Consider the following 144179-nt stretch of genomic DNA (forward strand, 5'->3'; position numbering starts at 1 on the left):
TAGAAATGAGCCAAACAATCAAGTTCAAATCCTGATAAATGCACTTGGTGTAGACTCTCGATGAGAGTGTCCTGAGATGCATCCTAGGAGGCGAGTTGGCTGAACGTCATCGGGGGATCCGAAGGGCTCGTCGGTGGCAGGAGTCCCCCCGTTTATATATATATATATGGACTCCTTGATAAAATACCTTTCCTTTCCTAATATTTTTTCGAGTTCCAAACTGGGCCTTAAGGTCTGTTTGGATTAAGGATTTTACGTAGAAAAAAATGAAATGAAAGTAAAATAAGAAGGAAACTTATTTTCTCTTATATTTTTCTTCTTTGTTAAATACTATAAAAAATGAAAGTTTGTTTTAATAAGATTAAAAATTAGAAAAAACTAAATATTAATAGTGTTTAAAATAAAAAATTTGTATATAAATTTGGTATATTTTTTATTTTCTATCTAATTTTTCTTGATAACAAAACATGAAAGTTGAGATTCTATTATATTTTCATTTCCTTTCTTTAATATTTTATGAGTTCCAAATGGGGCCTTATGATTCCGGTTTGTTCGGAATTAGGAAAATTTTGAGAAAAATAAAAGAAAATAAAAAAGATTCCTCTTTCTCATGTTTGGTTATCAAGGAAAGTGAGAGAGAAAATATATATATATATATATATATATATATATGTGTGTGTGTGTGTGTGTGTGTATACCAAATTAATAAAAAAAAATTTATTTTTACATATCCTTAATATTTAATTTTTGTTAATTTTTAACCATATTGAGACAATTTTTCATTTTTAGTATTATTTGATATTGATAAAAAAAAATATAATGAAAAACAAATTTCCTTCTTATTTTCCTTTCCTTTTTTTTTTTTTCCAAATAAAATCCTTAATCCAAACTAGCCTTAAGACACCATTTGAAATTCATAAAATATTAGGGAAAGGAAAGAAAAATATAAAGGAATTTTTTTTTTTTTTTCATATTTGGTTCTCAAGAAAAAAGAGAAAGAAAATAAAAAATATTTATCAAATCAAAATAAGCAAAAATTAAATTTTACACATCATTAATATTTTATTTTATTTATTTATAGTCAATTAAAACAAACTTTTATTTTTTATAATATTTAAAAGAGAAGGAAAATATAAGAGAAAATGAGTTTCCTCCTTATTTTCCTTTTATTTTCTTTTTTCAAGTAAAATTCTTGATCCAGACGAACCCTGAATAAATGAGGAAAAATTATGGGAACTTATAACTTTTACAAATTAAAGGCCCTAGGCATTGAATATCATATGTCTTGCCTATAAATGAGATTTTTAGGAAAATTAAAGGAGAAAACATCTTTTATATTTTTTTTTTGGGTACATCCCGGGTGTCCACTACCGTCAACGACGTCCCTTTTACGGTCCGTCGCACCGGCCTGTGACTAATCCCACGCCCTGTAATATGGCCCCACACACCACAGAAGGGTAAATTCAGGCGCCCAGCCGCAGGAATCGAACCCGGGGTGGGAAGATCCCTGACCTCGTGAAAGGCAACCCCTGGAGTCCGCCCTGCCGACTGAGCTCAGCCCTGGGGGCAAAACATCTTTTATATTGTTGTTATTAGTGGTGGGTAAGGAAAATCAAAAAAGCAAACCAAATCGTAGAATCAAAACAAATTAAATAAAAAATCAGTTAACCATTTTCTTGATTCGATTTTGGTTTTAAAATTAGATTCTTTTCAATTCATAAATTGGTTTCAATTTTGACAGTTTCATTAGTTGCAGTTAATTGAACTGAACTGATAATATATAAATATATTATATTTAGTATAGATTATTTAATTATTTAATAGTTTAACACATGGGAGGGAATGGAAAATGGACTATAGTTGCCCTAAGTCTGCCGAGCACTTCCACTTTCCTAAAGCCCAATATGAACCCTAGCCTCAACAAAAGAAGTTACATTGTCGCTTGTAGTTCACCTAGTGTCACCATCACTAATCGTCCACCTAGTGTCGCGGTTGCCAATCGTTCGCCCAACATCGTTGTCGCCAATTGTTTTACTAGCTTTGTTGTCGCTTATTGTTGCTAGTCTCTCTTTATCTCTTTGACACAAATTTGTTGTTCAAAAATATGAGGATACGACCTCTCTCTCTCTCTCCCCTATTTGTAGTTTGTTGTTTTATTTTCATCTACCTTTTGATTAGGGTTCATAATCTCCTTCAAAGAGAGCTTTAGCATAAACACACCTTGAACGTAGGAAGTTGTAATCATATCATCACCCCTCTCTCTCTCTCTTAATCTTTTTGTTTAGATTTATTTTTTGATTTTGTCTCTAATTTTATAGAAACAAAAGGAGGGTTGGTTGCAAAATCGTAGGAGGGGTTCTTAATTCTCAACTTTGAAAATTTCAATTTACATAAATCAAAATAAAAGAAACATATAAATTTAGGTGAGTTCAAAATTTCAATTTGGTATAATGGTTTGGTTTGGTTAATCGTTGGTGTTGTAATATGTGGCTCCTATGTTGAGTGGATTGCATATACAAAGAGAAAACATGGTAGAAAACAGTGAAATTGACATGTAGGAGGAAACGGCCAACAGTTTCCATAAAACTGTCGATGGTTTTGCTAGGTACAGAAGAAACAACCTACTGTTTTTGTCCTGGTACATCAACTGTTTGGTCTCAACTTTAAGCCGTCAACGGCATGACTGAAACCGTCGATGATTTTGCTCGGTTACTCAGCGTTGATTTTCAAACTTTGAATTGAAAAGTTGTATATGTTGGTTTCAGGGGGAAAACCTCCGGAAGGGTTATATATATATATGTTGTATGATGTAACTCAATGTTTTTGTACACAAAATAGTAAAAATTCATTGTTATTTGCTTCCATGGATGTAGGCATTGCCGAACCATATAATTATTCGTGTCATTGTTTTATTGCTTTCTTTATAATCTGCGTGATTCTATTTTCTGTATATTTTACTATTAAGTGTTGTATTGTGAGATTGTTTGTTTCCATTGCGCATTGATTTGCACAACAAATTGGTATCAGAGCTATAACGCCCCAGAAAATGATATGCTTGGGAGTGTAAAAAAAAATTAATTAGTTTATTAAATTATTATTATTATTAATTAATTTTAATTTTAATTTTCTTTTTACACTCCCAAGCATATCATTTTCTGGGGCATTACAAGAGCATTATGTTATAGTGGCTTCTGAAATTTCTTTTGCAAAGTTCGATGTTGTTAAGTTTGATGGAACGGGAAACATAGGACTATGGCAAAGGAGAGTTGAAGATCTATTAGTGTAGCAAGGTATGGTGAATGCATTATACAGAGGTCAATTGGAAGGCATAAATAAAACAAGTTGGAAGGAATTGGAAGTGAAGGTTGTGTCGTCTATCAGACTTTGTTTGACAGATGACGTGTTGTATCACATCATGGATGAGGAATCTCTGACGGCAGTTTGTTAGAAACTGGAAAGCCGGTATATGTCAAAGTCTTTATTGAACAAGATATTTCTTAAGCAAAGATTGTATTGGCTTAAGATTGTGGAGGGTTTGGATTTGAACCAACACATCAATGTATTCAATCATATTATAAGTGATATGATGCGGGTTGATGTGAAATTCGAGGACGAAGACAAGGCGTTGATGTAACATCCTCAAATTCTATCCATTTTTTTATATTTTATTCATGTGTATATATCCATACCTAAGCAACGGGAACATAAATCATACAACCATTCACATATATATACTAAACAATACCAAAATCCAATGTATATTCACCATAGCCATACAAGACTAACCCCTCCAGCATCATCTACCCAAAAATATACACAAATCTGTCAAAAACTTACCCTATAACCAGGGTAATCGACACTCTCTCTATCCGCGAGCCTGATCTACTCGTCTAACTGGCTCACCTGAAAAATGTTAAATTAATGGGGTGAGTCGATGCTCAGTAAGTGGAAATATGCTATTACTAGTGTGTGGCAACTAAGTTAAGAGTACTTTTAAATAGTAACTGAACTGTAATGAAATAAATAATCTGTAAAGCATATCTTTCTTTCACAATTTAAAATATACTGTATTGTCTGTATTTTCTACTTTTCATACTAATAATACCATACTATACTTATCATATACTGTAAAACTGTATACATATACATAACTGTGCTTTATCCCTGAGACTTTGTACGTCATGATTTGACCCCTCATGACAGGGTTGTGCGGCCCATAGGCGGGGCTTAACTTGGTCGACCCTCCAGGTAAGTCATCATACTCTACACTACCTCAGCCCAGCCAAACTGCATCCACTCCTAAGCGCGGGACTGGCTGTTACCTCGTCTAACCGGCCCCCTCAACCCAGCGTACTGGGGAGCTGCATCCACTCCGAACACGGTTAGACAGTACCCACACATTATCTGAAATATGTGGTTGCACTCTATCTGTATATAGCATCGGTACCGTGCTCTGTAACTGTATTTGTCTGTAATCTTTCCATAGGGATCTGATACTATATATATATATATATACGTATATACTCTTTTACTGTTTTCATTATGTTCCCCAAAATTACCCTAACGTTATCTTTATGTACTGTAAATACTATAATCTCTGTATACTATATCTATAGCATCTTGATGCTACCTCTATATATCTATTTGTATATTTTGTCTATATACTCTGTATGTTATGGTAATAGGAAAAACATGGCATGCTATAACGTTGTACATACTGTTCTGTATAAACTGTAATATATATACTGATCTCAGTAAAATTGTATAAATGTATATGTATATATATATATCTGCATCATGAAACTATTCGTATAAAAGCTATATATGCATGTAAATTTCTCTGTATAATCTCTGTGCATTCAGTATAGTATGATACATTATAAAAGCTGTATAAATTCTTCATCATGTGAAAATCTACTCAAGCCACACAAGCACTTAAATTCATATTTTGTAAATACTATATAATAAACTGGTATAAATATGTGCTTATGAAATCTCTAATAGCATTATGGAAACTCCTAGAATAGCATATTTCCCTTACCTTAACTTTGAAAAGCCCCTATAAAATTCTAGCTCTATACCCGCAAGGTTCCTAACTCAACATCCTGAAAATACAATCCCCCAGAACAAAATATCAGTATTTTCTTACCTACAACATTTCTCATAACTGAGGGAAAGACAAATACTGAATAAAATGTCTTCCCCTGAGATTGGGACGAAATCGAAACCAACTTTTCCAACGATCAGTTCCGATAGACTTGCAGAGAACTTCACCAAGAGCGTCATGGTAGCCTCAGTTCTTCGATCCGGCAAGAAACGGGCCCGAAAACGAAGAGAGAAGTGAGAGAGAGACGTAAAGAAAGAGAGGAGAGAGAGAGAGGCGCTGAAAATGGATAAAAATCCGGTTTTTAGCTATTTATAGGGCCAGATTCGTTGACGAGACACGTCACCTTGTCGACGAGTCCTTCATTAAATTCGTTAACGAAACCCTGTATTCGTCAACAAAATTCAGAGCAGCCCATTCTTCATTCGGTAGTTTCTCGTCGACGAAACCTTGTATTCGCCGACGAATTTCCTAGGAATTCCTTGAAATTATTATTATTATTATTATCTCCAAAATGCGATGTCATCGATGAACGCTCCGCATTTGTCGACGAAGTCTACTGCCTCCTTCTGTTCCTGTTTCCATTTTCCTCTCTCTTTAATATTTAAATATCAGTATTTTCCAGGTCGTTACAGTTGATGCTATTGAATTCCTTACCTGCGTTTCATACGTATGAAAATTTGGTTACTACTCTAACATGGAGAAAAGAAATCCTGAATTTGGAAGAGGTAACAAGCGCTCTGTTGGGTTTTCATCAAAGGAAGAAGGCCAACGACGAGATTTCATAAGGTGAAGGGCTCGTGGTGAAGGGTAACCAAGAACATGGGAGAAACAAGTTTTGGAGCAGATCGAGTAATTATAAATATCGATCGCAGTCTGGGATGAAGAATGACATACGGTGTTTTAAGTGCGGGAAAATTGGGCACATAAAACCAAAGTGTCGGGAGTGGAAGAAGGGAATGTAGAAAATCAAGGGGGTTTGTTAAAATCTACGAATGTGGTGGAAAAAGGAGACTTAGGGGGTAGTGATGGTGATATGCTTTCTATTTCATCGGGTTCAGAACGCCTTACAGAGTCTTGGATCCTAGATTTGGGATGTTCTTGTTGGCCTAGATAGGCTTACAACTCTTGATTTTGATGATAACAAAGTAAGGTATCTAATTTGTTTCCAAGTGATATTATTTCAGGCAAAGATGATTTCAGTGATAAAAAGGAAAATTCCGAAAGCTCAAACTTCACATGCCATATCTTGAAAGCTCACAAGGATCAAGGAACATGGAAAGCCTTACATAAATGCAAGTGATCCATAATGAAAGCTCAAGGAAGTTTGAAAGATCAAAGATTAGTGACAAAAACAACTCAAAGCAAAGAAGTGTCAAATTTGTTTTTTAGAACAAGTTTTGTAAGTACTTCAAGTTGATTCAAGTATGAATTTTCATTTTAAAGCTCATTAGGCAAAGACATACTTAGAGACCTTAAGTTTTAAAGTCTTAGAACATATTTTTCAAAGAAAAACAAATTGAAATTCTAAGTCTAAATTAACAAAGAAGAGAGAAATAAAAAATATCTTGAAATAAGGAACAACTGGTTGACAGCCGACTGACATATTAAAGGATCTTAATCAAGTAAACAGAAGCATGACAGACGACTGGCAATGCAAAATAAGATGACTGTGTAGGTTTTGTCAGACAACTGCCACCCTCCTGGTTTGTTTTTAAAAAACTTGGTTGTTTAGTGACAGACGACTACCACCTAATGACAGGCGACTGCAACCTTACTGTTTGTGAAATATATACTTGAAATGCATGGACAGACAACTGCCAAAGACCACACAGTTGTCTAGCTCGCAACAGATTTTAAAATACTCGACGGATATATTTTTGAAATTTCGATTACTTGAAGCCCAAAGTAATATAAAACTTGGACCCTACTCCAAGTAAACTTGGGGAACAAGTTAGAAACTTTTCTACATCTATAAATACCCTCAAGTTACATTGATTTGAACACCAAGAAATCAATTCAACAATCAAACTCTCTCTCAAGCATTCTGAATTTCTAAAAGCTCTTTGTTGCTCACAACTTCCACGAAATTACTAAAGTCTTGTTGATTTTCTCCTTGAGATTGTGCTTCAAATACTAAATTCTTTCATCTATTGAAAGAATCCCATGGTGAAAAATCTCTAGAGCTTCGATCTGAATTTCGTATTGTGAATTTTATTGAAGTACATAGTTTTTTATCTGTACTAATCAGCTCTTTGAGGAGCAATTTCTTGTACGTCTTATTTCAAATCTTTGGTATTGATCAGCATTGATTGCGGAAATCGAAAGGGATTACGTTGGTTGATCATTCTTAACTTATTAAATTGAAAGTTTATTTAAAAGCTGAACATTGGGAAGAAATGTGTTTGTGAATTTTGACATAGGGCTTATACACGTTTAGCAAGTTTTACACATTGATACAGGGCCATTGTTACAAGAATTAAGTGGTTGATTATTTTGTTTTGGTTGTAACTACTCTGAATCAATTTTGTGATTGTGTTTGAGCATTGACTATTGTTATAACACAAAAGTATTAAAAAAAAGGGGAATAAAATTTTTAAATCCCAATTCACCCCTCTCTTGGGAAAGCTATTTCAATTTCAGTTCTCATCTCATGACACCAAATAGAAATTTGTTTAGCACCTACAGGTTAGTAAATTTTGGTTATGCTCTAATGGGAAATGATGTTACATGCAAAATTGTTGGAATATGAAATATCAGAATTAAAATATATGATGGTGCTGTGAGAACATTATGTGATGTAAGGAATGTATCGGATTTATGGAAGAATGTGATTTCACTGGCCACTTTAGATTATAACGAGTATAGTTACAAGTCTGAAAGTAGGATAATGAAGGTGTGTAAATGCATCTTGACGGTGATGAAAGGACATAAGTTAGTGGGAAATATCTATGCACTGCTGGGTACCACAATTATAAGTGGAGCTGCAACTGCAGATTCAAAATCAGATAATACTGTTTTTTGTAAAACAACAACACACAAGACAAAGAGTATTTTTAACTACATTTATTCAGATGTTTGGGGACTGATTAGCATCACGAGTGATAGGAATGGCGTATTCCCAAAAGGGGGTGAATTGGGTATTAAAAAAAAATTTCTTAGGTTCAATTTAAATTACAATCAATATTTCGCAATCTACAGTCTTTCTAAGCAGTTACCAATTCCACATATAAAAATGTAAGCAAATATTTAAAACAAATAAAACATTCACAACAATTTAAACATGAGCATACAAGTGTGGAAAGTAAAAAACGTAGGGAAGAGAAAGCTTAGACACAAAATTTGTTATAGAAATTTGGCCAAACCAGCCTACGTCCCCGCCTTAAGCCAATAGCTCAAGGATTCACTAAATGCTTACAACTCTCCTTATGGGGTAGAGACTCTCCAGCTTATTTTCGGGGCTGAGCCAAAACAAATTCTCCTTACGGGGCGGAGTCTCCCCAGCTCAATTACAGGGTTGAGCCACAACCAGTTCTCCTTACAAGGCAGAGACACCTTGATTCACTTTCAGGGCGGAACCAAGCCGTACACACTTTACAGGATGGTGCACCTCCTAGTTCACCTAACCGGGTTCGAACCAAACTAGGACTCCTTACGTGGTGAGTCTCCCTCTTCAGGCCACACCTGGAATACATAGATAATATTTTTGTATAAATAAATTGCTTCTAAAATAAGTAGAGATGTACAATATGAAGCTCAGTAGCGTTTGAGTATTTTTCTCAAAATAAATATTCCAATATTTGAATAAAGATATATATTGTTAGACCAAATAGTTAAAGGTCTTTGATTCCTACTATGTTTTGATGTTATCAGCCCATTAGCTGCTCTCAAGGTCACTACCGTTTCTCTAAGATATGTTTCAGGTATACAAAATGGCATCTGAACCAACAAACAGTCAAAACAACTCATGTCATGACCAGAAGCATAAGTCTCTCAAAGCATTCATGAACAATACAACAAATGTATAAAAGTCATCTGAAAAATGAGTGTGTAAAATAAGAGAGATATCATCTTATAAATATCTTGTACATAAAGTGAAACTCAATACTAAGAGCAGGAAAGGGGCGTATCACACACACACAACAAAATACTAGTAAAGTCATTTTTAAGTATATAAAGAAACCCCCAAACGAACAAGAACCTTCTTAGAAACTTAAAAGGACAAAAATTTAAGAAGGAGGATCTCGTCGACCAACACAGGGCTTCGTTGAAGAGTTTAGTACAAACTTCATCGACGAACACAGGGTTCTCATCGACGAAAAGATACCGATGGGCATCTGAATTCAGAACCACAACTCGTCGACGAACACAGGGCGTCGTCGACGAATTATATAAAGGACTCGTCGACAAACACAGGGTCTCGTCAACGAAAATATACCGAGAGGTACCTGAATTCAGAACCAGCAACTCATCGACGAACATAGTGCTTCGTCGACGAAATTGCTGAAGAGCTCGTCGACGAACACAGGGCTTCGTCGACGAATGTTGGGCAGCAGCGAACATTAAATGTTGCGAACAACTATTTTTGAATCTTGTCTTACATTCATAAATGCCCAACGGCTCTCCAGTGTTTCTCTCACCCATTTAATGTATAAATAGGAGTAAATGGATTTTTACTCAACACCTAGAGAAAACATATTGAAAGAAGAACATTCATTGGTGTTGTCATCTCTAGGGTTTACTCACAAACTCACTTGCCCTCTTCTTGCTACTCGTAGTCTTGCATTCACTCTATTGACAGAGGATTTTGAGTAAGGATTTTTATTGGTTTAACTACCTCAAGGGAGTATTCAAGCTTACATTTAGTTTTCATCTACTTTTTTTGTAAACAAAGGCTCTTTGTGAGCTATTTTTGGGTGTCTCTAAGTGAGCACCTTGTTGAAGCTCTTTGTGAGTTGGTGTGTATTGGCTTCTCCGCCCAAAGGAGGATTTTAGTAGATTTTGGGAATCTTTGAGTTGGTCTCACGTAGGCGGGGTGCCGAACCACGTAAATATCAATGTGTTAAGCTTTTCTTCTCTCTTATCTCATTTATATTGTTATTGTGATTTTCTATATTTCCTTTTACACGACAATTTTATGCACTTGCTCTTGGTAAGATTTCTGTGTTTTTAGAAAGTAAGCACATCACTGAAAAAAGTCTATTCACCCCCCCTTTAGACATACTACCAGACCAACAAGTGGTATCAGAGCGCCAGTTGCTGAAATTCAAAGTAACATCCGGGCGAAAAGATCAACATGGCAGATATGTTTGCCCAAGGTTAGTCCGTGGACCGCCCTCCCAAGTTTTGTGGGATTAACTACCCAGCATGGAAGGATTGAATGTCCATCTTCATCCAGGCCTATGACTACCGTATGTGGAATGTCATCACTGAAGGAGACTACACCTTCAAAAACGAAGACGGCGATGACATACCCATTGGGAAACTTCCTGAGGCAGGTGCAAGGCTGGCACATCTCAAATTTAAAACCAAGAATTTCCTATACTGCGCTGTAAGTGATGAAGAATACAATCGGATATGTGGTTGCAACACGGCCAAGGAAAAGTGGGAAAAACTTCAGGTAACATATGAGGGAACTACTTAGGTAAAGAGATCTAAAATTTATATGCTTGTAAAAGAATATGAAATGTTCAAAATGGAAGAAAGTGAAACAATCACTGCTATGTTCACACGATTCACACACATCGCTAGTGGACTAAAAGCTCTCGGTAGAGAGTACTCTATGGAAGATAATGTGTAGAAGGTTCTTCGTTCTCTACTGACATCTTGGCAAGCAAAGTCCACAACAATTGAAGAAGCCAAGGACCTCTCAAAGGTCACACTTGACGAACTAATTGGATCTCTCATGACCTACGAAATCAAGAAGAAAAATGCTGCTACTGAAGCTGAAGCACCCAAGAAAGCTACCGGAACTGCTCTAAAAGCTGGAAAGCAAAAAAAGATCCTAGAAGAAGAGGAGAATAATGATGATGACGAAGTTGCCTTACTGACTAGAAGATTCATAAACTTTCTAATGAACAAACGAAATGGCAAACCAAAGGAGAAAGGAGAATCGAGCATCAGATGCTACAATTGCAAAAAGATCGGGCACAGCATGGCCGATTGCCCTCTCTTCAAAAACAAAAACAACAATCAACAAGGAGACAAGAAGAGATTCAAAGCAATGAACGCAACTGAATGGGATGAACTAGATGGAACCTCAACCGACGAAGAAGTCAAAGAAGAAATCGCTCATTTCTGCCTCATGGCAGATGAACTAAGTGAGGTAAGTTCCGATGACGAATATCTCCCTTCATATGAGGAATTAGAAGAAAACTGTAGAAAACTCTATGTTGAACTAAGAGCATCTAAAAGGAAAATCAAAATTTTAGAAGAAAATTATTCAAAATGCAAACAAAAATAGATTTGCTTGTGTGATACCTTGAAAGCTGAAAAATGCATCTTCTAATCTTGAAAAAGAAAAGCTTTCTAAAGAATACTCAAAATACAAAGAGTCCTCTCAAAGAGAAATTGAAAGCTTGAAAAGTCAAGTAATTGAATTTGTTCAAGAAAACTCTTCATTGAAAAAGAAAGTGGAGGATCAAAGTAATACCATATATAAATTTACAAATGGAAAGGAAAATTTCGATAGATTACTTGGAGCCCAAAGATTTGGAATTTTCAAAGAAGGTTTAGGATACGGCCTATCATCTTCCGAGTCAATAGGATTTGCAAACCTCTATGCTAAAAGGAGCTCTGTATCAAAGAAAGGTTTTGCACCTAAACTAAATCCCTCACACACAAATAAAGTCTGTTTATATTGTGAGAAAAAGGGACACGTACAATTTATTTGCCCCTTCAGGGGAAATAGAGGAAAAAATATGAACTACAAATGGGTGATTAAAAACACTAACCCAATAGGACCCAAGAAAATATGGGTACTAAAACAAGTTACTTGATGTTATATGCAGGTGTGCTTAAAGAGCAACTCCGTAAAGAACAAATGGTTTCTAGACAGTGGATGCTCAAGACACATGACGGGAGACACAAGCAAATCTTTCTCCCTCCCATGCAAAAAGGAAGGGCTAGTCACGTTTGGAGATAACGCCAAAGGAAGAATCATCGGTAAAGGTAAAATAGGTAATTCTTCCCTAGCTATTGAAAATGTTGCTCTAGTTGACACTCTCAAACATAATTTGCTAAGTGTTAGTCAACTTTGTGATAAAGGGTTGAATATCATTTTCCAATCCACAAAGTGCTTAATAAATGATTTAAATGGAAATACAATTCTCATAGGAAAATGTGAGTCCAACATATATACAATTGAATTTGAAGAAATCACAAGTTGTAACATTAAATGCTTAGTTGTCACAAATGAAAATTATTGGCTATGGCATAGGAGACTAGGTCATGCAAGCATGGATCTTCTTCATAATCTTTCATCCAAGGATCTAGTAAACGGTTTACTAAAAGACAACTATGTGAAAGAAAAAATATGTGATGCATGTCAATATGAAAAACAAGTTAAGTCCTCCTTCAAAACTAAGAAAGTAATCTCTACATCAAGACCCCTAGAGTTAATCCATCTTGATCTATTTGGACCTAATGACATTGCTAGCATTAGTGGAAAACTGTATGCATTTGTTATTGTTGATGACTTTTCTAGATTTGCATGGGTAATTTTTCTTGCCAATAAAAGTGATACATGTAATGCATTTATTCATTTTTGTGGAAAAATCCAAAATGAGAAGGGGATGTCAATTGTACATATTAGAAGCGATAGAGGAAGAGAGTTTAGAAATAAAGAACTTGAGGACTTTTGCAACGAAAATGGATATTCACATAACTTCTTTGCACCAAAAACCCCACAACAAAACGCAGTAGTTGAAAGAAAAAATCAAACACTCCAAGAAATGGCTAGAACAATGCTCAACGAACATAATTTTCCAAAATACTTCTGGGCGGAAGCCGTTAGCACAGCATGCTAAGTTAGTAACCGAGTCACTATTAGATCCAAAATAGGAAAAACCCCATATGAAATATGGAAGGGTAGAAAACCTAACATATCACATTTTAAGGTTTTTGGATGCAAGTGCTTCATATTAAACGATAGAGATCATTTAGCTAAATTTGATTCAAAGTTTGATGAAGGGATCTTCATAGGATACGCAATGAACAGTAAAGCATACAGGGTATTCAACAAGAGGATTCAAACCATTCAAGAGTCAACCCATGTCGTTTTTGATGAAACAAATCCTTACACATCCAAAACCCCTGTTGAGATAAATGAAGAAAACCAAGTCACTACATTTAGAATTGAAAGAGAATTAGAACAACTCAAGATAAATAATGATCAAGACACAAATTATCAAGATACAAATGTAGAACATCTAGGATCTTCTCCTCAAGAACCTAACCAACCAGAAAAGAAAGGAGATCATGAATTACCCAAAGCATGGAAGTTTGTAAAAAATCATCCAACTGATCTTATCATAGGAAGCCCCTCTCAAGGAGTCAGCACCCGATCTCACCTTAGAAGTGGATGTAATCATATTGCCTTTATATCTCACCTAGAACCTAAAAACTTTGAAGAAGCTAAAAATGATGCAGATTGGATAAATGTCATGCAAGAAGAATTAGATCAATTCGAAAGAAACAAAGTATGACACTTAGTTCCTAAACCCAAAAATACCACAATAATTGGCACTAAATGGGTATTTAGGAATAAGAAAGATGAAGATGGAAACATTGTCAGAAATAAAGCTAGACTTGTAGCCCAAGGATACAACCAACAAGAGGGTATTGACTACGATGAAACTTATGCTCTTGTAGCTAGACTAGAGGCTATCAGAATGCTCCTTGCCTTTGCTTGTTACAAAAACTTCAAATTGTTTCAAATGGATGTTAAAAGCGCATTTTTAAATGGATACATAAATGAAGAAGTTTTTGTCAAACAACCTCCTGGCTTTGAGAGCCACTCTCATCCCGATCACGTAAATAAACTCTCAAAAGCTCTTTACGGACTTAAGCAAGCACTAAGAGCTTGGTATGAACGCTTAAGCAAATTTCTTCTTGAAAATGGGTTCACAAGAGGAAAATTCGATACCGCTCTTTTCTTAAAACATAAAAAGAATGATATGCTAGTTATACAAATCTATGTAGATGATATTATTTTCGAGGCCACAAATGAAACCTTATGTCAAGACTTTGCTCAAACTATGCACGACACATTTGAGATGAGCATGATAGGTGAGCTAACCTTTTTCCTGGGATTACAAATCAAGCAAATGAAGCACGAAATCTTCATAAATCAGGCCAAATACGTTAGAGACATGTTGAAGAAATTTAACCTTGAAATGGGAAAATCTAAGGCAACTCCTATAGTATCACAACTAAGCTTGATGTTGATGAAAAAGGGAAAAACATTGACCAAAAACTCTACTGTGGCATGATAGGTAGCTTATTATATCTCACCTCTAGTAGGCCTCACATAATGTTCAGCGTTTGTCTTTGTGCTAGATTTCAATCTTGTCCTAAAGAATCTCATCTTCTTGCGGTTAAACGAATCTTCAAATACTTAGCAGGCACTCCTGACTTAGGACTCTTCTTTCCTAAAAATGCTCCCTTCAACCTCACATGCTACTCTGATGCTGACTACTGTGGTTGTAAAACCGATAGAAAAAGCACTAGTGGAACATGTCACTTCCTTGGACACTCCCTTGTGTCTTGGTTTTGCAAGAAACAAACCTCCATAGCTCTTTCCACCACCTAGGATGAGTACATAGCAGATGGCAGCTGCTGTGCTCAAGCATTATACATGAAACAACAACTTGAGGATTTTCGAATCTTAGTTAAAAGTACTCAAATTCATTGTGACAATACTAGTACCATCAACATTTCAAAAAATCTGTGTCTCCACTCTAGAACCAAGCACATTGAAATTAGGCATCACTTCATTTGAGACGATGTCCAAAAAGGAGATGTCGAGTTGGTTTATGTTCCCACCGAAAACCAACTTGCCGACATTCTCACTAAGCCTCTCAATGAAGAAAGATTTCACAAAATTCGGCACGCCCTAGGCATGTGCACTCCTTCGGATATACTATAGAGCGTATGTCTTTTCCACTCTTCCTTTCCCTACTCTTCCACTTTAATGTTTATTTCTTTTCTCCAGGTTCTCATCGACGAACACAGGGTCTTCGTCACCAAGAAACCCTCATACTTCATTGACAAATACAGGGGGTTCGTCGCAAAAAAAAAAAAAAAATCGATTTTTCGTCTACGAACTCAGGGTTCTCGTCGATGAAATTTGTCAAGGTACTTATCTCTTCAAGTTAAAACAACAGAAACCCTAGCCCTCTTTCGCACCTCTCCCTCTCTCGACTCTGTGCTGTTACTTCGCCCACCTTGCGCCGTCGCCTCCCACCACCACCCACCACCTCCCTCCCCCATCTTCTTTGTCAGATCTTCCCTCCCCCACGCCACCAGTTGCTCCTCCCTCAACTGTCTCCTCCCTCAAGCCCCCAGATCTTCCCTCTTGGCTGTGCATTTCTTCCTATCCCTCCATGGCTCCTCGCCCCAAACGCAAGCACCTTCAAACTGAAGCCGACGAGGGATCCTCTCGCCCTGCCTCTAGTCCCCCTACCCCTGCCTCCAGTCCCCCTACCCCTGCTCCGACTAACTCCGACCCCCGCTTCGTCTCCTCTGAAGCCGCCCACCGCTACCAAACTGACATTGTCAAGCGACATGTTGTATATGGCAAAATAGTACCCTCTGAGTTTTTACAACTTCATTTCCCTGCTCTTCTCACCAAGATTCAAGCTCTTGGATGGGATGCTCTCTTCAATCTTAATGACCTAGTTTATGAAGATCTTGTTCGCGAATTCTACGCAAATTTTGTCCCTTCTTATCGTGGCATTGGTTTATGAAGATCTTGTTCGCGAATTCTACGCGAATTTTGTCCCTTCTTTTCGTTTCATTGCCGCTTACTCTACCGTTCGAGGCACCGTCATTCAACTGTCTGACGCTACATTCTCCGCGGTATTGGGTTGCAATTCTTATCCTCTTCGTGGCATCCCCAAGTCCTCCTAGCTGACCCGCTTCGACTGGTTAGACTCCCACACAGCACTCAAGCTCATTACCGATAACCCTCGTATCTCCGCACTCACTCGCCCAAAATCCAAGGACCTCACAATGGAATTTCGGGTCCTCCATCACATCATCACATATAACCTATGTCCTCGAACTGGTGGCCGAGATTGGGTTACCCTCGACGACATTTTTTGCATGTATTGTCTATGGGTTGGCCGGGGTATATATCTCCCCTCCATCATCGTTCAAAACATGGAAGAAGACCTCAAGCGGCAACGTGGCTATCTCCCATACGATCGTCTCCTCACAACCTTCTTCGATCACTTCGACCTCATTCGTGCCGCCCTTCCTTGTATTCGTCCTACGCTCGAAAATATTTACACTGAGGCGACTCTTCGTCGCATGCACTTCGAGAAGGACGAAGCCACTAACACATGGGTCAAAACCCACGAGCAGGGCCCTATTCCTGTCGATGAGGTTAAGGCTACCCTAGAAGTCGAAGCCGAAGTCGGAGAAGGCGAGCATGAGGACCCCGTCTATGGTCACATACTGACACGCCTAGATGAGCTTCAGCATACTATGACTCAATCCGAGCGTCAACACCACCATAGGTTTGACTCTATTCATGCATCTCTTGCTCGGCTCGAAAGCGCTAACCGCACTCGTTTCGACACTCTCGACGCATCTTTTGCTGCCCTGTTTGATCGACTGGGTCGCCCTCCCGAGTAGCTTGCTATCTTGCTAACCCCCCAATTTTGATTATGGCAAAGGGGGAGAAGTAGTTTTAGATTCAGTTTTCAGATGTATGTGGATGAAATTAGAAAACAATTCTAGTTGATGCTATTAAATTTAATCACTCGTTGTAAGCACGACATATAATTAGTAATGGAACAATCATTGCATCCTTTTGAGTGTAAATGCTCTATCTGCGTATTTGATTGATTAATATACTAAACTGTCATGGTTTATGCAGGATTAAATGGAAACTATCGCATTTATAAAAGACATGCTGCCAAAATTTAAATAAAATACTCTTTCATAAAATGCAAACATTAAGGGGGAGAATTTTATTTAAACTCTAAACCATTCTATTTAGTAAGGGGGAGCATTTATGTTTTTAAGAGACACTAATGGATTGCCATCATCAAAAAGGGGGAGAATGTTAGACCAAATAGTTAAAGGTCTTTCATTCCTACAATGTTTTGATGTTATCAACCCATTAGCTGCTCTCAAGGTCACTAACGTTTCTCTAAGATATGTTTCAGGTATACAGAATGGCATGTGAACCAACAAACAGTCAAAACAACTCATGTCATGACCAGAAGCACAAGTCTCTCAAAACATTCATGAATAATACAACAAATGTACAAAAGTCATCTGAAAAATGAGTGTGTAAAATAAGAGAGATATCATCTTGTAAATATCTTGTACATAAAGTGAAACTCAATACTAAGAGCAAGAAAGGGGCGTATCACACACACACAACAAAATACTTGTAAAGTCATTTTTAAGTATATAAAGAAACCCCCAAACGAACAAGAACCTTCTTAGAAACTTAAAAGGACAAAAATTTAAGAAGGAGGATCTCGTCGACGAACACAGGGTTCTCGTCTATGAAAAGATACCGAGGGGCATTTGAATTCAGAACCACAACTCGTCGACGAACACATGGCGTCGTCGATGAATTACATAAAGGACTCGTCGATGAACACAGGGTCTCGTCGACGAAAATATACCAAGAGGTACCTGAATTCAGAACCAGCAACTCATCGACGAACATAAGGCTTCGTCGACAAAATTGCTGAAGAGCTCGTCGATGAACACAAGGCTTCGTCGACGAACGTCGGGCAGCAGCGAACATTAAATGCTACGAATGGCTATTTTTGAATCTTGTCTTACATTCATAAAATGCCCAACGGCTCTCCAGTGTTGCTCTCGCCCTCAACACCTAGAGAAATCATATTGAAAGAAGAACATTCATTGGTGTTGTCATCTCTAGGGTTTACTCACAAACTCACTTGCCCTCTTCTTGCTACTCTTAGTCTTGCATTCACTCTATTGACAGAGGATTTTGAGTAAGGATTTTTATTGGTTTAACTACCTCAAGGGAGTATTCAAGCTTACATTTAGTCTTCATCTACCTTTTTGTAAACAAAGTCTCTTTGTGAGCTATTTTTGGGTGTCTCTAAGTGAGCACCTTGTTGAAACTCTTTGTGAGCTGGTGTGTATTGGCTTCTCTACCTGAAGGAGGATTTTAGTGGATTTTGGGAATCCTTGAGTTGGTCTCAAGGCGTGGACGTAGGCGGGGTGCCGAACCACGTAAATATCAATGTGTTAAGCTTTTCTTCTCTCTTATCTCATTTATATTGTTATTGTGATTTTCTATATTTCCTTTTACACGACAATTTTATGCACTTACTCTTGGTAAGATTTTTGTGTTTGTAGAAAGTAAGCACATCACTGAAGAAAGTATATTCACCCCCCCTCTAGACATACTACCAGGCCAACATATATATATATATATATGATGAAAACTCAAAGATTTAAACCGTGATAAAGCTTTCTCCAAAAACATTCTTCAATAAAAATGTAGGAGAACTTAGAGTTTTGTTTTCAAGTGATTTTTGCAAAATAAGATATGTCTAAGAAAGCACAAATGCAAATAGGCATTTCAAGCACACCGTATATGAATATAAATATGTGTTCAAGCCCTTTTGAATAACTCACAAAATTTCTCCACTAATGATTTTTGAAATGAAAGATGGAGAGGAGAAATTTAATATGTAATACAAAATCTTTCAAGCAATGTACATGAGTTTATATATGCTCAAGATTTTGTAAAAGCAAATAACCCAGAATGATTTTCTCCTAAGAAGAGTTTTCAAATAAACAAGTAGGAGAAAAAGATGATATTTGATAAAAATTTATGCTCAAATAAAAACTTTGAATGATGATCAAAGGTCTCTTTCAAAAGTTTTTTAAAAAAAAAATAAAAGAGAGAGAGTGAATGCTTGCAAGAATAAAATAATAAAGCACAAATTCTTTTTGGGAGGATTTTTAATATAAGCATTAATTCAAAAATGAGTTATGAAGGGGTATTTATAGTTTTGCTAAATATATAACCGTTTGGGAACACGAAGGGTATTCTTAAATTTGTTTAATTAAAAATTAAACATGTTTTTGCGCTGAAAATTTGTCAAGCCTGAGAGGTTCTGTTAATCATGGGCAATGCCGGTCGACTGACCTCAGTCGATTCTGCGGGGCTTCGTGAGTTCGGTCGACTAGGCTTAATAGCTGGTCTACCGGACCAGGAATGCTGCTCGGCTAAGCATTTTTAATACCAAATAGGTTGGTCGGCCAACCTTTGAAGCTTTGATTAAGGCCGGTCGGTTGGGCCTGTATTGAACTGCTCAAAAGCAAGGGTTAGTCAATCGAGCTATTAAGGCTTTGAAAGGGTCGGTCAACTAGGCTATGGTGAAATAACATTTTCGCCCTTTTTTGTTTTTCAAAAATCATATAAACCTTTTTGTATGATTTTAGTTTTTATGAAAAATGTTTTCTGTGAAAATTTTTGGCCACCTATTGTAGAGACCCGAAGAATTATAGTATTAAAATAATAAAAGAGGGAGAAAATGAAATTTTAAAGGGGGTCACAGTAGGATCTCGTCGACGAACGCAAAGTGTTCATCGATGAACTCTCTATTTGGCCTCGTCGACGAAGATAGGTGTATAAATAGCTCTAACTTGGATTTTCAGCGAGAAAATAGCATGCAAATCTCTCTTTTCTCTCTCACTTCGGTCTCCCCACTTTCACTCTAGGATTTTGGGCTGGTTCTTCGTCAGTTCGACGATTCAAAGCTACCATGTCACCCCTGAGAAGATTCTCTTCTGCTGGAGTGATTTGTAGGTCAGGCCAACTTGGGATGTAATACCCCAACCCCGAGGGGCCTGGAATATTATCTTTTTACTATTAATTTACAGCGGAAGCAAATAAACTCAATTTTTATTAAACTAGAGCACTAATTATCCATATTACAATCATTTATTTCAAAAAAAGAAAAATTACACAAGCATAAATATCTGACATCATACTAATATTTTTAAGCAAATCTTTATTTTTCTATCCCCACCTGCATGCTTGCTAAGCCTGATTTCCAACATGCTCTTCAGAGTTATCTGAAATAAAAATATGATTGGAGTGAGACGACGCTCAGTAAGTAAATAAGATTATTATTAGTGTGTGGCCAAAATGAGTTTTTTTTTTTTCAAATTTTTGTAAAACAATATTTAATACTATAACTTCAAAATTTCTTTTAGAATAAATATAAATTTAAAATTTTCTGCATAAAACTTTTGTCATCAATTACAACAATAAAATTTCATAATTATATACTATAACTATTAAATTAAACTTTTAATTTTAAAACTGTATAAACATTTAATGATAAATGTACATATACTTTTCCTTATACATTTTCCTTAGATTGTCATTTAAGCACCAAAATGATCCTTTTCACGTAAACTTACACTTTTCCTTCAAATCATCAGTAACTTTGTACACGTAATTAAATATGTATAAATATATATTATAAAAAAACCACCCTTAGGCCTGTTTGCCGTAAGTCATGTTTACCTCCATGACTGGGTTGTACGGTCCGAAGACTGGACTTAGCTGGCTGGCCAACCAAACTAAATCAACGTACGTAAACTTTAAGTGAGATTTTCCTTATTAAGTCCTGGTCCGAAACCAGGTGTGCACTCAGGAGAAATCCACTAACATAAATAATCACTCTGTAAACAGTGTGGGTGCACTCTGATCCGTATAAACTTTAAGCTGCGGTACCGAGCATCTGTAACTTTGAACTTTCGTTGCCATAAGGGGTTTTAAAATCATCTTATTATAATTTATGCAATTTAAAATAATATCGTGAAAATCTCATCTTTACTCATATTTTCATAAAAAATGTAACGTAGAAATAAACTCATGCCACACAATTTTTGTGTTAAAAATATATATAATTTTATTTTTGAATAGAAATAAATGCTGAAAATTTACCCGAGGGGATTAGAACATTTCTTAACCCAAAAATAGATGCAAGTATATTAAAGATAGAACTGGTATAATTAAATACGCGTAAAAATAAACGCATGAAAATTTTGTGGAACTAATTAACATAATTGAAATTTACTTATAAAATAAACTCGGCTATGAATTTTAAATAAATTAAAAAAACTAACATAATCAAAATTTACTTACCTTCTTCTTTTACCGCGTGCTACGAACACAATAACTATCTTTAAGAAATGAGATCGGAAAAAGTGGGTGAGTGAGAACTTACTCAAAATTCTCTCTCCACCACATATTCTTTCACTCACTAATCATTCTCTTTCTTGGAAAAATTGTTGTGAAAAATGAAAGTTGAGAGCTTCCTATTTATAGGAAAATTTTGGGGAAGAAATGGAATTTATAAAAGTGTGGGGAGATGGGTGAAATTATAATTTTTTTAAAAATTAAAGAATGGGCAAGGTATGGGTTGAGTATGGGATGGGGATGGAGGCCATGTGGGAGTACTTGCCACCATTCCCATTAAATAAATTTTTAATTAACTACTTACCTAATTAATTAATCAATTAGTTAATTAATTATTTTATTATTTTATTATTTTTCTTAATGATTATTATCATTGTTATTACTTTTAAATTATTTTTAGTATTTATTTATTTTATTATTTATTTTTGAATTAGAATTAAATTTAAATTTTGAAAACTCATGTAGGCCCCACACAACTTCGAGACCCGAATGGATCCTACATAACTCAAATAACTCTTATACAATTTTATGCATCCTACATAACTTTGAGACTCGTGTAAACCTCCATACGGTTTCGGGACTCATGTGGGCCCCACACAGTCTTGTGGGCCCTGCATAGGATACCTATATTATTATTATTTTATCATATATTTCTACAAATTATATCAGTCAAAATATTATTTTATGTACTTATTTACGTATATAAACAGTGTCTTGTGGCTCCGGGACTCATGTGGACCCCACATAGTCTTGTAGGGCTCACATATGATACTTATATTATTATCATCTTATTATGTATTTTTACAAATTATGTCTGTCAAAACACTATTTTATGTATATATACTTATTTACGTGTACAAACAGTGTCTATCCTGTTTATCCTATGAAATTCCATTTTGACCAGGCCGACCTCCAGGGAGCGACTGAGCCACAATGGTCTCTGAGCACTCACTTAGACAAGGTATTTCTTAGGCATCAAACATAAGGATCCTACAGAAAAACACTTCTGTATTGATATTAACTTAATGACTATTTTTATTATTTTATTATTATTGTAGTTTAATTATATATATTTTTGGGTCATCACATGGGAACCATTCCAAAATTTGGGTAAGTTAGTTAATTTCAGTTTTATTAGGTTTTTGGTGTTTCTGGAATGAGGAGAATATGTTAGAAAAGATAATAATGAAGTTTTGTTGGAAAAATATCAATTTTAGGGTGTTGAACTGGGGAACACACGGGTGTAAGTTGGGTGTTTTGTGGGCTTTCCCGTAAGCCAGGTAAGGGGATAAATTAAGTTAGTATTTCCATGAAATTATTTATTAATATTCAACTTTTATTTTCTAGGAAATTATGTATGTTATAGAACTGAGTTTGGAAATACTGTTGTTAACAGAAAAACAATTTTAATACACTTCAGCAGGGATTATGATTTTGTGTAAATTTTATGAATGGAATAATATTTACTTTTGTGTGGCATGAGTATGAAATTCTATGATTTCATGTAATATTAAAATAATATGTTTTCAAAATAAGCATGTTATTCCTGTTTTTCAGGAAGATATAAAAAATGGTACAAGGATTTCAGACTATGAATTTTATATGATATGCCGGCGTAAGGGTCGTGATTTTATAGGCGTAAGGGCCGTGAGTTTTATATGACATGTTATGCCGGCGTAAGGGCCATAATTTACAAGATACAAAATGTCGGCGTAAGGACTGTGAATTTTATATGATATGTTATGCAAAATTTTATGAAAATATTATCATGACAGATATTATTATGAAATAGTCATGTATCATTATTTGGAAATATATTATATGTTATCAGAAGCTGGATGACTTGATTTAGGCTTTCACGAAGCACGGTACCGTAACTATATGATCACGATCATGTATATGTTAGTGCTACCACATGTCGTAAGGGACTGTGAGAGATCGGCAGTCGATGTGGTTTTATGGTAGTGCAGGCGTCCCTTTGGTATCCGGACCAGGAGAGGCAGACCCATCATACTTACATACTTATGTTGATCTAGCATGGTCGGCCAGCCATTGCAAGGTCCTGCCTTCGGGCCGCACAACCTAATCATATGGGGGTAAGACATAACACCAGCCAGCTATCCATCTAGGGTGTTATTTCATGTACAATTATATATGATGATTTCATGTATAGAAACTCCATATGTTATTCCATGTTAATATAAATTATGTTTTATCCAGATATGATACAGACAGTTATGCTAGATATGATTTGTGTATTGTTATATGTATAACACGAAAATACTCATGTTGTTACACGCTGATGTTGGTTTATTTCCTTTACTGAGAGGTGACTCACCCCAACTATATAAACATTTCAGGAAATCCAGGTAGAGGAGCAGATAGAGCTTCGCGACAATAGAGTCCGACTAAGTTACCCTATCAGAAGGGTGAGTTGATGAGCTAGAATTATATTTATTTTTGGGAAGTGACCCTAGGCTACTTTTGGTCTTTTTTGTGGATGATTCTATATATATAATAGTTTTAGTAGGACTTTGGTATTGTGGTTGGTTATATGGTATGTTGTAATTTACGTTTCCTGCTGCTTAGGGATCTGAGTGGTATTTTGGGTATATCCCTGATACCCATGAGTCCAGGTTGATTATGTTATTCAGTTGTACATGGTTATTATATTGAATGTTATTATGAAAAAAATAAATAAATTGGTAAATTAGGCAGGTCGTTACACCTATGGTCTATCTATGGTCATCACTGAGTTTAGCATCATATCATGCATGATATGCACTATTATAGACCAATACCTAAATGCATTACAAATTAAATAATAAATGTCTTATTTCTTTGCTCTTCGATCTTCTATGGAATACGCCAATGAATGTATATGCTTTGCGTTCTTTATGGCTTCCATTTTTCCTTTTCTTTTATCTGTGATCTAAACTATAAACTTGTTCACATGCTAAACACACACATAATAAACTAGTGCTTTGTCAACATCAACACAAGGATCAGACTCAATTGTAGGTGGAGCTGCAGCTACAAATTCATAGTCAGATAATACTGTTTTGTGTAAAAAAGCCACACACAAGATATAGGGTATTCTTAACTACATTTATTCAGATGTTTGGGGACCGGCGATGATAACATTACGAGTTGGACATATGTACTTCATGAGTTTATCACGAAAGGTCTTGGTATAACTCATGCGGTACAAGTCAGAGATGTTTGTCAAGTTTATCTTGTGGTTGAGGTGGAAAACCAAATCCGGAGAAAGATCACCAGGTCAAAAAATGGAACTAAGTACGTTGGTTTAGTGCAAGGAGTTTTGTGAGTAACATGGTAGGTTATATGTAGGGTTTGCAAGGAACTTCTTGGTAAAGTCAGTGAGTATAACGTGTTTCTCTATTAACTGATCGCCAAGGGTATAACTAGATGGAAAAGTTGCAGGGGAGGTTTGGACGGGTAATGCAGTAGACTACTCCAGTTTGAGAGTGTTTGAATGTCCAAATGTGCACGTTTATGCTAGGGTGAGATCTAAACTTGATGCAAAGTCTAGATGGTACATCTTTATGGAGTATCCGAAAGGTGGGTTTAAGCTGTGGGATCCAATGGCAAACAAGGTGGTGATAAGTGGAGACATGGTTTTTGATGAAAAATTCATGGTGCAGTGTACTTAGGTAGATGAAGAGAAACAAATACTAGAAAATTGCAATAGCAATAAGCATGTGATGCAGGTCGAGTTGGAAACTCATAGTAGAGAGGACATTGTTCATAATGTAAGAAGTTCTAACTCGGGAGACCAGTAGTATCACAGTATAAACTGCAACAAAAATGAGATTGTGATGCAAGTGGAGTTATAGACTCAGGGCAGAGATGACATTGCTCATAATGTAGGGAGTTATAGCTCGGGAGATCAACAGGATCACAATGGGCTCAAATGCACTATCAGGTTACCACCCAGGTATGAATTTGATGATCTGATGTCTTATGTATTCATTACTATCAGTAAGGTTCCTATTATTTTTCAACATGCTGTGCACAACAAAGGGAAAAATAGATGGATGAGTGCTATGGTGGAGGAGATGAAGTTACTGCATAAGAATTAGCTGTGGGAGTTGGTGGAGCTTCTAGAAGGGAAGATGGCGATCGAATGCAAGTGGGTGATTTTTCTGTTGTTTTATGTTGATGACATGTTAATTGCTAAGAATACTTTGACTGAGGTTAATCAGTTGGAAATTCTATTGAGAAAATAATTTGACATGAAGGTTTTGGGTGCGGCCAAGAAGATTCTTGGGTTGGAGATTCGCAGGGACAGAGCTGCAGGAAGATTGTGGTTATCTCAGGACTTTGTGGACAAAACTGCAGGGAAATTGTAGTTATCTTAGGGTGGTTTTTTGGAGAAGGTGTTGGAGAGGTTTAACATGATTATTGCAAAACCAGTCACTAGTACGTCGTTGGCGAATTATTTTAAATTGTCTATCGCTTAGTGCCCAAGGACGGATGATGAGGTTCGTGACATGTCAAAGGTCCCCTATACCAGTGCAGTGGGGTGTTTGATGTATGCTATGGTTAGTACAAAACCAGATCTGACACAACCTATCAATGTGGGTATGTAATGTAATGTTTGGTTTATATAACAAAATGGAGAAGAAATGAAATGAAATAAATTTTTTTATAAAGAATATTAAAAATTAAATAATAATTTTGATCCATTTCGCCAATTCCATTTCAATTTTATGTACCAAACACGTGATAATTGTCTTACTTGTGTAAAGGTTATTATATAGGGAAAAACTTTTCCCTAAATTCGAGGAGCTTTAGGATCCGTTTGAATTAAAGATTTTACTTAGGAAAAGAAAAGAAAAATAAGGAGTAAACTCATTTTTTGTTATATTTTCCTTCTACTTTAAATTTCTTAAAAATGAAAGTTTGTTTTCATATGATTAAATATTAAGAAAAATTAAATATTAGTAATGTGCAAAATCAAAATTTTGTTTATAAACTTATTTTTTATTTATCTTCCTTTATTATTTTGCTCGATAACTAAATATAAAAATGTGAATTTCTTAATATTTTCTTTTTCTTATCTTAATATTTTTCAAGTTTGAAATGGAGTTTAAGAGTCTGTTTGAGTAGAATTTTGTTTGGGAAAAGAAAAGTAAAAGAAAATAAGAAAGAATATCATTTTCCCTTATATTTTCCTTATCTATTAAATTCTATACAAAATAAAAATTTATTTTAACATAACTGAAAATTAAAAAAAATTAAATATTAGTAGTGTGTAAAATCAAAATTTTATTTACAAATTTAATATATATTTTATTTTTTTACTTTTCTTAATAAATTTTTTTCCATATTTTTCTTTCGATTCCCTAATATTTTAGGCTAACTAAAAAAAAAAATCAACTGCCAATTTTGTGCCTTAACACGCCGAATATGAAGAGATCTCTCCTCAGGGGCACATTCGTCTTTTCAGGACGAAGCGCAATTCATTCTCTGAAACCCTCGGTCCCTCGCTGTGTCGCGCAAACACGAGGCTTCTTCACCGCACAGAGAGAGGGAGGGAGGGGGAGGGTGAGGGTAATTTCTTTCAGAACTCTCTTCAAAGGGAAGCTCAGAAGCTATAATGGCGAAGCGCGAGCTCTCCAGCACTTTGAAGAACTTGAAGGTAAAGAAAACAACTTCCATTCCTCTATAATTGCCTGTTCTGGGCATTTTGCTTACTTTCCGAGATTTGAAGTTTCCTCAGTTTTAGCTTGAAATTCTTCTGGTCATTATTCTTTTTTATTTGATAGTTTTCTTACAATTTTTTCGTACTTCTTGAACTTTTATTGGGTATTCTTTTGTCTATTGCTGAAGTTTATGCAAAGGGCTGCTCAGAGGGAGGAGAAAACTAAGAAGGAAGAGGAGGTTAAACCAGATGGAAACTTCTTTTCCACTGGTACCCTACATAGAAAATGGTTTATTCTCCTTTTTTCTTGTTAATTTTATCGTTTTAATTTATCCAAGGATTTTCGGTATTATTTATTTATTAAATTTCTCTTTGTTTTGCAGTTTGTGAACCAATATGAGTGTTACTATATTTTTTTGAACATATTCGTTTATATATATATATTTGAACTTCTAGAATTGATGACGGACGAACTTTGTGCACTGTCTCACGGCCATGTTCATTGTCTGAGTTCCAATGTGATTTCAAGACAGCTATTATGTTATTTCAAGATGGTTGTTGGTGGTCTTATTAGAATGGAAAATGAAGGGGAACAAAGTTGAAAACACTGGTGATTCTGATATATAGGTTAAACAACCATCTATTAAGTTACATTGGTCATAGGTGCACGCTCATTTTTTATTCTTAATATTTTCTCCCATTCTAATAACCTGGTTAATGCTTTAATCAACTCTTTGATCTTGTAGGGTTCTAAGATTTTTGTTTTGTATTCATAATACACTTATAAATTGGAAACAAAAGGAGGGGGGGGGGGGGTTAGGGTGGGGGTGATATTGTGATTGTTTAAATACTGATGATACTTGGAATATGGGCTTTGCAAAAGTTTAAGTTAATGGTGAGAAGATTGACGGGGAAGCTTTTTGACATAGACAAATGATGGCAAAGGCTTAGGGAGGAGGAAAAAATCCTGGTGGTATTATTTACTTAAAAATTCGTCTTAATGGGGTCCATTGACTATTGAGTGATAACATAATGATTTTTTAAAATGGTTATCTGGTTGACATATCGAAGTAGTGAACATTCAGTGAGTGGCATCTAGCTTGCAAATATTTGGAGAGAAGTGAATTTTAAACTACAATAAACTTAAGAGTTGGCTTCTATCATTGACTCTTATATTTTTCTACTGTTTATGGATGAAGTTATTGGCCATAGTTTGGATGAGGTTGATGTGGAATGGGAAGCGGGTATTTGGATGGTTCATTTTGACCTAAATTTGAAGACCAATTTCAAGGAATAGTGTCAAAGGATTGTAGAATCCTAAACCCAAATGTGTCTAGTCTAATTGTAGTAGGTTTGTTTGTATTTGGTGGTTTGTCTGTAATATTGTGTTTTAGAGGTTTATTTGTAATTTTATGTATTTTAGAGGTTTTGTGTACCACAAGTCACCAATAGAACACTTTCATTGTCATTCAAGCAAATATAAGCGGAAGCAATAAATAACTTGTGAAAGCAATGACACTTAAACAGTAAACATTGAAGTAACATAATTCATTATCAACACCTCCGTTAACAATGTGTGTCTAACGAGCGAGGCAAGTAGGCTAAATGTGTTTACAATAGCTAGTGAGTTTTACAAGTTGATGAACACTCACCCTCCCCTAAAGAGATTTCTATGCTATTTTTCACTCTGACACTAGGAAACATCAAGATGATCGAGGAGTCATACTCCCTTTCTTAGCCTAGGGAAAAACTATCTTTGAAAAATAACCCTACACTAGTATTTACATGATGAAAACCCATCCCAAACGTATGAGATAAGCGGTCACAGGCAAACATAATGCTTTGAACAAGCTCGGCTTGTGGTGCCGCCCCACTTATGGGGTCGGCATCCTCGTAGACTTGGATGCTAGGTACACTTCAACTTAGTCCATGAACGGTTGCGTATCTTTCGCAGAAACCCAGCTGATTTCTTCATCGTCAAGGCTTTTCCACTTTACTAAGAACTCCTGCCGCTTCTCCCTTGAGGATGTGAACTCTTTGTCTGCAAGGATGTTTTCAACTTCTTGTCTATCGGGTTGCACTGTCTTCAATTCTACTCTGGTTGACTGAGTTTTTCTTGGATCTTTGGTGTCGGCGTTAAACAACTTGAGGCAGCTGGCATGAAACGTAGGATGCACTTTCATCCAAGCTGGATGGTCAATTCTGTAAGAGGCCTTTCGAACTTTAGCCAAGATGGGGATTGGTCCTTCATATTTACGAAGTTGTCTCCTATCTCATCCCCGCAGTGACTTGATCTGTTCAGGATTGAGCTTAACAAGCACCAAGTCGCCTACTTTAAAGTGTTGCAGTCTTCTCCCCTGATTTGTCTACTTCTTCATTCGCTTAGAAGCTTTCTCTAGGTAGGCTCGGGTAATCTCTGCATTCTGTCTCCATTCTTTGGTGAAGATGTATGCTCTGGGACTCTTGTCCACCGTCTGAGGTAACAACGGGTGCTGGCTTGTAATAAGCTCAAAAGGTCTCTTTTGGTTGTTGAGCTCTTTTGGGCATTGAAACAGAACTGAACCACATCAAGTAGTTGCACCCAATTCTTTTGTTTGACGTTGAAGAAATAGCGCAAGTACTCTTCTAGTAGCTTGTTGAATCTCTCCATCTGTTTGTATGGCTGTGGATGATAACTCGAAGAGATGTCAAGCTGTGAATCGAGGATTTTGAAAAGTTCTATCCAAAAGTTGCTGAAAAATCTTCAGTCTCGATCACTGAAAATATTGGGAAACAAACCAATACTTCATAATATTTTTGAAGAATAATTGTCTCATCTCCATTGTCGAACAATGCTTTGGTGCAGGAAAGGTACTGTACTTTGAAAACCTGCCTATAACCACAATTATAGACCTTGCATCTCCCATTATAGGCAGGTTGGTGATGGTACTGGTAGGGGCTCCAGTAGCCCTGCAATCTTCTTCTGCTCTGCCTTGTCTTGTTGGTAGGTGAAACAAGTTCGGGTATAATAAACCACATCATCACGCACATGCGGCTAATAATAATTTTGCTTCAGTATTGCCAAAGTGTGCTGCCCTCCTGGATGTCCAATCCATATGGTATCATGATTCATGACATTCTCTCAGCAGTGTCTTGCTCAGATCTCCAACTCATGGCACTAGCCGACTACCATGGGTCATCAGCAATCCTTCTTCCACCTAGAACCGACGTGCTTTCCCCTCTTCTGTCAGCTTCATAAGGTTCTGTGCAATTGGATCTTTGGCTAAATTCTCTTTGATGTGTTCCTGCATCGTCGTGGTAATGATACTCAGTGTCAAGTGTGTTACCATCTGTAAGGCCGCTAGCTCGGCCTTCCTGCTCAGTGCATCAACAACTTGGTTCATCCGTCTCCCCTTTTGCTCAAATGAGAAATCAAATTCTGCCAAGAATGCTTGCCACTGGCCTTGCTTGGGTGTCAACTTTGGTTGTATGAAGAAATGACTAACACTCGAGCTATCCGTTTTCACCACAAACCTTGACCCAAGTAAGTAATGTCACCATACGCGTAGTTAATGTATCACAATTAGCATCTCCTTCTCCTAAGCCGTGTACTTCCGTTCTGCTTCACTAAGCTTATGGCTCTCGTACACAATAGGATGTCCCTCTCGTAACAAGACTCCTCCAAGGGCGTAGCTCAATGAACCTGTTTGCTCCTCAAAGGGTTTCACGATGTTCGGAAGAGCAAGTGCCGGATATCTCATCATGACATCCTTCAAGTCATCGAAGACTCCTTGACACTTCTCTATCCAGTTTCACTCCTAATTCTTTTTCAGTAGTTTTGTCAAAGGAGTAGTTCTCCTCGAGTACTCTACGAACTTCCTATAATATTTGGCAAGACCAAGAAAGGAACGCATCTCCTTCACTGTCGTTGGGGTCTTCAATTCTTGAATACTTCTCACCTTCGCCATATCCGTCATGATATGACCTTGTTCAATCACATGACGAAAGAATTTGATGCTCCACTGACCGAAAGAGCACGTCTCTTTCTACCCATCCAACACGACTTGGATGGTCGTAGGCACTAGCTCTTGGCCTACTTCTTCCTCTACCACCACCGTGGTAAGATACGTTTGTTCACCCCTTCGTAATCCCTTGTTGAGTTGCCATGGCTGAGATGAGCTTCTCATCGTCTCCTTTCCTTGCAATGACTTGCACCATGCGAGGGTGATCTCCCATTAGACACAAGGAACCAGCAAAAGGCATCGACATTGCTGTAGTCTCCCTCAGAAATTCCATTCTCTTTTCCTACATGGTTAACCTACCAGAGCGTGCATCGTTCACCCTGCTTACCCTTTGGCGCTTGGCGTAAACCATTACCCTTTCTCTTCAAGATTAACTTACTAGAGCGTGTAGCGTTCACCCTGCCTACCTTTTGGTGCTTGGCGTGACACTTTGCCTACCCCTCGTGGGTGCTTAGCGTGACACCCTGCATACTCTCCTGGGCGCTTGGTGTAAACCATTACACTTTCTCTGTAGTGTGGTAGAAGTCCTTCGACAACTCCACCATCGAACTTTGTTGATATCTTTAGGATCCCTCCAATAAATCAACACGTTCCCTTAGTTGGGCCCTTACTTCGGCCACTTTGTTGGCTAACGACTCAGCCTGTGCACCCAACACATTAATTTTCTGGGCATTGGTCAGCATGGTCACTTACTAGAGCTTTACTAATCCCACAATGAAGGCAAATGAATTCATGTAGCAACAAACTGAGCTCTGATACCAGGTGTCATGGGTCGAATATTTCACACCTTTGTGAAAGGACCGTGCGGTGCTAGCTAAAGCCCTCTTGTTCAACTAGCTAGCGTAGCGTTTACCCCAATTCACCAATAGAACACTTTCATTGCCATTCAAGCAAATATAAACGGAAGCAATACACAACTTATGAAAGTAATGACACTTAAGCAGTAAACATTGAAGCAACATAATTCATTATCAACACCTCTGTTAACAATGTGTGTCTAGTGAGGGAGGCAAGTAGGCTAACACGTTTACAATAGCTAGTGAGTTTTACAAGTTGATGAACACTCACTCTCATCTAAAGAGCTTTCTATGCTATTCTCACTTTGGCACTAGGAAACATCAATATGACCAAGTAGTCATACTCCCTTTTTTAGCCTAGGGAAAAACTATATTTGAAAAATAGTGCTGCACTATTATTTACATGATGGAAACCCATTTCAAACGCACGATACAAGTGGCCACAGGCAACATAATGCCTTGAACAAGCTCGGCTTGTGATGAAAGGCATGTAAGAGTTAGTTATTGTTGAAGTTCAAATTGAAGTGAACTTGTGTGAGTTTTTCCCCCTCCCTGTTTCTTTGTCTTTTTCCTCTTCTCTTCCTCCTTCCCCCTTCCTATCCCTATTCTTCCCTTGGGCAGATCCTTTACTGTTGTTCTGTTATAGAACTGCCGTTCATTGCCCTTCTCTCCTATTTCTCTCCCACATTCTATGTTGGCTGTGATGCCTTGATGCTGCTCTGCATCATTTGGTATTAAACCAAATTTGGCTTAATCTATTGTCTTTGGTTATCCCCTGGAACTGATACACCAACAAAGATCTATGTTCTGACTTCTACCACAATTTGCATCAAAGAAACAAATTTGGGTTAATCTATTGTCTTTGGTTATCCCCTGGAACTGATACACCAACAAAGATCTATGTTCTGACTTCTACCACAATTTGCATCAAAGAATGACCCAAAATTTCAAACCACAACCACCAAACAACTGCAATTCACTTCCTTAGGCTTCAGTTGTTGCAAGAACAAAGTTCTCACAGAATTTGTAGAAGCAAATTCAAACGCTAGTACTGCAGAAATTTCCAGAAATTACAGTCGTGCCTTTAGTTTCTGAACAACGCTTTTCTGGAATATTTTCACCACACCACCCACACCATTGAAAACAGAAACCACTGAAAGGCCTACTTGTAAAGTTTCATTTGACAGCTGGTGAACCCCCATTCTCAGGCCAAACATTTGCAGACCCCCCCTTTAAAAATCTTAAATTTTCTAATATTTTCTTGACATGTCGCCACCATCACTGCGATCACCACCCCTTGATCTACTTCCATCTGGAAGTCCATTCCTGGCGGAGCCTTGCTGGCACCTCATGCACCCCATGCGCTGGGGCCACATATGTGAGGCAGAACCAGAGCCTTCTGCAATTTTCAGACTTGCAATAAATTGGTTCCAACCAATTGAGTTTTTTTCTTTGAGATTTTGATATGCATAATGACATTTTGATTTCAGACATGGTATTTTGCAAGTAAGCATGATATTTTGGCATGAAAAGCTAGAAATTGGAGTGCCAGTGTGCCATCAGTATTTTAGAGCATCAATCTGCCACTACCAGCAATAAGAATCAGACTCCGTTGCTGCATTTTATGAGTTTTCTATGTGAATTTGTTTACTTTCTGCATGGTACTCACAATTACAGGGAAATCGAAGATAGTTTGTGAGAAATTGGGAGCAAATTTGTGGTTTTGCATGAATAGATAGAGAATTGTCAGCAAATTGTGTTAAAGACTTTTGGTGATATATATATATATATTATATTATTTTCAAAGGTGGTGGTATTGTGTGGTGGTGGGGGTGGGGTAAAAGCATGGTCTTAAATTTCCACGAAATTGTTGAAATTTTCGTCGAAATTTTCAATTTCCATCACCCTCGAAATCGAAATGGCAGTCAATTTCCGTCTTGCATAATTTCCGTCGAAATCTCAACGAATCATCTAAAATTTATCAAATTCTCAAAATTTTAGCGAAACTTGTCGAAAATTTAACTATATGATGAAATTTTGTTAGAATTCAAATGAGAAATTTAGGAGTGAAGTGAAATTTCTATCTTAATTTATTTTATCGAAAGAAAAGATTATTACAAGTGCTTATATGAAAAAAATAAACTTATAGTAACATTTTATTTAACCATTCATGTCTAAATTATCATTATTTGTATAATAAATAATATTTAAATAATTTATGAATTTCATTTGTATTAACTAAATATGTTTAATGTACACTATCTTACAAATAAGTTTGATACACATACTATTTTACAACTTTTCCACCTCATACAAAACATAGATGTATTTAATTTGCAATATATTAGTCCTAAAACTTATATTAATATGTTTGTTAACCATTTCTAAAGTTTCACAAAGAATTCCATGCTTTACTACTAATTTCTGTTATTTTTTCAAATTGAAATTGAAATTGACATCGAAATCGAAATTTTCGTACTTTTGGAGCTTCGAAATTTGAGTTTAAATCGAAATTTAAGACCTTGGGTAAAGACATGGAGAATGCTTTGTATATTATTACTAATGCTTTGATTGGCCAAACAACTGAAGTTGCGTCCCTGGGTAAACCTATTTTTCCAATTTTTGAGTTGCTCCTCATACTTTTTGAGTTGTTTGAAGTTTGAAATGATCATTTCAACAAAGGAAGTAAACAATAAGTTTTAGATTTTGATGGTGATGGTTCTTTGGAGTACTATTTTTGATGTTATGACATGAATAAGGCTCAAAAGTTTTATTTGGCTGAATCAAAATCGAAGGGAACTACTTGAATTTAGTGGATTGAACAATAGGAGATCTTTGGAAGGAGGAGGTTTGGTGAGATTACAATGTGGGATGAGATGAAGCGAGATGTAGGAACAATTTGTATCTTCCAATTAGCAACATGCTTATTTGCAATGCTGAGATTTGAAACAAGAAGAAAAGGCAATGCCAAAGTATATTAGTAGGTTACTAGGTTTTATCATTTGGCTACTAATGTTGACATAGAATGGAAAGAGGATGCAATTATAGCTATGAAGTATTGCCTTCAAGCTTGTTGCATGTTGACTCATTAGAGTTGGGGATGCATAATAGGTTGCCATTCATATTGTGGATATGAGCGTAGTCCTCCTAGAGCTATGCAGACCTTCTGTTTGAGAAGAGTGTTAGTGGAGTTGTGCAGCTAAGCAATTGAGTAAAGGAGTTTAAACTATCCCTTGGAAGACTTTTGAGCATTTCAGAAACAACTTCCGAGGTCCAACCATAAATCAACTACTTCAAATGTTAGAGTTTTGGGTATTATGTTGTACAATGTCCTATCCAAACTCATGGATATTGTAGAAAATTGAAGTTGAAGATGAGTAACTCAAGAAATTGAAGCTGAAAGCCTTAATGGATGTCCCAAGTGATTTAGATGATGATGGCAACGTGACAATTGTATAATACTTCAACTTATACTCTTCCCACAAGGTTGAAGAAAGAGAAGATTGGAGATGAACTAGCATATTACAGATTCAAGTAATTTGTCATAAGAAGCTTTGTACTTTTGGTTAATGATCCTGGTAGTTGTACAAATGTAGTTTTTGAAGAAGTTGTGAGGAAGTTTGGAAGTTGAGCCTCATCCTGTTCTATACAAAACTGTTTGGGGTGAATATACCAACTTGAAGGTCCATCATCATTGCTGGCTGACATTAAAGATTGGATCGATTGTGGAGACAATGTAGTGTGATATCCTTCCTGGATCATTAGCCGATCTGGTACATTAACACATGTTCCTATGCTTATTCCAATCATGTCCAACTTTGCTAACATCTCCTCCTTGAGCCATATCTTGTTCGTTCCGGAAACACATCTTCCTAGTCCATCTTTTCTCGAATCTCCTTTAACGGATGAAATAGAAGCTTAAGAAGGAATACCAAAACCTAGTACACTCACTAAGCCTCTTTGCATCCATGGCTAAATGGTTAAAGCACCCAACCTATACCAACCTAATAAAGGGGCAAATTTGTAGGTTCGATACCTGTTAGATGCACTTGGAATGTTCAGTTTTTAGGCTGTCCATGGTTATTTGATAGGAGGGTTAAACATGATGCTTACAGAAATTCTTATTCCCTCTCCATTGACAAGAAGAATAAGTTGATGCCTTCTTGAGTTCTCCTCATCAAAATAAAGCATACCTTCGGTTCATTTCTTATGAAGTGAGATGATTATTCATGGTGATGGATTCCTTGGTGCTTTCTCCTACTTGACAAGTTGAATTTTTTTTCTCGAAAGGAGAGGATTGATGTGGGATGGGAAGCGGGTATTGGATGGATCATTTTGACCCAATTTGGATACCAAATTTCAAGGAATAGGGTCAAAGGATTGCTGGGTCCTAAACCCAAATATGTCTAGTTTAGTTGTAGTTGGTTTGTGTGCATTTGGGTTTTTGTTTGTAACATATGTGTGTTTTGTGGGTTTATTTGTAATTTTATGTATGTTTAATTCTTGTAATTTAGATTTTCTTTTAATTAGGGTGTCAAAGCCATTTAGGAGTTGTTCTTGTTGAAATTGGAATTGAAGTGACCGTGTCTTGAGCTCTCCCCCCTCCACCCCCACACTTTTTTCTTCTTCTTCCTCTTCTCTTCCTTCGTCTCTTCTTTTGCTCTCCTCTCCTTATTCTCCCTTTGGACAGAACCTTTACAACTCTTTTGCAATTGTAATAGAACTGCTGTTCATTACCCTTCTCGCCTCTTTCTCTCCTACATTCTCTATTGGCTGTAATGCGTTGATGCTGTTCTACATCAAGTGACATATGATATGGTTTTCATTATGATTTAAACTGCTTGATTGTTTGAACCAATTAGGAATATTGCTGAAAGATGAGAGCATAATGGTGAGGGATTGAGGTTATGCCAAACTTTCTATTTTATGCTACTATGATATTTTAGCTTGATAATTGAAAGAGATTGACAATTTTCTAGTGTTGAGTTTTGAAGATTTATTTATCAATGCTGCACATATATTCTATAAACTATATTTTCTTCTAATGACGTTGATTTTTGTTTGGCGAGAATAGAATGGAGGAGTTGGATAGTGATAAAGCAGAGTCACTATATGTTTTTGGGGAAGGGAGAAAATGAAGAAAACCTTAATGGTCTACGGAACAGGAGGCGGGTTTGGGAGCCTGGCTATGTGTAATGAAGGCATTAGACACCTTAGGACATTTGTTCTACGAACAATTGCGGTCATTTGATTGAATGTTTGTCCCAAAATAAAATCGGAAGGAAATCGATGGGAAAGGAAGGAAAGGATGTTCGCGTTGCACCCAAACTAAATACCAATAATGGTGTAGTTTTGGGTTGGAAGGGTTGGCCCACGAGGCCTTCCATGGATTTTGAACGGAAAGAATTTGAAAAGGGTGGAAAGAGGGAAAATTTCCCTTGTGTGCTTGAACTAAACACCAATAATGGTGTGGTTTTGAGACTTGTGAAGCTAAAGGATTTTTGATATGGAAAGAGTTTGAAAAAGGAGAAGAAGTGGCCTCAGAATCCTTAGCTTCAACGTTTGAAATGGACGGGGAAAGAATTTGAATTTTAAAGTCAAGATTGTTTTAAAAAGAAGTCTTTGAAAACTTGATTTAAGCAAAGATATGGTACCCTAACTTCAAAATTTGAAATGAGGAGGGAATAATTTGAATTTATAGCCAAGACCTTAAAAAGGAAATTTTTGGAAACTTGATTTGAGCAAAGGTATGATTTTTGAATATATGATTGAATTTTTGAAAATTGAATCTATGGGTTTCATCACCGGATGATCAAAAAATGAAGAACCAAAGAAAGATGAGTTCCAAACTTTAAAGAAGGTCCCTAAGAACTTTCCTTTTTGGTTTTCATCATGTTTAGTTTTTTTTGGATCTTCTATATATATATATATATTTGCATTTTTTTCTGTATTTTCTGAGATTCTTGGGGATTTATTTGAAAATTTTTAAGGTTTTTTCTACCAAAATAAAGTAAATACGTAAAATGAAATATAAAGGAAATGTCTAAAATATTAACAAATAAAAAGATAAATAATAATGATGATAATAATAAGGGCAAAAGACACTCACCTCCCCTGAGGTTTGTCGAAAAGACAAGGACCTCCCTTGATGTTTGAAAAATGTCTCAAACCTCCCATCACATTTGGATCCTTGGACACTCACAACCCCTTTCAAAGAGATGCTTAGCACCGTTTTAAAAAAGAATTAGTAGCACAAATTTGCCCTTTGAGAATCGGCGGCTGCTTGTTCAAGATCTTTCTCTCAATTTTCCCCTCCTATTGATCATCCCCTTGTTCAACATCTCTCTCTGAATTCTCCCCTCCTGTTGATCATCCCCTCGAACCTCCCTTCTCCCAACTGCCACTCGTACGCCGCTGCCCCCACCCACCCAAGCTCTCCAACACCAAGCTTAATTCAAGGGATAAAGCTGAAGCACATGCAAACTTTCTATAGAATAACCAATCCAGACGACATCATGTTCAACTTCATGATAGAACAAATGGAGAACTGCACACACTCCTTTGCCATCATCATTAGAACCTTCGACAACTTCGAGTTCGAAGTCCTGCGTGTGCTCGCTGCCAAGTTCCCCTGCATTACACCACCAGACTCCTCAATCTCATCGCTCGGAAATGGCCCGAAACCCACCAGTCCTCCCTCGAGTCTAGCCTCTAGAAAGAGAACACTGAGTGCATAGACTGGCTCGACCGCTAGGAACTCGAGTTGTGGTGTACGAAAACTTCGGGAGCATCGCAGTGATGTTAGCAGAGCATGTGAGGGAGTTTGCATGGGGGCTGGCGAACTGCAGCCAACCGTTTTTGTGGATCCTGCGGCCGGATGTAGTGATGGGCGAGATGATGACACTGTCGGAGAACTTTGCAGAGGAGGTGAAGGAGAAGGGGCTGATGGCAAAGTTGTGTCCGTAGGAGAATGTCGTTTTGCACCTGGAGGTGGGGGCGTTCTTGACACATACGGGGTGGAACTCGGTGTTGGAGAGCTTGGGGACGGGGGTGCCGTTGCTATTATGGCTGGTGCATGACAAGCAGTGGATGAACAAGTAAGAGACGTTTGCCAAGTTTAAATTGTGGAAAGTTGAGGTGGAAAATCTGATTGGGAGAAAGATTAAGTTCCTCTAGACAGACAATGGAACAGAGTATACAAACTCAAGTTTTAGAAAGTTCTGCGAGCATCATGGCATAAGGAGGCATTTTACAATAAACTGGTCATCACAACAAAATTGTGTGGTAGAAAGGATGAACCGAACCCTTGCTGAAATGGCTCGGTGTCTCAGGTTGAATGCTGGGCTTGCTATGAATTTTTAGGCCGGGGTGGTTAGTATGACTTGTTTCTTGGTAAACAATCACCAAAGGTATCACAAGATGGGAAAGTTGCCGAGGAGGTGTGGACAGGTAACAAGGTGTCTACTCCGTATTGAGAGTATATGGGTGTCTAGCCTATGTGCACATTCTTGGTGAGGAGAGATCAAAGCTTGAGGCAAAGTCTAGATGGTGCATCTTTTTGGGATTTAAAAAAGGCGTGAAAGACTTTAAGCCGTGGGATCCAATGATAAACAAAGTGGTGATTAGTAGAGACGTGATTTTCGATGAGAAAGCCATGTTGCGGCGTACTCAGGAGCAAATAGAGAAACATGTGCCAAAAAATCGCAGTAGCAACAAGCATGCGATTCAAGTGGAGTTGGAGACTCAGGGCAGAAATGTAGGGAATTTTAGCTCGAGAGATTAGCCAACGGTGCAGTTGGAGTCAGAAACTTAGGGTGGAGATGACGATGTTCAGAACACAGATTCTAGCTCGAATGGCCAGCAGTTGTGTCGTAGTATAGCCGTAGATAGACCCAAACGCATCGTCAGGCCACCCCTTAGGTACGGTTTTGACGATCTGGTGTCTTGTGCGCTTATTACTAGCAACGGGGATCCTACTACCTTTCAAGAGGTCGTGCACAGCCAAGAGAAAGGTAGTTGGATGAGCACTATGGTGGAGGAGTTGGAATTGTTGTTTAAGAACTAGACGTGGGACTTAGTGGAGCTTCCAGCTAGAAAGCGGGCGATTGGATGCAAGTGGGTATATAGGAAGAAAGAAGCAGTTTCAGAAAGGGAAAGAGAGAAGTACAAGGCTCATTTGGTAGCAAAGGGATACTCGTAGAGGAAGGGAGTTGATTATGATGAAATCTTCTCCATTGTGGTCAGACACACTTTTATCAGGGTAGTATTGGGATTGGTGGCGCAATATGACAGGCATCTGGAGCAGATGGACGTAAAGACAACATTCCTCCTGGTGATCTGGAGGAGCTGATTTACATGACACAGCTAGAAGGGTTTGGCTAACCTGGACAGGAGTACTTAGTTTGTAAACTGAAGAAGTCATTTTACGAGCTAAAGTAGTTTTCGAGGTAGTGCTACAAAAGGTTTGACGCCTATATGATCCGTATTGGCTACAGGAGGTGTGAGTACAATTGCTGCGTCTATGTGAGGAGTCTTGAGGACGGTTCTCTCATATTTCTGTTGCTTTATGTTGACAACATGCTGATTGTTGCTAAAGACATGACCGAGGTAAATCAGTTGAAGACTCTATTGGGAAAAGAGTTCGACATGAAAGACTTGGGTGCAGCCAAGAGGATTCTTGGCATGGAGATTCGCAGGAACAGAGTTGTAGGAAGACTATGGTTATCTTAGGGCGACTATGTGGAGAAGGTGCTGGAGAGGTTTAGCATGACTAATGCTAAACCAGTGAGCACACCGTTGGTGAGTCATTTCAGGTTGTCTACCGCCCAATGACCAAAGACGGATGATGAGGTTTGTGACATGTCGAAAGTCCTGTTTGTTAGTGCAGTGGGGTGTCTGATGTATGCCATGGTATGTACGACGTCAGACTTGTCATAGGTTGTCAGCGTGGTGAGCAAGTTCTTCTTGAATCCGAGACGACATCATTGTGATGCGGTCAAGTGGATTCTTAGGTACTTTAGGGGTACAACCGGATATGGCATCATGTTCAATAGGCAACAGAGTGATCCATCAGTGGTAGGGTACGTGGATGCAGACTACGTAGGAGACTTGGATGACAGGAGGTCTACCACAGGGTACGTATTTACCCTTGTGGGAGGACCTATGTTTTGGAAGCTTATGGTGCAGTCGCTTGTTGCCTTATCTACTATTGAGTCGGAGTACATGGCAGTGGCTAAGGTTGCCAAGGAAGCGTTGTGTCTTATGGGATTGGTCAAGGAGCTAGGTGACCAATTAGGTGGAGTTCGGTTGCAATGTGATAGTCAGAGTGCCATCTACTTGGCGAAGAATTAGGTGTACCATGCGAGGACAAAGCACATTAATGTGTGATTTCATAGGATCAGGAAATTGATTGCTTCAGGTGAACTTCTACTTGAGAAGGTTCACACGTCTGACAATGCAGCTGATATGTTGATGAAGCTGCTCACAACGGACAAGTTCAAGCATTGCTTGGATTTGATCAACATCTCCAGGTGCTAGACGAGAGACGGTCCCAATCTACTGTCCTGAGTGGAGCAGCGATTATGCTTTTAGATTTCTTCTAAGTGGTGAATATTCGCGAAGGTGGAGATTGTTGGGGATGTGACTCATATTTGAGTGGAACATATGCATCGAGAAAGCATCGTGAAGCGAAGAACAAGAGAGAAGGTTGCAGTAACCATCGACGGTTTCCCATAGCCGTCGACGGTTTCAGTTTAGTCTGCAGGGAATTGCTTTCAGCTTCAAACCGTCGACAGTTTGGCTGAAATCGTTAATGGTTTTGTTCGGCGCAGGTTACGGGATTTCAATCGAGAGATAAGTAGATTGGGGGGTTTCGAAGGATTTTCCTCTAGGATTGCTACAGGGATGATTTAGATAGGTTTTAAGGTTCTTCTACGCTTAGGGTTTGTATTTAATCAATATTTGTAACCCTAGTTGTAAGCTTGACATTGGTGATAGTGAAAATTTAGTTGTTGCTCCCGTGGACGTAGGCAAATTGTCGAACCACGTAAATCTTGTATCTTTGATTATTGCTTTTGTTTATTCTTATTGTTGAGTGATTGCTTGTTCCGTATATTCATCATTGAGTGCGTGCATTGCTTGTTTTCGTGATTGATTTGAGTTTGTGTGAGGTTTTTGCTGCGCATTCGCGTCAACAGATAATAATATCCATATATCTATATAAAAGTTAATAATAATATAATAGTAGTAATAATAATACGAATAACTAAGCACCTAGAAATAATAATTTTTTAAAAAAGTTAGTTTTATTAATAATATTTTTTATTTTTTTAATGAAATTTTTATGATTTTTTTTGGATTTTATATTGTTTTTAAAATCATTTAAGTGAAAACCAATGAAAAAAAGGAAAAAAGAGAAGTAAAAGAATAGACCAGCTTGGTCTAGATGAACCAACGATTGGTTCAAGGTAAAAGACACATGTCACCACCCCCTCTCTACATTGTCGTCCCCAAACTTATGAGCAGCTAGGGTTACAGAAACCCGAGGTGCAGACTGCAGTCTGCACCCTATCTTCATTGCAGGTGGCCTCCTCTGTCTGGTGACCTTGTTGCCCCTATTTTCGCTGTTCGAGGACATTGTCGGTGGCTTGCAATTGTTGGAAAACACCAACTTCCCATCTTCTTCTTACTGTTTTGCTACACAAGCTGCATGCAGCCATGGTCATGTAGGTTGACGCTGACCTCGCTAGTCACTCGCTGGCTGCCAAAATTCCTGGGAGCTCCAACCAACCTATTCCCAGTAGGGTTCTCTCTCTCTCTCTCTCTCTCGCTTGCTTGCTCGCTCACACTCTCTTTTTCAGTTGATTGCTCTGCCCTTAGTATAGGATTTCTGCCATATAGCTGGTTTGCAATGACATCAATTTGGATTTTCTTCCGGAGCAAAAAATTTGCAAAAGCCAATGTCTCCTTCTCTCTCTTTTAAGTTTTTTCCTTCTTCCCAATTTGAACGTAGCTTTTCCCCTCTCTCTTCTTGTCCCTCTTAACTCACTAACTCTCTTAAGGATGTCCACTCACCTTCCCCCTTCACCCCCCTCGTTGTTTTTTAAACCCCTTGTCTTAGCCTCTTATTTATGAAAAGAAGGGCTAGTGTTTGCTAAAGCCCCCTCTTTCCTAGAGTGCTCCCTATAGACAAGAAAATGGTTCCTTGCCCTAGAGGGCGGTTGGAACCCAACACAATCCTATTCTAAGTATATGCTAAGGATAACTAATTAAACACTCAAAATTTGTCTTTAATTCCTTAAATCATGGAATTGAGGCAAAAATTGACACAAGAGACCTCCGGTTATCTCACAAGCACAAGAGCATGGGTTATTCTAAATTTATGAGAAGAAGACCGAACTAAAAGAACACTTGATCAAAAAATATGTGGAACGTCCAAAAGATAACCAGCTGGTGATGCCCATTTTGACTGGGTTTTTGGTTTTATATATTTATTTTTGAAATTTAGAATAACCCATGCTCTTGTGTTTGTGAGACAACCTGGGGTCTCTTTTGTGTCAAATTTGTCTTTAATTCCAAATTTTCATGTTTAATTAGTTATCCTTATTCTAAGCATGGAGGATTATGTTGGGTTCCAAACACCCTCTAAGATGAGGAAGCAATTTCTCGTCTCTAGGGGTATTCTTGCAAAGAGGGGCCTCTAGCAAACCATAGCCCTTATTTTTGATAATAACATAGCCATAGCCCTTCTATTTGATAATAACATAGGCTAAGGGGAGGGGTTTAGAAAACAGCAAGTGGGGAGAAGGGAGAAGGTCAAACTTGGAGGAAGTAAAAACCCTAGAAGAAAGGGAAGAAGGAGGTATTGGGTTTCGCAAGTTTCTTGCTCTTGAAGAAAATCCAGATTTTGCTACCAAGCCATACAGCAGAAATCTTGTATCGGGGAGGGAGGATTCAATCAATAGTGAGAGAGAGAGAGAGAGAGAGAGAACCCCATTGGAAATAGGTTGGCTGGAGCTCTTGGAGCTTTGGCAAGGACTTTTGCAGCTGGCAAGGTCAGTGGCGGCCTGCATGACCATGGTTGCATGCAGCCTGCGTAGAAAAATGGTAAGGAGGTGGGAAGTAGTTTGTTTTCTAGTAGCCACAGGCCATAGTTGATGTCCTCAAGTGGCAGAACTAGGGGCAGTAGGGTTGATGGACGAAGTAGGTCATTGATGGAGGGTTGCAGGCTGCAACTAGGGTTTCTGTAACCCTAGCTGCTTGTGATTTTGGGGACGATGATGCAGAGAGGGGGTGGCAGGTGTGTCTTTTATCTTGAGCAGACTGCTTGTTCATCTGGACTGCTCTGTTATATTCTTTTACTTTTTTTTTTTTTCCCATTTTTTTTGCTTAAATGGTTTTAAAAGCGAAATAAAATCCAGAAAATCATAAAAAATTCTTAAATAACATTAAAAAAATTGTTATTTTTTGGAGTTTAGTTATTATTATTATTATTATTATTATTATTATTATTATTATTGCTGTTATTGTAATTTTTACTATTATTATTATTATTATTAATTGTTATATATATACTATTATTGTTATTAGCTGTTATATATATATATATATATATACTATAACGGTCACTATTATTGTTGTTGTTATCATTATTATTTATATTTCTTTTTGTTAAAATTTAGACCTTTCCTTTATATTTCATTTTATGTATTTATTCTTATTTTTGTCAGGAAAACCCTAAAAAATTTCAATTAAATCCCCAAGAATTACATAAAAATACAGAAAAAATGCATAAAAATAAAAAAAATCCAAAAAAAAGTGAAAATGATGAAAAAAAAATAGAAAACTGCTTAGGGACCTTCTCTAGGGTTTGGAACTTGTGTGCAAACTAGGTCTTTTCTTTATTTCTTTCTTTGGTTTTTCTTCTTATTTTTGATTGGCCGGTGATGAAATCCATAAATTCACTTTTCAAAAATTCAATAATGTTTTCAAAAATAATCTCTTTGCTCAAATAAAGTTTTCAGAATCTTTCTTTTTAAGGTCTTCACATTAAAATTCAAATTCTTTCCTTCTTCATTTCAAAATTTGATGTTAGGATATCATATAAAACCACGTTTTCAAAACTTCATTTTTTAAAATCTTGGCTTTAAAATTCAAATCCTTGCCCTTTCCATTTCAAATTTTGAAGTAAGATTCTGAGGCCCCTTCTCCTTTTTCAAACTCTTTCCATCTTAAAAACTGTTTGGCTTGACAATAAAGGCCTGTGGGCCATACCTTCCCATCCCAAAACCACCCTATTATTGGTGTTTGGTTAGGATGCATAAGGGAAATATTCCCCCTTTCCACCTTTTTTTTACATTCTTTCCATTCAGAGCTTAGAAGCCATGTAAGGCCTTGCAAGCTAGCTTTTCCATCCTGAAACTAGACCATTATTGGTGTTTGGTTTGGGTGCACAAGGAAAGCATCATTTCTTTCCTTTCCCATAATTTTCCTTTCTATTTTCTTTTAGAACAAACATTCATTCAAATGATAGCAACCAATTGTAGAATGGATCCCGTAAGGTGCCAAATACCTTCTTTACACGTAACTAGAATCCCGAACCCCTCTTTTGTTCTGTAGACCGTTAGGGTTTTCATCGTTTTTTTCTTTTCCCAAAAATGAAGTGGAGACTCCACTTTATCAGTATCTAATTCCTCCATTCTATGATTGCCACATTGCATTTGGACAGCAACCAGTCTCGACATCCTCTTTTTCCTTTTTCTTTTTCTTATATTCTGGCCTTTCATTTTCCCCCCTCAGGGGATGAACTCACTTGTCAAAGTATTAACAGCTTCTTTTATTTCAAAGGTTTTGTGAGTTTGCTATAAACATCCAGAGAAATTAAAAACATGATCAATGTGATTCAAAATCCCTAGTAAATGATTGCTATCTCAATTATTATTGCATAACTGTGTTGCATAGATATGGGTATAGATGTCAGATTTAAGAGTCAACATGATATGGATTTGCTGGCATCTCAAATTACTAAAAACCCAAAACTTGGACTGAACAAAACTTATAGAAACCTGCTCTTCTTTTTATGGAGCATGCCTTATTCTGTTCTTATTTTTCTTTTCTTCAACTACATTTGATTCTTCTTGTATGAAATATATATATGTACATATATTTATATACCAGCAGAGACCCCGTGCATGATTTAATAAATAAAATTTAAATTAAATTAGTAAACATTAGGATAACTTTTTCTAAGGAGAAAAAATACAAAATTCCAACTCCATGTTATTTAAATCATAAATTTAAGCTATTGAAATTTTGGCAACATTTACACTGTAATTTGGACATTCCATATATTTTTTGGCCTGTAAAAAAAAAAATATAATTCAAAAACAACCACCGCAACCACAATGCTCAATTCAATTTCTCATACACTGTCAAACAATTTAATTTCTATGTTTTTACAATTAAGAAAATGCAAACTTAAAATATTTCCAATTTTGCTTTTACTTTGACATAAAAATCCCAATGTATAACTCTTATTTTATCCATCCTCACATAAGCTTTGTCATTTTATAAAATAATTTATTACTTTTCAAGCATGTGCTTATGTAATTATCCTCGAGAACATTAGGTTAGCATACAAGTTTATGCGGGAAAAAATTGAAAATATTGCAATGGTAAGTGGCTGGGGTATCCCATTACAGAACTAAAAATGAACACAGAAAGCAATAAACTGCAGTAATCCAACATTATAGAATCTTTAAGAAACTTTAGCAGAAATTTCAGCTGATTTTTTGTCATTCTTGCCCCAAATTGTAGTTTAAACGTATAAATGCTGATGATGCTGCCTATATTATTTGCTGGTGATTATGTAATGATAATGGTGGGCTGCCTTTTTTTTGGGTTGGAGAGCAAGTAAAATGCAATGACAATTGAGTACACCTAGTTTATAGAATGTTTTATAGCATAAGATATTGAAATAAAAAAGGTCAAAGAGACGTGCATAACATTTTTAGCAAATATGCGGTTTAACTGAATTGTTTTCTAGTAACCACAAGGCACACACATAGCATGAAAAATATTCATGTCAGCTCCTTCCAAGAGTACGCAAGGTTAACAATAATTCAACAGGATTGAGAGCTAACAAAATTTTATTGGTGAGATGAAATCCAAGATATTTGATTTTGGTACGGCTGGAATTTTCTAGAAGCATGAACATGAAGCAAACCCAGGTTGGGTTGTTGGAACATTGTAAGTTAACTGCCTTCCAAAGCTATTCCACTGCACATTCTTGAATAGAATACATCTTCCAGAAAAAGAACATACAAAATAATAAATTAAATATAGACCAATATCTTAACTCTTCTATCAATAATTTAATAATCATCTAATTCTTCATAAAATCAAAGGACTTAGCTTTCTGTTAACACAAATTTCTACCTCCTGTCCCAGATTGTTATCCTACTTACCCCATCTATGTGAAAAAAGAGTAAACTCATGAAAAATCAATCACTTATTTTTTAGATGTTTGAACATGCTGCCTGTATCTAACATCTTTGAACCATTTCATTGCACATTTTACTCTTTAACTGTTAAAATGGTGTACGTTATACAAATATATGTGCATTTATATTTATACATTTACACATTTTAGATGTTTGAACATGCTGCCTATATCTAACATCTATGAACCATTTCATTGCACATTTTACTCTTTAACTGTTAAAATGGTGTATGTTATACAAATATATGTGCATTTATATTTATACATTTTCACATTTGACATTATCCAAGGCAGCAGTAGTCCATATACGACAATTTTTTAATTAAGTTTCAGCAAAATGTGTAGCAGCTTTTTTTAAAAAAATGACACTGCAGAAAGAGAAAATAATTGCAGAAGAAAAAAGAAAAAGTATTAAGCATAAAATAGGAAAGTAATAGTAAAAGGAGAGAGAGACCATGAGGTTAGGATGGTTACAGGCATAGTTAGTAAAATTTGATACATGGAAAACAGTTCAAGAAAATCTATTGAAGATAAGGAAAAATATTAAAATTTTTTAAATATATTTTTATCATAATTATAATTTAACGATCATGATTTATGTCTAATTTAAGGGGTGGTTCACTAAATAAGTGAACCAGTCAGTTGTCAAACTGTTTGATGGCTGCTCTAAATTCTTTTAAAATTCATCTGACTGAATTAGACACAGAACCATGTCTGATTTGGTCATTTAGCATTATTAGCATGTGCTAGAGTTATGTTAGTAAGTGTTGAGTAAGATATTATGGTCATTGGTATGTGTCATTCGACATATATTATAAATTGAGGGAGAGGACTATCATTGATGTTAGGTCTTCCATTTTACTCCATTATTCAACAGTTAAAATTGAAATATAATTTTTTTGTCTAACAATAAATTATATTATTTTTATTATAATTATGTTAAATTATTGATTTATGTTAAATTAAAATTTTGATTTATATAATCACCTGTTAATTTTATCAAATATTTATGCTCTTGAGAGTTATAAGGACAAAATTGTAAAACACATATTCAGCCAAACAGTTAAAATAATTCAGTATTTAAATTTGGTGACCGGTTCAAGTTCAATTAGGAAGTAGTTCAATGAATCAGATTTGTATTCAGTGTTCAGAATTTAACACTTAATTTCACTAAATTAAGCTATCGATATATCCTTGGTTCTATTTCTTAAAATGTCCAGAGTTTTAAATACCTTGCCTATAAACTCTGACAATTTTATTTTTACAAATTTTATCTTATGTCCAAGATGGAAGAGAAGTTTTCACTACTTGCCAAATATGTATTTTTCTGAGTTCTAAAATTAAAAAGAAAATGGTTGCATTTGGAGTGTGACAGCTCTTGCATATTGGGTGTTTACAGGTTAGTAGCATACAACTTGCAACAATCTTGTGGTAATTCTCTTATTAATGGACATTATATTATATTATTGGAAGTGCATGCCAGTGATGGTTATTCATGTGTCTCAATTGTTAAGACTTGGTGGAGAGAAGGTCAGGTGGATAGGCCTTAAATCTATGAAAAAATTGAAGTTTGTGAAAATAATTTGAAATTGTGGAATAAAGGAGTTTTGGACAGCATAAAAGAGTGAAAAAATGACATTCTCCAAGTTTGAAGGCCCATTGGAGTGGGCTGTTGGGTGAGGAGGATAGGGTAGAAGGGTTGATCTTACTAATGATTTGGAGGTGCTTCTTTTGAGAGAGGATATTATTTGGTGATGGAAGTCAAGGATAAAATGAATGGAGGAGGATTATAACTCTAGATTGTTTCGTAATGCGAGGTGGACAAAAGTCTTATTAAGGAGTTGGATCTAAACTTGGGTCGTTTTGTAATTGATCACAAGCAAATCTGCGAGGTGATTATGAGTTTTTATTGGAACTTGTACATTGAGTAAAGGAGATTGATGATAAAGAGAGGGACTAGGTTGGAGTCCTATAGGGGGTTGTGGCTTTTGTGAGATGGGGATAAAGCTCTTCAATTATAGAAACCTTTGGGACCTGATGGTTTTACAATTTCCTTTTATTGGGATTAGGAGGATATTATTAGGTTTTTGAATGAGTTTCATTTGTAATGGGGTTGTTGGGAATAATGTGAATTCTATGTTTATAGCTCTCATTACTAAGGAGTAAAGTTAGGAGTGGTTTAAGGGTTCTCAGGGGTTGAGGTAAGGGAAACCCCCATCTCGGTTCCTGTTTAACTTGGTGGTTGATGTGTTAAGTAGATTGATTACTCATGCTTAGGATTGCAGACAATTAGAGGTTTAATGACAGGTAAGGAGGAGGTTGAAGTGTCTCTCCTTCAATTTGCACATATTATATCGTATTTTTTTTTTTCTCGAGGATGGTGTTAAGAAATTCTGAAAGACTTAGAAAGATTTCAGGATTGAAGATCAATGTCTATATGAGAGGGGTGATATAACGTGGAACATGGTGATTTAGAGAGGTTCATAGCTTTAGTTGGTTGTGTTGCTTTGACTTGGCCTTCGTCTTATTTGGGTCTTCATTTAGGGGGTTAATCTTGGAACTCTGTTTTCAGATTTCTCTGTTTTTCTTTCCTATTACATCGTTCAGAACCTATAATTGCCAATTGGTTCCTGCCAAGTGAATTTGGAACCAAAAGGGTACTTACAGCCTTGCAGGAGGATCTGCGAAACCTTCAAGAGGATCACAACCACTAGAGTGTGAATTGGGCTGTGAAGTGAGCAGGAGGAAGTTCTCAACAGGGGAAATTGTAAGTCAGTGGATCCAGACTTCCCCAATCCATGAACCCGACTGGAGTTGGCCTAGCTTTTACCTTTTAGTAGTAGTGCTATTGCAATGGGAACTGGGGTCATTGTATGGGTTTGTGACAGTTTTTATTTTGGTTTGACACAAGATGGAGGTTGTTGATGCAGCGAAGGGGATACTTCATACCAAGAACATCATGTAAGCACTTCTCAAAAGCTTGAATGACAAAAAGTAATCCAGAATATGTAGGTCTAACCCTCCAATCTACTTCCATAAGCATTTGGTTTATGGATTTCAGAATTAGTCACTCTTTTAGGAGGATTTATCTCTGAACTCAAGCCTGATAGTGGAGCCATACTACTAGCTTGTGGTTCATGTGGATGGAGAGGAAGATTCATGAAGTTGTGCGTTGAACTGTGATTCCTACTATCAAATCCTTTGGCACGTCTTTGATTTGAATGCATTGTAATCAAGTCATGGTTGAATTTGAATCCATTCACTGAACTAGAAAATTATCCAGCAAGGCTATCCATAAACATCTATTGGTAAAATCAACCAAAGTTTGGCACCAGTTTATTCACAGTTCCCAATAGTACCACAAATCCTAACAGACTCAAACAGATGCAAATGTACGTGCAATACAAGAAAAGAAAACAATAAAGATTTTTCTAAAACCAATTGAATGTATAAACATGAAACTGCAAAATTAGTAGCCTGCTTTTTTTTTTTTTTTAAGACAGGGAAATTTATGCAACAAACCTAAGCAGATGCAATCATACATGAAATACAAGATGAAATAAAAAAATACTATAAAGATTTCCCGAATGTTTAGTATAGGAGGCTTTGGGAGGTTTGCAAGATGTAATGACTTTGGGTTGCTTTCATTGAAAAAGGGCAGATTTTAAATGCAGTGTTTGTTGCTAATGAGGTGTTTGAGGATGTTAAAAGGGGGTCTAGTTGGGGTGTCATTGTCAAATTGAATTTTAAAAAAACTATGATGTGGTTAGCTGGGATTTTTTGTGTAAGATAATGGTTAAGAAGGGATCTTTCACTTTCTCCATTCTTTTTTTTTTTTGGATTTCGCACTGGGTTTCCACGTGTCCGTTTTATGGTCCACGTGACTAATCCTGCGCCCCTTGAAGCCGACCCCACAACTCTAAAGGGAGGTAAATTTCAGGAATCCAGAGGCGGAAACGAACCCGGGAGGGTTTGAACACCTGATCTCGTGAGAGGCACTCCCGCAGCCCGCACTATCACCTGAACCACACCCTAGGGGTTCACTTTCTCCATTCTTGTTAATATTGATGGTTGTTGTGTTAAATAGATTGATTACTCATGCTTAGGGATTAAGGGTCATTAGAGGTTTAATCATAGGTAGGGAGGTGGTTGGTGCATCTCTTTTTCTGTTTGCACATATGATACCATTTTTTTTTTTTTTCGTGAGGATAGTGAGAAATTTTGAAAGGTTCTTACTTTGCTAAGAACATGTCTGAGTGAGGTGGTTGGTATCAATAACGTGGAAAATTGATTTAGAGGGGTTTCAAAGCTTTAGTTGGTTGTATTGCTTTGGCTTGGCCTTTCTCTTACATGGATCTTACTTTGACAAAAGGGGGGTGGGTAATCCTATCCCATTGCTTTATGAGTCCAATGGTTGAGAGGGTGCGTAGAAGGTTGGAGGGGTCGAAGAGGACGTACTTGTCCTTATGAGGATCAAATTACTCTTATTAGTTCGTCCCTTTCTAATATTTCTGTAATACCATTTTTTTTAAAATTTCTTTTGAGAGTTTGTGTAGCAAGGACTTTGGAGAGGCTTATGAGATGTTTCTTGTGCTCTGGTACAAGGGTAATAGGAGGAATCATTTTGTTACTTAAGATGTGATTAGGAGATCTAATTCAGACGGGGGTTTGGGACTTGGTACTCTTTAGTTGGAAAATTGTTAACGAGGTGCCCCTTCGAGGTTAATTCCCAAGCCCTTGCAAGTTTGCTCCTAGGTTTCTCTATTGTTCCTTTACTCTTACTTGGTTTAAATTAGGTAATGGTGATAAAATTTGGTTTTTGGAGGATCTTTGGGTGGAAGGGATCTCATTTGGCAGTTTTCGTTCCTTGCCCTTTCAGATTATCGCCTATTTATAATGCTCGAATCACATCCTTTTCTTGGAGAGTTCTCTTTCTTGTGATTTTATTTCTTTAGGAGTCAAAGAAAGAGAGTTTTATGAGTGTATTACTTTGCTATGAGTTTTGGATACTTTTGTTCCCCAAACATGGTGAGTTTCAACGATTTGGCTAGGGAATTCATTGTGTTCTTTTTCTGCAAAGCCATTCTTCATTTATTCAAAACCTTTTTCTTTGAATAATGTCATTTGAAAGGCCAAGGTTCCTTTTAGGATTAGAGCTTTCATTTGGACTTTTGACTCTTAACCTGATTACTACAATGTCTCCTTACGGGTAAGGAGACCCTAAAAGGCCATTGGCCCAGATGTTCGGATGATGCGCCTAGCATCTGTGAGATTAATACCTACTTTTTTGGCTATGAGACAACTTTGGAGTACCATTGGCTCAATTATTGGTGAAGCTTGGGTAATTTTGATGACTTCATGATGGTGTGTTTTGAGGTTTTGGGAAAAGTATGAAAGGGATGGCTTTATGGACTTGTGCGGCACATGGTATTCTTTTGACCTTTTGGCTTAAGAGAAGTGCGAGGACTTCCAATGCCAAAAACATCATCTTTCAACTTGTTTTTGGATAGGGTTGTTCTCACTTCTTATTGGCACATTTTTTTGGGTATTTTGAGGGGGGTGGGGATTTTATTTTCTTGGGTATTTTGAGGGGGATTTTACTGTCTGATCTCCAAAGGAATTGGAAAACTGCACTTTTGTAATTGCTTTTAGTTGATTGCTGGAGGACGTCTTGTTCTCAGTTTGTAATTCTGCCCTGTTTTCTTTAATGAAGTTTTTTTTCTGTAAAAAATATTGTTTTTTAGTCTTTCGAAAGAGAGTGTCTTTCTGGATTTTTGTCTTTGGGCTTGGTTGTAGTCCTTTTTTGTCTCCCATGGCAGTGCAAAGATGAGTTTAAGAATGTGATCACTTCGGGTGTTACACTGATTTATTGGTATTTGGAATCTTTTTGTAAAATTGGATACAATTTTGTTTGTTCTGTAATCTTGAAGGTTTTGGACATCAATCCAAATAGTATCAATGACAATGCTGGCTATTTGTCTGGATAAGGGCATTTAATTAGCTTTTAGAAATACAAGATATTGGTAACTAACTTTTAGTTTTATTTCTCTTGTTCTTGGTAATTTCTGTAATTTATCAAAGCAAGGAAAAAAAAATGAATTGACTAACCACATTTAACTGTTGTGCAGTAGTTTCCTGTAATACAGGAGTATGTTAGCTTGTGCAGTTTAAGCAATTTTGTTTCTGGATCAGTCTTTTTTTGATGCCTTAGAGTTGGCAAAAGTTAGTTATGGATGAAGGTACCTTACATTTGGATGATACACAAATTTTATTTTAATGAAATATGACTTTTCCATATGGCATTCAGATTGTGTGTATGATTAATTTCTATAATCTATTTGAGCTGCTCATATGAATTAATTTGCCCCATGCCTCTGTTCAAAATTTTCACTTGTCGTTTACATCTGGACATGTACTTTCACATGCAGTGTGGTCATAATAGAAGGGGATCCCCATCCAGGGGCTGTTAGAGGCAGAATGTCATTTCAGAGTTTCAATCCTTCTATTGATGTGAGTATAAGGGTCGAGTGACTTTAAAACTTTTGCAAAGACTATTCACTCCTGTGCTTCTCTCTTGTGGCTTTTGCTGTCCTCATGTCAAAGCCTTGTCTTGGTAGAAAATGAATGAAGAAGCAGCAAACCTTCGTCAACCAGAAACCTCTGCCACATGTAGCAATCAAAATGAAAAAACTTCTGATAGGTGCGTAGTTTGACCCTCCAAATCAGCATACTGCTTTGATCTATTTATAGTTGCTTGCAGTTGTATTGGGAAATTGTTTGGACAACCCACTCATTCTTATAACTTACATGACTTTTTAATGTTTTAGTCATTTTGAGAAATGTTCATTTAAGTACTTCCAACTGAATGAACATTTGTATGAATCTCTGCATTTGTAGCTTCCATAGAATTGTTTTTCAGGATCATGGGAATGCATTTTAGTGACGATGCTTATTTCTTGGCTCTACAATTTATAAGAGATTTGGGTAGGGTTATTCAGTGGACCATTTGATGTGGCCAGAGTTTCTAAGATTGTTCACAATTGGTGCCTATTTAAGGGGAAAAAAATGTTTTGTCACTCATCTGGTGATTTACATGGCCATGGAATTTTTATCTGTGCTTTGAGAGTTTAGAGTTGGAACCTTGAATTTGAACTTACGTAAATTTGGACAAAATGCCGTTCAAAACAATTGAATTTTTTTCCTAATCTATACTATCCAAATCCAAGGCTTGAAATATGCGCTTGCAAACTTAAATCTCAACAATTTATTCGAAGTCTAATAGAAATCAGCTGAAGGTTGAATTTGAAGGTGTGAAGGATTTGTCGTGGATATGGATGTCAGTTGTGGGCTTTAACTGGATGAATTTATAGGCAGACAATTTATTTATAAAAAAAAAGGCACGAACATTTGTGAAGCATAAGCATCTGATTATTTTCTGTTTATATTGTTGCAGAGAAAATGGATACTCGGGGGATGGAGGAGGGAGCCTGAATGTTGATAGCACAAACAATGGCGATGGTGACCTTAAAAGAAAACAGTCTGAAGTAGTCTCCCAAACACCATACCCAAATAAATCACACAAAAATGTTCAAGGCAATCAACAGCCATCGCCAAATAGCAGCGGAGGCACTCACAAGCAGTCGAAGCGCGAAAAGCTGGATTGGAGTGTTCTACGACCGCCCAAGTGTCAAAGCAAGAGAGGGTGAGTATGAATAATTACTTCAGCCACATGCTGAGGTTGTGTTGTATGACTTCAGGACCTGTGTAGGCCTCAAATCTGTAGCCTTTTCATGTCAACCGCCCATTCAAACTGGACGGGCAAAGTGTTCTCTATTCTTGTATATTACCCCCTTATTAATTTCCTGAATCTTTGATTTAACTTTTACTTTGAATGTTAGATTTTGCGACGATATATTGCGCGAGCAAGATTAGTGGAAATTTGGTCCCATTGGTGCTATAATATTCATTAATATTTTTCAGTCATTGATTAGAATTGAGAATTATGTTATGAGTGGATTGGACCGATTCCATTTGTGTATTTGTTTAAACGTTTAGTGGGAAGCTGCGACAGCAACGAGAATGTTAATTCAGCTGGTGCTAGAAGAGTTGGTGTCCATCGATCGTTACATATATTTTTTTATTCGGTAGTGGGTGGCTACTTTTGAGCCTGCCTTTGTAGCACGCTCTGCTTTCGGATTTAAGACCAACAGAGAAATGAGTGTTGAGTGTTCGGGTGGGTTGTGGGGGAGCACTCCCTATGAGTGGCACTGTTTGCTCACTCTCTTAAAAAGGAATTTTGAAAAGAAAATATCTATGTAAAAGGTGCCTAGCTTGAATTTTAAAACATAAATGAGACATACGAATAGACTTGCCTGATTGTATAAGATGAATACATAAAATTATATTAAAATAAAAACTAAATTAAAATTTGTCCAAATTAATCTGAATTCAAATTTAAAATTTATATTCTCAAAGCACTATCTCAGACATTTAGGTAAATATGTTAAAAAGGTTTTGACATTTCAAGAAAATAAAAATATATATGAAAAAAATTGTCTACTTTGTTATGTACTTTAAATTTTCAATTGGAAAATAAATCATCCATGGACGCCCCAAAAATGTCTCAAGTCACTGATACATGCCTGCCCATCAGGAGGGCTAAATATTTTTACACAGGGTAGGCCGGAACATGGATGCTCAAGGTGACATGCAAATGGGGTTAACTATTAAAAAGAAAGAGTCCAAACAAGATTTAAAACCTAGATTATTTTCTGAGCCCTAGCGCCTTTTTGGCTGACGCATACTCGGCAAGGATGCTTTTGACAAATTCAAGGAGTCATACATCAGCCAATAAAATTAAACTAATAAACCGCCAGCCACACTTCTTGTCTCTTTCCGATCGCATGTAAAATGAATATAGCCATTGTTGATGAATTCAAAGGAGAAAATAATTGAGTCCAAGAAGACTAGTTCTATACTAACAAAAACAATAGTAAAATGGTAGCACAGCATCCTCCAACCCAACCTAATATCAGCTGGCTTGGGCTGAAAATTTACAAAGGTAGGTTTGAATGGACTTCCACCACGCTTTTAACAAAAAGAAGAATGAAGATAACCCAGATTGCGTCCAGCTTCAACCATACATAGGCTAAACCAGTATAGTTCCATTCATCAATTACCAATTTGACCTGGGGTTTTAATTAAAGAATTTCCTCACCCACTCAAGTCTTCATCTAAACACACAAGGCAAAGTTTTAAAATAAAAAATTAATAAAAGAAAAAAACAGAATTACAACAGAAACAAGTTGGACGGTAAAAGCTGCATCTGCTGTCCTCAATTTATCTTCTGCAGGTGCCACTAAGCTTGGTTCACAAAATAAAATGGAGAGAAAAATAAAATAGAATCAGTACTACTGAAGGCAAAGTTGATACCATTCCAACCAAACTAAGAACAGCTATTTTTAAATTCCATCCCAGAACTGTAACAGATACCATCCCATGTTGGTTCGATTAAAACCAACTTTTAGATGGTCATATGGCTTGCAGTAATACCGTCTTTTCAGTTACGTTGTGAACCAAATGTAACACTAGACACCAATCTTCATAGGGAGCTCCATACCAAATGCTCGAGAGACGTGATGACAGGTCCTTCTGGACAAGGATAGAACCACCAAAATGGTCTTCGGTTTAAGCGGTTCTGTTGGTCAAGCAAGTTAAAGATTATCACAATATATACATTTGCATGAGAGATGGAAAGGAGAGATGGAAAGGGAAACCAAAAAGTAAAGCAATACCTGTTTTCCTTCTTTGGCTCTTGGGAAATATCAACTCCTAGTCATCATGTTATATATCACTGCAAGAAAAGATGAAAATGAGACTTTGATAGAACGAATGATCGCATTTTTTCCCCCCAAATGCCACCTAGGCAGTTCTCCAACAGGAGAGAGCAAATATGATTCTGCCCTTCCATCCCTGCAACATCCACTGGCTGTCCTCGTCCACCACAAAATCCCTGTGGTAACCTGAAATTACCTTACTCTTCACTCTCCTCAAAATGTCCCGGTTTAGTGGGAGCTGCCTAAACCCAGCCCTAAGATTTCGGACAAGCCACTGCTTGTATGATTCCGGCCTTTCAACCCTCTCCGAACCCTCGCATGCTATCACATTCATCGCATCTCTCCCGTATATCTCGGTCTCATACATCATCCTTGCTTCATCTTCACGGGGTACACATGCCTCAAACATATCAAACAATGCAGAGAAGTGGAAGAGTGCCTCCCGGAACCTTGTGGTGAAGAAAGGGGCATTGTAGGTCCCATTAACCACCCCGTGGATGAAAAGATCTGGATTTATCCTCCTGATCATGCTCAGCACAGCATCCCTTGGGTTGTTGTTTGCCACCACGGTCTCATCAAGTAGGTTCCTGAACCGGTACAAACAATTCACAACAAGCAGCTCATCTTTGTCAATCTTGAATTCCTCCAATTCTATAGTTTCCCATTTCTTTGCAATAGCATTATACTCAAATGGAACATGAAATCTAGCACAATAATCTGCTAAGCGACGTCCTGTCTCTTCAACCCTTTCTGCAGGGCGAAAGCCTGGTTGGGGAAGCTCTATTCCAGTAATGCGAAGCTTTGGAGGGCCGCCAGGTCTTGCAGAAAGGCGCTGGATAAGGCAAGGCCACTGGAAACCATAGAGGATACCAAAATCAATAATGTGGAGCCTCGTGGCCTTCTCGGCTAGATTTACTATTGTTTGATTGGCAAACATATTCGACATCTTCTTGAAAGGGCATGCTGATATAAATACATGATAAGCTTTTAAGATATCCGAAGCTGAAGTCCTATTAAGGGCTGCAAATGCTGTATGTAATTGCCCCACATGACCAGCCAAGCGTGCCTCAAGGCCATTAGCAAAGCAATGTGCCAATCTCTGTGACCCATCACCGAAAGGAGAAGAGTGCTGCCTAATCTGCTTCAGCAGTTCCCTTGCAGTCCTGAGGTCATTGCTTGCCACAGCTTGTGCACAATGCACCAGAACGGTCGTTAAATCCACCAATTCCCCCTTATTACCCTGTCCCTTACCTCGCTTTGTTCTTCCATTTGATCCATTCAATTGTTCACTCTGCTGAAACTTTCTGCTTGCACCATGTCCTGATGCTCCATTGGAAACACACAATGCAGGTTCATCGCTTGCATCCCTACACAGCAACACTTCATCAAACAACTCTGACTGCTCCGTCTCCTCAGCATAAATTGCTGAATGCTTGTTACTCCTTCCTTCTTCCAAATCATCACTATCCTCGCGGAAATGATTTTTCCTCCCTCTAGACCCATTCAATAAGTAGTGATTCCCCTCCTCCTCTGCAACAGTTACTGTCTTTAAAGTGCTTTTGTTTGGTTCCAGAAGGATTGATCTTTTGTTTTCCAAATTAAAACTCAGATCATCATCACTCATAAGGAACTTATGGGCTTCTTCAATATCTCTGAACTGCCCAACAGATTGATTCCTGCCAAGTGAATTTGGAACCATAAGGGTACTTACAGGAGAATCTGCTAACCCGTCAAGAGAATCACCACCACTGCTTGAGTGAGAATCAGGCTGTGCAGTGGACAGGAAGAAATTTCTAACAAGTGAAATTTGTAATTCAGAGGATCCAGACTCCCCCAGTCCATGAACCCAGCTAGAGATAGCCAAGTTTTTAGTAGTGGTACTACTGCAATGGGAGGAGGGATCATCGTCTGGGCTTTTGACATTCCGATTGACACAAGATGGAGGTTGATGGAGTGAAGGGGGATACTTCTCACCAAGGGCATCATAGAAGGATTTCTCAAAAGCTTGAAGGGCAAAGCAATCCTGGAACATGCAGGTCTTACCCTCCAAATCCTCTTCCATAAGTATCTGGTTTATGTACTTCAGAACAGCATCAGAGTAGTCGCTCTCTTCAGGAGAATCTCTCTCCAAACTCGATCCCAACAGTGGACCTAAGCTGCTGCTAACTTGTGGATCATGCGGATGGTAAGGAAGATTCATGAAGTTGTTGTGTGTTGAACGGTGATTCCTATTATCAAATCCTTTGACAAGTCTTTGATTTGAATGCATTCTAACTAAGTCGTGGTTGGATTTGAATCCGTCCATTGAACCAGAAAATTCTCCAACAAGGGTATCCATAAACACCTGTCGGCAAAAAGCTCAACCGAGGTTCAATCTCAGTTCATTCACCCGAATCAAACAAATCCCAATAACAACACAAATCCTACGCCCCAAAAAAAAAAAAAAAAAAAAAAAAAAAAGCAAAAAATCACGAATAAACACAAACATGAAATCGAAAAGTGTTAAACAATAGACCCCCCCCCCCTCTTCTTTTTGGAGAAAAGAATAATTTAATAAAAAAAAAACTCAAACAGATACAATCATATATGTAATACACGATAAAAGAAACACAACAACCAAGATTACAAACTCATGAAAGAGCTAAAACACCATCATTCTCATATACAAACAAAAACATCCACTACTGAACTATACAATACAACTCACCGCACACAAACCCACTTCTGATAGATTTTGACATTGAAGAACATTACTACAAACCAGATGACAGCATTTCTTGGCCCTAAAAACCATTAGAATGCAGAAAAATGTTCATACAACGATCAAACAAATGGGAAATCTACAGAAATAGAAAAGAAGATCAGATGCAAGCATTCCAAGTCGATAACAAATACAAAAGCAATCAATTTTTTTTTTTTTTAATTTTTAAAAAACACGAAAACTGAAGAACCCAAGATACCGACAGCCGCACAACGTTGTTTTCTTTCGAATTTAAACCGATAAAAAAATTTAAAAGAAGAACATGCGAATCGATAAAAAAAAGGTTTTGAAGATGAAACATTCAACAGGGTAGAGAAATTCAGAGTACCTGAGACCCAAAGCAGATGAAGCAGTGACAGCCGAGCAGCAGTTAAAGCCCCGAGTGAGATTAGGACCGTGAGGCGTGAACGATCAATATAAAGAAAAAAATTTTAAATAAAATTAAATGAAAAATAAAAAAAAATCCCTTCATTAATGATGAGCCTTCTGGGAAAGGCTCTGGGTGGGGCAACCAGCCAGGTCAGCTCTCCCCAGAAAACAGGCTGCTTTCAAGACTACCTGAGGGTCTCGTACGGACACGTGGCAGATAAGATAAAAACATGAGAGGTAATATACTGAATTACACGAGGCTTGGGTCCCATTGAGACTGGCGGTTGACCGGGAGCCGCAGTAGCCGGTTTACCTAAGAAGCCGCCGCTCGCGTACGACAAATTACCGATTGGCGTACTGCCCAAGTTTTCTATATATGCCACACATATATATATATATAAAATATGTAGTGTAATGCTATGCGGACCGTGGTTGGATATTCGTGTCTATGTCATTCGGTTCGGTTCTATCTTCCGGATTTAGTTTTACTCAAGGTTTTGTAGCGGGTCGAGTTTGAGTTTAATAATTATGAAATCGATCGAATTGGAGTTGACCTTTCGGGTTTAATTTTTTCAAGTTAAATTAAGTTTGAGTATTTTGTTGTGTTGACTCGACTTAATTCGAATGTCTACACTTTGTCAAGTCTTATTTATTGATGATTATTATTTCCCATATGTAAAATGACTATTTTAATACACTGCTTAGACAAAATACCCATGCTGTTTTTTATGAATCATTCTATTGGGGCGAAGATTAAAATTTTTACCCTATATTTATGGAAGGTATTAAATTTGAATTTATATGAATTTAAATCATATGCAGTATAAAATTCACACAACTTCAAATTCAAGATTAGAAATCCATGCTTCCAAACACAACGTTGTGTTATGCTTGAGGTATCGAATTTGATTTTAATAATATGAGAAAGGAAATAAAATAGAAGATAGACTACCTCTTATTGTATAGTTTGAACTCAATATGATCAAATCCTAAAAATATATCAAATGATGTACACATGAATGCTATTGAAATGCACATAATTAAAATCATAGTTCACAATTTAAACAAACAAGTAAGTAGGGCAACAACTTATCAAATATGCCAAATAAGCATATGATTCAAGCAAAGGATGCTAATAAAAACCAAACTAAGAATGCTTTAGCAGATAAAAACAAAAAACAAAATAAAGGGGTTGGATGTTCATTTGAGCCCACTCGAACACATAAGATTAAATTTAGGTTCTTATCATAACCGACTAAAACTTGAAACCCACTCAACTAACTTAGTTGGGTCAAGCTTGACTTGAACCCTATACTGACCTATCGTGTGTTAGATTAAGAATAATCGAGTTGACTTTTGAGTAGGTAGGTATATCTAATATATTTTAATTTTTTATTTATTAATTAAAATAAATTATGACATTGAATTTTGTATGGTTATTTAATTTTAAATTGTGCTATTTTTTTTTTATATAAATTATTATTTATATCTTGCTATAATGGTAGTGTTTGAGCGTATTTAGAATTCGACTGATTTCCTCCTTAATTCTTAAAGTCAAAACATTCCACCAACAAGAGACGCTATTTATGCCTAACACATCATATATATTTGTCTTTACTGTTTTGTTTTGTAGGTAATACTTAATATTGGTTTTTTAATTTGACCTCTAGCCTCCACTAGATATTAAAAAGACAAAAAATATATTTTATAGTCCCCTGGTTTTTTATTTTAATGGTATCCAAGTTGATTTAAGAATTTTAACATGAAAGTGAAGAATTATATTTTAAGAAATATGTATAATAACATTAAGATTATTTATAATAATCTTTAAAAATTGAAAAATTAAAGATTATTTGAGTAGGTATTTTTTTTTTTTTTAACTAAAGGAGGGCGGTACTTCCAATTATTTATTGATATATCCTCACTTTTGGTAGAGGAATAGCGTGGTTACATGCCAATCATTGGGAGATTACAGGTAAAAAAGACTTTAAAGGCCTCCCAAAAACAATACCAACAACCAATCAAAACAAAATTACAAATCCAACCAAAGTTAAATAAGAAACAAATCTAAATAGGCATAACAAAAACAAAAATAATAAAATAAACTAAAATAAAAAAAATCTAAACCTACCAAACAAAAATTGAGAGGATGAACTAATGACGAAGGGAAGTGAGACCCAATCTATCCATCCAAATGATACCTTTCAGAAAACATGGCAAAAGATGTTGTTCTTCGTAAATGACATTGTTTCCCATTTCTCCTTCTCTAGCGAGAAAATCAACTGCATTATTGCCTTTTTAATATTGATGGATCACCATGAAGTTCACTCCTTCTAGTTCCGCCACAAGATCCTCCCAAAAATCCCAAAAATACCACAAGGTACATCTACCTTTCCGAAACCAATCAACAACAATTCTTGAGTCATTTTCAATAATCACATTAAAATAATGAAGTCATTTGCATAAATGAATTCCTTCTAGGATTGCTTTTAATTCTACACTATTGTTCGTACTATTACCAAAATAGCTTGAAAAAATCGCTTTCACGTATCATGCCATGGCAGTCCCAAATGATTCCTCCACCTTTTGAGGTACCCAGATTGCCCCCACAACTCTCATCACAATTAAGTTTATCCATCTTGCTGGGAGTTTAACAAACGAGATAATTTTTCCAGGACTGACGCAAACTCCCTGATGTTGAATTTGAAACTCTTTCAAAATCGTAATGTCTGATATCTTTAATTTTCAAAAAAAAATTAGAGCTCTTAACTAAAGAACTAACCCAGTATCGAACACTTCTCCATGTCTGATTAGCACTTTGGTAAACTCCTTCCATTCTTACTTTGCATCTTCGATTCCAGAGGCACCACGCAATCAAACACGGAATCAGACCGATTAAAATACCTTTAATAGATGATTTTCAAGCATAGTGGAATCAATTTGCAATTTTTTTTTCTAGGGAAGGAACTGTTGGAAAGAAATCCCCAACACCACACTAACCCGACGCCAAACCTCTAAAGCCACCTCGCCTAAAGAAAGAATGTGATTAGTATTTTCCTGGCTTCTTTGCATACAACAATCACAAGTCGAAGCCATCGATATTCCTTTTGCCTGAATTCTATCATCTACTGCCAAATATCTAAATTAGGTTTTCTATAAACACATTGAGATTCTTCTAGGCAATAGAAAATTCCAAAACCACTCATTCCACTCAAAATTATCACTTCTGCTTCTCACTGCCTCCCATGCCGTTTTTGTAGAGAAATTGCCGTTAGGGGCAGACTTCCAGATGAATATATCCTGACCACTTTTACCACCAAGGTATGGATTTACTGATTTGATATCTTATGCTTTCATTACCAATTGCACGGATCCGACTACTTTTCAAGAGACAGTGCACGACTAAGAGAAAAGTAAGTGGATGGATGCAATGATTGAAGAAATGGAGTTGCTGCATAAGAATTAGACTTGGGATTTAGTGGAGCTTCCAGATGGGAAGAGGGTGATAGGCTGCAAATGGGTATATAGGAAGAATGAAGCAATTTCAGAAAAGGAAGAAGAGAAATTTAAGGCACGGTTAGTGGCAAAGGGGTACTCATAGAAGAAGGGAGTAGATTATGATGATATCTTCTCACTTGTGGTCCGACATACCACTATCAGGGTGGTGTTGGAATTAGTAGCTTATCATGACCTACATTTGGAAAAAAAAAATGGATGTGAAGACGAAATTTTCTCCATGGTGACTTGGAGGAACATATTTATATGGTATAGCCAGAGGGATTCATTCAACCCAGGGAAGAGCACTTAGTCTGCAAGTTGAAGAAGTCTCTATATGGTCTAAAGCAGTCTCCTAGGCAATGGTACAAACATTTTGATTCCTATATGATCCAAATAGGCTAGAAGAGGTGTGAGTATGATTGCTGCGTGTATGTGAAAGTTCTTGATGATTCTCTCATTTTTTTTTTATTGTTATATGTTGATGACATGTTAATAGTTGTGAAGGATTTAACTGAGGTAAATTAGTTAAAGGATATGTTGCATAAATAGTTTGACATGAAGGATCTTGGTCCAGCCAAGAAGATACTTGGGATGAAGATTTTTCGGGACAGAACTGCAAGGAGATTGTGGTTATCTTAGGGCGGTTATGTGGAGAAGGTGTTGGAAAGGTTCAGCATGACTGATGCTAGATCAGTGTGTACACCTTGAATGAATCATTTTAAATTGTTTACCGCTGAATGCCCAAGGATGGATGATGAAATTTGGGACATGTCAAAGGTCCCTTATGCAAGTGCTGTGGTAAGTTTAATATATATCATGGTATGTACAAGTCCATACTTGGCACATGTAGTGAGTGTGGTGAGTAAGTTTCTCTCTAATCTGGGTAGACAACATTGGGAAGCCGTCAAATGAATTTTCAGATACTTATGGGGTACTTTTAGTTATAGCATCATGTTCGGCAAAGCAACATGATAATCTATCAGTTGTGGGGTTTGTTGATGCTGATTATGTAGGGGATATGGATGACATAAGGTCTACAACGGGTTATGTTTTCACTTTTGTAGAAGGACCCATCTGTTGGGGGTACATGGTATAATCCTTGGTGGCATTGTCTACAACTTAGTATGAATATATGAAAGCCGCCAAAACTGCAAAGGAAGCCTTATGGCTTACAGGTCTAGTTAAGGAGCTAAGTATACAACAAGGTGGAGTTGTGCTGCGTTGTGATAGTCAGAGTACCATATACTTGGCGAAGAATCAAGTGCACCATGCTAGAACCAAGCATATTGATGTAAGGTTCCACAAGATCCGGGAATTGATATCTTCAAGTGAACTTATACTTGAGAAAGTTCACACATCTGAGAACGCAGCAACGTACATCTTGAAAAAGCCGATGACTATTGAAAAGTTCAAGCATTGCTCGAAATTGCTTCATGTTTTCGAGTGCTAGAAAGGAGACATACCCAACCTAACGTTCCAAGATCAAGGTGGAGCATTGGGCTATGTTTTTCAATTTTTCCTAAGAGGCATATACTCTCCAAGGTAGAGATTGTTGTGTTTTGTGGCTAATATATTTGAGTGGATGACATACACAAGGAGAAAAAGCATAGCAAGATCAACATGCTGGGGGAAATTGTCGATAGTTTGCTCATACCGTCGACGATTTGACTTGGAAACCAAGTGCATATTTTCAAAATTTGAATGTGAGCGTTAAGTTGGCTGGGTGTTTAGAGGGAAAGCTTTCAGGTGTTTATTTATGCATTAGTCTGGGTGTATTTGCATTGTAAGAAAAGTATTGTAAGTGTCTTTGACACAAGATAGTAAAAGTTCTTTGTCGGTTGCCCCTGTGGATGTAAGCATTGTTGAACCATGTAATTCCTTGTGTTGTTCTTGCTTTTATTTGATTGTTGTGGTTATGTTCTATATATTTGTTCTTTACTGATTGCTGTGTCAGACTTTTGCTATGCAAATTCGTGTGTCTTATATACAACGTTAGACATTTCTCCATTTAAGTCAACAAAGACTTTGAATTTGTCGGAGCTAGTCCAGCTAGTATACGAGCAATTTGATTACTTCTATGGTGAATAAAATCATCACGAAGCTTCCATGTTGGTGTTGCACATCCTTTAATTGAATTAAAGTAAAAGTGATTGTTGTTGATTCCTTTTCAAAAACACATCAAAAAGCACATTTTTCAAGTAAGAATGTTTGGCTCCTACACTCTCCCATCCAAACAAGAAATATATTTCACAAACTCTCACCATTACATACGCATCCCAAACTCCTACATATTAAAACTAGATTCCATACATTAAAATTTTATAACTTTCTATATATGATATATATGGGGAAAGTTACTCTTGTCTTGTTGTGTATACATTTTACTTTAAGGTTTTAGATAGGATCTTCTAACAAATTAAAATTGAATATATTTGGTTTAAATTCCTACTTATAAGGTGATAGATATTCCATTCATGACATTTATAGGTCTACACAGTTAAAAAAGATCTCAACATGTGACTTCAGAAAATAGAGTTCCTATTTTTTTTAAAAAAAATATTATAATTATTTTTTTATAAAAAGGTAAAACTAAAATCTATGAAAAATATGTTATTGCTGTATTTAAAATGTACTAAAAGCAATCATATATGGTGTATGAAAGGAGTGGATCATTAAAAAAGTGAAGCACTTGCATTGGAACCTCACTTGACCTGACTAGACCCCTACTTGTGAAATGCTTAGTTTGGAGAATTGGCTTGCATATCTAAATTATTTAATTATAAATGCTGGTCTATACCCTAGATAGAACCTTAAAAAAAAATTTAAAAAAGGCAATCATTATGTTGGCAAAATGGTCCTGATGGATTGAAATGAGTGAAAAATGAATCCCTTCCCTTGCACTTCTTTTGACTACTAGGAACCTATAATCTCTGAACAAACAGTGGATAGTTCTAAAATCCATGCTCTAGGACACAACCTAAAGAAAATGCAATTGCAAAAGGTTTACTTGCAACAGCTTAGACAAGGCAGGTAACAGATCCGCCTATTTATCCTAACATGCATAGAAACAAGTTGGCATTTTTAACTAAATGTAAACATGCTGTTGCAAACTTGCATACAGGATATGAGGAAAAGCCAATTTAAACTAGATTCAAAGATGTATGTTGCTAAGGTTTTCGAAAACCTAGGCAATGATGCCTTCAACTACTATTGAACCAATAATAAATGAGGACACTCATCCACTGGAGCCTAATTGAGCAGTTCCACATTAGGCAGTGAGCATTTCCCCTTGATGACTTCTAGGTAAGTTTCCAGCATATCCCTGTAGATCCTTCTGATAGCTCACTCTGCTTCAATTTACTTTCTCCATCTGCAGTATTTCCTCATGAATAGGTAATGATCAATCTTCATGTCCACAATTAAATAACAATGCCTCATTAAACACCTCCTATTGTTCATACTCTTGTGTAAACTGCTGAATGCTCATTACTCCTCCATTCTTCACGGCCACCCTCTTCTTGGCAACGTTTGTATCTTCCCTTCGTCCACTGATTGAATGGATTCATTTTTCACCTTGTCCCATGTCTGGTTTCATTTCCCTTGGTTTAAGAAAGATCTTCTACCTTACTTTCAAACTGAAAAACAGAATGGCCCTCACTAAGCAGACCTACATCCAGAAAGAACTGCGAATGATGGCATATTGCACCGGAACAACTGTAGAATGGGGGTTGCTCAGCAAGTTAGCAGGAAGAACCATGGTTTTAAATAAAGACCGCGACCATTATGTAACGCCGTTATGTAACGGTTTTTTGGGTTACCGATACCGTTACACGTTGTGAAATCAGTGGGAAGAAAAATCACGGCCATAGCAGCCGTTACGGATTGCGACCATTATGTAAAGGCCGCTACGGCTGTTACGTAACCGCTACAGGACTATTACACCAAAAAATTATTTTATTTTTTACTTTTTCTTCTTACTTTTTCCCTCTCTTTCATATATCATTCTCAATATATCAAGTGGCAAGAGGGAGAAAAGATTATAAAGAGGATGACAATGATATAAAATTTACTATTTCTTTAAATACTCACAATAGATGCATTAATTAACAATAAAAATACTAACTTGTTGGAAAAATATTTTATTTTGATAATATTAGTAATGTAATATTTATGTTTTATGTTTTTCAACTTCAACCTTCTTTCTTTTCTAGTTATTTTATATTTGTGTTTTTCGTATGTTTTATGTGTCTAATAGATTAATGAAGTGTCTAATGTATTTTGTTTTATTAATTAATTTAGCACACATAAGAATTTATCACAGAAAAGAACAATGAGAAGTATAAATACGCACACACACGTAATTTTTCAATCAATGGTTGTTTAAAACAAATGTAATTTTGTTGCCCCTAACAAATAACTTAGTTACTCGAACTAAATGATCCAAAATACACTAAAACTCTTTCTAATAAGGGCTAAAAGCTTAAAACATACAAGTACGCTTATATGCACAAGGCTGTGCGTGCTTCAAAAAAATTTACAACCGTTACACCCGCTTCCCGTTATGTAACATCCGCTACTCCCGCTTCCCATTACACCCATTACCGTTACGTTACACTACCCGCTACCGCGATTTAAAACTATCAGCGATACTCAACCACCCTCAACGGAAGAATATTTTCAGTCCAACTAATTCTTGTCTCTTTATAATATTTTATTCTCTTCGTTGTTATTTGTTGTTAAGTTTGTTACAGGAAAGATTCTGCTCTCCTCCTTCTCTGTATATATATATATACTCCTTGCATAGTGTTTATGCTGTAATAAGAAAACACAACAGAATTCATTTTCTCTTTGTCCACTGTATTTCTTTTATTTCCTTTGGTTTCTTCTTTTATCATGGTATCAGAGCTCTGATAGGACTAACGTCCACTTCCTAGCCCGTAGTATGGCCGAGTCTCCTACTGCATCTTCCTCTCACACGCAACCTGCTGCCATCTCTCTTCCATCACCCATCAATATGATTACAGTCAAGTTGAAGCAAGACAATTACCTACTATGGAAGGCACAACTCATACTGTATCTCAAAGGTCAAAATCACTTTGGATACATTGATGGGTCTTCAGTTCCTCCTCCCTTAATCGGCAAGAACGATACACCATCCCTTGATTTTCTCGGCTGGCAATAGCAGGATCAAGCCATCATCAGTGTCTTGATCTCCTCCATTTCTGAAACACTGATTGCTCACGTACTCACAGGTTCCTCTTCCTGTGAGGTGTGGACAACTCTTGATGAGCTATTTGCTGCAAAATCAAATGCGAGCATCATGCAGGTTCAACTCCAGCTCACCACCCTAAAAAAGGGTTCAGAAACTATCTCTGAATACTACCATCGTGCAAAGCTCCTTCAGAACTCCCTTGCCATGGCCGGTAAAATCATTTCCTCTTCTGATTTCATTACATATCTCCTGGCTGGTTTGGGCTCCGACTATGATTCTCTTGTTACATCCATCACTACTCGTGTGGATCCTCTTACACCTGCACAAGTATATAGTCATCTCCTGACTCATGAAGCACGATTGAATCATTAGAGCTCCACACTTATAGCATCCCCTGAATTCTCCGCTTACCTCACTCAAACTAAATCAGCTACCAGCTTCTCTCGTGGCAGAGGGGTCTCACACAGGGGCAATTTCAGAGGTGGTGGTCGTGGTAGTCGTGGCAGGCATGGGAGTCGTCCTCCCTCCTCCACTTCAACTCCCTTTTCACCTACCTGTCAAGTCTGTCATAAAAGAGGCCACACCACCATCTCCTATTATCATAGATTTGACAATAGCTACCAATCGCCTCCACCACCTTCCCTCTTTGCTCACCTAACTTCTGGACCACAATTCCAGCAACCCTCGCCCACACCTACAGATCCCAATTGGTACCCCGATTCTGCTGCTACCCACCACTTCACCCATGATTTCTCCAATATCTCTCTCAACTCTTTAGAATACAAAGGGGATGACCACGTTTGAGTTGGTGATGGCTCTTCACTCCCCATTCATCATGTTGGCAGCTCCACCATACCTTCCTCCGATGGCAGTATTCTCCTCTCCCAACTCTACCATGTTCCCTCAATTTCTAAAAATTTAATTTCCTTCCGAAAATTATGTGAAGATAACTCTGTATTTTTTGAATTTCACAATTCCTTTTTTTGTGTGAAGGACTCCCAAACCTAGCAGGTTCTCCTTCGCGGTTCTACTAAGGATGGCATGTATGTGTTCCCACCTTCCTCTCCTCAAGCTCATGTTGGTGAGCGTGTCTCCTCATCTCAATGGCATTCTCGTCTCGGTCATCCATCCATGCAATTAGTACACAAACTCATCTCTCAAATGTCTCTACCCACCACTTCCTCTTCCTCTTTAGGTTTATGCTCTTCGTGCTACAAGGCCAAGCTTCACCAGCTCTCTTATGGTCGCTCACCTCATCGTTCATCTACCCCACTCCATCTCATTTTCTCCGACATGTGGGGCCCTGCACCAGTGATCTCTCATGGTGGTTTTCGTTATTATGTTTCCTTTGTAGATGACTACAGTCTATTTATTTGGATTTTTCTGTTAAAATGTAAATCTGATGTAGCCTCTGTTTTTTTGTTTTTCAAACACCATGTAGAAAATCTCTTTAATACAAAAATTCATTCATTACAATCTGATTGGGGTGGTGAATTTCGGACTCTTAATAATGTGTTAAAATCTTTTGGCATTAGTCATCGCATCTCTTGTCCCCATGCTCATTCCAAAATGGCTCGGTTGAATGCAAACATAGGCACATTGTGGAAATCGGTCTTGCCCTTCTTGCTCATTTCTCCTTACCCCAACCCTATTGGTCCGATGCTTTTGTTACTACTGTTTTTTTAATTAATCGTCTACCCTCCCTCATTTTAAATCACAAATCCCCATTTGAGGTTTTATTTCATTACAAACCTGATTATCTTTTTTTAAAAACTTTCGATTGTCAATGTTGGCTTAATCTTAGGCCATATAATCGACACAAAATGGATTTCAGATCTCTTCCTTGTGTTTTTCTCGGCTACAGCTCTTCTCATCATGGCTATTTGTGTTTTCACGTTCCTTCTGGCCGTATGTACATCTCTAGGGATTTTTTATTTGATGATTCCGTCTTTCCCTTTGTAGATTCCAGCTTCCATTCTCTTCAACAAAGTCCAACCCAGCCCACTCCGTCTCACACTTCACTACCCTCTTTCAGTTAGCCCTTTAAATATTCCCCCCACTTCTATATCCCGAACCAGGCCTAGCCCATCATCTCCTCCCAACAACACTGGGCCTCTAAAACACTCTTCCATCCCTCACTCCCAAGTTCAGCTCCCATCCATCTCACCTGCTACCGCGTCTTCATCTCAACATTTACCTAGGGCTTCCCTCGACTCCTCACCATCACCACAGTCTCGTTCGCCCTCTTCTTCTTCTCCCTCCCCGATTCCTACCACGTCCCTTCATCCCATGCACATAAGAGCCCGAGCAAACTAAGCTTGCCCTAAAATTCGAATTGATGGCACCATTCCCTGGCCCCCGCCTCATGCCCATGCCACTACTGTTGCTATCCCAGAGGAACCCACCTCTGTTACTCAAGCTTCTAAATTTCCTGAATGGCGACAAGAGATGCAGATTGAGTTTGATGCCCTGATGTCCAAAAACACTTGGTCCCTTGTTCCTCCTACCCCCAATCAACATGTTGTTGGTTGTCGCTGGATTTTTAAGACTAAGCATTTTTCAAATGGCTCCATTGAGAGACGAAAGGCCCGCCTGGTAGCCAAAGGTTTCAATCAACTCGAAGGTTTGGACTACACTAAAACGTTTAGCCCTGTGATCAAACTTACTACAATTCGGTTAGTTCTCGCCATTGCAGTCTCATCTGGCTAGCCGATTCATCAATTAAATGTTCAGAATGCCTTTCTACATGGCAACTTAGATGAGCAAGTGTTCATGATTCAACCACCTGGATTCATTCATCCACAATTTCCTCATTATGTCTACAAACTCAACTGTGCGATCGATGGTCTTAAAAAGGCTCCTCGAGCCTGGTATGCTAGGCTCAGCTCTCAACTGCTGGAACTTGGATTTACTATTTCAAAGTCAGATACCTCTCTATTTATTTATCAGCAACAATCAGTTACAGTTTATTTTCTTGTCTATGTCGATGACATTGTGATTACAGGCTCCAGTTTGAAAGCTATATTTCACTTCATCTCTGCTCTGACTTTTGATTTTCCTATCAAGGATCGGGGATCCTTACACTACTTCTTGGGGGTCAAATGTCTACATACCTCCGCTAGTCTCATGCTTTGTCAAAGGAAATATATCTTGGATCTACTTATAATACCGTAGGAACTAAAAAGACAAACAACAAATACATCTGCTTTTGCTTTGTCTGAGAGGGGTGGAGGGAAATGAGTTGAAATTGACAAATAGCACTACCTTTGCTTGCTTTTTCATCTTTGTTTTCATACAACGACATATAAGGCAGGCGACCAATTCGGAAGAATTTCATAGCTTACCTGTTCTGAATTAAGAAAAGCGTTCTCAGGATTCCTGCGGAACCCAACAGGAGAGGGCCATCACAATTCAGCCTTTCCATCCTTGCAGGATCCAATGGCTATCTTGATCAATCACAAAATTTTTGTTGTAGCCAGATTTCACCTTAGCTCTCAATGTCATCATGAGTTCCTTACTTAATGGGAGCAGCTTGAACCCAGCCCTCATATTTCGGACCTGCCACTGTTTGTACGTCTCAGGCCTCAAAATTCTTTTTGAGCCCTCTCATGCTACGATGTTCAAGGTCTCCCGCCCAAAAAATTCTTTCTCAAACAGGAACCTATCTTCACTTTTACGGGAAAAGTTAGCATCCATCATATCAAACAACGTTGAGTAGTGGAACAGTGCCTCCCTAAATCGTGTGACGAAGAAAGGGGCATTGTATAATCCGTTAAGAACACCATGGATGAATATATTGGGATTTATCTTCCAAATTAAGTCTAGAACAACATTTCTTGAACTGTCCAAAGCAACTGTCTCATCAAGTAGAGTCTCAAGTCGAAACAGGCAATTTATAGCAATGAATTCATTTTTGTCAATCTTGAGGTCATTAGTTTGGATAGTTTGCCATGTCTTTGCTATGGCATTATACTCAAATGAAACATTAAAGCGCCAGCAATAGTTTATCAGACGTCGTCCTGTCTCCTCAACCCTTTGTGTCGGCCGAAAACCAGGTTGGGGAAATTCTATGCCTGTGATGCGAAGCTTGGGAGGCCCACCAACCCGGGCTGAGAGATGTTGGATAACCATGGGCCATTGAAACCATATAGGATACCAAAATCTATAATGTGAAGCACCGTGGCTTTCTCAGCTAATTTCAGGACGTGATGGTTTGCGAAATAAAAACTAATGCTTCTAAACGGGCAAGCTGAAACAAAAGACTGGTAAGCTTTCAGCATATCGGCAGCTGATGGTCCCTTGGAACAGGAGATAGAATAAATTTGAGCTCCAGTTCCAGACATGCGTGCCTCAAGGCCATCGGCGAAATAATGAGCAGTCCTCTGAAGCCCATCTCCAAGAGGAGAAGAGTGCTGCCTAATCTGCTTTACTCGTTCTTCTGCAGCCCTCCAACCACTAGCAGCGATGTCCTGTGCACAAAGAAAGGCTCCTCAAATCCACTACTTGTTTATGTCCTTTTCTATTTGGATGACCCTTCCCAGCTTTAGATCCGCGTGGTTGCCCATTCTGCTGCAATAACTTGCCTGCACTGTCACATGAAACTTCTTGATCAGTGAAATCGACAGGCTTCTTATTTCCATCATGCAAGAGAAAAACATTATCGAGCATCTCTGATAACTCGTCATCTTCTGCAAACATAGCCAATTGCTTTCTGCTCCTCCCTTCTATATCTGTATCCTCTCTGTCACGACTCTTCTTCCCCCTTGCACCATGAGGCAAATACTGTCCCATCATCCTTCCCTGCATCTGAATTGTTTTATTTCGAATTCGGAAGCAAATTTTCGTAAGAGTAGGAGTTCTCCAAATCAGTAACTGGATGATGTTCATCTAACCCTCTTCCAAACTGGAAAATGGAATCGCTCCCGGTAAAAGAATTTGAAAAAGAAAGGGTAGTTGCAGAAGGGTCCATTAACCTATCAGAACTCTCACAGAAGCTGTTTGGAGAGTTGATGGGCATTTGTAATATGGACTGAGAAACCGAGTCGCTAGAATTGGTTGGGTGAGGGAGGATGCTTCTCACGCAGAACTTCATAGAATGATTTCTCTGTTGCTCTGAGGGCCAAAGGGTCAAGGAACAAGCACGGTTGCTGCTCCATGTCCTCTTCCATAAGTATTTGCCCAATGTATTGGAAAATAGTATCAGAACAGCCACTGCCATGGGCAGAATCCGGATACACAACTGGAGGGTGAGCCAAGTGGCCTGGGTTTGGCTCTGGTTGATGGGAAGGAATACCCATGAAGCTAATACCAACGAGTAGCTTTTGAAACTGAATCAGATTGTGAAAAAACCAGGGGTAACGATCAACTGGGGTAGATGACGTCATTATTCATTTCGAACCCTTTTATGCAATTGCAAGAAATATATATTAGCGAATCCTTAAACATCCATACCGCAACACCCAGTTGAAGCATTTCCCAGAATTTGATTGCAAACGATAATCGAAGCATAGAAGTACAACAAATGAAGGAAGAATGAAGGTGGAGTGAGAGAAGACGAAGAAGAAGAAGAAGAAGAGAAGCAGCAGTAGAAATCCTAAGAAAAGACTCAGAAATCGTAGGGCGGAGGGGAGTATACCTGGGGTTGCCGGCGAGGGGAACGAGGGAATTTCAAATCAAAGATTTTTCCTCCCCGGACTCTCCTTTCTTTATTATTTCTTGGAGGGGCATAACATGACGTATAACATGGTAAGCAGGATCAAAGATTTTTCTTGTCCCCCGAGTCTACTTTCTTTATTATTTCTTGAGGCAAAACATGACGTATATATAACATGGGAAGCCGGCAGTTTAGCATGATTGTTTTATTTAATTTGTTGTTCAATTGAAAGCCCGCTTGAGACTTGACAGAGGGCTGTTCAAAAATATTTTTAAAATGGAAATGTGGCTCAAACCTTGTTCAGTTTGATTTTGATTTTGTTTTTAGAACTTTTTATTTTTAATCCCATTTTAATTTAAGATTTTCTGAATTAAACATATTTTAAATCATAATTTAATTAACCATTTTTAAAAATATATAATACTATAAATATTAGTTCAAAGCAAACACTTAAAGGGAATGGCTAGACGAACAAATCATTAGTTAGTTAATTAATGAGTTTGGATTGACTTTAATTTTAAAAAATGTTGAACAAAATTTTTTAGAATTTTTGTACGAGTATTCGAACCATGAGCATTTGTCAAGATAAACATAAGCATGATAAAATAGCTCATTTCTCCGCTTCTATATATATATATGTGTGTGTGTGTGTGTGTGTGTGTGGAATCATCCAATTATTTAAACAAATATAATCCAAGGCATAACTTAGAAATTTCTCAATCTAAGTCAACAAAGACTTTAAATTTGATGGAGCTAGCCCAACTAGTCTATGAGCGATTTGATTACTTCTATGATGAATAAAATTAAATTTATTATCATGAAACTTTGATGTTGGTGATGCACATCCTTTTATTGAGTTAAAGTAAACCAAAAAATACATTTTTTCAAGTAAAGTTGTTTCTCTTAGACTCTCACATCCAAACAAGAAACATATTGCACTCTTTTTGAGTAGGCTATAAAATATATTCTTTCACAATCTCTCACCTTACAAGCACATCCGACACTCCTACATATTAAAACAAGATTCCATATATTATAAGTTTATACCTAAAACCTAAAAATAAAATGTAGACACTACAACATAGTCAGAGTAACTTCCATATATATATATATATATATATATATATATAAAGATACTTTCAGTGTCTTGTTGTATATGCATTTTACTTTTAGGTTTTAGATAGAATCTTATGGCATGTAAGACACACAACTAGGTGTATAAGCTAATAAATTAAAATTGAATATATTTGGTTTAAATTCCTACTCCATTTATAGGATTATATAGTTAAAACAAATCTTAACATATGACTTTTGAAAATAGTAGAGTTTCATAATATTTTTTTTAAATTATTATAATTATTTTTATGAATAAAGTAAAACTAAATGTCACAACGTCCTGGAAAAAGGTTTGAAATGGCGAGAAATAATAACAAGAAAAGGTTCGATGAAGTCATAACTAACATATTATTTTCCTAAGTGCAATTAGTTCACCTAATTTCTACTCGTTGATTGGTTTTTAAACTAATCCTAAGATCAAAGAACCATTTTTTTTTTCTTGTATTTACTAGAGTGGGAATTGAAAGTTCAGTTATGTGAGCGAAATGTACTAGCACTCTCTACACATCCAATCTACGTACGATACCTAATTAACCATGAATTATCCCTAAATTGAATCTAATCGTATTTAATTAACTCCTTTAAAAAATAAATAAATCTAAAAAATTTAAAATAAAATATAAAATATGGTGTGATTTAGGAATGTATAATAAGACCTCCAAATGAGAGGATCTTATTAGATAAACTCCCCTTAGAACTAACATAGGTGAAGTCTGAAATACCTATTTACCATTTGTTTAATCATTGGATGCACAAACAAAAATATAATAAACAAATTCATTAAATTTGATAAAAAAGAGTCTTTAAAAAATTTTCAAAATTTTTCAAAACTTTTTAGGATTTTCTAGAAAATTTTCCAACATTTTTCTAATATTTTTTGGGATTTTCAAAGACTTCTTCCATTATTTTTGGTACTTTTATTTTGCGAGTCAAAATAACTCAAATAATTTTTATCTTTCCTTGATTTTTTAAAAATATTTTTTTCTGATTTTTTTTTCTAATTGTTTACTATTTTTTTTTTCAATTTTTAAAATTTTAAAATTAAATAAATGAACCACCGATTAAAAAAAGTCAGACCGATATAACTAGTTAGAACTGGTTTGGAAGAGTGGCCATATGTCAGCCAGCGGTGGCGACACGCGGCATTGATTTATTACTATTGTTATTATTTATTTATTTATTTTTTTAAAAAATTGTAGCAAGGTTACGTCATCATGACGTCACTTGCCAAATGGCGTAACCTGGTTAGTTCTAGGAATTTGTCAAAAATCGTTGAGATGACAACAATCCAACTGTCCGAAGAAAACATACATTGAACAACCAAGATTGCACCATGTTGCATTCCGAATGCGCAACCCTGATTGTAGAGACCTGAACCCGTAAATAAGGAAAATAAATAAGAAAATGGTAAAAAGGGAATTATAGTAGGCTTCGTTGATGAAGGCAGTATGTTCGTCAACGAAGTCCCTTCAGTTCTTCGCCGCTGAAATTCAGAGCGTCGTCGATGAAGAAATACCAAACGAGCTAAAGGAAATATCCGGATGGGATTTGTCGACGAAGGTAGAGTTTCATCCACGAATTGAGTGGCTGGTTCGTCGACGAATTTGACTCGGTCAAAGGCTTTATAAATATTATTTTTGGTTGCTTAAGGGTTAAGAAAACCCAAAAGCCCTCTCTCTCTCTCTCTCTCTCTCTACGATCCTTCGTCGTTTGTCATCTGTTTCTACAATCGGAAGTTTCTGCGTAGATCAGGAGAGGAAACTCTACAATTATAGCGGATCATATCATCGTTTTGAAGGTTTTCAAGATTGTCCCTAAAATCGAGGTAAGGATCTGATTTCATTTCTGATGGGGATCAACATTCCTTATGTATCCCTTTACTGATATGATGACACATGGACGACCTCCTGATGTCCACTCCTTTGCTGACATGGTGACACGTGGATGACCTCCAGATGTCCACTATTGTCTATGTTTTGGAGGAACACATGGGTTTAATTGAAGATCTTCTACTTCTTTGATGGAAGATTTTTTTTACGTGAAGACTTTGCTATTGTGTTAATTTATATTTTTCGTGGATATGTTATTTTAAGATTATTAGGTGCTTGAAGACCATGCTTGAAGACCCAAGTGAAGTATTGAAGTAAAATCCAACACAAAACCCATGTGGCCCCCACATGGCTCCAATGGGTCCCACACGGTTTTGGCCTTCCTTTTGGAATATGTTTAAATTTTAAATTTGAATTGTAATAATGCAAGACAACTAAGCTTGACTTGTGTGCTTATAAGTTGGAGTTTTTTGTTTTTTAGTAAGTATTAATTTTGTTAGGTTAATAGTTGTTGAGTGTTTAGCATTTTGTCTCCCATGTTATGCATATAAATAGCCTTCTTATTGTAAGAACAAGATACCTGAAGTTGAAGTTGAATATTGAAGAAGCATTTCTTTGCTTAAGCTTGTAAAGTTTGTTCCTCTCCTTGTAAGTGAGTAGTGTGAGGCTACGACATTCTCTCCGGAGATCAAGTGGTGAGAGACCACTAAACTATCCAACAACTCCATCAACCCCTCCTCCATCTAATACTCTCACGCCCCCCCATCAACACCCTATAGCCAGCATCTTTATACACCCACACGACGATCATCATCTACACTTCATTGCCGCGTTCATCTTGTGATTCAAATCTTGTACGAAGGACCTAGGATGTGATCTAACTACATGTGGAACAACATCAAGTCATCTAAACCAATCTTTTGGTAACTTCAGGACTTGTGTTTGAATCCTTTGCTATATTTTGTGAACCCTTGCTAGTAGATTAAAATCACATCTTTGAATAGCCCATTTGATCCATAGATTGCAATATTGGTACTTGCTAGTTAAAATCAATTGTGTGAATATTAGTTTGCTAGCATAGAACTTTTATTCTTGAATCTTTGAAATAACAACTTTTCAGCATATAACTTGATTTCTTTGTGAAAGAACCAATTGGCACTTAATTGCTGGACAAGTCATACACCTTATCGCGACGTCCCGGGAGCGCGTGTGCCCCGGGAGGCGAAATAAAAATAAAAATTTAATTTTCAAGGAAAAATAGGGAATGTCGGAGTCGCCACTAACCTTTTAGTGTGGTTAGAACACATGATTACTACCCTGTTAGGGGTAGAAGGAGTCTATGTTATCAGAATTAGGCTCGGGAGTTCGGTTACGCGAGGGGAAGGTACAAGCACCCCCTACGCGCCCGTTCTTACGAACGGTACCTAATTAATTTGAAATTATCCCTAAGTTAATCTAATAAGTCTTTAAATTACTCATTTTTATGAATTTATAAATACACATGAAAAATAAATAAATAAATAAATAAATATAATATATACATATATATTCCCTCAAAGCTTAAGGTACATGATGCCCGAAAGCTCATACCCCCGCAATAAAATCATAGGGATTTACGTACACGAAAATAAATAGTAAAATAAAATAATAAGAGTAAATATCATAATACATAATACAAAATTTGAATATACCTGAGAAACAAAAATACAAAGAATATTTGATATTAATAATAATAATAAAAAGTAATAACAATAGTAACAATAATGAAAACATAATACTATAATAATATTCATATACTAATAATACCATATTAATATTGCAAGCTATACTGTAATAATAACATACAATGATGCCACAATGACACTACATAAATAATTAAAGACTAATAATTATATACTAATAATAATATCACATGATAATAACGCTACCTTAGCATATGAATATGTATGTATGATAATAATAAATGACCTGTACTCTTATATATTGTAATAATAATACGTAAATCAAATATATATACGTACACTAATAGTAATAATAACATCTATTTTAACACACACACACACACACACACACACACACACACACATATATATATATATATATATATATATATATATACCTGCATAAAAATAACAATAATATAAAATAATACTACACATCTAAAAACATACATGTGTGTATGTATATAATAATAAAGATAATAATTACAGCAATACTAATACTAATAATGACAATAAGCATATTTTAATAATACCAAACCTACCTTAATATTAACACATAATTAATGATAACATGTACAATATGGAAATTATTGACCTTATAGGTCATATCCTTGTTTTGATTATGACAAATACTCATGTATTTAATGTCTGCTGAGTTGATGTGCAGGTTTATCTTGGCAGTATCATATGATGGCACTCGGAGACCCTTGGAGGAAAATGAAGACCTTGAAGACCCTAGTTATAATTTAATTGTTGTATTTCTTTGATGTAAAGGGTCTGTAATAGTAATTAGGGGTCTGGTTTGTAATAAGCTCACACACACATCACCTGCTTGATAATACGTAAGCTCAAACAAACCGTAAATAAGAAATGACCTTAGAATGACCTTAGGGTGTACCCTTCGGTCGATCAACACCGGACTTTTTCGGTGTATTCAAAATTGGACTCAAGTGACCCTAGGATACACACATGTACACATATGATTGTTAGACACTTGAATAGGGCTTGTTAGTTTCAAAATGGGACCGAAATGCACACATGATACACTTTCGGTCGACTAGCCAAGCCAGTTCATTTTGGCCTGGTCGACCGAGCCCTTACAGTTCATTTGACGCCGGTAGACCGAACCACCTGAGAGTCAATATTTTGACCTCCCGGTTGACCGACTACTTTTGTACTCTAACTACCTCGTCGACCGGAGGGTCCTCGGGAGAATTCCCTGCGGTCTGGTCGACCGAACCAGCCAGTTCAAAACGGCCTGGTCGACCGAACCTCGGAGTTTGGAAAAATCATCTATCCCGGTCGACCGACCATTTAGTTCATTTTTCCCCTGGTCGACCGAACCTAGAAAAACTGCCCTTAACACATATATATGGTCGACCAATCCTTCAGTTCAAAAATCCCTTGGTCGACCGAACCATATGTGTCCTGGTCGATCGAAACATTTCTAGTCGACCGGACCTCTCGGGTTGCCCTGATTTTTACCACGGTTAAACATCTTTTAAACAGGGTTAAAATATTTGAAAGGTCATTAAACTTTCCTAATTATTCCCAATAGGTCCCCAACGGTTATATTTCAAGGGATGCCTATAGATACCCCCTCATTTGGGATAATTAGGTGTGGATTAAAAATATTGATTAAGAGAAATTCTCTAAAAATCCCAAATCCTATAATACTCATATCCAATCCCCATTCACTCATGCTTACCTTCTTTGATCTCTTAAATCCTCTGTAAGTCGATTGAGTGTTTATATTTAATAGGTTTGCTCTCCCATTCATATTTGATTGATTTATTTTCATTGAGAGATAAACCTAAGTATTCTTAGGAGATTTTGTTAATAAGTCTATCCTAAGAAGACTTTGATAGATCTTCTAAGATTTGCAACTTCATTGCAACATCTTAAGAAGATTGTATCTGTTTTTTGGTTGCAAAACATTTTCAAAATACTTTCAAATATCTAGTGTGCTTTGTCTTGATAAATCTTTAAAGAGATATTTGTTTGTGTGATAAAAATCTTTGTTGCAATATTCATTGATTTATATCTTTAGTTGAATACAAAGATTAAACTCCTTTTTGCAAACCAAACTTATACATTGCTAGAGCTTCACACACACACACACACACACACACACACACACACACACACACACACACACACACACATATATATATATATATATATATATAAATATTGTTTGGTTGATATCTTTGTTTGAGCACTTAGATTGAATACATCTTGTGATACAAAGATTGTAGTGTTCACACTCTCACGCACTGATTACAACGATAGTAAATCTATTTGAGAGTAGACATCTTAAACCACACTGAGTTTACATATTATATCATATTGTGGTGTATGTGATATTGCGCGCATCTGGGTACATATCTGCTTTACACGAAAGCATAATCACTGTACCATTTGATTGTAATACACTTTGGTTGTATTTCCAGGCACGGGCCTGAAGAGGGAGACTAGCCCTGGAATAGTCCCGGATTGGCTTAGACCCGGTTAGGAAAGCTAGGTGCGTCGTCCTATTAAGGTGTGTAGGTTGAGGTCAGCCCCGCTAATTGACCAAGTTAAGGTTGAGGTCAGCCCTGTGATAATTTGACCTGATTGTAAACGGTGTCGCTCCACCCTTAAGTGAGTTATTAGTGGAATCCTCTAGCTTGCGAGCTTGAGGCGGGGACGTAGGCACAGTTGGCTGAACCCCAATAACATATCATGTGTTCACTTACATTTCCGCACTTTATATTTACCGCACATGTATGTTATGGGTGAATGATGCGTATGACTTAATTTCCTCATTATATTTATCTACGCATTTGGAAATTGCATAGATTGACTCTAGGTTGTGTACATACTGCTGTTTATCTGGTTTAACCTAGGCGATAAATTTTAAATTCCAATTCACCCCCCCTCTTGGGAATACACCAATTCTAACAGAAATAATTAAAGAAATAAATTAATCCTATAATTAACACGTAAACTATACAAGTTGGAAACAAATCAAGTGAAATTATGGGAACAGTTCAAATTATAATCTATTATGCAAATATATATATGGGTACAATATGGAAACACGTGATAATTAGGAAATATACCAAAATCTAACGTGGAGATACAATAATAATACGAAAATAAATATGTAATCAAATATACAATAAGAAGGGTAGGTAAAAGTAACATAAAAATGCACATAAACATATGAGGTGATCACAATAATAAGATGTAAACTATACAATTAAGTGATAATATAAATATGACAATAAATAATTAAGGCAATGACAATAATACATACGCATGCAAATTAAATACACGATTAAAATATGCAATCAATAATAACATAAATGTAAATATATAAGGTCATCATAATAATAATCACATAAATATGTAAAAATATATAATCAAATAAATATGCAACATAATAATGATAATAATATGCAAAATAAATATACAATGATAATATTAACATGACAACAAAAATTATTATATTTAAATATTACAATTGAAATCTTACCTTGGCAATAAAAAAAAAAAAAAAAAATCCTACAACAATGAAGACAAACCAATTAGTGCACCACAAAAGAAATTAAACGACTAGCACAACAAGGATATGTAACCTGTAATAAAAATGTTAAATCATGAAACACGTATAACTAAATATATATATAAACTGCTTAACATAATCAACAATTATTCATAACAATATAAACAATATAAACCCTAAATATGGACATGTATACATTGAAATTAATAACGACAATAAAAACATAAAAATTCCATATACATACAAATATGACGATAACAAAAGTTTTAACAATAATATACAATAATAATCATGGCAATAATAATACAACAATATGATAATCAACATAATAACAATACTAGTAATAATATCCAAACAATATAGTAATTTTACTAATAATGAAATACAAACAGAATAGTATAAAAATATTACAATAATGCTATTAATAATAAGACACAAGTAATGTAACAATATTACTAATGATAATATGTAAATAATAATATTAATACTACTAATAGTATAGGAATAGCAATAAATGTAAAATATATAGGTACATATATATATTAACACTAACAATAAAATAAATATATATATGTGTGAGTGTTTAGTGTGTGAGTGAGTGCGTGTGTGTGTGTTTACTGTGTGTGTGTGAGTTAGTGTAGGCAAGGGAACTTACCAAGGGGGTTGCCGGAGAATGGAGCAGGGGGCACTGGGAGGTCTTGCCATTGAGGCTCGTGGAGATCTGGAGTAGATGTAGCCGGAGAGCAATGACGACGGCGACGGCGTGGGTGGTCCTGTGGTGGCGAGGACGATGGTGGCGGGCTGAGCTCCTTATGGCCGTGCTGTGGTTGTCGGGTTGAGCGTAGCCAACTGGAAGTAGTGGTGGTCGGCTGGTTCTGTGGACTGGCGGCAGCAGCAGCTTCGGAAGACTTCAATGGTGACTGCTGTCTGGAGAAGACGGTGTTAGCCGAGGATGATGGCTGGTGTGGTGTGGATGGTGGTGGAAACAGATGGGGCTCACGGTGATGCTATGGTGATGGAGATGGCTGCCGGAGTTGTCGCTGCTGCTGGGTGTTTGGGAAGCTGTTGGTTCGGGGCCGCTGTGGTGCTCCGGCTGGAGATTATGCAGGAATAGTGGAGCTGGTATGGTGGTGTCGGGACTGGTGTTCTGGCTCAGCAGATGGAGGATGCTGCGGCTGTGGTGACGAACGAAGAAGACACGGCGACAGTGATGGGGCTGTGAGTGGCCAGAGGGAAGCTGGGCTGGGGTTGTTGTGGTGGCTGTGACAGCAGCTGAAGAGAGGGACTGAGAGCAGAGAGAGATGGGAGAGGAAGAAGAAGCAGAGAGATTCCGGAGAGGAAGGCTCGGGGGGCGGCTCCTTGCGTGAAAAAGAGAAGCAAGAAACTAGGTTTTTTTATTTTTATTTTTCTCTTTGGCTCCCTCCCCCCCATTGCTGTGTGAGTTCCCCCACCTTTTATAAAAAAAAACTTCCTTTTTTTGATTTTTTTTTTATGCTTTTATTCTTATGGTAATAATGAAAATGGAAATAATAATAATAATAATTATCATAATAATATAAGTATCAATAAGGTAATAATAATAATAATAATACTACTACTAATAGTAAATAATAATAAATAATTATGGTAAAAATAAAAATAATAAAGATATTATCAGTAAAATAATAATAATAATACTAATAAAAATAAAGTAATAATACAAAAAGTAATAATTAATAATAATAATAATAATGATAACATTACTAATAAAGATACAGATAATAAAAATAATAATACCCAAAATAAGATACTAATGCTAATAATAATAATAATAATAATAATAATAATAATAATAATAATAATAATAATAATAATAATTATAATAATAATAAGGTAATAGAGATAACTAACAATAATAGTAATAATAATCCAGAATAATTATAGTAAATTAATAATAATAATAAAAAAAAGTAATAATAAAATAACGAAAGTAAAAATACTAATAATAATAAAATAACAAAAGGGAACCCCTTGTTCATTTTGGTTAGGGCAAAAATAGGGTGTCTACACACCTTTTGAAAATCCTTGAACATGTGAAATAAAGCATGATTTATTGTGTTTATGTTCGAGTAATTAAATTCTTACATTAAAGTATTAAAGTGTATGTGCTTGAGTGAGGGTTGAATTGTAAGACATAGGTTGACCAGTCCCGTCCTACATCATCTTGGTATCAGAGCCTAGTTCGAATTAGGCGAACCCTCTAAGTCCCAACATCTTCATTTTCCATCTACCAAATTGATGTGTGATTTTAACTATCAAAACCTTACCATATTCAAAAACCTTAAACACAATAGTTATGGAAAATTTTCTTAGCTTTCTTGTGGCACCAAGATCGCCTTATTTGGAGTTCTGTAGCAAAAGTTATGCCCCAAATACCAAAAGGTGTTTGCAGTTGAAAATTCTTTAGCAGCTCTCTGGTTTCGAGAAAAAAGAGTGACAGTTTTGCCAAGAACAGCCCATCTATACTCTGAATTTTGGGTATTTGGACCTTAGTTATGTTACATTTACACTTGACCTTACCTTACGTAATCAAACACCATTCCAAAGGGCTGCCCTAGTGCTCTCTGAATCCTTTCCCAACCCCTAGGATGTTTACTCAAGTCGGGAATCCTTATCGAGGCCATAGGATTTATGTTGAGAGAGAGCCACTTATGAATTCTAGAGAAAGACATTCCCTCCCTCCACAAAGGCAAGTGAGTTTCCAAGATGACATTGCTAGGATACCCCCACGTCATGAGCCCTATACCCAACATTGGGATGATGAGGACTATGACGTTGATGGCCTTCATAGTAGGAGACCTTGTCATAGGGACCGTTGTGATCCTTACAATGATGAAATAAGGATAGAAGTCCCCACCTTTGATGGACAACAGGATCCTAAAGTCTTCCAAGATTGGTTGACTGGAATGGATGCCTATGAGTGGTGTAAGATGCATGACTCACACCGAGTGAGGTTTGCAAAAATGAGACTAACCGGGCTAGCCAAACTCCATTGGATAAACGTTGAGAGGCAAGAAGTGAGGTTAAACCATAGACCCATTTAGCATTGGGATCTAATGAAGGATAGATTAAAGGAGAAGTATGTAGTAACCGGAAAAATAAATATAATAATAATAATAAAAATAATAAAATAAAATTAATTAATTAAATTAATAAGTAAAATGAACAGTATGATAAGGAACAAATATATATATATATATATAAATATTAAAGCATGTATATATATATATATATATATATGTGTGTGTGTGTGTGTGTGTGTGTATATATATATATATATATATATATATAAAAGGTATGAAAGCTTCTTAAAGAAGCTTTACTTTACTTTACTTTACTTAAGGTTTATTATATATATATATATATTATTAAATTAACACAAGCTTCTTTAAGAAGCTTTGAAAGTAAAATCCAAATTTAATTGGATTTTTGGTGGATGTGAGTTCATTCTCTCTCTCTCTCTCTCTCTCTCTCTCTCTCTCTCTCTCTCTCTCCTACGACTCTCTTTCTTCGATTCCGGGCTAGTTTTACGCTGGATCGACAAACCGAAACCACCACGACGCTCTTGGCGAAGTTCTCTACAAGTCTGTCGGAACGAATCGTCAGGAAAACGAAGTTGGATTTCATCCCAAATCCAAGGTAAGGGTTTATATTCAATATTTGGATTTTTGACAGTTGAAGAAAGTAATATACGCGTAAAAATACTGAACTTTAATACTGGAAATTTTCAGTCCAGGGTATTGATTGGGAACGTTGGGAATCATCCCTAAGTTGAGGTAAGACTTTTTAAGTCGAATTTGACTTAGTGGTAGTTATAGAAAATATTGTACGTACGAAAATACTAAACTTTAATTCTGCGAGTTTTCATTTTCAGGGTATTGAGTTGAGAACCTTGTAGGTACGGGAAAGATTTTCTTAGGGGCTTTTCAGGAATCAGGTAAGGGGATAAACTAAGTTAGTTTTGTTTTGAGAAAATGTATGTATATATATATAGCATCTGGTTTCAGGAAAAATAAATATATTTATATATATGATTTATATTTGGAAAATACTGTTTAAATGATGATATGTTGAATACGTAGAAAATTTGTTTAGTGTGGCATGAGTATAAAAATGTTGTGAAATACTGTTTTTTTGGAATGGGGACGATATGGATTTCTATGATGGAAAACCGGCGTACGGGCCAAGATATTTTTATATGTATATGTGATTTGCCGGCGTATGGGCCGTGCTATGTGGATGAGATTTGCCGGCGTACGGGCCGTGCTATGTGATTTGCCAGCGTACGGGCTGTGCTATGTGGTTTGCCAGCGTACGGGCTGTGCTATGTGATTTGCCGGTGTACGGACCGTGCTATGTTAAAATGTGTAATACCGGCGTACGGGCCGATGATTTTTATGATACACGCATATATGTGAAATGATATGATTGATGTAAAATAAATGATATGAGATATTTATGTATCACGGTTTTAGTATATGTATATGATATCAGAACCTGGTTGGCTTGGTCTAGGCTAGCACTTGCACGGTACTGTTGCTATGTGTCCATGATCCTCGTGATCATGATATCTGTGTTAACGCCGCTGTACGGAGTGGTGTGAGATTGGATGGTCGATGTGGTTATTTTCAAGAAGTGTGCTGTTATCGCCCCTGGTGTACGGACCAGTCTGGGTAGACCCATCGGACCTACAGACTACTGTTTGACTTGGCAGTGGTCGGCCAACCATTGTCAGGTCCCGCCTTCGGGCCACACAACCCAGTCATGTGGGGGTAATACATGACAACAGCCAGCTAACCTACCAGGATTGTTTTATGTTATTATTAGTGTATGAGACGAGATATGTTTATGAAAATGTAGTATATTCTGCTATGTGTTGATATGCATATATTTTCCCATATTTGATAAACAGTATTGAATATGTTATGTATGGTATATGTAGAACACAGAATACTCATGTTGCCACACACTGGTATTAGTTTATTTCCCTTACTGAGAGGTGTCTCACCCCTAAATCTTATACATTTTTCAGGAGCCCCTGATAGGAGAGCGGGAAAAGCCCCGCTGATCTAGATCAGTTGTTTGCCCTCTTTGGAAGGGTAAGTTTTTGGTAGGGACAGTTAGGTTTTGTGGGGGATTGTCCCTAGATTTCATTTTTGAGATGTATATACTATGAGATAGTAATTGTAGTGACTCTGGTATGTGTTATGCAAATTATGATGAGATGTATATGATTTTATACTTTCTGCTGCGTAGGCTCCTGCTGTATGTTTTGTTATATCCTTGGAGCCCACGGGCCCAGGTGGATTGTGACCTGCTGAGCTGGGATGTATGATGTGATGATAATTTATTTATATATAAAAAAAAAATATGTGAAAAAGGAGCAGGTCGTTACAGTTGGTATTAGAGCCTAGGTTGCTAGGTTCTGTAGACTTTAGAGTGCAGCAGGAACAATACCAGAGTTTAGGAAATGATTTGAGGTTTTGTTCTATAGTCTAGAAGCAGGACTTCCGTGGTAGTTTCTGTATTTTTCCTAGAGTGACGATTTCAGGAAAACCATAGTAAGCTATTATCGGGTTGTGTTCCTAGAATGTTGGACTGGGGATTAACAATGAGTTAGAAATGTTGAGATGAGTGGTGAGGATAGGTGGGTAAATTACGAGGATAGGATTACTGAATTGCAACTGCTATTTTCCAAGATGGATCCAGAAGGAAATAGTGCCCATGCGAGTGGCAGTGATGGAGCAGGACCATCAGGTACAGCTAGGACCGACTCTGATGCGGTATTACGTAGCGTGGCTCAGCAGGTTATGGCTGAGATTGCTAGGAGCTCGAGGGAGCAGAGTGGTCCATCTATAGGCCATGGGTGCACTATAGAGAAATTTACAAAGATGAATCCTCCAGCGTTCATAGGTGGAGTTGATCCAGTAGCCGCTGAGAACTGGATGCAGGAGATTGAGAAAATCTTGGCTGTGCTGCAATGTACTGAGGAACAAAGGGTCCTCTTTGCCACCTATAAATTGACAGGAGAGGCTGAGAGGTGGTGGACTGCGGTGAGACTATTAGAGCAGCAGAGGGTGACTCCAATAGCTATGACATGGGACCGGTTTAAAGATTTGTTCTTTGACAGATATTTTCCAGCTACTGTGAGGGAGGCTAAGGTAGAAGAGTTCCTGAGTCTGAAGCAGGGACAGCTATCCGTCCAGCAGTATGCAGCACGTTTTATCGAGCTCTCTCGATTCGCCCCATACATTGTTCCTGATGAGGTGAAGAAGGCGAGGCAGTTTGAGAGAGGCTTGAGGCGGAGTATATTTAGGCAGGTGGTGGTGCTGCAGATCCAGGACTTCGCTGAGTTGGTCGACAGGGCGTCCTTGGCAGAGATTGGTGAGCGTCTTGATGCGGATGAGCAGGGACAGAGGAAGAGATCTGCATCTACGAGCTACCAGCAGGGTCACAGGACGGGTCAGTGGAGGAGAGGTAATCATGGTAGAGGGCGAAGACAGGAGATGGGAGGACGCGAGGTGCAGACAGGGCAGGGTCCTCCAGTTTGTCAGACTTGTGGTAGGAGGCACTGGGGAGAGTGTCGAGCTGGTGGTGTAGTGTGCTACCGCTGCGGTAGATCGGGACATATAGTGCGAGATTGTCCTACCCCGCCAGATGCAGCTCCGGTGTGCTATCGCTGCGGTAGATCGGGGCACATGGTACGAGACTGCCCTACTCCACCAGATGCAGTTCCAACTCCTAGACCATACCGAGGAGGTTATTAGGCACCACGGGGGGGCCAGCAGAGGAATACGGCTCCAGCCAGGGTGTTGACTTTGACGCCGGGTGAGGCTGAGGCTTCAGGTGACGTGGTGATAGGTATGGTCATTATGTTTTCTTTTAAAATTATTGCATTATTTGATTCAGGAGCTACACACTCGTTTGTGTCCTTGGGGTGTATTAAATTATGTGAGGCTGAAACACAATCATTAGATGTTGAACTGTTGGTATCTACACCGACTGGGTCCGTAGTGAGGTGTGGTAGGGTACTCCGCGACTGCCCAGTAGAGATTCAGGGGAAAACATTGTCTGTTGATTTGATAGTGTTAGACATGCATGGGTTTGACATTATATTTGGCATGGATTGGCTAGTAGCTAATTTTGCTAGCATAGATTGTCGTGCACGAGAGGTGATATTTAGACCCCCGGGGGAAGCAGAATTCAAGTTTGTAGGGTCACATGTACAATCGCCGCCTCAGCTAGTTTCAGCTATTCAGGCCAGGAGACTACTGCTGAGTGGTTGTCAGGGGTTTGTGGCGGTTGTGAAAGAGATGTCAGAGAATGAGTCGAAACTTGCTAGCACGCTTGTAGTGAAGGAGTTTGTGGATGTTTTTCTAGATGAGTTACTAGGCTTGCCACCCGACCGTGAGGTGGATTTCTCTATTGATCTACCTCTCGGTACAGCGCCGATTTCTAAAGTACCTTATCGAATGGCGCCAGTGGAGTTAGCAGAATTGAAGAATCAGTTGCAAGATCTGCTAGATAAGGGCTTCATATGGCCCAGTGTATCTCTGTGAGGAGCTCCATTTTTATTTGTGAAAAAGAAAGACGGGACTATGAGGATGTGTATAGAATATAGGGAGATAAATAAAGTGACAATCAAGAATAGGTATCCTCTACCCTGTATCGATGATTTGTTTGACCAGCTCCAGGGTACACGGGTGTATTCGAAGATTAACCTCAGATCTGGCTACCATCAGGTGAAGGTGAAAGCAGAAGACGTCTCAAAGACGGCCTTCAGGACTAGGTATGGGCATTACGAGTTTCTAGTGATGCCGTTTGGTTTAACGAATGCTCCTGCGGTATTTATGGACTTGATGAATAGAGTCTTCCACCAATACCTAGACCAGTTTGTTGTTGTTTTTATTGATGATGTACTGGTCTATTCTAGGAACTATGAGGAGCATGAGACGCACTTGAGGCAGGTTTTGCAGACACTTCGGGAAAAGAAGTTGTACGCCAAGTTCAGTAAATGTGAATTTTGGCTGGAGAAGGTCATGTTCTTGAGGCATGTTGTATCTAGAGACGGTATTTCTGTGGATCCTAGCAAGATTGAGGCTGTAGTGAATTGGGCTAGACCAAGAAATGTCCAGGAGATCAGGAGTTTCTTGGGGCTAACAGGCTATTACCGTCGTTTTGTTGAGGGATTCTCAGCTTTGTCAGGGACCTTGACACGACTGACGAGGAAGAATGTTAGATTTGAGTGGGACGATAGTTGTGAGCAGAGTTTTCAGGAGCTGAAGCAGAGACTAGTCACAGCACCAGTGTTGATCATCCCATGTGGGGGTGAAGGGTATACCATTTACAGTGATGCGTCCTTGAAGGGACTTGGCTGTGTATTAATGCAGCATGGCAGGGTACTGGCGTATGCATCCAGGCAGTTGAAAGAATATGAGAAGAACTACCCTACCCATGATCTTGAGTTGGCTGTAGTGGTACACGCACTGAAGATTTGGAGGCATTACCTGTACGGTGAGCAGTGTGAGATCTTCTCTGACCATAAAAGTTTGAAGTATTTCTTTACGCAGAAAGAACTGAATATGAGGCAGAGAAGGTGGTTGGAGCTGATTAAGGATTTTGATTGTACCATCAGTTATCACCCAGGGAAAGCAAACGTGGTAGCTGATGCGTTGAGTAGGAAATCCAGGGAGCCAGTGTTGGCGGCTATGGGGATCCAGCATCCGATCATAATAGATCTGGAGAGACTCGGCATAGAGTTGGTGGAGAGTGATCTCCCAGTATGTATTGCCAGCCTAGTGGTACAGCCTACCCTGCAGGAGAGAATTAAAGCTGCCCAGAAGGAAGATCCAGAGCTAGTGAAGGTGATAGACAGAGTACAGAGTGGGCAAGGGGAGGAGTTCAGTATCGCAAATGATGGAACTTTGCAGTTCCGTTCCAGATTATGTGTTCCTACCGATACTGAGATCAGGAAGACTATTCTAGAGGAGGCTCACAGATCTTTGTATACAGTTCATCCTGGTAGTACGAAGATGTACAAAGATCTGCGAGAGTCATACTGATGGAGTGGTATGAAGAGAGAGATTGCTGAGTATGTAGCACAGTGTTTGACGTGCCAGCAGGTAAAGGCTGAGCGCCAGAGACCGGCAGGGCAGTTGCAGCCGTTATTCATCCCGGAGTGGAAGTGGGATCACATATCGATGGACTTCGTGTCAGGACTGCCGACGACGTTATATGGTCATAATGCCATCTGGGTGATTGTTGATCGATTGACAAAGACCGCCCACTTTATTCCCATCAAGATCAGCTACTCCCTCAGCCGTTTAGCAGAGATTTACATTCAGGAGATAGTACGTTCTCATGGGGTGCCTGTATCTATTGTATCGGATCGAGACCCACGATTCACATCACGATTTTGGAGGAGTTTGCAGGAGGCTCTGGGGTCTCAGTTATCGTTTAGTACGGCATTCCATCCTCAGTCAGACGAGCAGACTGAGAGGACGATACAGATATTAGAGGACATGCTCAGAGCGTGTGTACTAGACTTTGGGGGTAGTTGGACTCAGTTCATGCCATTAGTAGAATTTGCGTATAATAATAGTTATCAGTCTAGCATTGGCATGGCACCATTTGAGGCTCTGTACGGTAGGAGATGTCGTTCTCCTTTGTTCTGGGATGAAGTGGGTGAGCGGCGAGTAGTGGGGCCAGAGCTGGTTCAGCAGGCATGTGATAAAGTTCGTCTTATCAGGGACAGAATCAGTGCAGCTCAGAGTCGACAGAAGAGTTATGCCAACCATCGCCGCAGGAATTTAGAGTTTGACGTAGGTGATCACGTATTTTTGAAGATAGCTCCGATGAAAGGGGTTATGCGATTTGGGAGGAAGGGTAAACTTAGTCCTAGGTTTATCGGTCCATTTGAGATTCTAGATAAAGTGGGACCGGTAGCCTATAGGCTAGCTTTGCCACCTGTATTGTCCAGGATTCACAACGTATTTCATGTTACTATGTTGAGGAAATACGTCCCAGACCCTTCTCATGTCATCAATTATGATGAGTTGGAGCTTAGTGATTCACTGGGATATGAAGAGGTACCAATACAGATTCTGGATAGGAAAGTGCAAGAGCTACGTAACAGGATGATTCCTCAAGTAAAAGTCTTGTGGAGGAATCATGCAGTAGAAGAGGCTTCTTGGGAGTCTGAGGAGCAGATGAAGCAGAGGTATCCGCATTTATTTCAAGAAGTCTGAGTGAATAAATGTAAATAGTTAAGTAGTTTTCTGTTGCAGGTATATGTAACGGTTGAATAGTGTAGTACTTTAGTTTTGGGAGAATGGTTTTATTTTGTATATGTAATCTTCCAAGACTCGAGATGTAACCACGGTATTCCTCCGCCATAAGTGAGGATAGGTAATAAAATGAGTAGACCCTTTTTCCTGATTAAAGGATGGCGAGTACGGAAACAGTAAATTTCGAGGACAAAATTCTTTTAAGGGGGGAGGAATGTAGTAATAGGAAAAAAAAATATAATAATAATAATAAAATAATAAAATAAAAGGTATGAAAGCTTCTTAAAGAAGCTTTACTTTACTTTACTTTACTTTACTTTACTTAAGGTTTATTATATATATATATATATTATTAAATTAACACAAGCTTCTTTAAGAAGTTTTGAAAGTAAAATCCAAATTTAATTGGATTTTTGGTGGATGTGAGTTCATTCTCTCTCTCTCTCTCTCTCTCTCTCTCTCTCCTACGACTCTCTTTCTTCGATTCCGGGCTAGTTTTACGCTGGATCGACAAACCGAAACCACCACGACGCTCCTAGCAAAGTTCTCTACAAGTCTGCCGGAACGGATCGTCAGGAAAACGAAGTTGGATTCATCCCAAATCCAAGGTAAGGGTTTATATTCAATATTTGGATTTTTGATTGTTGAAGAAAGTAATATACGCGTAAAAATACTGAACTTTAATACTGAAAATTTTCAGTTCCAGGGTATTGATTGGGAACGTTGGGAATCATCCCTAAGTTGAGGTAAGACTTTTTAAGTCGAATTTGACTTAGTGGTAGTTATAGAAAATATTGTACGTACGAAAATACTAAACTTTAATTCTGCGAGTTTTCATTTTCAGGGTATTGAGTTGAGAACCTTGTGGGTACGGGAAAGATTTTCTTAGGGGCTTTTCAGGAATCAGGTAAGGGGATAAACTAAGCTAGTTTTGTTTTGAGAAAATGTATGTATATATATATAGCATCTGGTTTCAGGAAAAATAAATATATTTATATATATGATTTATATTTGGAAAATACTGTTTAAATGATGATATGTTGAATACGTAGAAAATTTGTTTAGTGTGGCATGAGTATAAAAATGTTGTGAAATACTGTTTTTTTTGGAATGGGGACGATATGGATTTCTATGATGGAAAACCGGCGTACGGGCCAAGATATTTTTATATGTATATGTGATTTGCCGGCGTATGGGCCGTGCTATGTGGATGAGATTTGCCGGCGTACGGGCCGTGCTATGTGATTTGCCAGCGTACGGGCTGTGCTATGTGGTTTGCCAGCGTACGGGCTGTGCTATGTGATTTGCCGGTGTACGGACCGTGCTATGTTAAAATGTGTAATACCGGCGTACGGGCCGATGATTTTTATGATACACGCATATATGTGAAATGATATGATTGATGTAAAAATAAATGATATGAGATATTTATGTATCACGGTTTTAGTATATGTATATGATATCAGAACCTGGTTGGCTTGGTCTAGGCTAGCACTTGCACGGTACTGTTGCTATGTGTCCATGATCCTCGTGATCATGATATCTGTGTTAACGCCGCTGTACGGAGTGGTGTGAGATTGGATGGTCGATGTGGTTATTTTCAAGAAGTGTGCTGTTATCGCCCCTGGTGTACGGACCAGTCTGGGTAGACCCATCGGACCTACAGACTACTGTTTGACTTGGCAGTGGTCGGCCAACCATTGTCAGGTCCCGCCTTCGGGCCACACAACCCAGTCATGTGGGGGTAATACATGACAACAGCCAGCTAACCTACCAGGATTGTTTTATGTTATTATTAGTGTATGAGACGAGATATGTTTATGAAAATGTAGTATATTCTGCTATGTGTTGATATGCATATATTTTCCCATATTTGATAAACAGTATTGAATATGTTATGTATGGTATATGTAGAACACAGAATACTCATGTTGCCACACACTGGTATTAGTTTATTTCCCTTACTGAGAGGTGTCTCACCCCTAAATCTTATACATTTTTCAGGAGCCCCTGATAGGAGAGCGGGAAAAGCCCCGCTGATCTAGATCAGTTGTTTGCCCTCTTTGGAAGGGTAAGTTTTTGGTAGGGACAGTTAGGTTTTGTGGGGGATTGTCCCTAGATTTCATTTTTGAGATGTATATACTGTGAGATAGTAATTGTAGTGACTCTGGTATGTGTTATGCAAATTATGATGAGATGTATATGATTTTATACTTTCTGCTACGTAGGCTTCTGCTGTATGTTTTGTTATATCCCTGGTGCCCACGGGCCCAGGTGGATTGTGACCTGCTGAGCTGGGATGTATGATGTGATGATAATTTATTTATATATAAAAAAAAAAATATGTGAAAAAGGAGCAGGTCGTTACAAAGTATGCACCCCTTAGATATAGAGAGCACCTTATAAATTAGCTTTACTACTTGCATCAAGGTAGCATGACTATTCTAGAATATATGAATCAATTCAATAAGCTGACTGTAAGATGTGGTGTCTATGAGACTGATAGTCAACGGACCTCCCAATTTTGTCTAGGACTAAAGCCTAAACTGAGGAGAAAACTATTCCTATATCACATGAAGTCCCTTGAGCATGCCTATAGTTTAGCTTATAACTTTGAGCAAAGGACTAAAGAGCCCATGGGAAAACGGTTTGATACCACTGCCAATGAGTCATACTCTTACCAGATTCAGAGTTATGAAAAGTCCCGACTAGTGCAATTAGGTCAAGTCGCTTCCCGAGGGAGCAATCCCATAGTCCAAAAACCTATGGACAAAGGGAAAGCACCTATGACTGGATCCTCTCACTAGAGTTCTGGCAGTGCAGTGTGCTTCAAGTGCCATAAACAAGGACGCTTTCCCAAACAATGTCCCACTAGGAACTTGACACTTGATAAGGAAGTTGGTGAGAAAAAGAAGAAGGAAAATAAAGAAACTAGTGGAGAAACCTTGAATATCATAAGTGAAGAGTCATTTGAGCAGGAAAGTCAAGATACACAAGAAGTGTTGGTGGATGTTACTAAGGAGACTAAAATGGTCCTTTCTGATAAAGAAACACCCGTAGAAGTATCATCCCTACCTTTTGAGTTTAAGGATGTCATCCCTAAGTCACCTAGTGAGTCATCTCCCATGAGAGACAATCAACATATCACTGACCTTGTTCCTTATTCATCTCTGCCTTATTTACCACATCATAGAGTAAACCCGATAGAACATAAGGAGCTGAAACAAGTGAATGAATTGAATGAAAACGACTTTGTTCATAAGAGTTTTGGTCCACTTGCCTACCCTACTTTCCCTAATCCCAAGGAAGATAACACTTTGAGCACATGCATCAATGATAGAGCAACCAATAAGATTGTCATCGAGCATAGGTTTCTCAAAACCATTGTTTCAAATAAAGATGTACAACTCATAGGTTACTTCTTGAAAGCCTTGAGGACCTTGTTAGGCACCGAACTTAAATGTTCTAGTGCTTACTACCCCCAAACTAATTTTCAAGTTAAACTAGTAAATATGAGCCTTAGGGACCTATTGAGATGTAAGGTAGTTGAAAACATCATATCTTGGGATTTATGCCTTCATGTGGCTAATTTTGCATTCAATAGTTCAGTGGATAGGACCGCAATACTCAGACCATTTCAGGTTATTACAAGATATAGTCCTAGAAAGCATGTAGATCTTATTCCACTACCACTTAAATCTAGAGTGAGCGAGTCGACTAATGCTTTTGCAAAGCATATACACAATCTACTCTTTGAAATAAGAATGAAGGTTATTGAATCATGAACATTATAAATATACTGTTGACATACATTGCATATTGAAAAAATTTTCAAAAGGTGATATGGTTATAGTCCATATTCGTCCTAAGCAGATTCCTGTAGGAAAGGTGAGGAATTTACATGCTAACAAGATGGATCATTTCAAAATTTTCAAGAAAACTAGTTTTGATGCTTACATGCTTAATATTCCTATTGATTTTAGCAGAAGCAATGTTTTTAAATGTTGAAAATATAACCCTTTTTCTTGTAGCATCTTATTTTATAGAACCTTAAAATTCTAACCCTGAAGGTGACCCCGCTCCATTTCCCACTCCTTTTGATGTAATCTTGGATGACAAGCTAAAGTTCACACGAGCAAGATCATATCAAAAGTTCTTTGTCAAGTGGAGAGACAAGCCACTTTCTGAGAGGAGCTAGATACTTAAAGAAGACCCCTTTCCTTGCACCTCAGAGTTTATTCCCATTACATCACCTCTAATTCTTCGAAGAAGAATTCTTTTGAGTCTGGGAGAGATGATGGGGATCAACATGCCTTATGTATCCCTTTTACTGATATGATGACACATGAACGACCTCCCGATGTCCACTCTTTTGCTGACATGGTGACACGTGGACAACCTCCAGATGTCCACTACCGTTTATTTCTGTTTTGCAGGAACACATAGATTAATTGAAGATCTTCTACTTCTTTGATGGAAGACTTTTTTTACGTGAAGACTTTGCTATTGTGTTAATTTATATTTTTCGTGGATATGTTATTTTAAGATTATTAGGTGCTTGAAGACCATGCTTGAAGACCCAAGTGAAGTATTGAAGCAAAGTCCAACTCAAAACCCATGTGGCTCCCACATGGCTCCAATGGGTCCCAAACGGTTTTGGCCTTCCTTTTGGAATATGTTTAAATTTTAAATTTGAATTGTAATAATGCAAGACAACTAAGCTTGACTTGTGTGCTTATAAGTTAGAGTTGTTTTTTAGTAAGTATTAATTGTGTTAGGCTAATAGATGTTGAGAGTTGTTGAGTGTTTAGTATTTTTTCTCCCAGGCTATGCCTATAAATAGCCTTCTTATTGTAAGAACAAGATACATGAAGTTGAAGTTGAATATTGAAGAAGCATCTCTTTGCTTAAGCTTGTAAAGCTTGTTCCTCTCCTTGTGAGTGAGTAGTGTGAGGCTACGGCGTTCTCTCCGGAGATCAAGTGGTGAGAGACCACTAAACTATCCAACGATTCCATCAACCCCTCCTTCATCTAATACTCTCACGCCTCCCATCAACACCACACTACCAACATCTTTATACACCCACACGACGATTATCATCTACACTTCATTGCTGCGTTCATCTTGTGATTCAAATCTTGTACGAAGGACCTACGGTGTGATCTAACTACGTGTGGAACAACGTCAAGTCATCCAAACCAATCTCTTGGTAACTTCAACACTTGTGTTTGAATCCTTTGCAATATTTTGTGAACCTTTACTAGTAGATTAAAATCACATCTTTGAATAGCCCATTTGATCCATAGATTGCAATATTGTTACTTGCTAGTTAAAATCAATTGTATGAATATTAGTTTGCTAACATAGAACTTTTGTTCTTGAATATTTGAAATAACAACTTTTCACCATATAACTTGATTCCTTTGTGAAAGAACCAATTGGGACTTAATTGCTAGACAAGCCATACACCTTTTGAAAATCCTTGAACATGTGAAATAAAGCATGATTTATTGTGTTTATGTTCGGATAATTAGATTCTTAAATTAAGTGTTTAAGTGTATGTGCTTGTGCGAGGGTTGAATCGTAGGACATAGGTCGACCATTCCCATCCTACCTGAATTTATGATTCAGTAGTTATGTAGTAGTCAAGATTATAGTAAAGTATCATTCTTTGGTTTTTAGGTTTCGGGGATCCTGGGTCGTTGTTTTGGACCGATCCATTCGTGTTTTGAAATTTAGAATTAGGTAAGGGAATTTGTTAACATCAGTCTTTTTATAAAACTAAATCGCTAAAAAGTTAGCTTATGTTCATATGCACGTATTGACTGCTTATTTGCGAAGTTCCACCAGGTAAAAATGCCGATTTTATGATTTTACAATTTTGGTAAAAAAAAATGAGGGTTTTGGCGTATGATCTCCAAACTTTTCAAAACGTCGTTTATTTGCCTTAATCTTAACGTAGGAGATGCTTGAACCCTTTATTTTCCATTTAATGATATTTATTGAGTTATATACTATATAGCGGATTTTTAATCAAATGAGTGCGACATATGGTATGAAATGGAATATGTAAATCTGTTTAAATACGTATGTGAGCTATGGGAACTGGAGTTCCATTTTGTTATTTGGAAAAAATGTAGAAAATAGGTGTCAGTTGTATACTGAGCTATATACGTAAAAAGGGTTAAACCAAGAGGGTGTGTGCCGGTTTATATCACAGTGTGATTGAATGAGTTTGTGGAAATACTAGAACTGTACAGGTGATTTGTGATGTGAAACAAGTTAATTCATTTTCAAGTAAATTGTATATATGATATTTGGAAACCGTAACTTGTTATTATTAGAGCCCTAAAAAGCTCACTATTATATGAGAGCCCTAAAAAGCTCATCGTTATAAGAGAGCCTTAAAAAGCTCAACGTTAAGTGTAGTTTTGTTGCTTTATATATATTGGATACAATGCAACCATACATATGATTCTCAGTGTGGGTATCGAGATAGTTGGCTGGATATTGGAGTGGCCATTGGTGGATTAATGAACCAGGTGGTACCAGTCGGACTATAGTAAATTGCATAACTCGTAGGCCAAGGGGTAATGTGTTGGTAGTTGTTATTATTGTATCTAAGTTGGATAATGTTCTAAATATGCATATTTATGATTTGAAAACTAAAATGGGCAAAATCATGAGTTTGAGTACTGGGCGGAGAGATCGTACAGTGTATAGGCCTGTACCCTACTTTAACCTTGGGGACTCTCGCTTGTTATGATGCTAAACCATCTATTATAGGATTTATGTTTATATATCTCCTATATTACAGTATTGAGAATATTTCTTATATGTATCTGTTTTCAATTGAAATAAAGGCATGTGGTCACACATTGATGTAATATCTTCCACTTTACTGAGAAGTGTCTCACCCCAACATACAACCTTTGTTTCAGGTCCTATAGGGTGTTGGTCCTAGTTGCTAGAGGAACCTGAAAGGATCGTTTTGTCTTTATCTTATGTAAGATATTTTGTATATGCTACAGATTAGTTCGGAACGTTTTTAGGGTTGTAAGAACTGATTATGTTTTAAGTATGGATGTATGTATTTAAGGATAAAGTTTAGAAAACTTTGGTATGTCTTTTAGATTCCCATATGGATGTTTATGTTTTCTGCTATGCATGAAATTGCATATTACTATGAAAGACCCGTATGTCCCTCTTCAGGGCGGGTCGTATATATATATATATATATATATGTTATTAGGGACATGTGTAATATATAGGTGTAGTAGCACTCTAAGGCCGTATAACGGGCCGTGGCGTTACTCTGATTGTGCCACGTGTCACCATCGATATGATGATACATGTCCCATTTGAATATGTATAAAATCCCTTTTTTACCTCTTTCTCTCTCTCTCTCTCTCTCTCTCTCTCTCTCTCTCTCTCTCTATTTTTTCTCTTTCCTCTCTATCACATAATTATCTCTTCATCTCTCTCTACTCTTCTCTCTCTCTCTCTCTCTCTCTCTCTCTCTCTCTCTCTCTCTCTTCTTCTCTCTGCACAAATATTTCTCTCACACTCTCTCTTCTTTCTCTTTAGATTCTTCTCTTTTCCTTCTTCTTTCTGTATCTGATCTTTCTTTCTTTGTATCTCACCTATTTCATCCTTCACCTCGCTCTTTCTTTTTCATTCTCATTATCTCACCTCAGATCTCACCCTTTCTCTTTCTTTTATTTTGTAGATTTGGATGAAAAGAAGGAAGAGGAGCTGCAGGTTTAAGTTCGAATCATCAAGAGGTACCAACTTTCTTTCGATTTCTTTTTCCCTTTCATATTTTATTTTAATTTTCTTTCATTTTCTAGGGAAACAAACAAGGAGAAACCAAAGCTGGTCCAAACTAGGGTTTCATTAACCATAACTAGGTTAGATTAGGCTCCTATTTTGGTTTAGGTTAGGTTTCAAAATTAATTGGGTTGATAGGGCTGCTCAATTGGGTCAGGCCCAACTGGGTCTTGGGGTGTTGGGCTTAAATTGGGTTTGGTTTTTTAATTGGATTGGGCTTGTTTGGGCTGAGAGAGAAGAAACAGGCTAATTGGGCTAAGCTGACCCAAGTAAACATATTGACTTGGGTCCAAGTGTCTGGGTAAGACCCGGGTCATTGGACCTGGGTTGGGCATTTGGGTTAGTTGACTTGGGCCCAGGTCAAGTTGACTCAGATTTTCGGGTTGGATATCAAGGTAATCAAATGTGGGTATTCAGATCCAAATCTGGATGTAGGTAATCCATTTGGAATAAAATTCCTACTTACATTAAAATCACAAAATTTTGAATTTAAAATTTTACAATTTTAATTATCTAAGAAGTTAAATATAACTAAATAAAATTAAAGGAAATCAACCTTTGTCTTCTAACTCCTTCAATCTTTAAGTCCGCTGTTTTGAATCTCCACCGTCAATTTTGTATTACTTTTGCAACTCAAACTTCTTGATCTTCTATCTTCCTTTAACTTCTCAATTTTAAACTCTCATACTCTTAGCAATTCTTAAGCAATTCCTTTCTTTACTCTGTGTACATATGTATGTCTATTTGTGTTTCTCACCCTGAGAGGCCCACTATTTACAGGCTTGGAGATTTATTCAATTCAATACTAAGTAAATCAATCAACACCCAATTTAATCAATCAAATTTATTTCAAATTGACTAACTTGTTTTTTTTTTTTTTTTTCACATTTCCTACATGTCTAATTACTAGATTTTCTTTTGTGCTTGCAAGTTTGTAGTTAAAAATGTTGATCCACTTTTTTTTATTTCATTTTTTATTTCTATTTTTTTAAATTTATTTTCAATGTAAAAATTCATTTTTCCTGTATTCATAAATTTTTTCTGTACTTTTTTCTTATTTTATGAAATTAATAAATCTAATCTAATTTTTGTTATATAAGTTCCCAATAAAATGAGGTATCTATGCTAAAATTTAAGTAAAATACGTTATTGCTGTATTTAAGCAATCATATATGGTGTATGAAAGGAGTGGAGAATTGGCTTGCATATCTAAATTTTTTAACTATAAATGTTGGTCTATAACCTAGATAGAACCCCAGGAAAAAAAAAAAAAAAAAAAACAAAACAAAAAAGAAAAGCCAAGCATTATGCTGACAAAATGGTCCTGCTGGATTGAAGTGAGTGACAAACTAATCCCTTTCCTAATTTGCTTGCACCTTTTTGACTAAGATACCTAATTTCGAAACAAGAAGATGGTACTGAAAACTGGGCGCAGGCTCAGGTGATAAGAGCAGACCCGGATGTGCCTATGACCCAGGTAGGCGTCTGGGGTTCGATTCCTGCTTCGCTGAGCAAATCCTGATTTACCTCCCTACAGGGCCTTGGGGTGGGAACTGTGGGGCGTGGGATTAGTCTCCATCGTAGTGCATCCCAGGGCTTCCTCTGATAGATGCCGGCAAAGGACACCTGGCGTTACTCAAAAAAATGAAAAAAATGAAGATGGTACTAAAAATATGAACAAATTTTTAAAATACAAAGCAGAGGTTATGCAAAGTAACCTGTTCAAACTTTTTTTTTTTTTTTTAAATCCAAGCGATTCAAAAATGTTGCTCAAACCTTGTTGGGTTTGACTTAGATATTTTTTTTTTAAATTTTTTATTTTATTCGGCTTTGGTTTTTAATGTTCACGAATCGAAAATTACCTCGATCGAATTGATATTTTAAATCAAAACTGAAGCAAAAATCTTTTTTTTTTTCATTATTATTATAAATATGATGTTATAAAAGTTGGTTCAAAGCAAACAACTAAAAGGAAACTGTCAATCAAATATACAATTAGTTGAAATTGATTCAAGTTCACAAATATATTGAACAAAATTTCCAATTCGGTTTAACCATTCAGGGTTTTAAAAAAAATAAATAAATAAATTCAAGCTGACCAATTTTTTTTTTTTTTTTTAAACCAAAGTCCGCCAGTTTTTAGAATTAAAGCTCACGTATTTTTTAAAACCAGGTCCACACGTTTAAGAAAAAAATAAAGCAAAACTGAACCAGTCTATTTTCCAGTTTTTATATATATATATATTATTTTTATTTAGTTTTTTTTTTTAATTTTTAGAAATTGGAGAAAATAATAAAAAATCATATAAAAAAATAAAAAAAAATATATTTGAAGTCAAAAAATATTTGAGTTATTTAGGCTAAAATTATAAAAAATGGACAAATAAAAATACCAAAAAATTGAGGAAAAGCCTTTAAAATCCCAATTTTTGTGTGTGCGTTTTAATAATTTTAAAAAAGGTAAAAATGTATTTCAAACCTCGCTTGTATTAACTTTTAGGGGGGTTTATCTAACAAGATCACTTCGTTTGGACGTCTTATTAGACATTCCTAATCGCACTTTGATTTTTATTTTCCTTTTAAATTTTAATTAATTTTTTTGTTTATTTATTTAGTTGTTTATTTCAAAGGAGTTAATTAAAGACCATTAGATTCAATTTAGGGATAATTTATAATTAATTTGTAATGTTTGTAGAATGGGTGTGTAGGAGGTGCTAGTACTTTTACTTCGTATAATTGAACTTCCAATCCCAATTTTAGTCAAAGCAGACTGGGACTGCTGGGTTTTTAACCTAAGATTAGTCAATACACCAATCAATAAGTAGTAATTAGGTAATCCAACCACAACTAGGTAAATAATAAGTTAGTGACAACTCCATCAAATTTTCAATATTATTATTCCTCGTCATTCTGGACCCTTTTCTAGGACGTTGCGATAAGTATAAATCAGAATCAATTTGAGCCACCACACTTACCACCCCCGTAATTTCATTGCAGTCCATTATCAGTTAATTAAGTACTAAATTATGTATTAAATTTATTAAATCAATAATTTTTCCTTGTATCATGATCTTTTCTTAATTTAGTGTTGCTTTTACTAGATTTATAATAATTTTGTTAATCAGTGATTAATAAACCTAAATATAATGACAACCAAGTGCAATTAATTCTTTCTTTAACATTTTAAGGGCTATTTTTTTTTTTAAATAGATTAAAGAAAAATAATAAAATATAAATTGCTTATCCATAGTTCATGCTGAGGGTCCGTTTGCATCAAGAATTTTATTTGGAGAGAGAAAAAGAAAGGAAAAAAAAAAAATATTTTCCTTTGAATTTCTGTCTATATCTAAAACGATTATAAGTAAAAAATTGATTCTAATTTAATTAAAAATTTTTAAAAAATTAAGTGTGAGTTACATGTAAACTAAATTTTTGATCATTGATTTAATATATTTTCAATTTTCTTTCTACCTTTTCTTGATAATATAATATAAGAAAATGAATTCATTCGTATTTTCCTTTATTTTCTCTAATATTTTTCACACTCCAAACATGACCTAAAGAAATATAGAAGAAAATTTTAATAAATAATAAATAGTTGTGAAACAAGATTGGATGGCTATAAATAACATTATTCTTGTTATATATATATATATATATATATATATATATATATATGATTTTATTTATAAAAAAAGTAAAGGAGATAGTCCATAAATCATTCAACAAAAACCTTTGCCATGGGTCTATCAAGCTTTTAGGTCCTGCTTGCCAATTTATATGAAAAGACTAAAATACAAATAAAGCTGTTGTAAAAGTGCGGTAATAAAAAAAAAAAAAAAAGTTACAAAAACATATAAATTTAACGTGATTCGGTAGTATGCCTACATCCACAGGAGTGGGCGGCGTCAGGATTTCACTATTGTAAAAAATAGGGTTACATCATATGTATTTATACTAACCCTAATTGTTCAGTAATATTAGAAAAATTCATCAAATACCCCTATATCGTACACGTGTTGCACTCGATGAGAGTCATATATTGCAACAAAAACTTAGGATAAATAAATTTAGATGACCAAGCCAAATACTTCTTTGACATTTGAAAACCATAAATCACGGCTATGGAGGCTTTAATGAGGATCAAAGTGACCATTGATTCCTCCTCATTTGTTAGGTTATATTTTGGATTTCACCTCACGCACTAACATACCTATGCTACACATGTATTTTCAAGAAAAAGAAAATAAAGTTAATAAAAAAAAGTCAAAAGAATGACAACTTTTATATATATATGTTTTAATAAAAGAGGACGACACTTCCTTTCTTAATTTTATTAATAACCCTCACTTACGGCGGAGGAATACCGTGAAAACAAAATGACACTTGGGGTTTACATAATAACCAAATAAAAAACACCCCATGCATCAAATCAAATAGAAGAAGAAAATAAACCTATACCAATACCAAAAGGAAACCAACTAAATATACCTCATATAAGCCGTACTTATTTTATCCAATCTATATAAACCTTTGATAACTCTAAGAAGTTGATTATTATTTGTAAACAAACTATTTCTCCCCATGACACCTTATCGAGCCAACGCATCTGCCACTTTATTCTCTTCTCTATAGAAATGATTTATAGAAAAATCTACTCCCTCCAATACATCAATAAGCTGCTCCCAAAAATCCCACAAATAACATACAAAGCATTTACTGGATCTTATCTAATTTACTACAATATTCGAATCACATCAATGTCAATACTGGTATGATCCAATTGTTTGCAAAATTTTATTCCTTCTATCACTGCTCTCAATTTACCTTCATTATTAGAACAAGAACCAAAATATTTAGAAAAAACAAAAATAAAAGAACTTATACACTCTCTAAAGATGCCATCACCACCCGCCGGCCCTGGGTTTCCCAAGCTGCTCCCTTCCAAATTTAGTTTCAACCTCCCTTACCTCGGTTTTAGCCATCTCACAACTTGCATAGCTTTATTCTTTTTATTCACAATCTGCACCTCTAGATTCTGTAAGATCCGAACATCAACATCATTTAAATGAGTCATAATTGTTTTGTTTTCACTCAAAACCCTCACCAAATTCTTAATGGACAACCACACATGTAACGACCTGCTTAATTTCCATAGACTTTTTTTTTTTAATATAATAAAAACATAATCCACTTAAACTCGTGGGTACTAGGGATATAACAGAAATACAAAACGGAAGCCTACGCAGCAGGAAACATAAAATCACAATATCATAAACACAAAACCATCTATCTCAATACCAGAATTATTACATCCATTGTTATTATATTTACAATCCAAAAGGAGACCTAGGGTCATTCCCACAAAATCATCTAACCCTATCACAAAATACGTACCCTTCAGAAAGGGCAGGTCAATCGAATCTACCTCAGCGGAGCTTTATCCGCTCTCCTATTAGGGGCTCCTGAAAAGTTCATGAAATTTCGAGGTGAGACACCTCTCAGTAAGGGAAATAAACTAACACTAGTGTGTGGCAACATAAACATTTCTGTGATATATATATATAATCATGAACATAACCAGTAAAAATGTATATATATTTTTGGGAAAAACATGCATAATCACAACATGACAAAACATACTGTATTCTCATAGCATAAATCATCTCATATAATAATAATACAAAAACAATCCTGGTAGGTTACTAGATGTTGTCATGTATTACCCCCATGTGATTGGATTGTATGGCCCGTAGGCGGTACCTAACAATGATTGGACGACCACTACCAAGTCAAAAGTACAGTTTGTAAGTCCAATAGGTCTGATAGACCTAGTCCATACACTAGGGGTGCTCACACTTCTTAAAACCACATCGACCATCCAACCTCACGCCACTCCGTATAACAGCGTTAACATAAATATCAGGATAAATCATGAACACATAGTATCGGTACCGTGTAAGTGCTAGCCTAGACCAAGCCAACTAGGTTATGATAACATATAGCATATAATCAAACTGTGATACATGGATATTTCATACTATTAATTGCCAAATCAATATCATCACATCATTTTGCATATTTATACATATATCACGAAAGTCATTGGCTTGTACGCTGATATTTCATATTTTAACATAGCTCGGCCCGTATGCCAGCAAATTCATATCCATAGCACGACCCATACGCCGGCAAATCATATCTATAGCTCGGCTCGTACGCCGGAAAATCATATCCGTAGTACGACCTGTACGCCGGCAAATCACATACATAGCATGACCCATACGTCGGCAAATCATATCCATATCTTTACCATGTTCCTAGAAAATAGTATTTCATAAATTCTACTCATGCCACACGAAATAGGTTTTGTACATATTTAAACATATCATCTTTTACAGCAGTATTTCCCAAACATAAAGTATATATATATAAATAGATATTTATTTCCCTAAAATCAAATGTTGTAATAACATATATACATTTTCATAAAATGACTAGTTTAGTTTATCCCCTTACCCGATTCCTGAAAAGCCCCTAAGAGAAATATTACTGCACCCGCAGGGTTCCCTGCTTAACACCCTGAAAATGATATTCCCTAGAACTAAACTTCAGTATTTCTATGCGTACTACACTTTCTACAACTAACAAGAAGTCAAATAATGAGTAGAAAGCCTTACCTTGGATCTGGGATGAATTCCGAACTCGACCCACCGACGATCCACTCAAGTAGAGAACTTCCCTAGGAGTGTCGTGGTGGCTTCGGATCGTTGATCCAACGAAGAATGGACCCAGTAAACTAGAGAGAAGGTTAGGGAACCGAAGAGAGAGAGAAGGGAGGATTCTGTGCCGAAATTCTATCAAAAAATCGCGTTTAGAACTATTTATACTGCGGCCTTTGTCAACGAGCCACATCACCTCGTCGACGAGGTCATGAAGGAAGTTCGTCGACGAACTCTGTTTCTCGTCAACGAAATTCAGGAACGAGATGTTTGCTCTTCGGTATTTTCTCGTCGACGAAACGTACATTCGTCAATGAGTCCAATTGTAACTTTGTCTGTGTTCGTCGACGAGGCCTGCTACCTCTTTCTTTATCCCTTCCAATTTCTCTTTCCTCCCCCTCTAATATTATTTAAATATTATAATTACTTGGGTCACTACATTCTCCCCTCCTTATAAAATTTTGTCCTCGAAATTTACTGTTCATGTAACTTATCATCCCTTAAAAGAAAAAAAAGATCTACTTATTTTATTACTTACCCTCACTTATGGCGGAGGAATACCGTGGTTACATTTCAAGTTCTAGGAGATTACATATACAAAAAAATATTCTCCCAAAACTAAAATATTGCTTACTACTTAAATTATTACATGTACTTGCAAAAGAAACATCACCTGACTACTTACATTTTACCCGATTAAACTTCTTGAAATAAGTGCAGATACTTCTGCTTCATCTGCTCCTCGGATTCCCAAGAAGCCTCTTCAACTGTATGATTCTTCCACAAAACTTTTACCTGAGGAATCTCCTTGTTACCCAAATCAAAATTAAGCCGAACCTCGTAAAAATCTCCGTCTCATTCTCTCTTTCCCTTACTCTTTATTTTCAGTATATTTAAATTACATGAATGGTTTAAATTCGAAAATCATATAAACTACATATATTTGGAAATCAAACAAACTTAAGGTTTAATTTTGATTTGGGTTGCGGAAACCGAAAGGGAGTACGTTGGTTACACCATATCTTGCGGAAACCTTACGGGAGTACGTTACTTGGTTAAGATCCCAAAGATAAATTTACCAAGAGTTTATTTGAGTTCTAAATATTTGGAAAGGGTGATTTGATTCATCTATACAAGGCTTTACATTAGCAAGTATAAATTCTCATTCACTACAAGACTTGGTTCAAATTTGGCAAATAGAAACAAACAACCATCTTGAGTTGTTATATTATCAAAGTGCTGAATACTTTATATCTTGGTTTGGTTTTTGTTGTTTAACTTGTACTTGACAAATAAATTGATTGTTTGGATTGAAGATATTGTTTAATTGATTGATTGTTTAATTATGTTATTGATTGGCTAAAAGAACTAAGTTCTCGATTGATTAAAGAATTAAACAAACAAGTCAAGAATTGGTTAAAAGAAATAAAGGAAGTTTAAGGTATCTCAAAAGGAATTAAAAGAAATTTTTAAAAGCCAATTCACCCCCCCTCTTGGGAAGCTATTCCTAATTTCAATTGGTATCAGAGAGGGGTTATAACAACTCTTAACTAGAAGCTAAAAAAAGATCGTAATGGCTAACTTAGGCGTAGCTCTCTTTGGAGAGGGACAATCTTCAATTAGGCCACCAATCTTTTGTGGACAAAACTTTACATTTTGGAAAAAGAGAATGCAAATATATCTTCAAACTATGAATTGGAAAGCATGGGAAGTTGTCATGGAAGGTGACCAAATTCCCACTGAGATAGTTGATGGAAAACAAGTTCCCAAAGAGAAAAATGATATGACCGACCTAGACTACAAGATACTACAAGTTAATGCTAGTGCTATGAATGTGTTATATTGTGCCTTGGATACTAATGAATTTAATAGAGTAATGACTTGCAAATCAACTAAGGAGACGGAGATGACTGGACTAGAACTTTCAGTCGTTTGAACACTGTTCAACGGGCAAAAATTTTAAAACTCTTATTTTTAAATTATAGCCGTTTGAACTCCAAACTTTCTAAAAATTTGGGAAACTCTCAAAGGAAACTTTTGCAACATGAAACAAGTTTCAAAACCTATAAATACATGGTTTTGCAATTCAAAATACATCCAAGAATTGAAAAATCTGCTTGTAAAGCTGAAAGCATTCTTGTTCTTCAAAAGCTCTCTTGCTCACTCATTGAAAAATTCTTTTGCTTAGAATTCTGAAGTGCTGATCCTTCTTTCTCTGAGTTCCTACTGCTAATCCTCTTCTAAGAAGGATATTGGTGAATTCTACACTTGAACTTCATTGTATTTTATATTGATATTTTACATTCAAAATATATAGTGCTGAAATTGTACTAACTTGCTTTTTGAGAAAGTATACTTGTACGCAGATTATATCTTGTTTCTTGTAGTTCTTTGACGATTCCAAGGGTTGTTTGGATCGTTAGCTAAGCAAGGAAATATTGCTTAGAGAGGTGAGCTCTAGCCTATGTAAGGAGTGACCGAACGATGGGATATTATTTGGAGAAGGCGGGCTCTAGCCTTAACCAAGGAGTGTTGTAATCGGTACTGTTCCACCCATCAATGGAACTGAGCTAGTGAATCCTTTGGTGGTTTGCCAAAGGTGAGGACGTAGGCTGTATATAAGCTGAACCTCGTAAAAATCTCCGTCTCATTCTCTCTTTCCCTTACTCTTTATTTTCAACATATTTAAATTACGTGGATGGTTTAAAATTTGAAAATCATATAAACTACATATATTTGGAAATCAAACAAACTTAAGGTTTAATTTTGATTTGGGTTGCGGAAACTGAAAGGGAGTACGTTGGTTACATCATATCTTGCGGAAATCTTACGGGAGTACGTTACTTGGTTAACATCCCAAAGATAAATTTACCAAGAGTTTATTTGAGTTCTAAATATTTGGAAAGAGTGATTTGATTCATCTATATAGGGCTTTACATCAGCAAACATAAATTCTCATTCACTACAGGGCTTGGTTCAAATTTGGCAAATATAAACAAACAACCATCTTGAGTTGTTATATTACCAAAGTGCTGAATACTTTATATCTTGGTTTGGTTGTTTGTTGTTTAACTTGTACTTGGCAAATAAATTGATTGTTTGGCTTGAAGATGTTGTTTAATTGATTGGTTTTTTAATTGTGTTATTGATCGCATAAAAGAACTAAGTTCTCGATTGATTAATTAATTAAACAAACAAGTCAAGAATTGGTTAAAAGAAAGAAGGGAAGTTTAAGGTATCTCAAAAGGAATTAAAAGAAATTTTTAAAAGCCAATTCACCCCCCCTCTTGGGAAGCTATTCCTAATTTCAATTGGTATCAGAGCGGGGTTATAGCAACTCTTAACTAGAAGCTATAAAAAGATTGTAATGGCTCACATAGGCATAATTCCCTTTGGAGAGGGACAATCTTCAATTAGGCCACCAATCTTTTGTGGACAAAACTATACATTTTGGAAAAAGAAAATGCAAATATACATTCAAACCATGGATTGAAAAGCTTGGGAGGTTGTCACGGATGGTAATCTAATTCCTACCACATTAGTAGATGGAAAACAAATACCAAAGGAAAAGAAAAACATGACTGAAAGAGATTATAAAATGCTGCAAATAAACTCTAGTGCCATGAATGCTCTATATTGTGCCTTGGATGCTAATGAATTTAATCGAGTAATGGCTTGTAAATCAGCTAAGGAAATATGGGATAAGCTAGAAGTTACTTATGAAGGAACAACGGATGTTAGGGATAATAGGGTTGATATGCTCACAAGCGAGTATGAAGCCTTTAAGATGAACCTGGATGAATCAATTACAAATATGTTTACTAGGTTCACTCACATAATCAATTCCCTAAATGCACTAGGAAAAACCTACACTACTTATGAAATGATAAGGAAAATTCTTAGAGGGCTACTAACCGTATGGGAACCAAAAGCCACTGCCATAACCAAAGGAAGAAATTTGAAAAACACTTCCTTAGATGAACTTATAGGTTCTCTCCTTACATATGAAAAGGCAATGAATGAAAAGAATGGAAAAACCAAAGCCCAAGCATCAATAGCCTTTAAAGTCTTAAAAGAAAACTCAAGTAGTGATATGGATGAAGATGAAGAAGCCTTCATATCTAAAAAGCTAGCAAGGATACTAAGAAGGAGAAATAAATTCAAGAGAAGAAATCAAAAATCTGAATCAGATGAATCAGAAGAAGAAATCAGCAAAAAGAAATCTAAAAATAAAACTCCTACATGCTATAATTGCAATAAAGTCGGACATATAAAACTGGAATGTCCACTATTAAAGAAAGAGTCTAAAAAGAAAAACAAAAAGGCCATGAAAGCCACTACTTGGGATAGCACAAGTAGTTCGGAGAATGAAATAAGTGACCAAGAGGTTGCTTACACGTGCTTTAAGGCATGGGATAACGAAGAAAGCTCCTCAACTAAATCTTCAAATAATTCTTGTAGTGATAAATCAAGTGATGAGGGTATGTCATCTTATGATGAACTTCAAAATGATTTATTCAAAGTACATAAGATGCTTATCAAAGAAAATAAACAAAATACTTTATTGAAGAATAAGAATGAAAGTTTAATGAAAGAGTTAGAAATCTTAAAGAATGCTGAAAGAGATAAAGACTCAAAACTCAAGCAATTAGAACATAAGTATGAATCAGCAATGAAAGAAATAGAATCCAAAAATCTTGCTGAAAAATAAAACAACTTGAAAATTGAGAAACTAGAAAGCAAGAGTGAACAAGAGAGCTTTGGAAGAACAAGAGTGCTTTCAGCTTTACAAGCAGATTTTTCAATTCTTGGATGTATTTTGATTTGCAAAACCATGTATTTATAGGCTTTCAAACTTGTTTCCATATTGCAAAAGTTTCCTTTAAGTGTTTCCCAAAATTTTAGAAAGTTTGGAGCTCAAACGGCTATATTTTAAAATATTAGAATTTAAAAAATTTTCTCGTTGAACAGTGTTCAGATGACTGAAGGTTCGGGTTTAGTCATCTGAAGTTCCTTAAACCCCTTTAAAAATAAGACTGATGTCGCAGGTTCAGATGACTGAAGTCGCAAGTTCAGTCGTCTGAACTTGTTGCTGTAACTCTCTGCCTGTTCTGTCTTGTTCTCTGTCAGCAGTGACCCCGCTTCAGTGTTTTGACCTTAAATTTTTATGTATAACTCAAAATTATGTTTTCTTAGTGTCAAAAGAAAGCTAAGAGAAAAACCTACAACTTTCGTGCTAATAACTTTTTAAAATAATGAGGTTTTGATAGAGAAAAATTCACCTTAATGTGGTTGTATAAAAATTGACAGCAAATAGAAAAACTCTTTTTGATGCTTTTCATTCCAAAAAAATGACTCTAACCTTTTTAAAATAATTTTTGACCTCATAAAAATATTTTTCAGGTATTTTAAAAAGTATCTAGGTCTAAGTTAACCTAAGAGTTTCAAAATATTTCAAACGATATTTTAAACATTCAAAGTACTTACATGAAAACTTCTAAGACTTTTCTCATTTTAGGTTCTTGAGTCTTCATGCTTTGTCCTTGGATTGAGTTCATCTTTTCTTCAAGCTTCCATATTCTTTGAGCTTTCTCACCTTACCTTTATTTGGCTCTTTTGATTTTAATATGCCTTGGCTTTCAACAACTCATTCATGTCCTCATATTCTTCAAGGTTTCATATATCATCTTTAAATCCATGCTTGGACTCTTTTAAGCTTCATTTGATCCTTGTGAGCACTTTGACCTTGTTTTCTCATATATGAGCCCTGAAATAACATTACTCACAAAAATACATTAAATTTCACTTGTTTGTTAGTATCAAAACAAGATAACAATATTTTAAGCCTTATTAGGTCAACAATCTCCCCCTTTTTGATGATGACAAACAATGAGAAAAAATGTGAGTAAGCCTTAAAAAGGCTCCCCCTTTTAATAAGCTTCATCTTAATAAAATCAATATTAATTTTATCAATCTTGCTCATCAATACTTCAATACTTCTTTTGAATAGAAATTATGCTCAATTTTTGCTTCACAACTTCCCTCCCTTTTGACATCAATCAAAAAGAAAAGAAATGATTCAAATTTAAATACAAATCATTTTAAGCATATCAATAACCATATATTCCAAACATATGTACACACTCAAATTATTTTTTTTCAATATAGCATAGGTAGTGTGTAGCTCACAGCATTTATTCAAGATACCAACTGACATTAATTTGATGGTTTTTATGATACCAATTTAAAATTTAAAATTTAATTCATGATATCAATTGATTAATGATTCATGATACTCCCCCTGAATTCAATACATTCAGTTTTGTTATTCTTTTATCATCCCATGTAAAATATTGAATCATATAATGTATCAAATATCAATATCATGCTAAGATCATCAGTGTCACATCATGCTTATGGACAATCATGCTCATAAATGATTTGACTTTGTGATACCAAGTGAGCTTCTAGATTTGATATCTATTGAAATTTTTAACATGTGAAACCAAAAATACTTTATAGATACCAAAGCTTAATATCACATAATGTATAGTTCATGGATACCAATATAACTACTATATCTTTCATAGCTCATAAATAAAAAACAGTATGTTTATCCATGTGATTCATTTAAAATCATGCATGTTCAAGAATTATCCTTATATAAAAAATTTATGCTTAAGCTCAATGATCTCATTCTTAATTTTCAACATAGTGAGCCATACTTTTCAATATAAATCAAGTCAAGTTAATTAATACATATGTAGCATATAACATATCAATACATCACATGTAGGCAAGTGAGCATGCAGCATGTAACATCAAGGTGCTTATATAATAAGCTCAGAATTGATATTTTATATATATTTCCTTAAGTTAAGTCTTGTAAAAAAAAAGTCATCCTATGATTTTGGCCAACAATGCCATTTTCTATTTTATATATGTGTGAAGTCATTATTTCATTTTTGGTACCCATATTTTCTTGGGCCCAGAGGATTTTTCAAGGAAGATTTCTTTTGTTTTCCATACTTGCTTAGTTTTAACACCTTTCCTCTTAAACGGAAGTTCAAACTTTATATGCCCATTTTTCTTGCATGGATAGCATATGATGTTTGTGTAGGCATTAGAAGATGTGCAAGTATAGTCTTTGGATTCTTTCGAGAAATATCCCATGTAAGAATTCTTTTTCTTTTTATTTTCAATTCCATTGAAACCAATGCCTTCTTTATTTAAAGACATTCTTTGTAAGCCAATCATCTTATCAAGATTTTCTTCTCCTTTAGTGAAGTTATGAATGATCTTATCTTTATCTTCAATATGGCTCTTGAGATTTTCTATCTCTTTCTTGTTATCAACCTTCTTTTGTGATTTCTCTAACTCTAGAGATAATTTTCTTATTCTATCCTATAATCCAGAATTATACATATCTTTCTTATATACTGTAGAGGATAGGGATCGAAGGTCTTCTATCATTTGTTCATTCTTACTTTCTAGTTTCTCAATTTTCAAGTTGTTTTCTTTTTCAGCAAGATTTTTGGATTCTATTTCTTTCATTGTTGATTCATACTTACGTTCTAATTGCTCGAGTTTTGAGTCTTTATCTCTTTCAACATTCTTTAAGAATTCTAACTCTTTCATTAGACTTTCATTCTTATTCTTTAATGAAGTATTTTGTTTATTTGCTTTGATAAGCATCTTATGTACTTTGAAGAAATTATTTTGAAGTTCATCATAAGATGGCATACCCTCATCACTTTATTTATCACTACAAGAATTATTTGAAGATTTAGTTGAGGAGCTTTCTTCGTTATCCCATGCCATAAAGCACGTGTAAGCAACCTTTTGGTCACTTATTTCATTCTCCGAACTACTTGTACTTTCCCAAGTAGTGGCTTTCATGCCCTTCTTTTTTTTCTTTTTAGACTCTTTCTTTAATAGTGGACATTCCGGTTTCAAATGTCCAGGTATCTAATTTCATACCTATTTTTTTACTGTTGCAATTAACCTCTCAACAAGTCCCTTACTTAGGCATCGGAGAAATCCCCCGGAATACACCCTGGGTCTTCTAAGCCTCTCTTTCTTTGTCCTTTCCAGGTGATCGGGATCGGAAAACTCATCAGAGGTCACTCGATATTTTTGGTTGCAACATCACCTAAAGTGAAGAGAGATTGACGTTTGAGAAAGAGTTTGGTCTGCAAGAACGGAATGTAATGGAATAAAAGTGGTATTCATAATTTTACAAATTAACCATATATCTTCCTATTACACTATATTAATTAATTCATTCCAAATGTGCTTTGTATTGGACTCATACAAGCTTTGAGCTAACTAGTAAATAAAATAGTGACTCACAATTGTCTTTGATCAAATTTGTTTCCTTTTACGGCAGACAAATAATCCTTTTACAATTCTTTAAAGTGCCTATTATAGAAAAATGTTGACACAAAGTTGATTTTATAAGCATATATTTAGCATAATTTGTGCAAAATTCAATCTTAAAAATGGCACTATATATCTATATATATTGGAGTCAAAATGTGAATAGAATGCCTATTCCTACACAAATGCAAGGCAGCAAGGTAGTATGGTAGTATGCTGCATGATTTTGTGCGCTCACAATTAACATTGCCTGCATTTAAGAAATTCTCTCACCAACCATGGTAAAAAGCCTCATCTAGAGCCTTAGGGATTATGTCGGTACATTCCCTTTTGCCATAATGAATCTTCTAATGTTACAAAAACTCAAAACTCATTTCTTTAGAAATTTGAGGGGTGGTTTGGTATAAGCATCAAATTATAGAAATGAAAAGTAAAAATAAAAAACAAAAACTAAAATTGAAGACTAAATGTCTGTTTGGTTAATATTTGTAAAATTGTAATAAATTAAGAATTCGATCTAATAATGGTTGTTTTTGTCTTTAAATCAAATAACAATTTAAAATATGTGATTAAAATAATAAAAATTAAGGGTATTATAATAAAAATAAAATTATTATAATTATTTTACTTAATTATTACATTTCAAAATTTACTTTACAATAACAATCTTAATTATTAAGGGAAATTTCGTTTGTCCATATTACATAACCAGAATTTAAAACAAAAACTTATATGTTCCAGTATCTTACATTCACTCACAGACACAAAAAAAACTAAACCCTGCCCAGGCTTTCAAGCTCGACCTCCAGAAGGACCTGAAAAGTTAAAATCATTAGGGTGAGACATTTCTCAGTAAGGATGGAATAAATTATATCAGCGTGTGGCAGATGAGTTTTGGTGTAGTCAAAATATAACAATTTAATTATTCACCAATAACTAAACAGACACTTGCAGATAGTACTCACACATACATCCTTATCCATAACACAGAAATCCGCATACACATTTATCACACGTATTACCATAGTACATCCACCATCACAGATCACACCACAACATATCCACAATCATGATACATTGAATTCACATACACTATTATTTATAGCGAGAGTTTCTTGAGGATTGAGGAGTTTACACGCCCAAACATGTAACGCTCCTTTTGTAACGCACCGAACCCTTAATCCCGGGTCCAGCGCGTTATACATGATAAAATCTCTGATAATCCATAATCAACATATACACAGCGAAAAACATAAACATAATCTCCATATAACATAATACCAGAGTTTACTAATTTTAACTACCAACCATAATAAATTAATCATCCACCTGTATTCAAATATATACATGTATCCAAAACATTATCCATAAATACCAGTATGTTTCACAACCATCCATATCTTATAAAACTTAAAACATAAATCATAAAACATAAACTATACATATCAAAATTAACATAAAAATATACCATTTCTCTTTCTATTTACGAAAAATGCTATAAAATCTTGAGCTCTCTAAGTTCGATCTTGAGGAAATCTTGAAAAATATAATTTCATATTCAGGTGAGACACATCTCACTAAGGAAAGAAACCATATATTAAACATAGCGTGTGGCTAACATGAGGTATATAACAACATAATATTTAACATTTAAAAATCGTTAACACAATTTTTGAAATCATTCTTTGATCCTAACCAAACACATGCAAAAGATTTAACCCACGAGATTTCCCGAGGATAGGGGTGATTACCTGCCCATACAAGTAGCACCCTTCTGCTCTGATACATTTATCAACCCGAAGGTCACAATTTAAGCATACCAGGGCACTCACCTTACTCAGGAAGCCCTTAAGTGTTAAATTGATCTCGTACTCACGCATTCAACAATAGTTTACCGGCAAAGGCCCTAAGGATAGGGATTCTTACCGCGCGCTAACCCTGACAGTAGGGTTCCCTCTGCCTCTAGTGTGTTATAAAAACGGCTCCTGCCAACATCTGGAAACTACTAATGCCTCGCCTACTTCATTAATTACCCTCCGTTCCGAGTCCTGCCTCGCTCCGTCTTCTCCTTTTTACCTCCGCTCTCTCCTTCTCAATCCACCCTCCATCATTATTTCCATCGTTATTCGATCATTTCACATTCTTTCATGTCATAACTTAAACATTTTCCCTTGCGTTTCACTTTAAGTGACTCTTCCCATTTGTATCAATCACATTTCACATTCATTTCATTACCTTTTCATTTCCTTGTTCATTTCATTTTATAAAACATTTTCATTCATTCATGTACTATAGCAGCTCTTAGATTAGCCGTTATCATTTAGGCACATAGAACTGCGCTAGAATCTGTACAGTTAGTCCCACAATAAACTGCCGCTAGAATCTGCTAAGGCCATCTTTCAGCTGTTGTACCTTTAACATGGTTGCATTTAACCTACACAGGCAAACATTGTCCATATCATATTTTATTCTCATTGCTTTACTTACTTAGCCTGCATCTCATACACTTAACATATAATTTGCACAGATTCTCAGCCACACAATATTACATATATAGGAAATCAGTGTACATATTTGCTCATAATATAAGCCAACCCACATTTAACATTTATATGCTCAAAATACATTTCATTTCTGCATTTAATTCCTCAGAAAATTCTTTTCACTTTCTTCATTCACTTTCACATATACATAACTATATCGAAACCCGAGCTCAGAAAACATAATTTCAGCTGGCATTTTAAAAACCGCCACATAAAAACATCATACTAATAACACTGTTATTTTTAATTCATTAACACCCTGATTTAATATATAAATTTTCCCCTTACACCACCTGATTTTTTTCTTGAACTACAACCATAGGAATCCCCGAAAAATAACCTGTGGCGCTCACACCAGACCCTGTAGCAAAAAGTCCCCATATCTATTAAATTAACCCTAAATAAATTATTATTTTAATATTATTTCTCCCTATGACCTAAAGGCTAACTATAAATATACACTTAAATTTTGCCAAATTGCCAAATTTTCCAAATCTCACTCTCGCTTTGGAGTAGGGTCTAGAAAATCCCAATTGGAACTTTACTTATGTCAAATGATGACGACTACGACTAGGACTCTATGGTGGTGCTTGATCGTCGATTAATAGGCAATTTAACACACAATTGAGAATTAGGACTAATTATCCTTTCCCCAGAGTGGTGCCCAGCCGCTCCCGTACAACTCCGCTTCCCTTAGAAATGTCGGTGGCGGAGCTTGGAATCCAACGGCACCTTCCGTTTCCCGATCAGTCGAATATCCGTCAAGAAATGAGAGGAGAGAGAGAAGATACGAAGTGGAAAACGGAGGAGTGAGCGTGAGAGAATAGACGCTGGAAATCCCTTTCTGTAATTCAGAGAGTGATTTATGAAGCTTCAGGTTAATTTCCTTTATCTTTTTTTTTTCTTTTACTTACTTTATCTGATAGTCTTCTCTTTCTTTGTCTCTCTATCTCTCTCTCACTCTTTCTCTCTCTCTCTCTCCCTCTTTTTTTCCTCTTCCTTTTTGTTCCTTTCTTTAGGAGGGAAGATATTAAATAAGAATTAGAAGGACACATATAGGAAGGAGGCCTTAGTTTTTTTGCATACGAGTATCGGGGGATTGATGGATGGAAATACACTGAATTGAAGAAGGGGGACGACGCACTTGATTAATAAATTTAATTAATAATAATTAAATTTTTTTTTTCGAGTTATTACACCTTTGCTCTGATACCTTATGTAACTTTGCCCATTTAGCCTGCGTACAGTTACAACTGATACCTATCAGAATACTCGCCTAACTTTGTAACCCCTCGTTCAGAGAGTTTACCTCGCTTCAATCATACATAATGCCATAGTTTAAAATTACATTTAATACTTTGCTATAATTAACTTTCATTTGCCAACTAGAACCCACACACATTCAATATCAACCATACTACAGAATCTGCATACATGTCTACCACATCACATCACAATTACCATACATTCAATTCATATTCATTGACACACATTCATAATTGAAATGCACATCTCTACATCACACCTTTACTTTCTGGCCTCCTCGCTGCATACTGAGCATCCCTCCCTATCGTTCTCAGTACGTGGCCCACACAGGGAACTTTATTATGCCCTTCTCAGTACATGGCTCACATAGGGACTTTCATATCACACAACTGCGCACTGAGCATTTCTCCCCATCATTCTTAGCCCGTATTTCACAATTGACATCCACTATTACACTTTTACAATGACTTATTCGGTAATGACCCGATCCTTTATACGGACCCAGGTGTCACTCACTTATAAAAATACCTGTACTTGTTCAAGATACATGGACAACCTGCCCTAAATAGGGACCTATGGGTATAAATCATACATAATTTCGATGTAAATGTCGCGAAAAAACATAAACATCCATTGGGATTTCTATTAGTCTTATACCAGAGCTTACTAATACATCTACAATTACGTAAATCTAGACATATAATAAATCCTGTTATTACAATCATCCAGAAAAAAATTTCATCTAAGTTTAACACATGATTCAAATGCTTACGTAAGCTAAACCAAAAATAGTCTCCCCAAGCCCTTTAGCTACTAGGACCGACGTACTGATGGACCTGAAAACAAAGGTTGTATAACAGGATAAGACACCTCTCAGTAAGGAAGAAAGTGTTACAACAGTGTGTGACTGCATATATGCACATTTTCATACAACTCATACGTTTGAAACATTTATTTATAATACTATAATATATGACATATATTTGCACATCAAGTATTTAAATCATGCATATGATTATTAGAACAATGACCAGTTTTTCATACATGTATTGCCTATTTACCCCGTGGCACGGGTTGTGCACTGATATCTCCAACAATGCCCTGTTTGTGCAGACATTTGTCGAGTATCTAATATAGTCCGACTGCCCCCATCTGGTTTATTGTTTTACCAGTGGTTTCATTACACCTGCTAGCCTACTATCTATGTACCCACACTGGTTTACATGTGTGGTTGCACTGTACCCTTCCAGCTGAGGAATTTCCTGCCATTGGGAGTATCTTTCAACTCCACTAATGAAGCTTTTTCAACTTCTCACATTGGAGTATCTTTCAACCCCTATTACTGGAGTATCTTTCAACTCCTTTGGTAGCAAGTTGTGGTTTCATTTATCATATATACAATTTATAGCAAAATATAGTAACCTGTGCAATTCCAGTATTTTCACAAATTTAGATAATCACATCGGGTTCAAACCGGCTCCTATCTACTCGGTTTACCCTTTTTACATATATCCAGCTCCGTGTATAACCAACCTCTGTTTTCCACATTTTTAGTATAACAAATTGGAACTCTGTTCCCATAATTTATATCAATAGTATAGAAATTTCATACATTTCCATTTCAACATATATCACACGAGTTTAGTCCAAAAATCCGCTAAATGATATAAATCCAGTAACCATCACTTAAAAAGAAAAGTAAAGGATTCAAGCATCTCCTATTACAATATAAATGGAAATAAGTAATTTTCATAAGATTTGGAGATCGTATGCCAAAATCCTCGTTTTTACCAAAAATCGTAAAATCGTAAAACTGGCATTTCTACTCCGTAGAATTTAGCAAATAAGTAGTTAAATCATACAAATAAATATAAACTACCTTTCTAGCAGTTTAGTTTTCCAAAAATGCTGTTGTAATCAAATTCCACTTACCTTTAACTCGAAATGAAACTTTGTATGAAACGATCCAAACCAACAACCCGGGATCCTCAAAACCTAACAACCACAGAATATAACCTTACTATAATTTCAACTACTATCCAAATATCCAATCAAAATTAAGATGAAATCCTTACCTCGATTTTTGGGGAAAACCCAAAAATCTCCGAAACGACTATCCGATCCGCTAAAAGTGTAGAGTTTCCTCTTTTGATCCATGCAGTACCCTCCATTTTTGGAAACGGACGACGAATAGCGAAGAATCTTAAAGAGAGAGAGAGAGATTTCGTGGGTAGAGAGAGAGAGAGAAATAGCTTTTCGAAGCAAACTTAGCTTTTAAGCAACTAAAATGGATATTTATAGGGCTTTTGACCAAGTCCAACTCGTCGATGAGGCGGCGTCTTCATCGACGAATCCGCCACATAGCTTGTCAACGAGGCCATCCCTTTGTCACCGAGTTCAAGTTCCGGATATTTCTCTGATCTGCTCGGTATTTGCTCGTTGGTGAGATTCTAAATTTCATCGACGAGGATCTGAAGGACTTCATCAACGAATGTGACCCTTCGTCGACGAATCCAGCTTATACAGGTTTGGGTCTCTACAATCTGCCCTCCTTATAAGAATTTCGTCCTCGAAATTTATTAACAATTATTAACGTAATCTTTTCTTATTATTCAGCTTTACCAAAAAGTCGACCGTCACCTACAAAGTGACTTTGGTCCAAGTTTCATTACATACCCTCACATATGGCGGAAGAATACTGTGGTTACATAAAAGATACATCGGAAGATTACATCTATAAGCAAGACTCTCCCAAAGATCATACCATTCAATCTATACCATCTATACTACTATATACCTACGTACTATCAAATAACTATGGGTACTTCTGGCGTATTTCATAATCTAGTTCCCAAGAAGCTTCTTCCAATGTATGGTTACGCGATAATACCTTTATGAGAGATATTTCCATAGTCCGTAATTGCTGCACCTTCCGATCCAATATTTGCATTGGTACTTCCTCATACGATAAGGCATTACTGATCTCTAGAGGTTGGTAACTTAGTACGTGGGATGGATCTGGTACGTAATTCCTTAGTAAAGACATGTGAAATACATCATGGACGCTGGATAATGCTGGAGGTAAAGCCACTCGATAAGCAATCAAACCTATCCTTTCAAGGATCTCAAAAGGCCAGATATATCGAGGACTTAGCTTCCTCTTCTTTCGAAACCTCATCACCCTTTTCATCGGAGCGATACTCAGGAATACCATATCTCCTACCTCGAATTCCAACTCTCATTGATGAGTATCAGCATAACTCTTCTGTCGACTCTGAGATGCTTTAATTCTTTCCCTAATCAATTCGACCTTTGCAAAGGTCTACTGGATAAGTTATGGACCCAGTATCTGCCGCTCACCTACCTGGTCCCAGTACAACGGAGTTCGACGCCGACGACCATACAAAGCCTCATAAGGTGCCATCTCTATGCTCGCCTGGTAACTGTTATTATATGCAAATTCAACAAGCGGTAGATATCGTATCCAACTATCACAGAAATCTAGTATACAAGCCTGCAACATATCTTCTAACGTCTGAATAGTCCTCTCCGACTGTCCATCTGTCTGCTGGTGAAAAGACATACTGAATGTCAGTCGCGATCCCAAGGCATCCTATAAACTCTTCCATAATCGAGATGAAAAATGCGGATCCCGATTTGAAATAATAGATATAGGGACACCATGGAGTCGTACCACCTCCTTTACATAAAGTTCTTCCAGCCTATTCAGAGAGTAGCTGACTCTGATCGAAATGAAATGTGCAGTCTTCATTAGCCAATCCACTATAACCCATATGACATTCTGCCCATGCACCGCCACAGGTAAACTCGTCACAAAATACATCGAGAGGTGTTCCTACTTCCACTCAGGGACGTCAAGTGGTTGAAGTGGTCCTACCGGCTTCTGATGTTCCTCTTTGATCCGCTGACATGTTAGGCACTGCTCTATAAATCGGGCGGTCTCTCTTTTCATATTGGACTATCAGAAAGATTCCCTCAAATCCTGGCACATTTTTGTACTACTAGTATGTACAGTGTAGAGTGAATGATGTGTCTCCTCCAGAATGACCCGTTTAATCACGACATCATTCGGTACATAAACCCTGCCACGAAATGTCAATATCCCATCGCCAGAGATACTAAAATCTGGCTTCAATCCCTTCTGAACTCCTTCCACAACCTCAACCAACTCAGGATCCTCTTTCTGCACCACTCGGATCCTCTCCTATAAAGTCGGTTGTACCACCAAGCTAGCAAGAACAGCCTGATGGTTTCCTTCCACTACCTCCAAACTCAACCTCTCAAGGTCATTACAGATCTGATGCTGAACCTGCATTGCTGATACTATCGCATCAACTGACTTCCAACTCAAAGCATCAGCTACTATATTAGCTTTTCCTAGGTGATAGTACTAGGAAAAGCTAATAGTACAGTCGTAGTCTTTAATCAACTCAAGCCACCTGCGTTGTCTCATGTTGAGCTCCTCCTAGGTGAAAAAGTATTTAAAACTTTTATGGTCCATAAAAATCTCACACCTTTCACCATACAAGTAGTGTCTCCAAATATTCAGTGCAAACACTACCGTTACTAATTCTAAATCATGCATCGGGTAGTTCTTCTCGTATTCCTTGAGTTGACGAGAAGCGTAAGCAACTACTTTTCCCTACTACATGAAAACACAGCCAAGCCCCTTTTTCGAAGTGTCATTATATATAACAAAACCGCCATCACTGGATGGAAGAGTCAGAATAGGAGCCGTGACCAGTCGCCGTTTCAGCTCTTGGAAACTTAGCTCGCACTGATCCGTCCAATCATACCTCACGTTCTTCCGCATGAGTTTCATCAAAGGACCTGCTAAATTAGAGAATCCTTCCACAAACCAATGGTAGTAACCTGCAAGACCTAGAAAACTTCTAACCTCCTGAACACTCTTTGGTCTCGCCCAGTCCACTACTGCTTCAATCTTACTCGAGTCTACTGATATACCTTCTTTAGAAACCACGTGCCCCAGAAATGCAATCTGTTCCAGCCAGAACTCGCACTTCTTCAGTTTAGCATACAACCTCTTATCCCTAAGCATATGCAATATTAGCCTCAAATGAACTTCATGCTCTGGAGCACTCCTAGAATACACTAGGATATCATCGATAAATACCACAACAAATCGGTTTAAATATTCGTGAAAGACCCTGTTCATCAAATTCATAAATACTGCAGGTGCATTAGTCAAACCAAAAGGCATAATCATAAATTCAAAATGGCCATACCGGGTTTGAAATGCAGTTTTCAAGACGTCCTCCGCTTTCACCTTTAGCTGGTGATACCCAGACCGTAAGTCAATCTTAGAGAAGACCTACGTGCCCTGAAGTTGGTCAAACAAATCATCGATCCTGGGTAGCGGATATTTATTCTTTACCGTCACTTTGTTAAGCTCTCTATAGTCAATGCACATTCTCATCAATCTATCCTTCTTTTTCACAAATAACACTAATGCTCCCCAAGGAGAAACACTAGGTCGAATATACCCCTTGTCAGCCAGCTCCTGAAGTTGTTCTTTCAACTTTCTTAGCTTAGCTAGAGCCATACGATACGGAGCTTTCAATATAGGCGCCATACCTGGAGCTAGCTCAATAGCAAATTCCACTTCACAATCTGGAGGTAAACCTGCTAAGTCCTCCGGAAATACATTAGGGAACTCGGGCACTACAACAATCATCTTCAATTCCCGTTCCTCTACTGGTGTGTCTTTCACAAACTCTAGATACCCTTGGCACCCCCTAAGAAGTAGCCTCCTAGTTTGCATAGCAGAAAGGATTCATGGTGCAGAACACACACACGATCCTAGGAACTGAAATTCCTGCTTCCCTGGCGGTCTAAAGAACACCTCCCTCATGTGGCAATCGATACTGGCATAACTGGAAAACAACATGTCCATCCCTAAGATGATATCAAAGCCATACATGTCGTACATCACAAGGTCAACTAGTAGCACCCTTCCCCAAATTTCAACCGGGAAATCATTAACTACTTTGCTACACCCGACCACAGATCCAGACGGCGTAGCCACCATCAGTTTATAATCTAACAATTGCACCTCTAATCCACAGAATTTAAAAAAACCTCAGGAAATAAAAGAATGCGTTACCCTGGAATCAAATAATACAAAAAATTCATAAGAAAGCATGTAAATGATGCCTGTGACTACATCACCAGCATTCTCAATGTCACAAGGAGTCAGAGAATACACCCTTGCCTAGGATATACCCGTTGCTGACTGCCATGCTGTGTCGGAGCATTCCCTCTGTATGGCTGCTGCGAGGCTCCATTATTTCCCTGCATCGGAGAGTCTCTCATTTGGTGCCCTTGCCTACCACACCGTATACATGCCTCTGTAGACAACCAACACTACACCGAGTGTCTCTTTCCACATAAAGGGCAACGTTGAAAATGTGCAGTGTTTTGAGACGTACCACCACTATTCTTATTCCACTTACCCTGTCCTGCCCCAGGCGAAGAATTAGGAGGCACTGGCCTCTTCTTCGTGACCTGGGCCTCTGTGTCCTCCAGTAAACACTCTTCTGCTACCGTGGATTTATCAACCAACGTAGCAAAGTCCTACAACTGCAAGATCGCTGTCTACTTACGGATCTTGCTCCTCAGATCCCTATGAAACTTCTCGGACTTCTTTGCTTCATCTGGTATCACGAATGGAGAAAATTAAGACAACGCCTGGAATTTGGCAGCGTACTGCTACACTGTCAGCGATTCCTGTGTCAAATTCATGAATTCTTCCATCTTCACATTCCTGACCGTGGCTGGAAAATAACGTTCAAAGAAGAGCTCCTTGAACCGGGCCCATGTCAACACTATTGGTATCGGTCGGTGCTCTTCCATTTATTTTACAGACACCTACCATCTCTCAACCTCCCCAACCAATTTGAACGTGGAAAAGGTGACTTTTTGCTTCTCAGTGCAATTCAACACATCTAGGATCTTATCGATCTCCTGGATCCAATTCTCAGCATGAATTGGATCTGTATTGCCCCCAAAAGTCGAGGGTTTCAACCTAGTGAACTGCTCAATGGAGCAACCTAACTCAGTCGTAAGACGATCCTGCCCCCTATTCGTCCACAGTACCTCAGCCATAAGCTGCTATGCGAAGTCACGAAACACACTAGTAGAGTCATTACCAGCCTCAGGGCCAGCACCCTCACTACTACTACCACCCACGTTGGCAGTGATATCCCTAGATTCCATCTTGAAAACAATTACAAGAATCCATTAGAAAGGTAATAACCTAAGAATCGACTGATACTATCATGTTATAAGCTCAATCCCTTGAATCCATATTCCCAATATTAACGTACTCCATTAATTTGACAATATCATTCGAATTCAAATTTCACCCTTCTACTAGGAAATAAAATCGTCAATGGATTGCTATGATTTTCTGAACCTTTCGACTGATTCAGAAAAACACGGAAGTCTATCGATGAATTTTTGTCTCCAGATATACAAAGAAAAGTCCAAGGTCTTATCCTTGTCCTATACTTTGGTATATTCTAGACTATCCAAACTAGCAAATCCTAAGTTCTGCACATATCCTTAACCAGGCAGCATGAATCAAATCATACTTCTGACTGGCTAACGCTTTGATACCAACTGTAACGACCTGACCCTTTATACAGACCCAAGTGTCACTCACTCACACAAAATACCTGTACCTGTTCAAGATACATGGACAACCCGCCCTAAACAGGGACCTACGGGTATAAATCATACATAATTTCGAGGTAAATGTCGCGAAAAAAACATAAACATCCATTGGGATTTCTATTAGTCTTATACCAGAGCTTACTAATACATCCACAATTACGTAAATCTAGACATATAATAAATCATGTTATTACAATCCTCCAGAAAAGAATTTCATCTAAGTTTAACACAGGATTCAAATGCTTACGTAAGCTAAACCAAAAATAGTCTCCCCAAGCCCTTTAGCTACTAGGACCGACGTATTGATGGACCTAAAAACAAAGGTTGTATAACATGGTGAGACACCTCTCAGTAAGGAAGAAAGTGTTACAACAGTGTGTGATTGCATGTATGCACATTTTCATACAACTCATACGTTTGAAACATTTATTTATAATACTGTAATATATGACATATATTTGCACATCAAGTATTTAAATCATGCATATGATTATTAGAACAATGACCATTTTGTCATAAATGTATTGCCTATTTACCCCGTGGCACGGGTTGTGCACTGATATCTCCAACAATGCCTTGTTCATGCAGACATTTGTTGAGTATCTAATATAGTCCGACTGCTCCCATCGGGTTTATTGTTTTACCAGTGGTTTCATTACACCTGCTAGCCGACTATCTATGTACCCACACTGGTTTACATGTGTGGTTGCACTGTACCCTTCCAGTTGAGGAATTTCCTGCCATTGGGAGTATCTTTCTACTCCACTAATGAAGCTTTTTCAACTTCTCACATTGGAGTATCTTTCAACCCCTATTACTGGAGTATCTTTCAACTCCTTTGGTAGCAAGATGTGGTTCCATTTATCATATATACAATTTATAGTAAAATATAGTAACCTGTGCAATTCTAGCATTTTCACAAATTTAGATAATCACATCGGGTTCAAACCGGCGCTTATCCACTCGGTTTACCCTCTTTACATATATCCAGCTCTGTGTATAACCGATCTCTGTTTTCCACATATTTCAGTATAAAAAATTGGAACTCCATTCCCATAATTTATATCAATAGTATAGAAATTTCATACATTTCCATTTCAACATATATCCCATGAGTTTAGTCCAAAAATCCGCTAAATGATATAAATCCAGTAACCATCACTTAAAAAGAAAAGTAAAGGATTCAAGCATCTCCTATTACAATATAAATGCAAATAAGTAATTTTCATAAGATTTGGAGATCATACGCCAAAATCTTCATTTTTACCAAAAATCGTAAAATCGTAAAATCGACATTTCTACTCGGTAGAATTTAGCAAATAAGTAGTTAATCATACATATAAATATAAACTACCTTTCTAGCAGTTTAGTTTTCCAAAAATGTTATTGTAATCAAATTCCCCTTACCTTTAACTCGAAATGAAACTTCATATGAAACGATCCAAACCAACAACTTGGGATCCTCAAAACCTAACAACCATAGAATATAACCTTACTATAATTTCGACTACTACCCAAATATCCAATCAAAATTAAGATCAGATCCTTACCTCCATTTTTGGGGAAAACCCAAAAATCTCCGAAACGATGATCTGATTTGCTAAAAGTGTAGAGTTTCCTCTTCCTATCCACGCAGTACCCTCCGTTTTTGGAAACGGACGACGAATAGCGAAAAATCTTAGAGAGAGAGAGAAATTTCGTGGGTAGAGAGAGAGAGAGAGAGAGAGAGAGAGAGAGAGAGAGAACTTTTGGAAGCAAACTTAGCTTCTAAGCAACTAAAATGGATATTTATAGGGCCTTTGACCAAGTCCAACTCCTCGATGAGGCGGCGTCTTCATTGACGAATCCACCACACAGCTCGTCAACGAGGCCATCCCTTCGTCGCTGAGTTCAAGTTCCGGATATTTCTCTTATCCGCTCTGTATTTGCTCGTCGACGAGGTTCTAAATTTTATCGACGATGATCTGAAGGACTTCGTCGATGAACGTGACCCTTCGTCGACGAACCCAACTTATATAGGTTTGGGTCTCTACATATTCATAGTAATTCAGTAAAACGAACTTCTCAGGCCTGCTAATGTTTTACCCCCATTTGTAAATGACAATACAATGAACTCCTCAGGTCTACCAACGTTATATTGTGAAATACCCAAATAACCACACAAAGCAAATCACCCAAACATATCAATTTATTTACCATAGTAATCACAATTAGTTTATTATGAAGAATTAATCTCATGCCACACGATTTGAATGTCATATCATACCCTAATAATTTTACCAGAGAAATTATATCACGTAATACTCGGTTTCAATCGGTTGGATTTTGAAAATACAACTAGAATAACACTTCTAAAATCATAAATTTCAGTTTAATCGATTCAAATTTAATAAAAAATTGGCATAATTTATTCCCCTTACTTGTTTTCCTGAAAACGACCTGAAACGAACGGGAAAGCAAAACCTTAGCTTTTCGAAACTCATTGAGGAACGGAAACCTTTGCGTCGGGAGGAGGGAGAGATGATCGGAGAGCACGTGAGAGTGATCGGGGAGGCTTAGGAGAGAGAGACACGAAGGAAAAAGCCAAAAATCCAAACCCTAGCTTTTAGAGAGAGAGGAAATCTATTTTTCTAAAAAAAATGAGCTCACCTCTATTTATAGAATTGCTATCCCGCACGAAACCTTCGACGGTTTCCCTGAAATAATCGACCGTTTCCTTGAAATCGTTGACGGTTTGACTTGTGCCTAACTCAAATCCTCTATGTACTGCTCTCGGTAGTTTGGACCTATAGGAAAACCATTGATGGTTTTTCTGAGTCCCACCAAATCGTCGACGATTTGGTCTTGGCCAAATCCTTTTTCTTCATTTTCTTATATTTTCATTCCTTTATATATTTTCCTTTTATTTTATTTATTTATTTATTTGTTGGGTTCGGGTCTCTACAAATTCTCTCTCACTTTTCAAAATTTAACACTTCAATCCTTGAGTTTTTGAAAACTACCACAAACCCCCCCTGAGGTTTAATTTTATTTACAGAATAAACTTTTCTTTATTTGACCATTAGTTGACGTTAAGTTTATTGAAAAAATTAAAATTTATATTTTGTAAAATAACAATTTTACCCTTCCTCTCAATTTTGATAAGATAAATTTTAAAACTGACATTAATTTAATAAATATGTTTTGAAAATTAAACTTATAAGTAAACTGAACACAGCGACTAAATCATATTCAATCAGTTGACATAAGTAAGACAATATAATTAAATTATTATTTTAAAAAATTAAAAAATTATGAAAATAAATATATCTTTAAAAAATAAAATATAATTTAAAAAATTAGCTTGGATTTGAAAGTTAATCAAATTGTGGCTTACTTTTTATGGGTCTAGTTGAATATCATATTTAACAACATAGCAACTTGAATAAAATTAGAAAATTTTGGTAAATTATTTTGAAAAATGATCAACCAATTAATATAAATTTGAGTTTTCTTTATCCATTTAGAATTCATATTTTACACAAAAAAAATTTCTAACACTATATTTGATAAGTTGAATTAAAAAAATTGACTTATATTTTATTTGATTTATGAGGTGTAGTCATTAAATTTCTATAAAAAATACATATAACAAATATTTCGTAGTATCATAATTACTAGATATTTTAAAAGTTTTTAATTTTTTTTATTTTTCATATATATATTTTAAAATTTTAAAATAATAATATATATATATTTTTTTTGTTATGCTGATGTCAATTAGTTGATCTAAAGCGACTACATTCGATAGACCAGTTAATTTGAAAATCAGTCTGGGTATTTGAATCGGTCAATTAGTTTTGAAGACATTGTCTTGATCAATTTTTTAAATTTAATTTATTAAACATGCACCATTTTAAAATATCATTTTATTATAGGTAAAATTAATTATTTTTTTACATATACATAATGGTTGACTAATGGCGAACTAATGGAAGGTTGATTTTGTCAATAAAATTAAAACTAATGGGGTCTTTGGTAGTTTGTGAAAACACAAAAAGTGGAATGTCATTTTACGAAAACTCACAAGGTGTTAGTAAATTTTATTATAACACAATAATATTGTTGTTACTTTATTAATAATTTATTATTTTTAGATATCATAATAAAGTGGGATTATAGTATATTACAGGAGCATTATTGTCTATCATGTTAACATCGTGGTGATAGTTTGGCGCAGAAGTAAAATAAAAATGAAATTTCAATATTTTGTAAAAACTCTTTCATTCTTAGAAATGTAAATATTTATGTTATTTTAGAATTTCATGGTCAAATAAATTTGACAATAAATAATTACGGCATCGTATTTTTAAAAATCTTCAAAGATGCCACCAACGTATCGCTTGTAAGAGTCAAGTTTGTACATATAAATATGTCACACATTAAAAAAAGGGTAAATAGGGTTAAAAAGCTTTTTTGATTGGTTTTAGTCATGTGTAACACTTAGGTTTAAATTTTAATTTTAATTTTTTGGTGTAGGCTCTCTAACATTCGGGCATACCCATACAATAATTTTCATAGGCATGAATACTAATTCACCTAAAGTAAAGGGAGATTGACGACTTTTGAAAAAGAGTTCTTTTGAATTAGAAGCAGATAAAATTTTTTCCACATATCTTTTATTTGGTATGCAAGAAAATGTAATAGAATAAAAGTGGCATTCATAATTTTACAAATTGACCATATACTTTTTCATCCTATTACACTATATTAATTAATTCATTCCTAATGTGCATTGTATTGGACTCGCACAAGCTTCGAGCTAACTAGTAAATAAAATAGTTACTCACAATTGTCTCTGTTCAAATTTGTTTCCCTTTACGGGAGACAAATTATCCTTTTACGATTCTTTAAAGTGCCTATTATAGCAAAATGTCGGCACAAAGTTGATTTTATAAGCATTTACTTAGCATAATTTATACAAAATTCAATCTTAAAAATGGCACTACGTATCTATATATATTGGAGTCAAAATGTGAATAGAAGGCTGCAAGGTAGTATGCTGCATTAACATTGCCTGCATTTAAGAAATTCTCCCGCCAACCATGGTAAAAAGCCTCATCTAGAGCCTTAGGGATTATGTCGGTACATTCCCTTTTGCCATAATGATTTTTCTAATGTCACAAAAACTCAAAACTCATTTCTTTAGAAATTTGAGGGGTGGTTTGGTATGAGCGTCAAATTATGGAAACCAAAAGTAAAAATCAAAAACAAAAACTAAAGTTGAAGACTAAATGTTTGTTTGATTAATATTTGTAAAAGTATAATAAATTAAGAACTTAATTTAATAATGATCGTTTTTGTCCTTAAATCAAATAACAATTTAAAATATATGATTGAAATAATAAAAATTAAGGGTGTTATAAAAAAAATAAAATTATTATAATTATTTTACTTAATTATTATATTTCAAAATTTACTTTACAATAACAGTCTTATTGCACATGACACTTGAAAAATAGAAAAATATTTTGTAAATGGTTTTTAAAAAAAAAAAAAAATTATGGTCATTTTTATTTTAATTATATGTTAAATTCATATGACCGTATCATTTTAATTTTAATTAAAAAATATGCATAAAACTGATGATCTAATCCAAAAAAGTTAATTTTGGATATTAAAATATTCTGACCACGGGCCGTCAGAACAACTAAAACCATGAAATTTTATCTTCAATATTTTTTGTTTGGCAAACAGTAAAAAATTGATAATAAAAATAGAAAAATGGCAACATAAATAAACACATTTAACAAAAACAGAATATAAAAAAAAAAAGGGGATGCAAACAGGCCCCAAGTTGTTTGTGTTCTTATTTATGAACCCAAGCTTGGAATAAGCAAAAGAAGAAATGGGATTGGAAAAATTAAGACAGTCAATTAAAGCGCGTCATATTTATCAAATAAGAGGCCAATTACAAGAAGAATTGTACACAATTACATAGAAAATATAATTTTGAAGAAACTTTTCACTTTAGTATGCTGTGTTTTTCAGAAATCCTTCCGTCAATCATGGTAGGGCCACATCAAGAGGTTTATCCTCAACAAAAACAACATATAATTCCCTCAATACTGTTAATTCTGCAGAATGATTTCTTTATCTCCAGTTTTCATTTTACATTGAAAGAATGTACACTAAATAGAAAACTTCTAATCCTATTTTGGTAATACAGATATCGCAGTACTAATGGGAATTTACATCCCCAGCTATCTTTCCTAAATCAGTTTCTCACAACTCACGCCAACACTCCCCCTCAAGTTGATGCATACAAGTCATTGATGCACAACTTGTTGAGTGAGTTGTGAAACTCTTTGCTTGATATCGCCTTTGTGAGTACGTCTGCTAGTTGGTTTTCAAACTTCAAAAATGGAAATTGAATTATTTTTGCTTCCAAGTTTTCCTTGATAAAATGTCAATCCACTTCCGCATGTTTTGTACGGTCATGTTGAACTAGATCATGGGATATTGCAAAAGCAGTTTTGTTGTCACAAAAGAGATCCATTTTTGAAATAGAGGTGAAACCTAGTTCAGCAAGCAGTCTCTTGATCCAGAGTAGTTCACAAAGCCCTTTTGCCATTTCGCGGAATTCTGCTTCAGCATTAGAAAATGCTACCACCTTCTGCTTCTTGCTTCTCCATGTAACAAGATTCCCACCAACAAGCATAAAATAACTTTAAGTAGATCTTCTGCTTGAAATATTTCCAGCCCAATCAGCATCTGTATAGCCATTAATTCTTAAATGACTATTCTTTGATAACGTAAGTCCCTTCCCAGGCGAGGACTTCAAGTATCTCAGTATTCAGGTCACAACATCCATATAATCTTTACTAGGATTATGCATGATTGGCTAACTACACTTAGAACATATGCAATGTCTGGATGAGTATGTGAGCGAAATATAAGTTAGCAAACTAACCTTTGGTACCTCCCTTTATCTATTGGTACTTGATTTAAGTATTCTCCAAGTCTAGTTTTGAACAATTGGAGTATCCACTGGTTTGCACTCCAACATTCCTACCTCAATTAATACATCCGACACATACTTCCTTTGGGAAAGAAATATTCCTTGTTTAGACCTAGCAACTTCAATTCTCAGAAAGTACTTGAGTCCTCCTAAGTTCTTCACCTCAAATTAGGTGGCAAACTCCTTCTATAATTTGAATATTTCTTCTTCATCATCTCTTGTGATAATCATGTCATCCACATATACTATCAACACGATTACCTTACCCAATATGTGCTTTAGGAACAATATATGGTCTTTGTCGCTTTGCTTGAATTCATATTTCCTCATTGCTAGACTAAACCACCCAAACCACGCTCGAGGAGATTGCTTCAATCCATATAGTGCTCGTTGCAATTTGCACACAACCTTGGTTTTAGTGGATGCCATGTAGCCCGGAGGAAGGTCCATGTACACTTATTCTTTAAGATCGCTATGTAGAAAGGCATTTTTTACATCAAATTGATGTAAAGGCCAGTCAAGGTTAGCTGCAAGAGATACAAATACCCTTATAGTGCTCAGTTTGCAACTCGTGAAAAAGTCTCTTAATAGTTTACCTCATATGCGTGTGTGTAACCTTTTACTACCAATCTTGCTTTGTACCTTTCGATCGATCCATCTGCCTTGCGTTTGATAGAAAATACCCATTTCCGTCCTACTGCTTTCTTCCCTTCAAGTAACCGAACTATGGTCCATGTGTCATTCTTTTGTGGTGCCTTCATTTCTTCCTTTATTGCTTGAGTCCATTTAATTGGATACTGTGATCTTCGCTCTTCAATATCAGGAGAGTATCTATTCAGTGGCTTGCCATGATTTTCGTTGAAAGGTAATGTATATCCAGTAAGAGTATTCAAGTCACTTGTATTTGAAGGTGTGTCTAGAGTGCTTACCTCAGGGATATTCTTAGGAGATGGGTTTGCAGGGTTTTAGGAATTGGGGAAGCTCAATTCATTTTCTGAAGGCGTATTATTGCTTGAAGATGTATTCTGCTTTGTAGGCCTGTTTGTCCTTGTAGGCTCAACCGGCTCTGGGCTTGGTGCTTCATCTATGGGCTCAACCGACCCTGGACTTGGTGCTTCCCCACACCAAACTTTAACTCTCGATAGAAAGTGTCGACATAACTTTTCTGTCGACTCTGAGCTACTTTGATTCTTTCTCGGATAAATCTAATTTTCTCAGAAGTCAACTACACAATCTCTGGCCCTAAAATCTGCCTTTCACCCACTTCGTCCCATTACAAAGGGTATCAGCACCTCCAACCATATAACGCTTCATACGGTTGCATTCCAAAACTGGCCTAGTAGCTGTTGTTATAAGAAAATTCGACCATTGGAAAATACTGGATCCAGCTACCACCAAAGTCTAACACACAGGCTCGCAACATATCCTTCAGTATTTGTATGGTCCTCTCTATTTGTCCATTGATCTAAGGATGAAATGTTGTACTAAATGTTAGTTGAGGACGCAAAGCTCCTTGTAAACTCTTCCAAAATTGAGATGTGAACCATGAGTCTCGAACAGAAACGATGGACACTGGCATGCCATGCAATCTAACTATCTCCTAGATATACAACTTTGCCAATCTACTTATGAAGTAGTTAACTTTAATAGGATGAAAATGGGTAGTCTTCGTCAATCGGTCAATGACTACCTAGATGGCGTCCTGTCCATGAAGTACCGGCAGTAATCTTGTGATGAAGTCCACATAAATGTGCTTCCACTTCCATTCGGGGATGAGAAGTCATTGCAACGGTCCCACTGGTCTCTGATGCTCAGCTTTCACCTACTGGCATATCAAACACTGCTTCACATATCCTGCAATTTCTTTCTTCATATTACTCCACGAGAAAGATTCTCGTAGGTCCCTATACATTTTGGCGCTTCCTAGATGCACTGCATATAAGGAACGAAGCGCTTCTTCCAAAATAATCCTTTTAATCTTAGCATCTACTGGTACAGGTAACCGGGTACGAAACCTCTACACTCCCTCATCTGAGATATTAAAATATGCTCTCTCACCCCTCTGCATTTTATCCATAATTTTTACCAACTCCTTATCCTTTATCTAAGCCGTCTTGATCATTTCCTGCAAAGTGGGTTGGATTACTAGATTGGCGATGAGTGCTTGGTGATTTCTCTTTACTAATTCCACACCCAATCTTTCTAAATCCATCTTGATCTAGGGCTGAGCTACCACTGTTGATATTGTTGCAACCACTGATTTCCAACTCAAGGCATCGACTACCACATTAAATTTTCCTAGGTGGTAATTGATGGTGCAGTCATAATCCTTAATCAGCTCAAGCCATCTTCTTTGTCTCATATTTAACTCCTTTTGCATGAAAAAGTATTTGAGGCTCTTGTGGTTTATGAAGATTTCACACCTACCCCCAAACAAGTAGTGCTTTAAAATTTTCAACCCATAAACCACTGCTACCAATTCCAAATCATGTGTCAGATAATTCGTCTCATACTCCCTGAGTTGCCAAGAAGCATAAGCCACAACTTTTCCCTGTTGCATTATTACACATCCGAGCCCTTTCAGAGATGCATCATTGTGGATTACAAAACCCCTTCTCTGAAGGAATTGTCAGTACCAGTGTAGTGATAAGTCACGCCTTTAATTCCTAAAAGCCCTGTTCACACTCATCCGTCCATTCATATCTTACATTATTTTTGGTAAATCTTGTCAAAGGGTCAGACAATTTAGAAAAACCCTCTATGAACCGGCAATAGTATCTTACCAATCCCAAGAAACTCCTGATCTGGTGGACATTTTTTGGTCTTACCCAGTCCACTATTGCCTTCATCTTGCTCAAATCTACAGAAATACCACCCTTGGATACCACATGCCTGAGGAATGTGACTTGTTCCAACCAGAACTCACACTTCTTAAATTTGGCATACAATTTCCTTTCTCTCAGCACCTGAAGAACTACCCTCAAATGGTCTTCATACTCCTTGAGGCTCCTTGAATATACCAAAATGTCGTCAATAAAAACCACAATAAATTGATTCAGATACTGATGAAAGACCCTATTCATCAGATCCATGAATGCAGTAGGAGCATTCAACAGTCCGAACAGCATAACCCGGAACTCATAATGGTCATACTAAGTTCAGAATGCTATCTTCAGAACATCCTCTGCTTTGACCTTCACTTGATGGTACCCGGATCGAAGATCAATCTTAGAGAAAACCCGTTTTCCCTGGAGCTGGTCAAACAGATCATCAATGCGGGGAAGAGGATACTTATTACTGATTGTCACTTTATTTATCTCCTTGTAGTCGATACACATCCTCATCGACCCATCTTTATTTATCAAAAAAAGCACCGGTGCCCCCCAGGGTGACACACTAGGCTTGATAAATCTCTTGTCCATCAATTCTTGTAATAATTCTTTTAATTCTTTCAATTCCATTAGAGCCATTCTGTATGGAGCCTTGGAGATTGGCGCTATCCGTGAAGGTAGATCAATTGCAAATTCGACTTCACAATCAGGGGGAAATCCCAGAAAATCCTCCAGAAGCACATCAAGAAAATCCCTCACTACTGGGATATCTTCCAACTTTAATTCTCCCTCTTGCGCTTCCTACACATAGGCCAGATACCCCTGGCATCCCTTTAGAAGCAAACTTCTCATCTGAATAGCTGATAACATCTGCGGTGAGGAGCACATGCACAACCCAATGTGTCGGTAAACCTACTCCCCTGGAGGTATGAAGACTACCTCTTTCTTATAGCAGTCAATACTGGCATACTTGGTAGCCAACCAGTCCATCCCCAAGATCACCTCAAACCCATGCATATCAAGGACCACCAAATTAGTAGGAAGTGACCTCCCCTGAATACTGATTGGACAATCCAATTTAGGGATAATTTATAACTATTAGAGGTACTGTTCGTAGAACAAGTGTGTAAGGGGTGCTAGTACCTTTTCTTCGCATAACGGGACTCCTGATCCCGATTATGGTAAAACAGAATGAGATTATTGATTCCTTGGCATAGGAATAGTATATAGACTAATCAAAAGTAGTAAATAGGTTTTCTAACTGACTAAGGTAGATAATAGGTTAGTGGCAACTCCATTCAAATTTCAACATCTATTATCTCTCACCATTCTGGACCTTTTCTCCGGGACATTGCATTAGTTTGGCGACTCCATTGGGGACAGAGAGTCGAGCCATCAATTAGTATTGAATTATCTAGAATATGAATTTAAAGGTCTTTTGTTTATTCCCTGATGTTTTATTTGTAAATGTGAATTGTTGTGTAATTTTTTTTGTAAATATTTTTCTTATATATAATTCTTGTATGGTTAATTCTTTTATGTAAGGAATGGATGGATAAATATGTGTAGTGTCTGAAGATATGTGGGGGTAAAAGGGATAGGTTTTTTAAAATTTATGCGAGCACACACATTTTCACGAGCCTTTTACCCAGGCTTTACCTTTTAGGAATAGATAGGAGTGTAATACCATTAGCTCTCATAAGACAAGGTCTTTGGGGGCACGTGAACCACTTTGCTTAGTGTGAACTTTGTCCCAGTCCATTCGGTAAGGATAAAGGACATGCTAGGAACCTATTGTTGATAAGGAATAGAGCTTGAACCACATATATTTTAACTCTAGCATGCTCCCTTAGGATAGAGCCATGGTGAAAACCTGTAGAAGATAAATCCACTTGGGGTTAGGACAAGGTTTTTTGAAGGATTCTGGAAAAGTGGCTGTTTATGTTGCATAGCATTCATGCATTTCATACATAGTCTGGCATGCATAGTCATTTTCAATGGGTCACTGCTTATATTCTAGTTGTTTGTAAAAATAGTGTGTTAGGGTGGTTGAACTAAGATCCAGGGTTCCAACATTGAGCAAAACAAAACAATATCTCTATGTCCTTATAATTCCAGGACAAAGGTTAGAATCATGGGGAGGCATTTAGAAAGCCGCATGAGAGCTCTTGAGCAAAGTCATGATAAGATCCATTAAGATGTTCAAGAGATTAAGGATAAGATGAGTAAGTTCATGGAGATACTCACCATTATGAGCAAAGGGAAAACTGTGCAATCTTCACAACTTACAGTTGAAAGTGGGCCTCTATTTTCACTAGGATTTACACCTGTTAGTGAATATCCTTCATCATAATCGATGAATTTTTCAACTCGCTCGAGACAAAGCTTGCACCCATTTATCCCAATGGCATTGGTCTCGGGATTTCAACTGAGGAGAAATGCCCAAGCACCACCAATCATTAATCCTAATATCCAAGGAAGGGAAATAGCTGAGGAAACAACTAAGGAACATACCCTTAGCTCAGAAATGAATTATAAATATGAAGAATTGGAAGAATGTTTGCAATCTATGGAGGGGGCAAACATGTTTGATTTGATGGATGCTTTTAATCTTTGTTTAGTGCTCAACGTGATTTTACCCCCAAAGTTTAAAATCTCGAATTTTGAGAATTTTAGTGGTCCGAAATGTCCATTAGCTCATTCAAGGATCAATTTCCTGAAGATGGCCGCACATTCTAACAATGATAAGCTACTCGTCCACTTTTTCCAAGATTGTTTGACTGGGGCATCTATAAGATGTTATATTCAACTAGATCGAGCAAATATTCACGCATGGAAGGATTTAGCTCATGCTGTCACTACCCAGTATATGCATGATATAGATCCAGACAGGTTGACTTTACAGAACATGGAAAAGAAGATGAGTGAATCATTTAAAGAATATGCTTATCGATGGAGAGAAATGACAGCACATATTTATCCTCCGACTGAAGATAAGGAAGCTGTTTATTTATTCGTCAACATTCTCAAAGATCCATATTTTGGCCATCTTATCAGAAGCACTCTCCAAAAGTTTGCAGATTTGGTAACCACGAGGGAGCGGATTGAAGGAGTTGTTAAGATTAGGAAAGTAAAGTATATAGAGACATAGGTCGAGAAAAAGAAAGAAGGAGAGGCCCAGATGATACAAAGTTGCCCATATCAGGAAGGAAAATGGGAAAATTAGGATGGTATGTTTAAGCCAGCGCTTAGTAACATAGGACAACGGGGTGCACGACCGCATTTGATTTCATCTAGTCCTCCACTAACTTTGTGACAACAAAATTTATAGATTCCATAAAGAAGAATAAGGAAGGTTTAAATTCAACCAATTTCGATGACCTATGCAGAATTGTTTCCACAATTGGTTGAAAGACAATTAGTTGCCCCTATACTGGGAGTGTAGTGCGTCCTCCATTCCTGAGATGGTATGAACCATATTCCCGATGTGAATATCATGCTAATGCCATTGGACACTCAATAGACAAATGTTGGTCTTTTAAGCACAGGGTGCAAGCTTTAAAAGATGTGGGTTGACTGGTGTTTGACACGGAGGAGCCTAATATACATGGGGACCCCTTGCCTAATCATAGTGGGAATGTAGTAAATGTCCTTGGGTTGGATGATTGACTGGTATTCAACTTCGAAGGCGAGTTAACTTGATACAAAAGTGATGGTGATAAATTGGTCATGTGCTTGAGTACTTAAGGGGTGATGAAATCAATAATAAGAGGAATACATCCATACATTCTTTGTGTTTAAATTATTTTGAATTTGAATGAAAAAAAGAATGCATTTCAGTCTCATCTCATCACACCCTTCTTTGGTTATCACCTTTTGCTAAATTTTGTTTGTTTTTGCTTGTGGTTTGTGGAGTCGTACAAGGAATGACTTTGCGAGCACAAAAGACTTGGAACATATAAGTGGTTTTGAGAATCCATTCAATGGGGCAATGAAAAATGAAAAAAAACAAAAAACAAAAAAAAAATTGATGAATAGGAAAAAAAACAAAAAAAAAAAAAACCTCAAGACTGATGCTGAGTAGGGACCCCACTTGAACAATGTGTCTTTGGTAGTTTTAAGGAGATAAATTAGTCTAAAGAAGATGTTGTCAATCCATAAAGAGTCTCGTGGGAAATAGATTTCAAATTATGAAGAGTTTTATCATGAGAAGTAGAGGAAGACGACCTATCAAACCATATCATACTTTCGCTTGATGACATATGTGCCATGATGAAATTAATGAACAAAATTTCTCAATTCTTTATCTTGATGAAAAAAATATGTTTTGACTATTTTGGAGGTTAAGTATCCGAATAGTCATCTTCAAAGAAAAATGCTCTAATTATCTTGGAGGTTAAATATTTGAATAGTCATCTTCAAAGAAAAATGCTCTGGCTATCTCGGAGGTTAAGTATCCGAATAGTCATCTTCAAAGAAAAATGCTCTGGCTATTTAGGAGATTAAGTATCTGAATAGTCATCTTCAAAGAAAAATGTTGTGGCTATCTCGGAGGATTGCAGCGATTAGAGTTCCCAAATTGGAGTAGTCATCTTTAAGTTGTTTTAACTAGTTCATATGTTTGTGGCGATTACAGTTCCCAAAGTCTGAATGGTCTTATCCAAAATAATCTTGCTATCTCAGAGGTTTATGGTGATTACAGTTCATTCTTAGAAATGTAAATATTTATGTTATTTTAGAATTTCATGGTCAAATAAATATGGCAATAAAAAATTACGGCATCATATTTAAAAAAAAAAACTTCAAAAATGCCACCAACTTATTGCTTCTAAGAGTCAAGTTTGTACGTATAAATATGTCACGCATTAAAAAAAAGGGTAAATAGGGTTAAAAAGCTTTTTTGATTGGTTTTAGTCATGTGTAACACTTAGGTTTAAATTTTAAATTTAATTTTTTGGTGTACGCTCTCTAACATTCGGGGCAGACCCATACAATAATTTTCATAGGCATGAACACTAATTCACCTAAAGTAAAGGGAGATTGATGACTTTTGTGAAAGTTTTTTTGAATTAGAAGCAGATAAAATTTTTTTCGCATATCTTTTATTTGGTATGCAAGAACGGAATGTAATAGAATAAAAGTGGTATTCATAATTTTACAAATTGACCATATACTTTTTCATCCTATTACACTATATTAATTAATTCATTCCTAATGTGCATTGTATTGGACTCGCACAAGCTTTGAGCTAACTAGTAAATAAAATAGTCACTCACAATTGTCTCTGTTGAAATTTGTTTCCCTTTACGGGAGACAAATTATCCTTTTACGATTCTTTAAAGTGTCTATTATAGCAAAATGTCGACACAAAATTGATTTTATAAGCTTATACTTAGCATAATTTATACAAAATTCAATCTTAAAAATGGCACTACGTATCAATATATATTGGAGTCAAAATGTGAATAGAAGGCTGCAAGGTAGTATGCTGCATTAACATTGCCTGCATTTAAGAAATTCTCCCGCCAACCATGGTAAAAAGCCTCATCTAGAGCCTTAGGGATTATGTCGGTACATTCCCTTTTGCCATAATGATTTTTCTAATGTCACAAAAACTCAAAACTCATTTCTTTAGAAATTTGAGGGGTGGTTTGGTATGAGCGCCAAATTAAGGAAACGAAAAGTAAAAATCAAAAACGAAAACTAAAGTTGAAGACTAAATGTCTATTTGATTAATATTTGTAAAAGTATAATAAATTAAGAACTTAATTTAATAATGATCGTTTTTGTCCTTAAATCAAATAACAATTTAAAATATATGATTGAAATAATAAAAATTAAGGGTGTTATAATAAAAATAAAATTATTATAATTATTTTATTTAATTATTACATTTCAAAATTTACTTTACAATAACAATCTTATTGCACATGACACTTTAAAAATAGAAAAATTTTTTGTAAATGGTTTTTTTTTTTTTTTAAAAAAATTTATGGTCATTTTTATTTTAATTATACGTTAAATTCATATGACTGTATCATTTTAATTTTAATTAAAAAGTATGCATAAAACTGATGATCTAATCCAAAAAAGTTAATTTTGGATATTAAAATATTCTGACCACGGGCCGTCAGAACAACTAAAACCATGAAATGTTATCTTCAATATTTTTTGTTTGGCAAACAGTAAAAAATTGATAATAAAAATAGAAAAATGGCAATGTAAATAAACACATTTAACAAAAACCGAATATAAAAAAAAAAGGGGATACAAACAGGCCCCAAGTTGTTTGTGTTCTTATTTATGAACCCAAGCTTGGAATAAGCAAAAGAAGAAATGGGATTGGAAAAATTAAGACAGTCAATTAAAGCGCGTCATATTTATCAAATAAGAGGCCAATTACAAGAAGAATTGTACACAATTACATAGAAACTATAATTTTGAAGAAACTTTTCACTTTAGTATGCTGTGTTTTTTCAGAAATCCTTCTGTCAATCATGGTAGAGCCACA

At 36.5% G+C, this 144179-nt stretch overlaps 2 protein-coding genes and 1 pseudogene across 6 annotated transcripts; 1 reads left to right on the forward strand and 2 right to left on the reverse strand.

Annotated features, from left to right (window-relative positions):
* Positions 1 to 26996: 26996 nt before the first annotated feature.
* On the forward strand, positions 26997 to 55493 carry LOC131149920 (uncharacterized). The gene is made up of 5 exons (XM_058100716.1): positions 26997 to 27210; positions 27402 to 27502; positions 53939 to 54020; positions 54128 to 54210; positions 54964 to 55493. The coding sequence occupies exons 1-5, from the start codon at positions 27169 to 27171 to the stop codon at positions 55214 to 55216; spliced, it is 561 nt and encodes a 186-aa protein (XP_057956699.1). The 5' UTR covers positions 26997 to 27168; the 3' UTR covers positions 55217 to 55493.
* A 1161-nt stretch (positions 55494 to 56654) lies between these two features.
* On the reverse strand, positions 56655 to 60498 carry LOC131148007 (scarecrow-like protein 33). Of its 5 annotated transcripts, none has more exons than XM_058097739.1 (4): positions 60436 to 60498; positions 60054 to 60186; positions 57305 to 59690; positions 56655 to 57207 (listed from the first exon to the last, which is right to left on the reverse strand). In XM_058097739.1, exons 2-3 carry the CDS (start codon positions 60138 to 60140, stop codon positions 57432 to 57434), a joined length of 2346 nt encoding a protein of 781 aa, XP_057953722.1. In that variant the 5' UTR covers positions 60141 to 60186; positions 60436 to 60498; the 3' UTR covers positions 56655 to 57207; positions 57305 to 57431. The 5 variants fall into 5 exon arrangements, with proteins under 5 accessions (XP_057953722.1, XP_057953724.1, XP_057953723.1 ...); XM_058097741.1 differs by having other exon boundaries at positions 60054 to 60129; positions 60436 to 60491; XM_058097740.1 differs by lacking the exon at positions 60054 to 60186 and having other exon boundaries at positions 57305 to 59769; positions 60436 to 60497.
* Positions 60499 to 72555: 12057 nt separating this feature from the next.
* LOC131148041 (scarecrow-like protein 14) lies at positions 72556 to 74073 on the reverse strand (annotated as a pseudogene).
* Positions 74074 to 144179: the final 70106 nt, after the last annotated feature.

The sequence above is a fragment of the Malania oleifera genome, chromosome 2, assembly GCF_029873635.1.
Source record: "Malania oleifera isolate guangnan ecotype guangnan chromosome 2, ASM2987363v1, whole genome shotgun sequence".
NCBI classification, from domain to species: Eukaryota; Viridiplantae; Streptophyta; class Magnoliopsida; order Santalales; family Ximeniaceae; genus Malania; species Malania oleifera.

Coding starts and splice junctions, on each gene's coding strand:
- LOC131149920 (XM_058100716.1), top strand. CDS start 27,169: ATGGCGAAGCGCGAGCTCTCCAGCACTTTGAAGAACTTGAAG. Junction 27,503..53,938: donor GGTACCCTACATAGAAAATG/GTTTATTCTCCT, acceptor TTTCACATGCAG/TGTGGTCATAATAGAAGGGG. Junction 54,021..54,127: donor GTTTCAATCCTTCTATTGAT/GTGAGTATAAGG, acceptor TTGTCTTGGTAG/AAAATGAATGAAGAAGCAGC.
- LOC131148007 (XM_058097739.1), bottom strand. CDS start 60,140: ATGGTTTTTAGGGCCAAGAAATGCTGTCATCTGGTTTGTAGTAATGTT. Junction 59,691..60,053: donor CAGAAGTGGGTTTGTGTGCG/GTGAGTTGTATT, acceptor TTTTGCCGACAG/GTGTTTATGGATACCCTTGT.